The 143,008-nt window shown below is 48.8% G+C and overlaps 2 protein-coding genes and 7 gene segments (V, D, J or C); all 9 read left to right on the forward strand.

The window, feature by feature from the left end:
• Positions 1–6,007: 6,007 nt before the first annotated feature.
• On the forward strand, positions 6,008–49,758 carry LOC135890334 (immunoglobulin lambda-1 light chain-like). Its single transcript, XM_065417701.1, has 4 exons — positions 6,008–6,053; positions 6,216–6,513; positions 45,842–45,879; positions 49,062–49,758. The coding sequence occupies exons 1-4, from the start codon at positions 6,008–6,010 to the stop codon at positions 49,382–49,384; spliced, it is 705 nt and encodes a 234-aa protein (XP_065273773.1). The 3' UTR covers positions 49,385–49,758.
• On the forward strand, positions 10,621–38,492 carry LOC135890520 (uncharacterized). Its single transcript, XM_065417941.1, has 9 exons — positions 10,621–10,707; positions 10,835–11,182; positions 14,656–14,982; positions 19,175–19,303; positions 19,448–19,774; positions 24,135–24,188; positions 24,316–24,642; positions 33,045–33,098; positions 37,896–38,492. The coding sequence occupies exons 1-9, from the start codon at positions 10,662–10,664 to the stop codon at positions 38,216–38,218; spliced, it is 1,935 nt and encodes a 644-aa protein (XP_065274013.1). The 5' UTR covers positions 10,621–10,661; the 3' UTR covers positions 38,219–38,492.
• A 2,535-nt stretch (positions 49,759–52,293) lies between the features above and the next one.
• Positions 52,294–57,165, forward strand: LOC135890559 (immunoglobulin lambda constant 1-like). The segment is given in 3 exon segments: positions 52,294–52,319; positions 53,473–53,525; positions 56,485–57,165. Coding segments are annotated over 3 exon segments (402 nt in total).
• A 3,514-nt stretch (positions 57,166–60,679) lies between these two features.
• On the forward strand, positions 60,680–64,229 carry LOC135890560 (immunoglobulin lambda constant 1-like). The segment is given in 3 exon segments: positions 60,680–60,738; positions 60,922–60,986; positions 63,538–64,229. Coding segments are annotated over 3 exon segments (447 nt in total).
• Positions 64,230–66,950: 2,721 nt separating this feature from the next.
• Positions 66,951–71,676, forward strand: LOC135890561 (immunoglobulin lambda constant 1-like). The segment is given in 3 exon segments: positions 66,951–66,976; positions 67,972–68,024; positions 70,982–71,676. Coding segments are annotated over 3 exon segments (402 nt in total).
• Positions 71,677–74,356: 2,680 nt separating this feature from the next.
• Positions 74,357–79,015, forward strand: LOC135890562 (immunoglobulin lambda constant 1-like). The segment is given in 3 exon segments: positions 74,357–74,496; positions 75,657–75,709; positions 78,693–79,015. Coding segments are annotated over 3 exon segments (516 nt in total).
• A 3,038-nt stretch (positions 79,016–82,053) lies between these two features.
• On the forward strand, positions 82,054–86,500 carry LOC135890563 (immunoglobulin lambda constant 1-like). The segment is given in 3 exon segments: positions 82,054–82,169; positions 83,249–83,301; positions 85,804–86,500. Coding segments are annotated over 3 exon segments (492 nt in total).
• A 2,700-nt stretch (positions 86,501–89,200) lies between these two features.
• On the forward strand, positions 89,201–93,940 carry LOC135890564 (immunoglobulin lambda constant 1-like). The segment is given in 3 exon segments: positions 89,201–89,226; positions 90,333–90,415; positions 93,262–93,940. Coding segments are annotated over 3 exon segments (432 nt in total).
• A 5,215-nt stretch (positions 93,941–99,155) lies between these two features.
• LOC135890565 (immunoglobulin lambda constant 1-like) lies at positions 99,156–102,349 on the forward strand. The segment is given in 2 exon segments: positions 99,156–99,207; positions 102,027–102,349. Coding segments are annotated over 2 exon segments (375 nt in total).
• Positions 102,350–143,008: the final 40,659 nt, after the last annotated feature.

The following is a 143,008-nucleotide window of genomic DNA, read 5'->3' on the forward strand; positions in this document are numbered from 1 at the left end:
CCCACCCAAGCAAGTTTATCTCAGTTTTTGAAGGGTGTCTGGCCAGCCACAAGCCTGACTGGGACGACTGTAATATCCTCATGAGGACCCTGCTGTTGAGGAGGAGGAAGAGGAGAAAAAGCCAAAAACTAAAAAGGTTAAAAAAAAAACCTGTCTGGGATTGGGAGCTTATGAACGATATCAAGCCAATTTGGCAGAGACCATCTAAGGAGGTCAAAGAAGATGAAGTAACCCTTACCTTACCCCCCGAGAATGCCTGGATAATGACCCTTGCAATTGAGCCCTCAGCCATGCAAGCCCCAGAGTGGAGCCAGTGGAAGGACAAAAGGAGGGTTAAAAAGCAGCTTTGCTGGACAGTGTTGGCCCAGGGATTTAAAAATTCCCCACCCTTTTTGGCCAGGCCCTGGCCAGGGATTTGGAGGAGTGGGACAATGAGGACAAGGTCCTCCTCCTGCAATATGTAGATGACTTGTTAATTGCTGTGGGTCTAATAGACTGTGGGTCTAACCCCTTGCCTTAAAGCCACTGTGAGCCTCCTGAACTTTGTTGGACTCCGAGGATATCGAGTAGCACGGAGTAAGGCTCAAATTGCCCTCCCAGAAGTACAATACTTAAGGTTTCACATAAGGCAGGGGGAGCGTCAGCTTTCAAACGAAAGGAAGGAAGCTATCTGCCAAGTTCCTATCCCAAGCAATCGTAAACGGCTCAGGGCGTTTCTGGGCATGGCAGGCTTCTGCAGAATATGGATCCCAGAGTTTGGACTGTGGGCTAAACCCTTGTACGACTGCGTTAAGGGAGCGGATCACGACCCCTTTCACTGGTCCTCAGAAGCCGACAAGGCATTTAAGGTTTTAAAAAGGAAAGCTATTGGACACCAGAGGTTGTACCGAGTGAACTCCTCAAAAGTGGGTGTGCTCGTCCTGGTTTGTTGCTCCAAAGCTCTGTATAGAAGTTATTTTACTGGAAAGGTGTATAATGGCAATGTGTATGTGTTCATTGTTGGGAAAAGGTGTATGAGTGAAGAGTGGAAGGCCCAGGAAAGGGAACCCACGGTTTTCGATTCCCTTTGGAATTGGTTGCCCAACCTGGGAGGACTGGGGGGTGGCCTTGTGCGTCTCCTCCTCACAGATGTGGTACTGTGCCTGGTCACTCTCCTACTGATTGTTTGTTTTAAAATGCTCCTCCGTAAGCTTTGTGCCCCCCGTTCCCCAAAAATCCCGACATACCCTCTCATTGATAACCCCAGCTCCATGGCACTCAATCGTATCTTGTCCACAGAATATGAGAAAACTCAGCCAAGGCTTGTTGAGTATTCTCAAAGGAGGGAGTTGTTGGTGTCACTAGGCATCACCCTAGGTAACTCGAGGGGTTGGAAGACCACGAGAGTCAATGAAGCCCCCCCGCTCTAGGCCAAAGTGAACCGAAGCCCCTGCATGTTAACCTTTACTAACCTCACAGGCCAGCAGCTGGGAAGCGATAGTAATAAGGCCTGCAGGCTTCTGGCTGAAAGGCAAGATAACAGATCAAAGGGGAAAGGACAAGATAACGGTTCAAAGAAGAGTTACTAACGAGCTAGACTTATAGCCGCCAAGATGACTTAACTGCTTAAATGTGTCTGCTGTAGGAGGAGGGAGGGGGAAAGGGAGGAAGGGGGGGTAGGGAAGAAAGGGGGGGAGAAAGTAAAGTATAAAAAGAGAAAAACTGCTTATGTTGGTGCGCTTGATTTGAGACATGCTGGTCTGCTAGTGCCTATTCAGAGCTCTTGAATAAACTTTGTCTGCTTCTCCACCCTGGTGTGTTCATTGGCACGAAGCACACCGGGCAACGAACCTCACTGTTGCCCCCTCGGGCCCTCTGTGCCGGCAACATTTGTGTAACCTTTGGGTGGGCTAGAGTTCACTTCATGTCCCATCTCCAGTGCCTTAAAAAAACCCAACTCCCATAGAAAGTAGCTGGAGACCCACAGTTCGGTCTCTACGGTTTTTCAGCAAGGATTGCACAGGGTCAACCTCCCCACAGTCAAGTCCCAAAAGGAACTAAAGAAATGCATTTAATTAAATAACTTCATAAAATCTTAAGATAAAGAAACAAATAATAATCTAATTTTTACAGCATGAGATGGCTATTTAATAATCCCCAGACATTACCTTCACAGTTATACATAAACATAAGTAAAGAAAACAAATTAAAATCTGAACAGTTCAGTCCCCACAGAAATACAGTGAGAAGAAACTGAGAGTTCCCCAAAGTTTAGGTTTTGTTCATCTAAGTCTCAGTTAGAGTCTTTGATCACCAAATCTAGACACTCTGCTGAGTCTAAAACAACATCTTCCCTCCACTCGCTTGTAGGAATCTTCACTTGGAATCCAGGCAGACTCCAGCCAGTCAGCTGACTGATTAAGCCACCACTCAGTTATGTGTATAGATTTAAGGAAAACCCTATTGCAAGAAAATACAAAACTGAGAATAGCAAACTAGAAATGACTCTTTCCCCATTACTGCATTGAAAGAAAAGTTGGTGACTCAGACTAGTTCAGACAATTTAACTGAAACAGTTTGGCTAAAATCAAAACAACATTCAAAGCATCCAATTAAAATGGAAGTTATTTTTCCCTCACAATTTCCCTGGGCTATACTTAGCCTTGCCCAGGCTTCCCTGTTAGAGGGTTAACAATACACTAACCTGCTGCAAAATGCTTCAGAGGTCGGGACAACAGCCTGCTTCCTGCCCCTCGGCTCAGCTTCTCCCAGCCCACACGGGGCACATGGCCTTCTGCAAAGCAGCTGCCCTGACTGCTGCCCTCCCGGAGTCTGACCCCAGCAACACGGAACCTACTGGAGCAGACCCTAAACTACCACCCCTAATTCCAGAAGCTTCTGGATGTGGAGTGCTTAATCTGCCTAGCAACAGTGACCCAGACACAACTCACTCCTACCTCCCTCCAATGGGTCTCTTAAAGAGATATCTCCCTATTAGGCACATGGGTTACACTTGCAGCTCTGGTTAAGCCTCATGCAACCTCCCCATTTACATCTCCAGAGCTAGGAGGCCTCGAACCATCAAAGCTGCCCTTCGCCCTGCCCAGCTCGTGCTGTTACACAGTCTCCCAAGTTGTTTTCTTAGGCGATGTCTACACTGCGCACCTTACAGAGAATGGCTGCAGCCGTGCCGTTGTAAGGTGCACAGTGTAGTCGCTCTTTGGCGCGGGAGAGAGCTCTCCCGGCAACAAAATAAACCACCCCGAACGCGGGGCGGCAGCTCGTCGCTGGGAGAGCGTCTCCCACCGATGAAGCGCTGTCCACACCGGTGCTTTTCATTGTTAAAACTTTTGTCGTTCAGGGGTGTGTTTTTTTCACACCTCTGAGCAACAAAGGTTTAGCGAGGAAAGTGCCAGTGTAGACAGAGCCTTAGTGTGAGTGACTTTTTAGTTTTGGAAGAAATGTTTGTGGTGTTTTGGTTATACAAGGCGAGAGGGAGCTGTGGGAGCTGCAGGAGAGTTTGCTGTCTGCCCAGGGCTCTGATCACAGTCAATTCTTGAGGCAGAGTTGTTTCCTGGCCCCCTGGCAGTGGTGTTGGGCTGAGATTCCTGGGAGAAGGGCTCGCCTGGCTTCTCCATTCCAGAACCGGGATCTGTGGAAATAAGCCGAGCTACACTAAGGGCTTGGCTATATTTGCAGATGTAGAGCGCTGGGAGTTAAACCAGCCTTCAGAGACCGCAGCAGGGAAAACGCTTCCGTGTGTTTGCTCTGTCAGCTGCAAGCGCTCTGGCGTGGCCACATTAACAGCTCTTGCAACGCCACAAAGAGCAGTGCATTGTGGTAGCTATCCCAGTGTGCAAGTGGCTGCAACGTGCTTTTCAAATGTGGGGGGTGGAGTGTGACAGGGCATGTGTTGTGTGTATGTGGGGGGAGAGACTTAAAGTGTGTCAGCATGCTGTCTTGTAAGTTCAGACAGCAGCAGACCCCCCCCACACACACACACACGCACAACAGCAGCATTCCACACTAATGGTTTGCTTTGTCCCGGAGCAGATAAGCAGCTGGCTGTCAGAAACGGAGCTTTGAAAGGGGATATCCACATGCCTGCAGCCGATTTCAAAACAATGAGAAGAGTGGCCACTTGACTTCAGGGGATTATGGGATGTTTCCGTAGTCCAATCACAGCGCAGTAATGCAACACCTCATTCACACTGATGCCCGGGCATTTCAGCAGGGGCGCAGCAAGCTTTATGATTCTCGTGGAGGTGGATTACCAGGAGCGCTCCAGCTGCAGAGTCCAGGTGCTCTACCTGCCTTGCCAGTGTGGACACCTCAGGAGTAAGGGTGCCCGGGGCTGCTTTAATGCACTCTAACTTGCAAGTGCAGCCAAGCCCTCAGAATATACACAGATTCCGTGTCACTGATTGCCTCTCCATTGGGGAGCCGGCCTGCAAGGGCCAAACGTCTGCCAGGGCTCACAAAGGGCTGACACTGGTGTCAGAAAAGGGACACTGGTGTTACTAAAACTGGCAACAATACAAACACCTACTGGGAGGGGGTGGCTTCCCTCTCTTGGGCTCTGTCAATCCTCATCAAGGCAGGTGCAACTGCCTAAGTAGCAGGGTAATCCCTTCCACAGATGTGAGCAGGCTGGTAACGTGATCAGTGTAGAGAAGAACAAACACCCTGAAAAGGAACAGCGTGAATGTTGGAAACAACTGTACACCGGTGTTCCCTGCAGCTGTGAGACAGTCGGTAGGGGACAGCGTTCCCATGAGTTCAGCATGTGGGGCCTGAGCTCTTGTGAAACGCTGGAAAGACTGGTCATAGTAATAGCAACACTGACCACTAGGGGGAGCTCTTCATCTATTCAGTGCTGGAGCTGGGAGTCTGGATTAGAGCAGCAGTGCACAGGGGTCAGGCTACAAACTGCTGGGATAGAGACATCTCTGGGCTTGGGGCTTTTCATACCCCAACAACTTTCCCCTTTCTAATGTCACCCTGGAGGACACTGTGCTTTAGATTCTCACACCCCAGCCCCCCCACTCCCCTCTCTGCTCCCAGCGCCCTGGAGCAGGGGGCTCAGACTGGCAGTCTCGTTTGGAATGGCTGGAGGGTCATGACAAGATCACCAAAACCCAGTGGCTGCTCTAACCTGGGAGAGGGAAGCTAAGGGGAGAGAAGCAGAAATTCTCTCCCTCGTCTGCTGCCACATTCCCGTCCCGCTGCCCAGACCACGTCCTTCTGCAGGGAAAGCCACTAAAAGCCATCAGGAGCAGTGGCCTCACTCACCATGGGCCCCATTGCTCACAGTATCCTTAGCTGGTTCCTCACCATCTTTCAGTGAGCTTCCCGTGAGCAGTGTGCAGCACAGAAGGGTTTTAGCCCCCTCCCCCATCCCTTTCCAGGGGTACATCCCTCAGGAGCATCTTCCAATATCACTATAACCACCCAGCTGCACGTCCACCACCCAGTGGCAGCCATATTATCCACTCCCAAATCCCATGCCAACACCACGCCCCAGGCAGCAGCTGCTAATCCCAGAAGCCATCAGTCTACACCAGCCACACCTCTCAGAGACACCTGCACCGCCAGCAAGTCCCAGCAGCCGCCCCACCAAGGACACACAGCCACAATCCAGCCAGGGTTTCTTGCTGCCACAAAAGATTGTGGGTCAGGGTCATGGCAAGAAACCCAGCTAGCTTTGCAATGCCCAGCAGACAACGTTGGTGATGCCTCGCTCCAGGGGGACTGCTGTGAATGGTAACGGTCTGAGCAGACACAGAACTTCGGAGCCCCTCACGCCCAGGATAAGCTTCATTTTTCCTAGCAAATGGAAAACAAAATAATTCTTGGGTCTCTCAGTAGCTGTCTCTGAGGGGAGGGAGGTGCCAGCAGCAGCCAGTGATCAGGGAGCAGATTTGCATGAAGGGGCCGTTCTCCAGCTCTGGGGGTTTAAGAAGGAATCAGAGGGGCCCAGCCACAGACCCATTTGCCTGAAGAAGTCGAGTTCATCTGGATTCCCACCATGGCCTGGACCCCTCTGCTCCTCGCGCTGCTCACTTACTGCTCAGGTGCAGCGAGTCGGGAGGCGGGGAGGGCAGGGGGCTTATCTCAGTCTTTCAGTCAAAGGGGACTTTAATTTTAGAGCCATTTCTCCCATTGGTTCCCCAGGCTGCTTGCCGAGAGCTTTAATCATCATGCTTTTATCCCCATGTTTTCTCCTCCTGTTGCAGGTTCTCTGGCCCAGTACGTGCTGACTCAGCCGCCCTCAGTGTCTGTGTCTCCAGGGCAAAAGGCTCAACTCACCTGCTCAGGGAACAACATTGGTAGCAATGTTGTGAGCTGGTACCAACAGAAACCTGGCAGCGCCCCCGTACTCGTTATATATGCAGATAGTGAGAGACCCTCCGGAATCCCTGATCGATTCTCTGGTGCCAACTCCGGTAACACGGCCACGTTAACCATCACTGGAGTCCAGGTGCAGGACGAGGCTGATTATTACTGTCAGGTGTGGGACGATGACAGTAGCACTGCTCACAGTTACACAGCCAGATGGGGAAGTGAGACACAAACCTCTTGTCATCAAAGGGGAACGTTTAATAGCATTCGTCCTGTGACAGCGTGAGGGGCCATTTCAGAGGTGGGGAAGCAGGTGTCATATTTAATCTGCCCAGAAATCCTTCCAGGCAGAGCCTGGGACCACGCTGCGTCTCCCTCATAACCCTTGTGAACAATCTCACCCAAAGCACAGGGAGCTCTAAAGTGGAAGGAGAATTCAGAGAGCGATGGGATCTCGTCCCCATTCCTGTGAAAGGGACAAACTGGACTCGCACCCACTGCCAGGAGTAGATGAGCAATTGTAAGATCTATTCCTCAGTATGCTCAGTCCTGAGCCTCCCAAGGACAAGTGTAATGAGGATTTTCTCATTAACGATCACAAAACATGAGCTTTAAAATCGATACTGGGGCACAGGCCAATGTGATGTCTGTAAGGTCATACAACATGTAAGGTCCAAACCACTTTGCACTTTGAGTATCCAGCTGAGAAGCTACTCAGGGGACCAACTGCAAGTATGTGGTAAATGCAGTTTGGACTGTGAGCATCGGGGTAAGAAAGCATTGCTGGGATTTCACTCGCAAGCCATACTGGGCTTACAGACTGTGACAAGTGCAAAGAGTCAATCTGGTAACGGAAGAACCAGAAGGTGACTGGGATATATTTAGCGAATACGAGGATGGATGTGCAGGGTTAGGGTGCTTCCCAGGTAAGCACACCTTAAAGGTATTACCATATGGAACAGTTGCGAGTAATAACAAGAGTTACAAGAACTTACAAAATGGGTCAATTCTATAGTAAGTGTAGCCAAATTAGGTCGAGATGAAATAAGAATGTGCTTGGATCTGAGAGATCTGAATAAAGCAATACAAAGAGAACACTTTCAATTGCCTGCAGTGGAAGAAATTACCAGCAAGTTAGCAAAAACTGCCATTTCCCCTGATTTGGACCCCAGGAGTAGATCTTGGCAAGTACAGCTGGATGACAAAAGTTCTAGACAGTGGACTTTCAGCGCAGCATTTGGCAGGTGCAGGTTCACCAGACTTCCTTTGGGCATCTGTTCAGCTCTTGAAGGGTAACAGATAGTGATCCAACAGATAGTTGAAGGTCTGGAAGGTGTTGAATATTATACGGATGACATACTGGGTGGGGAAATACCAGATGGTAACATGATGAAAGGCTCAAGGGAGTGCTAGACACCTGTCATGAAAGGAACCTGTGACTGAACTAGATCTGAGAGATGAAATATTTGGGGCATCGTTTGCCAAATGAAGGTCTAAAACCTGACAACTCAAAAATAGCTGCAATTACTGAAATGGCCACACTGACCTGCAAGGCTGAATTGCCAAGATTCTAATGGTTACTTACCTTGGGAAATGTATGCTGAACATGTCAACGGGAGCTACTCCTTTAAGGCAACTGTTGGGAAAGACATCATGTTTGCTGGCATGCCAGTACATGGAGGTGGCACATGAACATATGAAAGAATTGCTTATAAGGACACCGGTGCTGAAGTACTTACTGTCAAAGAACCAGTTGCTCTGCCGGTGGATGCAAGCTCTCCCAATTAGGGGTTGTATTGCTGCAAAACAGGGCTCCTGTTGCTTGTGTCGCTAAAGCTCTAAACTTCCACACCACAGAACAATACCCAAATGGAGAAAGAAATGTTGGAAACAGTATTTGGCTGTACTTGATTTCATCAGTTTACCTATGGGGGAAAGTAGTTGTGAAAACATGCTTTTAGGCCATTTTCAGAAAACCTTTGTAGTGCTCCACCAAGGTTTCATAGATGGTTGTTAACACTCCCGAAATATTAGCTGGAAGTGAAACACAGAGCAGTGAAAGAATTAGCAGACATGTTTCATGGTGAAGGAGTAAGTTCAGAGGAAGCTGATGTTGCAATACATCTTATGACGGCTTATTTTTCTATTTCAGAACAGAAATTGAAGGAATTCCAAGGAACTACTGCAAATGATGTTGTCCTGCAAACCTTAAAACAAACTATTTTGCAAGGATAGCTGGATAAGAGACCGGACGTACCAGAGGATATCTGTGCTCATTCCTTATATAATGAGGAACTAAGTGTGCAAGATGGATTTGTCTTTAAGAGTGATGGAATCATAGTACCGGCAAATCTCAGAAAAGAGATCTTGGCTATTATTCAAGACAGTCATCTGGGAACAGAGCTATGTAAAAGGAGAGCTCAAGATGCCATCTATTGGCCAACCATGTGCTGTCCAATTGAGGACATGGTATAGTCTTTGCACCACATATCAAACTTTCGGAAACAAAAGTCAAAAGCAACGGAGTGCCGTAATGAGGGCGAGGCGAGGCAAGTGTCAGCTGCTCTCTCGGCTTCTGCTGCCTCTATGGCAACCAGAGACCTTGGCCAGCAGAGAGCTGAGCCTGAGGGCGAGCGAGCAGCTGGCTGCTGCAAGTCAGGAAGGGGAGGGGTAGGACAGAGGCACATACATGCTTCTGAGACCTAGCCTTCCCCTCCCCCGGCACTCACCTGGAGGAGACACTGAGGGGGCTTCCGGTGGGAGACAGGATCATCGGCAGTGGACCTCACTCATCACCTGAGCAGCTGCTGGGGCTTCGGTGAGGGTTTGACCCTGTAATCCGCACTCCCCCACATGCTACCACATGAGGCCCCAAACAGATCTTAGCAGAAACTTGGCATGGACCGGTTGAGTTTCAAGGTGCAGATTATTTTATTCTGCCTAATTAATATTCAAATACTTAGAAGTCTGCTTGCTTCAGGACACCACAAGTGCGTCTGTCATCAGACATTGCAAGTCTATATTTGCAAAGCATAGCATACCTGAAGACCTCATTAGTGACAATGGACCACAGTTTTGTGCAAGAGACTTAAAAACTTTTGCAAAGTAATGGGACTTGATTCACAAAACTTGAAGTCCATTGTTCCCACAATCAATTGGAAAGACAGGATTCTTAAAAAATCTGTCCTGGTTAACACAGATCCCTATCTTAGCCTGCTGGACTTTGTGGCAAGGGAGGCAGTATGAATGCACTGGGCTGGGTTAGATGAGAGATGTCAACAGAATCTTCCCATTGATTTTCTCTTGGGGGCCAGTCTGGGTTTTTATCGGCAAGACTGCCAGTAAAGATGCCACCCACACGCCCAGCTGCTTAATATTTCCAATAACTGGGCTGTGTTTGTCACCTGAAATTAAGCGTTAGCCCTTGAATGGCACCCCAAAGCTACAAACAAGAGCTGATGAATTCTCCCCATGGCTCTGAGAGGTAAATAACTGAGTGTTAAAGTCCCCACTTCTCAAATGGGAAAACAGAGACCTCATTGGCCAAACCCACCCTGCTCTAGAACCCTGTAACTCGGTGCAGTTACATCAGAGATACACACGGCCCAGGGAGATCATATGACGTGCCCAAGGGTGCGCAGTCAGTGCAGGAGCTGGGACTGGAGCGACGGAGTTCCCGGCTCCCAGTCCTGTCCCCACAGCACTAGCTCTCACTCCCTATTTTATTCCTTCCCCTGGGCAGGGTAAGTGCTGCTGAAGGTGGATACCTGCCCGTCTCCCTGGTCTGGATGTGCTGGGAACGAGGCTCTGAGACTGACAAACATTTACTGTAACTTCCTCAGCCCTCTTCAGCCACGGACTTGAGGGCTCTCCACACACCCCACAGCACCTAGAGACCACTGCAGGCTCTACCTGCCTGTCCAGGCACTCGGAGAACCACAGAGCAGAACCAAACGGTGGACACAGACCGGGAGCAGGCCTAGGGGACCACTCAGGAAAAGTGAGTTATGCATCACTGGAGCTGGGAAAACGTTTCTGACAAATAATTTATTCAGCTAAAGATGCAGTTTCGGTCGACCCAAATTTATTAACAGATTAGACACAAATAGTCAAATCTCATCTGGGATGTGGAAGCTTTATCTTATAGGGCTGTAGCTTGTCCCTCCTCCCGCACAGCCCCCTCCCTGTGATCGTCAGGGCCAATCAGATGAGAGCAGATGACTATAAAGGAGGAACTTAACAGCTCCTCCCCCAGGAGGGTCAATATAAGGAGCAGACACTGTCAGGCATTGTCAGCAGCTCTCGCTGGGTTTCTCCCAAGGGTCTGAAATCTCCTCACCATGCTCTGGGTTCCCCTCATTGTCCTACTGGGGACGTGGTGCACAGGTGAGAACAGGGAGAGCAGGTTAAATACACAATAAAGTTACTGCTGAAGCCAATTGCACAAACCATGTTACTAGCAGCTGGGGATAGACAGGGAGGGTTTGACAGGTTTCTACCATATTTCTTCCAGGTTCCAGTTCGCAGACTGTGCTGACTCAGCCACCCTCAGTGTCAGTGTCCCCAGGAAACACCGTGAAACTCTCCTGCACCATGAGCAGTGGGACCAGCATCAGTGGCTATGGTGTGTATTGGTACCAGCAGAAACCTGGGAATTCTCCACGATACCTGCTATATTACTATTCGGATTCCAGCAAGCACCAGGGCTCTGGGGTCCCTGCTCGCTTCTCTGGTTCCAAAGACACGTCCAGTAACACCGGCTATCTGACCATCTCTGGGGCCCTGGCAGAGGATGAGGCTGATTATTACTGTGCTGTGGAGCACAGCGGTGCTCTTCACAGTGACACAGTCAGATGGGGAAGTGAGACAAAAACCTCCCCTCCCCCAGCCTGGGCCTTGTGGTGGGGGGGGGGGGGGGGGGGAAGGAGGGAAAGACCCACACAGGCTCACACAGGCTGCAGTGTTTGGTCTCTGCCTATAACACATCACACAACAGTTGTTCTGCGCAGTGAAGTCCATTTCCTCACTCAGGTGATGCACAGCACTCTCGTGATTCCTCCTCATGTTTCCTCTGCAGGGGGTCGGGTGGAACATCTCTGCCCTTCTCCCTCCTCCTACTCCCTCTTTTCCTGGGGGGGAGGGGAGGAGAACTCTTCCCAGCTCCCTCCAGGCACTGTGTGAATTACCCTTCCCTGTCTCCCTCCTCCATCTCCTGGTGCAGGACGGGAACTCTCTGCTCAGACTGGCTAAGGGTCATCACCCCGCCCGGCATGAGCAGGGGGAGATACAGCTCCAGTTACACCCTCAGGAGACATCCCTACTCAGGGCCCTAGAGATCTTGCCAAGAGAATATAAGAACGGCCACACTGGGTCAGAGCACAGGTCCATCTAGCCCAGGATCCTGTCTCCCTACAGTGACCAATGCCAGGTGCCCCAGAGGCAATGAATAGAACAGGTAATTCATCAAGTGATCCATTTCCTGTCTCCCATTCTCCACTTCTAGCAAACAGAGGCTAGGGAGACCAGCACACTGTATAGTCGGGATTATGTTTTCCAATGTGCATTACTTTGCATTTATCAACATTGAATTTCATCTGCGATTTTGTTGCCCAGTCACCCAGTTTTGTGAGATCCCTTTGTAACTGTTCGCAATCTGCTTTGGACTAAATTATCTTGAGTAATTTTGTATCATATGCAAACTTTGACACCTCGCTGCTTACCCCTTTTCCAGTTCAATTATGAATATGTTGAACACTGGTCCTACCCAGATCCTTATGGACTCCGTTATTTGCCTCGCTCCACTCTGAAAACGGACCATTTTCTCCTACTCTTTCTTTCCTATCTTTTAAGCAGTTACTGATCCATGCAAGGACCTTCCCTCTTATCCCATGACTTACTTTGCTTAAGAGCCTTTGGGGTGAGACCTTATCAAAGGCTTTCAGAAAGTCCAAGTACATTATATCCACTGGATCACCCTTGTCCACGAGCTTGTTGACACTCTCAGAGAATTGTAATAGATTGGTGAATTCTAAGAGCTCTGCCCTTCCCCCTCCACATTCTCTCTCTTTACTTGGGGAAGAGGGGACGACAACTTGTCCCAGCTCACTCCATGGACCATGTGAACTGCTCAGTCCAGTCTCTCTCCTCCATTTCCTTGCGCAGGACAGGAACTCTCTACCGACTAAGGGTCTCCAGCCCCTGCAGCCTCAGGGTGGGCAGAGGAAGCTGCCACTCTGGTTACACCCTCCTGAGACATCGCTATTCAGGGCCCCAGAGATCTTGCCAAGGGCCTGCCTCCAAGAGGGGGAAGGGAGATCCTGAGATTTTAAATGTAAGACACGCCCCATGTGTCGGGTGATAGAGCAGGGCTGTTTGCTTAAATATTCACAGGGAAGCATCAGCCTACCCAGGAATGACATTCTGACTGATGTACGTGGGAATGACAGAAATTCCACTCAGAACGTACCTGGTAGGGCTGCTAACACTCCAGGATTGTCCTGGAGTCTCCAGGAACTAAAGATTAATCTTTAATAAAGACTATATCATGTGATGAAACCTCCAGGAATACGGCCAACCAAAATTGGCAACCCTAAAATTCACAGTGGACATCACTGACCGACCCTCCACTGGAGAACTGGCCAACCCGGCCCCAGCATCCACTACCGTTCACACCGGGTGCCACTGGGGTCAGAACAGAATATTAGTGTAACGGGAAGAGGCAAGAATAGCAAACCAGCTAGGAGGAGGTGACTTCCCTAGCTTGAGTCGCATTAATCTTAATCTAGGCAGGTGCAACTTCTGAAATCCCTGGGTAATCCCTTCCAAAGATGTGACTAGGCTGATGGCGTGATCCGTGCAGCCAGCACAGAGAAGAACACCCTGAAAAGGAACAACATGAGTGCTGGAAACAACTGTACAATGATGTTCCCTGCAGCTGTAAGAGACAGTGAGTAGGGGCCGCTTTGTGATGAGCTCAGCGTGGAGGGTCTCTAGCTTTTGTGAAACCCCGGTCAGTATAATCTTAGTAACAGCAGCACTGACCATCAGGGGGTGCTCTTCACCCTCGCAGTACTGGAGCTCAGAGTGTGTACTAGGGCAGTGTAACGCGAGTCAGGCTACACACTGCTGGGCTATAGAGATCTCTGGGCTTTGGGGCTCTTTATTCCCCAACAGCGCTCACATGATCTGGACAAGGGACCCTAGAGAACACTGTTTGGATTCCAACTTCCCAGCCGCCCCCTCTCTGCTCCCTGGTCTCTTGGGCAGAGGTTCTCTGACTGGCAGTCTTGCTTGGGGTGCTGGAAGGGTCACCAAAACCCAGTGGCTGCTATAACCCAGAGGGGGCAAGCGTTCCCCTCACCCTGCCCACACTGGCCTGCTGCAGGGAAGTACCACTAAAAGGGGAGCAGTCAGGAGCCAGCTGCCTTGATCCCCATGGCCCCCCATTGTTCACAGTGGTCATTAGTTGGTTCCTCGCTGTCTTGCAGTGGGGCTCCCCTCCAGGAGTGTGCAGAGCAGAAGGGTCTCAGCCCCACCCTTCCCAGCAGTGTCTCACCTAGCAGCATGCTCCAATAGCCCCCCAGCAGCACCATCCTGGTCAGTCCCAGCCCCAATCAAGCACAACTCCAGAGCCCAGGCAGCAGCCACTCACTCCACAAGCCATCAGTCTGCAGCAGCCACATCTCCCAGTGACACCTAAACAGCCAGCAGCCGTCCCATCGGACACAGCCCCAAACCAGCCAGGGTTTCTTGCAGCCACAAATATTGTGGGTCAGGGTCATGGCAAGAAACCCAGCTAAGTTTGCAATGCCGAGTGGGGAATGTTTGAGTCAGAATCCGTGTTCCAGGGGGAGTGCTCTGAACGGTAACGGTCTGAGCAGACACAGCACTTCTGGAGCCCCTCACCCCCAAGATGAGCTTCATTTTTCCTTGCAACCAGAAAACAAAATAATTCTTGGGTCTGTCTCTAGCTGTCTCTGAGAGGAGGGAGGTGCCAGACGCAGCCAATGAGCAGGGAGCTGATTTGCATGAAGGGGCCGTTCTCCAGCTCTGGGGGTTTAAGAGAGAATCGGAGGGTCCCAGCCACAGACCCGTTTGCCTCAGGAAGCCGAGCTCGTCTGGATTCCCACCATGGCCTGGGCCCCTCTGCTCCTCACGCTGCTCACTTACTGCTCAGGTGCGGCGAGTGGGAAGGGGGTGGGGGAAGGCTTATCTCAGTCTTTCAATCAAAGGGGGTCTTTGATTTTAGAGCCATTTCTCCCATTGCCCCCAGGCTGCTGGCCGAGAGCTTTAATCATCCTGATTTTATCCCCATGTTTTCTCCTCCTGTCTCAGGTTCACTTGCCCAGTACGTGCTGACCCAGCCACCGGCAGTGTCTGTGTCTCTAGGGCAAAATGCTCAGCTCACCTGCACAGGAGAAAAGATTGACAAACGGTATGTGAGCTGGTACCAGCAGAAACCTGGCCGTGCCCCCGTACTCGTTATATACAAGGATAGTGAGAGACCCTCTGGAATCCCTGAGCGATTCTCTGGGACGAGTTCCGGTAACACGGCCACGTTAACCATCACTGGAGTCCAGGCGCAGGACGAGGCTGATTATTACTGTCAGAGGTGGGACAGTGACAGCAGCTCTTCTCACAGTGACACAGTCAGACGGGGAAGTGAGACACAAACCTCTGTTGTCTAAGGGGCACATTTATTCTCATTCTTTCTGCGACAGCGTGAGGGGCCATTTCCGAGCTGGGGATGGAGGCTTCGTATTTCATCTGCCCACAAACCCTTCTCGGCAGCCTGGGCGCACAGTATGTCTCCTTAGTAACCCCTGGGAGCAATCTCACCTCCCTGCATGGGGGAGAATCCTGGCCCCATTGAAGTCACTGGCAAAATTCCCATGACTTCAGTGGGGCCAAGATTTCACCCAGAGGCTTGCAAAGCAAAAGGCTGATGCAGGGAGCAATGGGGTCTCCTCCTCATTCTTCTTACAGGGACAAACAAGAATTAGAGCTACCCCTGGCTCTGTTACAGCTCTGAACTTTGCTATCTCTTCTGTTGTCCCACAGAATGAGGACGCCCCTCACCCGGTAACAGTCCTAGGCTGGACACTGATCTCCAAGTTGATGGCGACGCGTGATCAAACTGGATGACACAGAGAAGCAGATCAGCCTGCGAAGGAACAGCCTGTGTGCTGCAATGACTGTGTAGTGATGCTGCTCCACAGCCATGCAGAGGAACAGGATCCTGGCGTGTGTGACATTGACCACTAGGGGGAGCTGATCATCCACAAGCTGTAGAAGGGTGCGGAATGGTTTTACTCCTGGCTGTGTTAGACCCAACCCCAGAAACCTCCCCCAGCTGCAGCAAGCTCAGCATCCTCCCCGGCTTCCTGCCCCCATCGCTCCTCAGCTGCAGGGGGAGGGGTCACTGTACGGGGAGCTGCTCCCCTATCCACCCAACCCCCACGCATCTGGACCTCCCATACCCAGACACACCTGCCAAGCCTCACCCCATGCACCCAAAACTCACCCAGCACTCCATACCCAAACCCCACCCCACTGAACCTCAACTCCTGCATCTGAAGCCACCCTGCACCCAGACCACCCCCACTGAGCTCCCTGCACTCAAACCCCCACGCTGATGAGCCCCACCCCCGCATCCCCTGAGCCCCCATATCCAGACCCCCCACACCACTAACCCCCAACTATTGCACCCAGACTCCCCTGCTGAGACCCCACACCCAGACCCTCCACTGATCCCCAACCACCTTCACCTGGAAGCCCCTGCAGAGTCCCATTGCCCTTGCACCTGGAACACCCCCCCCCCCAACGAGCCCCTGTGCATCCAGATCCCCCCACAATCTGCCTGCACCCAGATTGTCCCACACAGAATCCTCTCACCCGACGCCTGGATCCCCCCACACTGAGCCCCTTCATACCTGGATCCTGCCTGGTTGAGCCTGCCTGACCCATACCTGGTGCATCTGGCACAGAGGGAAAGGGCCTCATGGTGTTTCTGGGCCAGTGGCTGTTCGAATTTAGGAGAGTATGCCGACACACTCACTCTCCCCCAACACACATTGTCTCTTTCTCTCTCTCTCTCCCTCTCACACACACATACACACACACACGCTTCCTGTCACACACTCCCCCTTCCCAACCCCACACCTGCACAGGAGAAGAGATTGACAAACAGGATGTGAGCTGGTACCAGCAGAAACCTGTCTGCGCCCCCCGCCCCCACTTGTTATATATAAGGATAGTGAGAGACCCTCCGGAATCTCTGAGCGATTCTGTCTTTTGGGGCCCTGGCTGATGCCATCTCAGCATAGCTCTGCTGGGGTGCTGGCCACACACGGAGTCCTGTGCTGGGGTGGGTAAGGGCTGAATCACTCCTCCCCTGACACAGGCTCCACCACTATGCAGACAGACCTCCGTGCTCCTGTGAGTTGAGAGGCCCATTCTGCTCCCAGTGGAGCGTTGGAAAGTCCCCCAGCAGACAGTTTTTGTGTGGGCTCCTGCCCCAGCCAGCAGGGATTGCTACTGAGACACCAAGGGGGGCCTGAGGAAAGGGGAGGGGACACACCCCTGCCTCTCAGGAGGTGTCCAGGTTCCTCAGCAGCCCATCAGTTGCTCTACTTCTGAATCAAATCCTCGGGGGAGTGGGGTAAATGCCCAGGGCATCGAAAGACAGAGACGCTCTTCCAGGATATTGTTATTACATCTGAACTCTGTGGAGATTTACGGTTCCTCGGCGCTCTCGGTGTAAGGACTCTAAGGTGGTGACGGTCAATTTCTACTCTGTCCGGCAACGTTCAAAAGCGCAGGGTAAAACGCTGTGTAGGAGCCCGGGATGGTTCTGCCTCCCTGACCCTTCCCCCGGGGATGGGTGTGTCTGAATAACTGACTGATCCCTGCCTGACGTGACTAAGCCGAGGGCCGGATCAGCTGGTTAGTGTGGAGAAGAACATCCTTAAAGGAAGGGGGTGAATGCTGGAAGGGACTGGCTAGCGATGTTACCTACAGCCCTGGAGAGTCAGGGACGGGATCATGACAAGTGCAACACTGGCCACTAGGGGGCAATATTAATCTGTGGGAGCCGACCCCACTGCAGGGAGTGGCTGTGAGTGCTGGTGTGCACCAGCCCTGGGTGTTGGGTGAGGTGCGTGTGCCACACGCTCAGAGTCAGGAGCTGTCAGCGCCCAACACCAGACCCCTCCGACTCGAGCCCACAAACACTCACACTCTGCTGAATAACAAAGGACGCTGTGCAAGGGCTGCCAGGAATAAACGGGGCCATCACACCTAGCACGATGGCTTAATGGTACAAAGAAAAGATGAACCAGCAGCTCCTCCCTCATTCCCGTGGGGCGGCCGGGCCAGACCTGAGCAGGGCTGTGACCCGCTCACTAGGGGCCAGGTTGCAGTTCCCAGAGTGAGGAGCCAGGCCCAGCCAGCCCCGTGGAATAGGGAGTTTGTGCGTCAAATCGGGACAGTCCTGCAAACCATGGGATTGATGTAAGGTCTGCAAATATCAACTGCCCTCATCCAGCCCCCACTCCGTAACCAGCCCCAACACCAGTCCCCATCCAACAGCCCCAAAAACCCTGAAAAGGAACAACTGTACACCGGTGTTCCCTGCAGCTGTGAGACAGTCGGTAGGGGCCAGCGTTCCCATGAGCTCAGCATGTAGGGCCTGAGTGCTTGTGAAACGCGGGAAGGACTGATCATAGTAATAGCAACACTGACCACTGGGGGGGCTCATCATCTACCCAGTCCTGGAGCTGGGAGTCTGGATTAGAGCAGCAGTGCACAGGGGTCAGGCTACAAACTGCTGGGATAGAGACATCTCTGGGCTTGGGGCTTTTCATACCCCAACAACTTTCCCCTTTCTAATGTCACCCTGGAGGACACTGTGCTTTAGATTCTCACTCCCCAGCCACCCCACTCCCCTCTCTGCTCCCAGCGCCCTGGAGCAGGGGGCTCAGACTGGCAGTCTCGTTTGGAATGGCTGGAGGGTCATGACAAGATCACCAAAACCCAGTGGCTGCTCTAACCCGGGAGGGGGAAGCTAAGGGGAGAGAAGCAGAAATTCTCTCCCTCTTCTGCTGCCACATTCCCATCCCGCTGCCCAAACCAGGTCCTTCTGCAGGGAAAGCCACTAAAACGCATCAGGAGCCAGCGGCCTCGCTCACCATGGGCCCCATTGCTCACAGTATCCTTAGCTGGTTCCTCACCATCTTTCAGTGAATTTCCCTTGAGCAGTGTGCAGCGCAGAAGGGTTTTAGCCCCCTCCCCCATCCCTTTCCAGGGGTACATCCATCAGCAGCATCTTCCTATAGCACCATAACCACCCAGCCGCACGTCCACCACCCAGCGGCAGCCATATTGTCCACTCCCAAACCCCATGCCTACACCCCCCCCCCCCCAGGCAACAGCTGCTAACCCCAGAAGCCATCAGTCCACAACAGCCACACCGCTCAGAGACACCTGCACATTCTGCACCGCCAACAAGTCCCAGCAGCCACCCCACCAAGGACACACAGCCCCAAACCAGCCAGGGTTTCTTGCAGCCATAAACATTGTGGGTGAGGGTCGTGACAAGAAACCCAGCTAGCTTTGCAATGCCAAGCAGACAACGTGGGAGACTCCTCGCTCCAGAGGGAGTGCTCTGAACGGTAACAGTCTGAGCAGATACAGCACATCGGAGCCCCTCACCCCCAAGATGAGCTTCATTTTTCCTTGCAAATGGAAAACAAAATAATTCTTGGGTCTGTCAGTAGCTGTCTCTGAGGGGAGGGAAGTGCCAGCAGCAGCCAGTGAGCAGGGAGCAGATTTGCATGAAGGGGCCGTTCTCCAGCGCTGGGGGTTTATGAGAGAATCGGAGGGTCCCAGCCACAGACCCGTTTGCCTCAGGGAGCCGAGCTCGTCTGGATTCCCACCATGGCCTGGGCCCCTCTGCTCCTCACGCTGCTCACTTACTGCTCAGGTGCGGGGGGGGGAGGCTTATCTCAGTCTTTCAATCAAAGGGGACTTTGATTTTAGAGCCATTTCTCCCACTGGTTCCCCAGGCTGCTGGCCCAGAGCTTTAATCATCCTGATTTTATCCCCATGTTTTCTCCTCCTCTTGCAGGTTCTCTCGCCCAGTACGTGCTGACCCAACCGCCCTCAGTGTCTGTGTCTCTAGGGCAAAATGCTCAACTCACCTGCACAGGAAACAACATTGGGGATAAGTATGTGAGCTGGTACCAGCAGAAACCTGGCAGCGCCCCCATACTCGTTATATATAAGGATAGTGAAAGACCCTCCGGAATCCCTGAGCGATTCTCTGGTGCCAACTCCGGTAACACGGCCACGTTAACCATCACTAGAGTCCAGGCACAGGACGAGGCTGATTATTACTGTCAGGTGTGGGACGATGACAGTAGCACTGCTCACAGTGACACAGCCAGATGGGGAAGTGAGACACAAACCTCTCATCATCAAAGGGGAACGTTTACTAGCATTCGTCCTGTGACAGCCAGAGGGGCCATTTCAGAGGTGGGGAAGCAGGTATCATATTTAATCTGCCCAGAAATCCTTCCAGGCAGAGCCTGGGACCACACTGCATCTCCCTAATAACGCTTGGAACAATCTCACCCAATGCACAGAGCTCTAAAGGACAATTCGGAGAGCGATGGGATCTCGTCCCCATTCCTGTTAAAGGGACAAACTGGGCTTACAGTCTGTGACAAGTGCAGAGTCAGTCTGGTAACGGAAGAACCAGAAGGTAACTGGGATATATTTAGAGAATACGAGGATGGATGTGCAGGGTTGGGGTGAATTCACAAGTACTGGCTGCAATTCATGCACCTAGTAAAGTTCCAGTGAAGTGAAAAATCTGCACCATATGGAACAGTTGCAAGTAATAACAAGAGTTACAAGAACTTACAAAATGGGTCAATTCTATAGTAAGTGTAGCCAAATCAGGTTGAGATGAAATAAGAATGTGCTTTGATCTGAGAGATCTGAATAAAGCAATACAAAGAACACTTTCAATTGCCTGCAGTGGAAGAAATTACCAGCAAGTTAGCAAAAACTGCCATTTCCCCTGATTTGGACCCCAGGAGTAGATCTTGGCAAGTACAGCTGGATGACAAAAGTTCTAGACTGTGTACGTTCAGCGCAGCATTTGGCAGGTGCAGGTTCACCAGACTTCCTGTGGGGGAATCTGTTCAGCTCTTGAAGGGTACCAAATAGTGATCCACCACACATTTGAAGGTCTGGAAGGTGTTGAATATTATACGGATGACATACCGGGTAGGGAAATACCAGATGGGAATATGATGAAAGGCTCAAGGGAGTGCTAGACACCTGTCATGAAAGGACCCTGTGACTGAACTAGATCTGAGAGATGAAATATTTGGGGCATAATTTGCCAAATGAAGGTCTAAAACCTGACAACTCAAAAATGGCTGCAATTACTGAAATGGCCACACTGACCTGCAAGGCTGAATTGCCAAGATTTCTTGGAACGGTTACTTACCTTGGGAAATGTATTCTGAACATGTCAACGGGAGCTACTCCTTTAAGGCAACTGTTGGGAAAGACGTCATGTCTGCTGGGATGCCAGTACATGGAGGTGGCACATGAACACATGAAAGAATTGCTTATAAGGACACCGGTGCTGAAGTACTTACTGTCACAGAACCAGTTGCTCTGCCGGTGGATGCAAGCTCTCCCAATTAGGGGTTGTATTGCTGCAAAACAGGGCTCCTTTTGCTTGTGTCTTTAAAGCTCTAAACTTCCACACCACAGAACAATGCCCAGAAGGAAAAGAAATGTTGGAAACAGTATTTGGCTGTACTTGATTTCATCCGTTTACCTACGGGGGGGAAAAGTAGCTGTGAAAACATACTTTGAGGCCATTTTCAGAAAACCTCTGTAGTGCTCCACCAAGGTTTCCTAGATGGTTGTTAACACTCCCGAAACATTAGCTGGAAGTGAGACACAGAACAGTGAAAGAATTAGCAGACATGTTTCATGGTGAAGGAGTAAGTTCAGAGGAAGCTGGTGTTGCAATACATCTTATGATGCTTATTTTTCTATTTCAGAACAGAAATTGAAGGAATTCCAAGGAGCTACTGCAAATGATGTTGTCCTGCAAACCTTAAAACAAACTATTTTGCAAGGATGGCTGGATAAGAGACCGGACGTACCAGAGGATATCTGTGCTCATTCCTTATATAATGAGGAACTAAGTGTGCAAGATGGATTTGTCTTTAAGAGTGATGGAATCATAGTACTGGCAAATCTCAGAAAAGAGAGCTTGGCTATTATTCAAGACAGTCATCTGGGAGCAGAGCTATGTAAAAGGAGAGCTCAAGATGCCATCTATTGGCCAACCATGTGCTGTCAAATTGAGGACATGGTACAGTCTTTGCAACCCATGTCAAACTTTCAGAAACAAAAATCGAAAGCAACCAGTGCTACCACATGAGGCCAAAAACAGATCTTAGCAGAAACTTGGCATGGACCTGTTGAGTTTCAAGGTGCAGATTATCTTATTCTGGCTGATTAATATTCAAATACTTAGAAGTCTGCTTGCTTCAGGACACCACAAGTGCATCTGTCATCAGTCATTGCAAGTCTATATTTGCAAGGCATGGCATGCCTGAAGAACTCATTTCTGACAACGGACCACAGTTTTGTGCCAGAGACTTAAAAACTTTTGCAAAGCAATGGGACTTGATTCACAAAACTTGAAGTCCATTGTTCCCACAATCAAATAGAATGACCGAGAGCAGTTGCAACTGAAAAAAGGATTCTTAAAAACTCTAGCCTGGTTAACACAGATCCCTATCTTAGCCTGCTGGACTATTGGAATACACCGATAGGAGGTATGAGATCACCTGCTCAACTCCTTATGAGAAGACGTCTAAGGACCAATTACTGACTATGTCAACGTTGGTACAACCTAAGCTGATACAAGGAGACATACAAACTAGCCTAAAATTGAGACAAGCAAAGCAGAAATATTTCTTTGACAAAGTGCAAAGCCTTTATCAGTCTCTACTGACCCCCCACCTGGTAAGGCAACTCGCATCTTTTCATGTACTATGTATAAATATACCTGCTACTGTATTTTCCACTCCATGCATCTGATGAAGTGGGTTCTAGCCCATGAAAGCTTGTGCCCGAATAAATTTGTTAGTCTCTAAGGTCCGACAAGGACTCCTTGTTGTTTTTGCTGATACAGACTAACACGGCTACCCCTCTGAAACCAGTTAATTAAAGTGTTTACTGTTACGTAAAGTCTCCCGGATCTTCTCTTATGTTATAATAGCTGGTTGGCAAGAGCTATCACACCTTGCACTGGAGAAAGTCACTTGGGTCCTGGAGCCAACAGCAAGAGCTCACTTTTCCCACTCTCCATCCCCAGGGGCATCTGGGATTCGTGGGCATCTGTCTCCTGAATGCAGTAGAACTCTTTGAGCCCTCCCAGCCTCCTGAGAGCCCGCGCTACAGCCCCAGTGCGAGCAGGGCCTGAGGCTTGTGAAAAAGGCACCAACGGGCAAGAGAGACAATCTCTGAACAACAGGACTGTTAAGGAGCTGATTCCTGAGATGAAACGTGTAGGAGCAGGAGGGCTCTGACTGCACAGAGCTGCGCCAAACTCTCAGAGCGATGAGAGCGAGGGTGAAAGTTAGTTAGCACAGCCCTGACTTTGTGGCACGGGAGACAGTACAAATGCACTGGGCTGGGTTAGATTAGAGATGTCAACAGAACCCCCCCCCCCTTTGCTTTTCTCTTGGGGCCCTGTCTGTGGTTTTATCGGCAAGACTGCCAGTAAAGATGCCACCCACACGCCCAGCTGCTTAATATTTCCAATAACTGGGCTGTGTTTGTCACCTGAAATTAAGAGTTAGCCCTTGAATGGCACCCCAAAGGCACGAACAAGAACTGATGAATTCTCCCCATGGCTCTGAGAGGTAAATAACTGAGTGTTAAAGTCCCCACTTCTCAAATGGGAAAACAGAGACCTCATTGGCCAAACCCACCCTGCTCTAGAACCCTGTAACTCGGCGCAGTTACATCAGAGATACACACGGCCCAGGGAGATCATATGACGTGCCCAAGGCTGCGCAGTCAGTGCAGGAGCTGGGACTAGAGCGATGGAGTTCCCGGCTCCCAGTCCTGTCCCCACAGCACTAGCTCTCACTCCCTATTTTATTCCTTCCCCTGGGCAGGGTAAGTGCTGCTGAAGGTGGATACCTGCCCGTCTCCCTGGTCTGGATGTGCTGGGAACGAGGCTCTGAGACTGACAAACATTTACTGTAACTTCCTCAGCCCTCTTCAGCCATGGACCTGAGGGCTCTCCACACACCCCACAGCAGCTAGAGACCACTGCAGGCTCTACCTGCCTGCCCAGGCCCTCAGAGAACCACAGAGCAGAACCAAACGGTGGACACAGACCGGGAGCAGGCCTAGGGGACCACTCAGGCAATAGTGAGTTATGCATCACTGGAGCTGGAAAAATGTTTCTGACAAATAATTTATTCAGCTAAAGATGCAGTTTCGGTCGACCCAAAACTGATCACAGATTAGACACGAATAGTCAAATCTCATCTGGGATGTGGAAGCTTTATCTTATAGGGCTGTAGCTTGTCCCTCCTCCCACACAGCCCCCTCCCTGTGATCGTCAGGGCCAATCAGATGAGAGCAGATGAATATAAAGGAGGAACTTAACTGCTCCTCCCCCAGGAGGGTCAATATAAGGAGCAGACACTGTCAGGCATTGTCAGCAGCTCTCGCTGGGTTTCTCCCAAGGGTCTGAAATCTCCTCACCATGCTCTGGGTTCCCCTCATTGTCCTACTGGGGACGTGGTGCACAGGTGAGAACAGGGAGAGCAGGTTAAATACACAATAAAGTTACTGCTGAAGCCAATTGCACAAACCATGTTACTAGCGGCTGGGGATGGACAGGGAGGGTTTGACAGGTTTCTACCATATTTCTTCCAGGTTCCAGCTCGCAGCCTGTGGTGACTCAGCCGCCCTCAGTGTCAGTGTCCACAGGAAACACCGTGAAACTCTCCTGCACCATGAGCAGTGGTACCAGCATCGGTGGCTATTATGTGAACTGGTACCAACAGAAACCTGGGAATTCTCCACGATACCTGCTGAGATACAAGTCAGATTCTGACAAGGGCCAGGGCTCTGGGGTCCCTGCTCGCTTCTCTGGTTCCAAAGACACATCCAGTAACACCGGCTATTTGACCATTTCTGGGGCACGGGTGGACGATGAGGCTGATTATTACTGTGCTGTGGAGCACAGTGATGCTCTTCACAGTGACACAGTCAGATGGGGAAGTAAGACAAAAACTTCCCCTCCCCCAGCCTGGGCTGTGTGGGGGACAGAACCGCACAGGCTGCAGTGTTTGGTCTCTGCCTATAACACATCACACAACAGTTGTTCTTCGCAGTGAAGTCCATTTCCTCACTCAGGAGATGCACAGCGCTCCCCTGATTCCTCCTCATGTTCCCTCTGCAGGGGGTCGGGTGGAACATCTCTGCCCTTCTCCCTCCTCCTCCTCTCTCTTTTCGTGGGGAGGCGAACTCTTCCCAGCTCCCTCCATGCACTATGTGAATGGCCCTTCCCCGTCTCCCTCCTCCATCTCCTGGTGCAGGACGGGAACTCTCTGCTCAGACTGGCTAAGGGTCATCGCCCCCTCCAGCATGAGCAGGGGAAGCTCCAGCTCCAGTTACACCCTCAGGAGACATCCCTACTCAGGGCCCTAGAGATCTTGCCAAGAGAATATAAGAACAGTCATACTGGGTCAGATCAAAGGTCCATCTAGCCCAGGATCCTGTCTCCCTACAGTGACCAATGCCAGGTGCCCCAGAGGGAATGAACAGAACAGGGAATCATCAAGTGATCCATCCCCTGTTGCCCAATCCCCGCTTCTAGCAAAAAGAGGCTAGAGACACCAGGACACTAGCGCCTGCAGCAAAGAGAGATCCTGAGATTTCCAGTGTAAAACAAGCCCATGGACCGGGTGACAGAGCAGGGCTGTTTGTTTAAATATTCACAGGGAAGCATCAGACTACCCAGGAATGACATTTGGACTAGTGTATATGTGAATAAACAAGTTGCACTTGGAATATACCTGGACTCCACCTCCCTGGAGGAACTGACCCGAACGGCCTTGTGACGAAGTGGGGGATTTTTTTATTTTTTCGTGGTTTTCCAATGGTTTGCATGCAGAGGGAGTGGGACTCAGTGTCCCTGGGTGTTACTGGTTTAACAAGGTGAGGGGAGAGGGAGTTTGTTGTTGCAGAGGACCAGAGAGGGAACTTGGGACCCCAGCTGATGGCCTGGAGGACGGATACCCCAGCAACTGGTGACCTGATGGAGACCCAGCTCAGGAGTCGCAGCCGGTTCTGGCCAGTGGGAGGACAATGGGCTGCGAAGAGAGGACCCCATGACCTAACCAGCCTGTTCCAGCCAGAAGGGGCCAGAGGACAGGAGGCCGAGGCGACCCTGTTTACATGGAGAGAAGACAAGGGACAGAAGCGGGGCCGGTAATATCAGATGCCCAGCTGGGAAGCAGGGGGGCTCGGGGCTGGAGAGTGGGAGCAGGCAGAGCCCACCTGGATGCAGGGAGAGACTTGGATGTGCTGTGCTGAGGGAGGCCAGACCTGAGGGTCAGAGAGTTTCCTGTGCTGTGTTCAATGCTCAATAAACCCTCCTGTTTTACGCTGGCTGAGAGTCACTCCGGTCTAGAGAACAGGGTTGCATCAACCCCTTCGGGGGGAGGGGGGGAGGCCCCGGGGGGTCCAGAGCGAGTGAACTCCCTGAGGGGGCCCACGGCGAGAGACAGACGTGCTAAGGCTCAGAGAGGTGCAGCTCCAGGAGGTGGAGGGGCCTGACCCTGAGAGAGAGTGGACCCCCGAGAAAGGCTGTCTCACTGAAAGGGACACACACCCCCGGACCGCACGGGGCCAAGAGTGGGCACGATCTGTGAGTCCGTGACAGGCCTTAACAACTGCCACCGCTCAGCAAAGGGGTGACGCTGGTGTCAGAAAAGGGCCGTTGAGGTCACTAAAAGGAGGAATGATATAGAGACGTACTGGGAGAGGGTTGCTGCTCTATCTTATCCTTGTGAGATTGCCCCAATACCTGGGCAATCTCTTCCAAAGCTGTGACCAGGCCAATGACTTGAGGAGTCGGTCTCTGCACTCAGAGAGCCAGGGAGGAGCTGTGAGGTGCCCGGGTAGGAACCGGGCTCTTTCATCAGTGATCAGCAGGCAGAACCTGCTCCGTTGGGCAGCTAGCCCTTGGAAACAGTCTCTGCCTTTGCCAGGAGCCACAAGACCTGTTGGTGCACGTTGACCTCTGCTGGCCTGGCTTTGCCTGCCCCAGCCCCAGCTTGTCTGACACTACAGTCTGTGAGGTGAGTGTTGGAGTCACATCAGCTCCGATCTCTGTGGCTCTGCTGCCATCTTCAGGCTCATCCCAAGCAGGAAGCGTCTCCAGCTGTAAGGGTCTGGTTGAAATAGACATGGGAATCTTCGTGTGGCATTGCTGCAAAATGACACTAGATGGGGATGTGCACCAGGGAACAAGGTTAGTGCAGGGCTGGGGGGCATGGGTGGAGTTGCACATTCCCTCGGATACCCAGGAGTCATAATCTGGCTAAGATGTTCAAAAAGGACACGGCTCTGGGGAGCCTCTGTTTCTATTTGCCCAACTAAAGACACGGGAAAGGGGCCTGATTTTCACAGGACAGGTGCTTGGCCCCCTTTGGATACCCCCAAATCACTGGTCACCTTTGAAAATCTTGGCCAATCTGTTTTCTTTTCCTCTCAGTTGAGTTCCTGTTAGAGAGGCCTGAACCCAAGCCCTGGATCTAAGCAGAAGCAAACTGTGTGTGTGAAAAAGAAGATGGCCGGGAGGGTGGGGCGGGGGAGAGAGGTAACTGCATGGGGAGTAGAGGGATCCAGATCTGAATTTCCCAGCACTGTCAGGGAGTTAGCAGAGGGAGGCTCATTGCTTAGCTCTGGGAATTGGGCCTTGCCTGTTATCTCAACTGTGCTGCGACTGATTATTTGTCAGCGTCTGACATTTGCCCAATATTAATTTGCTTGCTGCGTTTCAGGGCTTGGGTCCATCTCTTGTTCCTGTCTTTGGCTAGTTTAATCATTTCCCTTTGCATGGACTCAGTCTTATGCATAACTTGATGGGAGATGGCAGCTTGCTACAAAACGTTTACCTGACCTGAATTATTTAGAGTACACGGCTCAGTGTCCCTGTCTGAAATGGGGGCATTATGAGCTGCTAAAACTGCACTCATTAAGCAGCAATGAAGTTGAGTAACCGATAATATTCACATCCCTAAGAGACTCAGGTACATGCTGGGACAAACGACTGACCTGGAGGAGCTGCTCGTGACCAGCTGCACAGAGACGGCACAGTTAATACTAGGCAAGGCTGCTCAAGCGGCGCACGGTAATCAGCCCCACCTTGCCATGCAAGGCTGCCCAAGCGCACCGGGGCAAAACCAACAGTCTCTTGCCTTAAGAAAGCCCTCTCTGATCCCGGAGGATTCCCAAAGCCCCTCTCAAAATGATATACAAAGATCACCCATCACTGATCTGCAGCCACCTCTGGGGTGAAGGGAGACAGCTGATGTACAGCCAACAACGCCACTACACACTAGTTTGGGGCAGGCAGCGCAGAATAATAATACGGCCGATCCAATGAGAAATGGAGGTAGGCAGAATGTAACTAGCTTTGTTACAACAGGCCAGGTCACTGGGGTTAACACCTGCAAAAGTGCTGTGGAGTCTCAGTGAACCCAAATGGCCAGGAGCTCCTTAGACGGCTGCAAAATGCTTCCAAAGTTGTATTATTATTTATTACAGGAGCTCAATTTCACGTCTCCTCTAAGAGATGTTTCTGCCAGAAATCGTGTCCCCTCACGCCATGCTGGGACACCGGCTTCCGTTCTGCCTCAGCACCTACCCCGCCTACAACACCCAACTTCCTGCAGCCCCCGAGGTGTTTCTGGAGGTCTCCGCGTCCAGCTCAAGCAGTTGCAGTGGGAGAGGCCTGACACGGTCCCAGCACGAGGCGCTCTGGCAGGCTGGGCTGCCCAGCCACCCCACGCAAGGCTGCGCAACTACTCACTGCGGCCATGGCTGATCCCTCAGCTGATGAGCCATCAGAGCTCGATTGGTCTCCGCTCCATGTGACCAGGGCCTGGCCATTGTGAAGCGATACGTGTCAATACCCCTGACTGCACAACGTGAATGACCAATCACCCAGTAGAGCTGAAAGCTTGGCTCTGACGCGGACTGTGCTAATAGCAGGGTGAAAGGACACCCTGGCAAAGGACAACAAGCCCTGAGCCCCATGGAAGTTTCATTCGATCCTCCAAACAGGGGCTAGGTGTTGGGATGCTGCCCAGGCCCTGGCCTTTGGGAGAACTGGGCAGGCTGGGCGAGGCAGGGACCTGTAGCCAGAACAACTGAAAACAGAGCTGGTGATAATGGGAGTCTGATTAGCTTCAACTGGCTACCAGATGCCCTGAGCCACAGACAAGGTGGGGTGGGGAATGCCGATGCTTGGGGGGGCTACTGCCTGTGAAAGCCGGGCTGGTGCTCTCTGCTTTGGTTCGATTCTTTGCCAAGTCTCTGACCCTTACCTGTCTGATAAGCCAGGAAGGAGTAAAGCAAAGGGGGTGGGATTGTCTATGAGACACCTCGCCCCCCCTTCCACTCCCCCCCCCACCCCCACACAGAGGTTTGGGTTTTGTTGGTGTCTGAGTTTTTCTCAGGCTAAATGAACCCGGTTGACCAGTCTGAATCCAGTGCAAAGCAGCCCCAAGCATTGCGTGCGTGCTGGCTGGGCTGGCTCCCACGTTCAGCTGCAGCACGGCACGCTAGGTAAGCAGGGAATACGTTCTCTGGCCCAGTCGCTCCCCACCAGCCGGAACGAGCCGCTCCTGGCAGTAGTGAAAGGAATTAACGGGGCTCTTCACCTGGTTCTGGTTTAATGCAAACTGGCGAGACAGTTGCTCTTACACATGAGGGATTGACAGCCCTGGCTAGACCCAGCCAGAGCACCGGCCACTTCTCCAGGCAGCTCCACCCAAGGCATCCTAGTCCTGACCCCCAGCACCATGGTTATTCCACTCCGAGCTCTCCGAGTGGGGAGACTGCCCATGAGATCAGGGGCAAGGCAGAGACCAACTCAGCCTCATTCCTGCCATAAAAAGGCTTTGAACCCAGATCCCCAGAGGCGAACGGTTACCAACTGAAGAACGGGAGACTTGCTTTCCTGAGAGCCTGGCTCTTGCATGATGCGTCTTGCGCATGCAGGGAACTATAAACAGAGTGATTGCCACTTGCGCTGAGAGGCATCTACGTTCCCCAGAAACTACTCTGATTTCCTTTCAGGGATTAGCAGAAAAAGGAAGTGGTTTCCAGGAGCCAGACCGTTACACACCATGTGCCAGATGTGTGTGCAATCGCAGGACAGTTGGCAACGCAAGGCTGCTCAACCCCACCGTGTGTTTCCCCCATGACTAGAGTGTTTCAGTGCATCAATGGAAAAAAAGAAGCATGAAATCATGTAACCACAAGTCAACTTGTAACCACAGGAGCTGACCGCAGAGGGCACATACTGATTACACATGGTAACTGCCCTGCCACATTACATCACACAGCAGGTTTTCATCGGCTAAGTGTTTTGGTACCAACTGGCACTTCCCAGCCTATGGGTTAATTTCAGGTATACAAAACTGCCACTCAGGGTCAAGCAACCGGCTGTGAAACAGGTAAATTTCATGAGTCCATCTGCCATCATCAACTGATCCAGGGGGATTTTGTTCTGATAGGCCAGGTGCATTTTCTTACCATTAGCACATCCAATGGTTCTCAGCTCTGGCTGCTCCGGACAAGGGACAGCAGAGAGGCGGCAGCCACTTTGACTGAAATAAAACCGTGAGTGTGACCCCCCCCCTCCCCCCGCTCCCCAGGAAGCTATGAAAAACTGGAGCCTTTCGCCGCTTCGAATGGCTTTCTAGGGTCTCCCCATTGGTTTGCCCCTTCGGAGCAGTAATAGAATGATCAGGATGGGGAATGTTACATGAGTGCCCTCATCTTTTCAGCTGAACACCAGGTATTTCCCCAGCACCAACTAGCTGTGCAGGTATCTGCTATCCTCCCCCCGCCCCAGGAACACGAAATCAGGTGTCTGAATATTTTGACGTTAACTTTAAAATCCTTCCATTTAAAATAGCACCCGCCAGCTGTGTGTGTGGGGGGGGGGGGGTTGCTCTGTCCGGACTGAACACCCTGCGCAGTATGGGATTGGGGACTTTCAAAGGGGATGTTATTGAAGAAAGGCTTTAAAGAGCAACAGGAAGCCCTAGTAACTTGGGAATCTGGGGTTGACGGAGCAGGCTTGAATTTCAGTTTAAACCTGTCCCCGGGGACTTGCTATTGCAGATGTCTTCAGGCATCAGCAGTCACTGCCCAAGCTGACTCTGTCTGAGTCAGCCCTTCCTGTTCCGCTCCTGGCCCTTGGCTCCTGGCCCCTCCCCTCCAAGCTTGCATCGCCAGCTGTACCTACCACCCGATGTTCCTCTCGGTCTCTGGCCTGTACTGCGCACACCGAGCTCAGCTTGTCAGGCGTAACTGGCTGAGAATCCAGGGGTTAAGAAGCAACGTTTCAGTTCCCAGTGAGGTGACAGAGCCAGAGCTGTGGGCTTCCCGAAGACGCCAGTAGAGCAGGAGACTCTGTCCGTGGCTGAGATGGTGCCTGTCCATCCCCTCCAGGGCAGATAAGGGAAGGACTTATCTTGCTACTGCAGTGACTGTAGGAGCAGCATCTGTTGGGACAATTTTGCTTTGTACCTTGGACATACAGAAAGACGGACCTCTGTGGCTTTCTTGGGGCCCAGGAGCTTGCACAGAAGATGCTTATGGTAGACATCAGTAGTGTGAACATCCAGAGGGCCGTACTCTGTGAGGGGCAGCCAGACCCTCCCATACCCTAAGAGAGGCTACACGTCATGGCTCAAAACTTGGAAACGGCCTGTGGGTTCCCCCTGCTGCGGATCACTCCCTGGTTCCCAGCAAGGACCAAGCCCCAGGGCTAGGAGGGCCGTTTATAGCAAGAGTAACCCGTCCATTGCAACAAACACCAGGAGCCTTCCTACCTGCTACTTCACAGGGATGTCTCTGACTGGCCTTCTGGGGAAACCGATCCGCTCATACGTTCTAAAGACGTCTCCAGAGCTGCCTTCACTGGGGGCCCAATGGAGGAGGCTGCTGATACTTCAGTAGCAAGTGTCCTTTAGTCACTGCATTCTCCTTCCAGAACGGGATTCATTCACGGCATCGAGGTGGATTTCAGAGCAGAGAACCTCATTGTCCTGACCTTGTGTGTCAGTGGGACCCACTGGGAATCAAGCAACAGGCTCGCTGGAAATCTAGAAATACAGAACCAGGTAAACCAGGTTTAAAGTCATAATATCGCCTTTTTCTTGATTTTAATTCGTCTTGACCTAAACCAAAACAAGGCTGCACTGCGGCTGGCTCTGGGTTTCCACAGGACCTGGGCAAAGGGACCACTTCGCTCTAGACATCTGTCTGTGACCCTCTTGCCTCCCCGAGTATTTCAGATCACACATTGATTCAGACACTCAGCCTGAGAAGTAGGGGAGTCTGCAGCCATGGAGTGGGGGGAAGTGCCATGGTCTGTGGGGTGGTTCAAGCTGTCAGGGGAGATATGGATACAGGGGGGCCCATAAAGTGCTGGCTTTGTAAGGGGAGACTCTAGGAACTGTGGCCCTTTCCTAGAACTGGCCCGGTGCAGCATTCTAGAGATTGGGAATAATCATGTAGCCTCTTTTCCATTCCGTCTATCGACTCCAGTACGATGTATATTATTGATTCATACTCCAGTCCCCAGCCGTACATCCTACCACCTTATCCATTCTGTGGAGAACTTCATAACAGCGAGAGCCCCTCACACAGCCCCAGGCTCCCCTTCCTCCCAATCCCCTATTGCTTAGCTCGCCACGTCTTGTTCTGTGGTTCCCTGGAGGCCCCTGGACTCCAGGCCGAAAGCTCCTGTGCCAAACGGGCGGGCGGAAATTCTGTTCATGTCTGTGATCCGGTTTATTCTATGGGTTCCGTACACCGCTGCGCACCAGCACCGCTAATGTTACACTAACTGTGTTTACATATGTACACGGTGCACGGTGCCATGTAGCGGGGCACCGTAGAAAGGTCAAAAACACAGAAATGGAAACAAAGCTGGGCCCAATGACCCCATTCTGCCAAAATGAGGAGGAAAAAAGATCCAGAAAGGACGAGCTGGTGAAGAAGACAGGCCAAGTCGCTCAAAGACAAACAGACCTGAATAGAAAGGCCCTATGCTAGGACTCAAAGAGAATGAGAGTTCATTCTTTGGGATTAGCATCCGATTTAACTCCAGACCTTGACCAGAGGCACAGTGGCTTATCCCTTGGGAGAGAAGCTGATTCCACAATTACACTCCCCACTGAACTATTATCCATCTACCTGTATCACCCAAGTTTCTTCAGAGAAGAAATCTGGGTCCCTTCTCCCAAAGCTCAACATTCTGGCCGATCAACCACCCCATCTAATTCACCCCGCCGATGGGACGCCCGGGCCACAAAGCAGAAGCAAGCAGCTGCCGGGATATTTTTGCACAGCCGTGTGTCACTGTGCGTATATCTTCGGCGGCGGAACTCAGTTGACCGTCCTTGGTAAGTCACTCTAATATTCATTTACAATCGTTTCCCAGTTGTTGCGGGTTTTGAATTTTTTTCCTTTGTCTCCCCTTCTCAACTTCTCTGTCTATTCCGGGCTGGGTGCTCTTCTACTCTGTCCTAATCACCATGAAAATGTGTGCGTGGGCAGAGGGGGCTTGCTCTGTTGAATGACAAAACGCAGGTCCTGTGTTGTTACAGATTTTTCCACTTGTAAAATGTTTTTGTCCTTTCGTTACTGATGAGTCCCCATTGATCAAATCTTTGGTCACATAATGGGGTTTTGTTTTATTACAGGCGATAGTTGGGGGGGTGCCTCCTAATTTCAGAGCCCAGCCAAATTGTATTTTAATTGTTTATCTAACAAAACTTTCTATGTCAGTTTTCACTCTCTGATGGAAAGATACCCAGGTAAGGCTATGGTAACAAGGAGAAAATATTCAGGAGTTTGAGATATAAGGTTTTAGTTTCGTAGAAGACTGGTCAGTCCTGCAGCCAAAAAAAAGGGGGGGGGGGAAGGCTCTCCATTTCAGAAATGGTCCAAAAAGACAGCTGCTTTTTTTTTTTTTCTCATGTCTAATGCTTTTTCTGAGGTTATGCTGGAAAAGTTAGAAGGTTTTGGTGAGAGTTTTCAACTCAGAGTCAGAAAATGGGAGCGGTCAGTCAGCTGAGAGGGAGCTAGAAACTTCTCTTGAAAATATAGGTGGATGTTTTAGGTCAGTCCCGGGGGCAGAAGCAATTAAAAAGATACTTTGAATTCTCAGTTGCAATTAAAAGGGATACAGAGCAAATTCTGATGACTTCTTCTTGAAACATGAGACACCCTCTTTTGCAAATAGTCCGTTCGGTTTTAAGCATCTGGCTGGCTGCCTAGTCACTGTTGAATTGGAGCTTGCTGAGATTGAAAAGATCCAGAGGAGGATTTCTGCTTGTCATGCAGATACTTAGATATTACTGTGATGGGCGCTAGGAATACCCGCGGTAGCTGGATAGGCAACAAAGATGGTCTTAAATAGCGAGACTCACGTATGGATGAGGAACTGCTCCAAGTAGGACTCTGTAGCCTGGAACAGAGAGGTGCAAGAGAGGATTCAGTTGAAGTGTTTAAGATTATGAATGAATGATTGTGATTGTTAGCAAGCGAACACGGCTCACTCCTCCCTTCTCACTGCCCGTTGAGCCGAGGGGTCTGTAGATGGAAGGATTCGCTAAGTAAAAGGGTGTATCATCCCCGGGGGAGATGATAGAGTAAAACACTGTAGCTTGAGTTAACAAGAAGCTGGATACTTTTATGACCAGTTAACACCACTGTTCTGTGTCTTGCACATGCAAAGGCAGGGGAATTGATATCTTGTGCTTCGGGACATAGGATAGGACCATTGCGACAGGACAGAAGAGTGTCGCTGCCCAGCGTTGCACAGCTGCATTGAAACGGGCCAGATTATTAATTCACGGGGAACTGTGGTGGCACAGTGCCTCTGAGAATCAGATCAGTAGGAATTGCTGTACAGTGTCAGACCACGGAGCTGGCAATTGCCACACATGCTTAAGAGGAAAGTGAACAAATCTTATTACCTAATTTTCAGAGGTGCTGCGCGCCCGTAGCTCCCAATAGCAGTGCTGGGTGCTCAGCATCTCTGAAAATCAAGCCGTGTGTGCAGGTCTGAACAGTCAGAATATGCAGGACTAAGTCAAGGGATGATTTCCTTTGGGAGTTTATCCATAGATATTTATTCCTCTCTGCTAGCGAGAGGGAAACCAGCAGCAGACAGGGTCACACCAGCAATGTTAGAATTTTTTGATTTTTTTTTTTTTTTGGAGAAAGCTTCTCGTGAAACATCTAGGACAGTGGTTTTCAACCCTGGGGGGCCACGGACTATGGCTAAGGTTGCCAAAGGGGTCCGCACCTCCATTCAAAATCTTTTAAGGGTCCGCAAATGAAAAAAGGTTGAAAGCCACTGAACTAGGAGTTTTCGAGATTCTGATGGGACTAACATATTGTCATTTAAGAGAAAATGAACCCCGGTCTAGAAATGATGGGCCAAATTCTGCTCTCGTTACATTGGTGTAAATCTGGAGTAACTGGATTCACTTTGTCCTAGAAGATATTAAAATGATGGGTTCTCCTTCCAACAGCGTGTGTGTGTGTGTGTGTGTACATACACAAACATTTATATATATATATAAATTAGCCTCTCTCAATCAAAGCCGCGAATTTCCAATAGCTGAGAATCTGACCACAGCCTTTAACTCTCAGTGACTATCAATGACCACTGAATCCAGTGGGCCTCTGTGCTAGCACATGGGTCTCCTTGGGGGAACTCATGGCAGGATGAGGAAGTACGTCTCTGAAGGATCAGTTTCCCTTCAGGAGGAGGGAATCTCCCTACTTATTGGTTGCAGCATTAACTGCAACTTAGCCCCAGCAGGTGCTTGGGGCGGCCGCTCCAGAGAGGGGCAGCACGTCCAGCTGTTCGGCGGCAATTCGGCGGACGGTCCCTCACTCCTGCTCAGAGCGAAGGATCTCCCGCCAAATTGCCGCCGCAGATCGCGATCGCGACTTTGTTTGTTTGTTTGTTTTGTTTGGCTGCTTGGGGCAGCCAAAACCCTGGAGCCAGCCCTGCGTAGCACTGAACAATCAATGTAATACATTGATGAAACACGGGGAACTCTAGATTGCTTTCTGATGCTCTTGTTTGTTCTGCAATCAGTGTCAGGAATATTAGCAGCTCTGGCAGTTGTTAGCAAGGAGGTTTCTTTAAACATGAGCTGAAATTGGCTTCTGAAAATATTGGGCCATATTCTTCTCGGTTACTGTGAAGTGCATTGATTCCATGGGATTTACACAGCATAGATGAGAGGAGTGTTTGCCCTAGAGAATCTAGTTAACTATAGATATATCTTTGAATTGCCAAATGCTGTACAATTGAACGCAGGAGAGCGAGCCCTTCTGGCTCTCTCTTCAGATAAAATATTGCCCCACTCCTGCAATTGGATCCACACAGGCAGACTCACAGAGCATCTTTGAAGCCAATAGGAATCCAGCCCGGGCCAATGGTATGGATCTGATTGCAGGATCAAGACCTAAGAGGCTAAATTTCTCCAACTTGAACACACAGAAATAATCGGACGTAGCAATGCCCGGGTGTGACTGTGAACTCCGCAGTAACGGGGCTATGGGATTAAATGTTGGCTTGTGCCAGGTCAGGCTTCAGCTGAGCATTTCTCAGTAAAGGGCCATTCATTCCCACTAATGTGGTGTTCAGCTGTTATAGCCGTAGAGCCAGTGAGCTCGTAACAGACAAGATTATTAATGCTAGGATCGAAGGCCTAATTCCAGGCAAGCAGGATAGCTGCAGTGGGAGAACTGTGCCCACAGGAATTAGCAACGTAGGGTGCCGTGACAGATTCTGAACTTGCGGAAACTCTGATGCTGCCTATGGGCCATAATCTACCCTAAATCTTTGCACAAAGAATCTGATCCAGCAGAGCAGTTAAGCACATGCTTAACTTTAAGCTCATGAGTAGTCAGTCTATTGACTTCCAGGGGATGGCTGATACATTTAAAGTTAAGCATGCGTTTAAGTGCTCAACTGGATTAGGGCCCTTATTCTCATTTTCAGGGCCCTAATTTTGTTTTTGGTTTCTCTGATGCGATCAAATTGATGTCAGTGGTTTAACATTTCCCTCAGTACCTGCCTAAATGCGAGCTGAATTTGCCTACATGCAGCCCTAAAGTATTAAGAAAACAGTAAGGATAAAAACTTGAAAGACGCTCTGTGAGTTCTGTCATGTATGGAGTATCCTGCAGGAGGAGATACTGAAGGAGCACAAATTTCTATAGTACCAACCATTAAAAACCAACCAATTTAAATAGCTCTCAGGTTAGGCAGGATTCCAAATCAGAGCTAAACCTGGAGCCCTCCGAAACATCCACATTTCCTACAGCCAGCGGGTGTGGGCACAGGATGGCAAATGCTAGCTGGCAGTTTTAAAGATAGATGTGTGAGAGCCGGATGACAGCAGACCAGCTGTAGCAGGGCGCCATTTTGTGTATGAAAGCAACAGCTGCTTTCCATGTTCTGATGGCAGCTCGCAGCAGATCAAATGTGATTGACTCAAAGAATAAGCCAGCTACATTCCTCCGCCCTGAATTGCTGGGCAATCATGCAAATGCAGCGTCCGTGCCACATGGCTCCTTAGCTGGTGGGAGAGGGAACAAGTACAAGGAGAGATGCTAGGGAATGTTTAACACTGGAGATTATTATATTGCCAAATTCTGGTGCAGGATTTCTCTGCGAGGATGATCTGTATCCATAGAATAGTCCTTTCAGTGGAAAAACATTATCAGGGAAATACCTAGTAAGTCATTTGAAAAGAAGAGAGTCACTGCTGCAGTGTTGTGCTAGCACCGTGGTTTAGCTGAACTTAGCTTTTCCTGTTCTACTCCACTCTATCGTTGCCGGATAGAATCCAGGGATGTAGATGAGTTTTGATTTGATTTTTAATGGTAAGACTTTGTAGTTACAAAGCAGCATTGGTTTAGATTTCAGGCAGTTTCTCCCTCAGGCCCCACAGACTTTATTTAAAAAAATAAAACTTTATAGACCCGAAGAGCCAGATCCTCCGCTGGTGTCATGGAACTACATTGATTTATAGTAGGTGAGGATCTAGCTCAAAATATCTAGTACCTTGCATTCTGCACTGGCAGCGTCTGAATTTGATGTTCCACTGTGTATCTGAATTCTCTTTGGCTTTGTTCCTAATCTGACTCTGAATCACATTGTCTTGTAGGTCAGCCAAAGGCATCTCCTACCGTGCACCTCTTCCCTCCATCCTCGGAAGAGATAAGTACAAAGAGCAAAGCCACACTGGTGTGTCTGCTGGGCAGCTTTTACCCAGGGTCAGTCCAAGTCACCTGGCAAGCTGACGGCAAGCAGATCTCCACTGGAGTGGAGACGACCAAACCATCCAAACAGAGTGACAACAAGTACATGGCCAGCAGTTACCTGTCTCTGGCTGCATCAGATTGGAAGACCCATGAGACCTACACCTGTCGGGTGACACACGATGGGAAGAACATTGAGAAGTCTTTGGAGCGCTCACAGTGTTCTTAACCCTCTGACCCTCAGATGGCTCAGCTGGTCCTTGTGTCTATCAGTAGAGTTTTCCCCAAAAGAGCCTGGATCAGTCTGTAGCATCACCTTAATGCTGATCTCCAGCAGCTCTGCTTCCTGTTTGATGTGGGGGATCTTTGACGATCCCTTTGATATCTGCTTTTATTCCCATGTTCCCACTGCTCTCACCCCCTGCATTCCCTGGAAACGTCCTTCCTGCTTTAGTCTCTGATGCAGCCTTGTTATGATATTAATAAAACCAGAAACATTCAGCTATCGCTGTCTGTGAAGAGTTAAAATTATTGCCTCTTTCAAATGTTTTCAAAAAGTTGTTTATCATGATTCTGCAATAAAAGATGGACATTTATCTGCCAATAGTTTATTCTTCTGGTTCCAAAGGCTGAACTGATTTCTCTCAGTTTATCTGTCAATAACTTATTCCCAGCAAATATCAGTAAGATTTAGTAGCCACTGGGTAAGATGTGTTCATCGTTATAAAACTCTCTCTCTTGGATTTTCATCTGGAGTAGATTGGCACCATGCCATTGAATTGAGTGGAGTGAGGCCGATTTACGCCCGCTGATGATCTCACCTTGTTTGCTTTTGTCTAGCAATAAAACCACTAGCACCAAGCTTGGGAGTTACCCTGAGTCTGGTGGAAGGTGCGACTGCTCTAAGCAACAGAGGTTGCAGCTACCAGGGCAGAAATATTCTGGTGGGACCCACTGCCCGGTTTCTCTTGGGAGCTCCTATGGTCTGAACTCAACCCTAGTTCAGACCATAGTTATGTGGCACTTGAGTCCCACTTAAACACTATGGAGCAAGCGTAAGTGGGTCTTTCTGTTAGTGGTGCCGTGGCTCTTTTGCTGGCACTCTGTACAAGAGCGTCACTTGACCCACCTTCGAATGGCGTAACTGGAACACGAACAACAGACCTCATGCTACAACAGTCCACTCAATTCACTGAGTATCTCTGGCTGCTGGTGTCCCTGGCCGCCCACAAGTCACAAAGACAGCAATGCAGCCAGGGAAACGCACCTTCCCATTGAATGCCAAACTGCACTGTGTGGGACCCACTATTTGTTCACGGGGGCGGATGGCTATGGGCTTGCCAATTACAAACAAATGTTATTAGGTAGGAGGAGCTTTGAATAGATTTTTTTAAATCAAAATATCTTTGTTCCGAGCTGCTGTGTCCCTGTTCCTTCTCCCAAAGGTGAATGTCTCCACAGTGACCTTGCAGCTCCAATAAGAGCATAAACAGATTATAATTTACCAGCAGAGGCCTGGCAAATACAGTCATAGATACATTTACAGTGACAAATGTGAACTCCAAATGAAAATACGTCCTTTGTAATAGCTTGAAAAGCCATCGAGCCCCACAAGGGAACCCTTAGTCAACCCTAGCTCCATTTATCTGTGGTCTGTCATTCATTGTGCTGTAAGATCCTCATTACTGAAAAGAATTCTTATTGGATGTAAATGGTTTGCCTGGTCGTTAGCATGAAATCTCAGCTGCTCACACAGATATCGCCAGCCGGCTCCCCTGGACCGGGAAGCGTGGGTACAACTAGTAACAGAATTCACGGAGGGTGAAATTCACCCTGTGCAATGGCCTTCATGAAGCCAATGAACCGTTTACGTGAGTGGGCTTCACTAGTACATAGGCCTCTTGCAGGACTCCTGAATTACACCCAGAGAGAAACCACCAGGGAGGCAAGAATTCAAAGCCCCTGTCTCCCAGGTTGGTACCGGGGTCACCATGCTACAGGAAAAGAGAAGGCTAAGATCAAGCATAGCCTGGTGGAGTAGCTAGTTTTACTCCAGGCCCTGAGGTTTTTTCCCCCACACGTGACTTCCCAGTCTGCTGTGGCACCTATGCAAGCTAAATCAAGTGTAGGGGAAAGAAACCAAACAACTCTATAATGCCAATTTTTTTAAAAGACTCCAGAGGTGATCCTGGAAATTACAGGCCAGTAAGCCTAACTTCAGTATCTGGCAAATTGGTTGAAACGATAGTAAAGCTCAGAATTATCAGACATAGAGATGAACTTGATATATTGGGGAAGAGTCAACATGGCTTTTGTAAAGGAAAAAATCACACCTCACCAATCTATTAGAATTCTTGAGGGTGTAAACAAGCATGTGGACCAGGATGATCCAATGGATATAGTATACTTTGACTTTCAAAAAGCCTTTGATAGCCAAAGGCTCTTAAGCAAAGTAAGCAGTCATGAGATAAGAGGGAAGGTCCTTGCATGGATCAGTAACTGCTTAAGGATAGGAAACAAAGCGTAGGAATAAATGGTGAGTTTTCACAATGGAGAGAAGTAAATAGCAGGGTCCCCCAGGGATTTGGATTGGGACCAGCGCTGTTCAACATACTAATAAATGGTCTGGAAAGGGGGATAAACAGTGAGGTGGCAAAGTTTGCAGATGATACAAAATTACTCAAGGTATTTAAGTCCAAAGCTCACAGCAAAGAGTTGCAAAGGGATCTCACAAAACTCAACAAAATAGCAGATGAAATTCAATGTTAATTACATAATCCCAATGATACATATAAAATGATGGGGTCTAAATTAGCTGTTACCACTCAAGAAAGAGAACTTGGAGTTATTGTGGATAGTTCTCTGAAAACATCCACTCAATGTGCAGAGGCAGTCAAAAAAGCGAACAGAATGTTAGAAACCATTAAGAAAGGGATAGATAATATGACAGAAAATATCATATTGCCACTTTATAAATCCACAGTACGCCCACACCTTGAATACTGTGTGCAGTTCTGGTCACCCCATCTCAAAAACAATTTATTAGAAGTGGAGAAGGACAACGAAAATGATTAGGGTATGGAACAGCTGCCATATGGGGAGAGATTAAACACACTGGAACTGTTCAGTTTAGAAAAGAGACGGCTAAGGTGGGATATGATAAAGGTCTATAAAACGATGAATGGTGAGGAGAAAAAAAGTGTTATTTACCCCTTCTCATAACACAAGAACCAGGGGTCACCCCATGACATTAATAGGCAGTGGATTTAAAACAAACATAAGCAAGTTCTTCTTCACACAACACTCGGTCAACCTGTGGACCACGTTGCCAGGGGATGTTGTGAAGGCCAAAAGGATAACTAGGTTTAAAAAGAATTAGAGAAGTTCATGGAGGATAGGTCCATCAATGGCTAGAAGCCAAGCTGGCCAGGGATGCAACCCCATGCTCCAGGGGTCCGTAAGCCTCTGACTGCTAGAAGCTGGGACTCAGCGACAGGGGATGGATCACTGGATGACTGCCCTGTTCTGTTCACTCCCTCTGGTACCAGCCACAGTTAGAAGACAGGCTGGATGGACCATTGGTCTGACACAGTCTGGCCATTCTTATGTTCTTTATGTAGAGTTATTATAAAGTGAAGTCAGCGTTACCGACTCAGGACAATCCAGCTACCTCCTTTCCAAGGCCCTACGTGGTGTCATTGTGATAGTGCAGTCACTCCCCGTGCACAGGCTCATGCAGCTCTCAGATGTTTCTGCCCTTCACACAGAAACTCTCGACAAAGCACCCTGGGCCGTGACAACAGCTGCACCGTGTAGGGTGACCAGATGTCCCGATTTTATAGGGATAGTCCCGATTTTGGGGTATTTTTCTTATATAGGCTCCTATTACCCCCCACCCCGTCCCGATTTTTCACATTTGCTGTCTGGTCACCCTAGCACCGTGCCTTGGAACCTGGCCACTCAGTGAGCATGTCAGTAAAGGCTGTGCCTTTGTAACGGGCGAGGGGTGCTGTGTGGAGCTGCACCGTCCCTGCAGGACTATGGGGAAGGTGGCATCTCAGCCAGGCCTGGTATCTCTGGTGCTGTCGCCTATGCATAGGGATTGGACAATCTGCTCCTTCCATTAGGATGCTCCTGCCCCACTCACTGGTGGGTTTGCCCTGCTCCCCGGCCAGCTCTTTCCCATATTCACCATATAACCCTTCCCAATGGGAACAGCATCCCCGGCGAAATACCCTTCTGTTTGCCAGCCCTTGCTGGCATTCGACTCCAGACTTGATTGCACTGATGCAACTATAATATTTCTTTGTACACAGGGAACATAAGAACATCCATACTGGGTCAGACCAAAGGTCCATCTAGCCCAGTATCCTGTCTTCCGACAGTGGCCAATGCCAGGTGCCCCAGAGGGAATGAACAGAACAGGTAATCATCAAGTGAGCCATCCCTTGTCGCTCATTTCCAGTTTCTGGCAAATGGAGGCTAGGGACACCATCCCTGCCCATCCCGGCTAATAGCCATTGATGGACCTATCCTCCATGAACTTATCTAGCTCTTTTTTGACCCCTGTTATGGTCTTGGCCTTCACAACATCCTCTGTGGATGCACAAATGGGGCATTGGTATTATATTTTATTAGCAATGGATTGGCCGGCATTTCCAAAGGATTCTAAGAGATCAAAGTGCTCAGACTCCATTGATTTCCAATGGGAGCGTGCACCATATTTCCAGCCCTCTTTGAAAATCCTACTCGTATTATGTGTACGGTTTGGATTTACACGGGGGCCAAACCCATAAAAAACCCGGAGCAAATCCAAACAGCTACAAAAAAACAGCCCCCACATTACCCTGCTGCCTGGCGGGCGAAGTGAAATTCCCTCTAGTGCAGAGAACCACCACAAGGGTTACACACCACTTCAGTCCCACCTACATCCCCGTTTAGCCTGTGGCCATCCATTATTAGACATCATTAACCCTTCATTTGCCGGATTAAAATAGTAGCCAAAGCAAACATCAGACACAAGTAATGCAGTCTGAGGAACCTGAGCAAAAGGAAAACAGGCCCTGATTCAGCAGAGCAGTTAAGCACGTGCCGACCTTTAATTAAGTTAAACATCTAGATGAGTCACTCCTGAATGATTCAACAGTTAGGGTGTGCGTGTTCGCTCCTACTCGTGAGCTTTTACTCACCTGAGTTAGTCCCATGGATTTCAAGAGGACTGTTAGGGTGAAGAAGTGCTCACCAGTGGGTGAAATTCACCCTGTGCAGAGGACCTGCATAATGTCTATGCACCACAGAAGTCCTACATCAGCCCTGTTAAGTTAGATTTAAATGGAACATAGGCCTGTGCAGAGCCTAAGCCCAGGGGTGACTTTACCCTACTCTGGGTAAGGGATACATGACCCAGCCCTCAACTGGGAGAATGATGAAGTCACTTAACATATCAAATCAGCAAGTGCCACATTAGAGGTGTGAGGGGATTTCTAATAACCCAGAACATCTTCCCTGGAAGAGCTACACATTCATCGCTGAAAATTAGACAGAACCCCTGATGCTCACCCCCAGCTGCGATTGCGCAGAATTCTCCTGCTCATCACGTGTTCCCAAGCCCATGTCATGCTTAACAGTGTTAGTGTTTGGGGGAGTGTAGTTTAGAGCCTCTCTCAGGCCTGAAAACCACTGTCCAGGGGCTTCTGTAAGGTCTGGTCCATTGGAGTCAAGGGAGCTGTGTCACTGACTTCAGTAAATGCAAGATCAAGCGCTATAAACAGCTTCAACTGTGGTCCATTAATGAGGAAATGAGGCTGGTACCATTCACTCCCCTGGCCGTGCTGAGCTGACACCCACCAGGCGCTAAGGGGAGTTTGTATTTACAGTCAGAGGGAGGGTCCAGTGACCTGGTTTAATTCAGAAGAAACCAGCTGAGCATGGACACAGCTCACAGCCTAGATGTTTACTGGCCCTGCCCTTGGTGAGAGGGGCACCTCACACCCACACTCTGCTGGGCAGCAGGCCCCAGAGCTGCTCTCCTAAGGTGAGGGGCAGGGAATAGCCCAGCAATGGTGTGAGTCTCATGGCAGCTCTGTCCAGGGAAACAGCGCAGGGATTTACTGCTGAGAACAGCTGGGAAATACAGAGCAAATGGCTGTCGTTGGTGGCACTGAGTTAATTTCTAAAGGCAACTGGGGGCTCCCTTGAGGAAAGTGCTGACGTCTCCTGCATACTGGACATGGGCTGAGCAGACTTGCTCTCTATTGATACCAGCATTCCCTTGTATTGGGACCAACAGAGTCTGGAGCATTTTCCAGCATATGCCAGCCGTACGATGGACATGGCTTTTACAAGCACCAAAGGTTCTGAGCATCTTGACTGGCTCCTGGCTTCCAGGGAGACTGACAGTAACACCTACATCTGATCCACGGCTGGTCAACCGTCCAGGATTGTCGATTAATCCAGGAATTAATGATTAATCTTTAATTAAAGATTATGGCATATGATGAAACCTCCAGGAATACGTCCAACCAAAATTGGCAACCCTGCTGCTGGGGATCAGACAGAGCGTGGGGTGATTGGTTTAATGCCACATGGATCTTGAGTCATTCCTCTGGCACGTCCAATGTGGAGACATCACCAGCCCCCTGCATGGTTCAGCTGAGAGCGAACGCAGGACGTCATGACGCAGCTTCTTGCAGAAGGGCTGTGCCCAGTGACTCAGAGCGACCCCCTGACCCCATGGACTGTCTGAAGATCCTGATCAGGTAAGTTAGGACAATGTGGGAGGGGATGTCTTAGCTTCTCACAGACAGGTGCAGAGAGGCTGCACTATTCAGAGAGTAGACGAGGACAGCACGTGGTTTGGATCACATCCGATCCACCCGCGTGCAGCCCCTGGCACGTCTGATCTGTCTCTTCGCTGACACTAATTGGTGGGTCACAGGGACATGCTGTATGTTAATTATGTCTAGAAAGATGCTGGTGCTCCCAGAGGTGTGGGGTCACGGCGACATGGTTTCTAAGTATGGTTATCGTATCCATAACATACCCCACTGAATCCATTCAATACTGACAGCTAATGCGCCTCATTCCTTCCCCGACGTAATTCCACTGAAGTGACTACAATGGCACCAGTGATGAATTTGACCCAGTATTGGCCTGTCATGGCCAAATGGCAGTGGAATAACCCACACGCAGTCCTGTTGTGTACATGCCCTCCAGCACCCACAACCGTTCTCCATGGGCTCCAGCCACAGCCACACAGACACGCAGGCAGATCCACAGCCTGTGCGGGGGTTGGGGGAGCGCTGTAGTGGGGGAACCCAGCGCGGTAGTAGAGCACAGAGCTCCTTTGCTTCTCTCTCGGTACCTTTACGCCCTTTATCACTGTAGTACCTGAGAATCTCTGAGACATGATAGAACTTATCCTTATACCACCCTGTGAGGCAGGGAAATGCTGCCCCCATTTTACAGATGGGGAAGTGAGGCACAGAGATGACGTGACTTGCCCAAGGATACAAAGTCAGTGGCAGAGCCAGGACATGAACCCCGCTCACCTGACTTCCACGCCAGTGCCTTAACTACAAGACCATCTTCCGCGCTCTTATGTGGGCTGTGTGCGGGGACCAGGATTTGGCCTTATTGTGAGTTCTCCAAAGGAATACTCCATTGCTTCACTTCCCAGTGGATCTTCATTCCACCGACTGTACGATGAGTTTCTCCAGAAAGGATAAACCTGCACTCCCATGGGGTGCCAGTGGAAATTGCCCTGCGCCTCTTTTTCCCTACGCGGGCAGAGGTGGCGACCTCTCCCTGCCATCGACTGGGACTGGTTTTTGTACAGCCGTGTGTCACTGTGGTGGATCTTCGGTGGAGGAACCCAGCTGACCGTCCTTGGTAAGTCACTGAATTACTCACAAACTTTCCTTCTCCTGGCTGTATTGTACGTTTTCCATGATTTTTTCCCTGGTTTCTTTGTCTTCATGCTGGGCTCAGGACTCCTCTCACTTTATATATGGACCTCCACACAGTATTGGGAATAACATTTAGTCTCTCTGGATAGTCATAGCAGGTGTACACGGCACATGTTGGGTTTTCTTTTCTTTTCCTAATGAAGAGAAGTTTGAATTTGCCCATGAAACCTATGGGGATTCTGCCACTGGGTCCCCAGTTACGATGATCTAGTGCTAGACCTTAAGGAAAAGATTTTCCCTCCTTTTCTTTTAAGGTATGAACTATTTCTCAGTAGCACCGGGTGTTAGTCAGTGTATGAAAGAAACCCAGGGCCAGCTTCTCAGGTCCTGTAAACTGCCCTGGCTCCATTGTCCGCAATAGAGTTCCACCAAAACTCACCCCTGGCTCCTACAGACAGGTCTCCAATTCCAGGAAATCTAATGTTCTATTAAAGTCATTGGTCCCTGGTGATTTAAAATCTGATTTGTCGGGGTCCGTTGGACGGAAATGCTTAGCAATGAGAGCTGGGCAGAAAATAATGTTTTATTTGGTGAATAATTTCAGGAAAAGCAAAACAAAAAAATCAGTTTTATCTCAAGGGGTCCAAAATCCCAAACAAGCATTTTCAGCTGAAACCCGAAAATGCTTCAGTTATTGACAGGTTTTGGCTTAAGATTTCCACTTTTTCCATTTTGGGATTTTTAACAAAAAAAATTTTTTTTTTCTTTTTGAGAAAAGCAGATACTTGCCACAAAAATTTTCATTCAATTGAAAACCAATTTTCCACTGAAAACAGTTTTGATGGGTCATTTTCAACCAGCCCTATTTGTAGCATTGCTCGGTTAGAGGTAGGCAAGTGACTGATAACATTTTAAAAATAGAAGGCAGCTCCTCATATGGTGTAAATCCATGTAGCTTCCTTGCCAGCAAGGACTGCACTGATTTACACGTTCACTGAGTGAGTCTGATTGCACTGACTGACTTACTCCTGACCCGGAGGAGCCGTTCCATTGTACCTTGGATGACTGTAGCTACCACTGGAGTTCAGTTTGGAAATGCAACCCAACCCCACCCAAAACCTTTGAAATATGCAAGATCTTATTTAAGCAGAGTGGGGTTGGAGCAGGCTGCAGGGGAAGAGGGCTTTAAAGAGGTTGCACTAATTGTGTCCCTCAAGCCTGTGGGCATACTAATGGGGTTGCTGGCCAATCTGAAAGGCTGGACTGCTTCCTAGAGGCTGGATTCCGTGTCTGCCAAGTTCAGAGCTCAGTGATCAGGATGCTGGCTGGACCAGCCGGCTTCAGTTACAGAACAGCCTTGGGCACCTGATGGACCTGGCTTAGCCTGGGCTCAGTAAGTCAGGGCAATATTAGCTCAAACACCATTGTTGGCTGCTTTGACCTATATAAAGCGTGAAATAATTAAGGCCCAGACTGCGATAGCCCTACTCATGCCAAATAGCACATTGCTTTTCATACAGTCCCACTAATGAAATGGGACTGACCGCCTGTGGAGTAAGGTGCAACCTGGCATGAGGACGGGCATCCCAATCTGGCCCCTGCGACAAGGCTGGTGCATAAATGTTACCAAGGATTTAAAATATCCCTGAACTTTTGTGCCCTTCCTAAGCAGGTCGTGCCTTCAATGTCTCCCTGTCTCCCTGCAGTTACACAGCACAGCACCAGGCTAGGGCCCAGGGGAATCTACTCTGCACCCACCATGAAATCAACCCTCATTGTGGTATTTTGCAAGGTCCCTTTTCCTCTTGTCTTGAACCCCAATCCAGCAAAGTGCTCAGACGCACATTGGATCGGGCCCTGTAGCAGGGATTGGTCCCATAAATGAGTCTGTACTTTACAGTTGCTGAAAACATTTCAGCAACAAGCTTGCTTGGTAACTAGACTGTTCAGCAACAGGAACAGGCAACCAGGGTGTGGTAGGAGGTTGTTTGTCACCCAGGTGTTAATCAGAAGATCTGACTCTTAGCAGAGAGACCTACAGACCCAGATAGACAATGATAATTCAACAATGGGTTTATTGACCCACTTGGCAGAATAGAGAATTTATCCCTGCTATGGAATTCCATAGGATGGTTCAAAAACAAACTCTCTCTCTCTCTCTTTCTCTCTCAAAACTGTACAGAATTTTATACTACTTTCTTTAAAAAAAACTATTTAATGCCTGTAGCTCTTCTTCCTATCCTTTGGATCCTACTGTTTTTTTGTAATTATCTGTTACAGCATTTTTTTCATTAGGAAAAATGGGGGTTACCCCCAGATTCCTCTGTGCCTCTAGTTAAACAGCCCCCAAGGCCTGAACAGACAAATTAAACTCTAAGCTAAGGCCTTAAGAAATATCCCCAAAATAATAAATAGAACGTAGTCCTAGGAAGATACTTATCTGCTGTTTTTATATTTCTAAGATGGGCAGAAGGCCGAATGACCTAGAGTTTTTCTTTGTGAATGGCTCTCACTATCTCATTCGCAGATAGTCTGTTCTTGAGGAGGGAGAGAGAGAGAGTTTTCACCATGGAAATATCTTCCTAGTTAATTCAATGAGTAGCCCCTTCCTCTGCACTAAATGGCACTGTTTGAGAAGGAAGGTGCTACTCAATGTGAGGAAGGGGATCAAAATCTAGCACTTAATATGGAGGAATTCTGTGCAAACTGCCTAGGTTGCTAGCTGTTTAGAAGTCGTATTTCCCTTTATCTGAGCAACAATGAATGAAAAGGATGAGCTTGGAAACAATACTGATAATACTTCGCACTTCTCCAGCATCTTCCACCAAGTGTCTCACAGCGCTTTAGTAATATGTAAAAAAACATAAACCTTGAGAAAAAGCCTGCGTGCGGTGAGTTCAGTGATGTAATCCCCTTTCATAGGCAGAGAGGTAAGTGACTTCATCGGGTTCACAGAGGAAGCCTGTGGCAGAACTAGGAATGGACCCCAAGTGTCCAGATTCCCAGTCCTGTGCCTTAACCAGGAGAACATCTCAGATAATTACCCTGCCCCGGCGCTTGTGAGAGGTTGGATTTCTTACACTGTAGAGATCTGGAATTTCTTACGTTCTGCACTGCTAGTCTCTGGTTTGGGGTTTTCTAACACTGAGTTTCCTTGTCTTATAGGTCAGCCAAAGGCATCTCCTACAGTGCACCTCTTCCCTCCATCCTCTGAAGAGATAAAAACAAAGAGCAAAGCCACACTGGTGTGTCTGCTGGGCAGCTTTTACCCAGGGGCAGTCCAAGTCACCTGGAAAGCTGATGGCCAGCAGATCTCCACTGGAGTGGAGACGACCAAACCCTCCAAACAGAGTGACAACAAGTACATGGCCAGCAGTTACCTGTCACTGGATGCATCAAAGTGGAAGACCCATGAGACCTACACCTGTCATGTGACACACGATGGGAAGGACATCGAGAAGTCCCTGAAGAGCTCAGAGTGTTCTTAACACTCTGACCCCCAGACGGCTTGGCTGGTTCCCGTGTCAAGTCTGTAGGGGGTTCCCCAAGGGAGCCAGGATCTGCCTGTAGCATTCTCATAATGCTGATTTCCAGCAAATGTGCTTCCTGTTTTAGGTGGGGGATTTTATCAATCCATTTGACACCTGTCTTTATTCCCACGTCCCCACTGCTCTCACCCCCCTGCATTCCCTGGAAATGTCCTTCCTGCTTTAGTCTCTGATGCAGCCTTGTTATGATATTAATAAAATCTGAAAAAATTGACTATTACTGTGACTGTGAAGAGTTTAACTTCTTCTGTCCCTTTTACACCTCATGTATTAATTGCAATATTCACCTTATCTTCCAATAAAATCAATTTCCCTTTTATCAGCTAATATGGTTTTCTTTTTAGTCTGGGTCAATGCTCAGGTGGGTCACTAGCCCTGCAGAGAGCAGCCTGCTCTGTGAGTTAGTACAGAGTCAACCTCTGCCCGCGCATGGGGCAGATTCCGGTACCACCTTCTCCCTGAGCATTAGTCACTCTTCAACAAGCCTCATTGGAGTCAATGGGCTATTGGCTGAACAGCTCAACACTCAGGGGAGTAAGTGGCCAAATCTGGCCCATAGTGGGAGGGGCACTACAGTGCTGATGGCGGTTTCCTGGGATAAGCTGTAAACAGAGCTCCTGGCCACTTCTGGTCAGTAGAGACCCAAACCCCTCTTTGGAAGAGTGGCCTTTAATGTCCTGCAAACACCACCTTAGGTGATAGCTCTCAACCCACCCAACCGGCCCTCCCACCAGCTTCAGCTGTACATGGAAATCTGCCTGAATTAAACTAATGCCGCTGGCCACTGTGTGACACCTATTGTGTTTCAGCCAAAGGGGAAGGCAGTGACCATTATGTCCAGTTTGACCAGCTGTGTACATGGGTGAAGTGCTTTGGCAGCCTTCAGATTCAAGATGCTTTTCAAGTGAAAGCAGAACATTACTGGTGATCTGGATTCTCTGGTATCAGTCAGGCCTGTGTTACTTCTGGGATGCTGCACGATTTGGGCCTTGACAGGAAAGAGCAGATAGTCTGTGTCCCATTAAAAACCGATGAGTTGTGCTGGGGGATCAGGTTCATGTGAGAGTGGATACTCTGAGGGGCTCTGGGGTCTGTCCCACCCTTCCCAGACAGCAGCATGCACAGTGTGTACAGCTGGGAATTTGCATCACGGAGAGTGTTTATCATGGACCCCTGAGCCGTGCTGGGCCAGACAGCCAAAGGAGACCCATAAACACTGGTTCTCCTACAGCCATGTATCACATGTGCCACATATATGTCAGATCCCACCGTGATACCACCACTCATGGGTTACATAGATGGATGGCCAGCCATGCACTGCCATCTCCTACAGAAGGGAGTAAGAGGAAAGGAGAGCAGAGGGAGGATGAACTATGGAAAAGTTTTCAACAATGAGGGTTTTTTTAACCTTCACATAAAGTATTTTTAACATCTCCAGACCTACTGTCCTGCCATCCCATCACACTCACAGGACTGTACTTTGGGGGGGCTAAGATTTCCAGATGATGATTTGTGGAGCACCAAGAGTGTGCAGAGGACAGAGGGGACAATGGCTCTCAGAAGTTTTCAGGAGCTTACAATGCAACGATGAGTGTGAAGGGATCAGACAGAGCGTGTGTGTGAGTGTGTGTGAGATGGGGGGACCGAGCATGTGCCATAAAGAGTTGGCTGCCAGAACCTATTGGTGTACAAGGACTTTTAACACTACTTCATTGACAAAAAGGCTCTGGAAAGAGATTAACTTCCTTTGCTCAATGTTTATTAATTGGTCCTGTTCCCTTGCACATGTGAACCGCAATAGACTGACAAATGGACTTAAAACCTGCATGAAGTATTTAGGGTATTTTCAAAAATGACTCACTCCATTAAAAGTCTAAGTTCAACTGAAAGTTAATAGAACTTAGGCTCCTAAGGGCCAGATTTAAAAGGCATTGAAATGAATGGGCGTTTGGCAGACAGGTGCTTCTCAAAATCCCACAAGCCGCCTACCTGTACATTTAGACGCTTAAACACCATTAACACTCCAGGCCTAAGTGCTTAAGTCACTTCTGACAATGGGACTTGGGCCCATTTGCTAGCGGCTCAGGCCTGCCCTCCACTACCCAGGGAATTCTCACAGGGTCTCAGCCTGAACCACTGAAGTCACAGGAGCTTCTTCACCAAGTGCCAGATCAATTGTTAAACACAGCACAAGAACCTTGGCTTCAAATATGGCCCATTAATGAGGAAATGAGGCTGGTACCATTCACTCCCCTGGCCGTGCTGAGCTGACACACACCAGGCACTGAGGGGAGTTTGTATTTACAGTCAGAGGGAGGGTCCAGTGCCCTGGTTTAATTCAGAAGAAACCAGCTGAGCATGGACACAGCTCACAGCCTAGATGTTTACTGGCCCTGCCCTTGGTGAGAGGGGCACCTCACGCCCACACTCTGCTGGGCAGCAGGCCCCAGAGCTGCTCTCCTAAGGTGAGGGGCAGGGAATAGCCCAGCAATGGTGAGAGTCTCATGGCAGCTCTGTCCAGGGAAACAGCGCAGGGATTTACTGCTGAGAACAGCTGGGAAATACAGAGCAAATGGCTATCGTTGGTCGCACTGCGTTAATTTCCCTTCAGGAAAGTGCTGATCTCTGCTGCATACTGGATATTGGTACCAACATTGCCTTCTATTGGTACTAACAGGGTCGTAGCAGAGGATGGTGGTGATCGGTTTCATGGCACATGGATCTTGAGCATTCTTTACTTGTTCCTCGGACATGTCTAGCGTGGAGACTTCACCAGCTCCCGGCATCCTTCAGCCAAAAGTGAACACAGGATGTGCTGTGCCCAATAACTCAGAGCGACCCCTGGCCCTATGGACTATCTGGAGATCCTGATCAGGTAAGGCAGGACTATGTGTCATGGGATGTGGTAGCTTCTCACTGACAGGTGCAGGGAAGGCTGCACTATCCGGATGAGAGATGAGGACAGCACGTGGTGTTGGTTTCCTATCCACACACATGCAGCCCCAGCATGGCAGATCTGTTTCTTTGCTGACACTTGTTGGTGTGACTCTAGGATAGTGTTTATACTATGTCTGTAGAGATGCCAGCGCTCCCAGGGATGTAGGCTACAGACACGTGCTTTGGAAACAGGGGTATCGCCCACATGAAAAACACGATTGGATACATTAAATACTGGCAGCAAATGGGCCTAATTCTTCTCTGATATAATTCCCACAAGTCACTATAATTGCACCAGGGTTGAACATGGCTCAGCGTGTTCACTATCAGCATCCCAAAGAAATCTGCCAGCCCGTCCCTCCTGGGGACCTACGAGGGGCAGCTGGCAGTGGAAGGACCAACAGCTTAGCAGCCCCAATTCAACACTCTCTGTGTCCCCTCCACCACCCACAATGGTGCTAGATGGAGCTCCATGGGGGCCATCCACAGCAGCACACACAGGCAATGCTGGAGGCACCTGCAGTTCCACAGACCGTGGGTGTGTTGGGGGAGCACAGGGACAGTGGAACCCAGTGGAGTAGCAGCTGCCTAGCACACAGTTCCTTTGCGTCTATCTAGGCAGGTTTATGACCTGTATCACTGTCATACCTGAGCATCTCACAGCCATAAAGGAATTTATCCTTACAGCACCCCTGTGAAATAGGGAAGTACTATCCCCATTTTACAGATGGGGAATTGAGGCACAGAGATTATGTGACTTGCCCAAGGGCACAAAGTCAGTCTGTGGCAGAACCAGGACTTGAACCCATCTTCTGACTCCCACTCCAGTGCCTTAACGACAAGACAATCTTCTGCTCTCTTATGTGGTGGGCATGCATGGACCAGGATCTGGCCCCATATGAGCTCTCCCAGGGAATACTCCATTGCTTCACCTCCCAATGGATCTTCATTCAATCAATTGTACTATGAGCTTCTCCAGAAACGATGAACATTCGCTCTCATGGAGAGCCAGTTGTTCCATGGCCATTTTCTCCACACATGCAGTGGCGGCGACCTCTCCCTGCCATTGAACGTGCCTGGTTTTTGTACAGCCGTGTGTCACTGTGGTATGTCTTCGGTGGAGGAACCCAGCTGACCGTCCTTGGTAAGTCACTGAATTACTCACCTGCTTTCCTTCTCAATGCCAATACCGTCATGTTTCCATGATTTTTTCCTCCTTTTCTGTCTTTGATCCAGGCTTGGATCTCCTCTTACTGTACGCTCGGACCTTCATATGGTGTTGAGAACAATGTTTAACCCGTCCATACTCAGAACAGGGTGTAGATGTCCCATGCTAGATTTTTTTTTTAATCTTTTCCCAATGAACAGGTTTCTGAATTTGCCCATGAAACTTACCCAGATTTTGCTGCTGGGTCCCAATTTTTAAATAACTGGTGTTAGCATCTTAAAAGAAAATATTTTCTACCTTGTTTTTTGTTTTAATGGACTCGACATTTCTTAGTTATTCATACTGGGTTTTTCCAATATGTGAAAGAAACCAAGGGCCAGATTCTCAGCCAGGTAGAACAACAACATAGTCCCTTTGTTTTCAATAGATCTCCACCAAAATGCATCTAAACCTCCTTAAAATAGACGTACAACCCCTTGAAATCTAATGTGAGATAAAAATAATTTGTCCTTTGTGATTTGAAATCTGATCTTCCGGAGTAGTTTGAAGACTATTCATTTCGGTAAGAGTTAGTCACTAAATGGGTTTCATTTTCTGGAAAACTTCATCAAAAATGAAATGTTCTTTTTGTCAAAATTCTTAGCAGAAAATAGACTTTTGGCAAAAAAAATCAAAAATAAAACATTTTAACCAAATAATTACTGAAAACAGGGGGGAAAAACATATCTGCAGAAACCTTTTGGTTTTGAGTTTTTGCATTTCCAACAAGAAATGTTTTGACATCAGACACTTTCTGCAAAGATGTCCATTGAGATAAAAACCCAATATTTAACTGACAAGAGATTTGATGGGTAATTTTTGAGCAGCCCAATTTGTAGAATTGCTAATTTAGAGCGAGTTAAGAGTTTGACATAATCTTAAAAATATAAGAACACTGATTTACCCTTACACTGAGTGAGTGTAATTTCACTGACTGACTTACTCCTGACCCGGAGGATTGATTCCATTGTACATTGGATGACTGTAGCTATTGTGGATTTCAGTTTGGAAATACCACTCAACCCTGATTTTCTGCAGGTGCTGAGGGACACCCAACACCTTTGAAATATGGAGGGCTACAGATAAATGGGGTGGGATTGGAGCAGACTGTGGCGGGAGAGGGCTTGGAAGAGGCTGCACTAATTGCCTCTCTCAAGCCTGGAGCACACTAACGAGGTTGCTGGCCAGTCTGGAAAGGCTGGATGGCTTCCTAGAAGCTGCACTCTCCGGCTGCCAGCAGGCTTTACTTAGGCTTTGTCTACACTGCCAATTGAACGACAAAACTTTTTGGCGTTCATGGCTGCCTTTTACTAGGGGGTTTAAAATTCCCCAAACTTTTCTGTCCATTCTTAAGCCAGGAGGTCCTAATTGTCTCCATTTCTCCACGCAGTAACATAGCACCACATCGTACGTGGGCGCAGAGGACTCTACTCTGTACCCACCCTGACATCAACCAATACTGTGATATTTTGCCATGTCTCTTTTGTTCATCTTGGACCCTGATCGAGCAAGGCACTTAGACACATACTGGCTCGAGTCCTTTGGCTGGGACTGGTCCCATATCGGAGTCTGTACATTACGAGCTTCTGAAAAAGATTTAGCAACAAGCTAACTTGTTAACTAGGCTGTTCAGCAACTGGCATATCACAGGAAGAGTTAGGAGGTTATTTCCCATTGAAGTCTTATTCAAAAGTGCAGTCCCTTAGTAGAAAGGCCTGCAGAATGTGACAGACAATGATAACTGCTTAATAGGTTTGTTGACCCAACTTGCAGAATTTAATATAGAGAGACTTTCTTCCTGCTATAGAACACCATAGGATAGTTTAAAAAAAAAAAAAGTCTCTCACTTAGAACTCCATCGAATTTTATGGTACTGTATAAGAAACACTCTAAAATGTGTCTAGATCCCCTGTCCCATCCTTTGGATTATTTTGGTTGCTTTGTTATTCTATTTTATAGCTTTGTTCCATAAGGAAAAATGTGGGTTACCCTGGATTTCTCTCTGGGCACTGAAGTGGCTTCTGATCAGGGCCGGTTCCAGGCACCAGCCCAGCAAGCAGGTGCTTGGGGCGGCCAAGGGGAAAGGGCGGCACATCGGGCTCTTCGGCAGCGGGTCCCTCTCCGAGGGAAGGACCTGCCGCCGAATTGCCGCCGAAGATGAAAGCGGCACGGTGGAGCTGCCGATCGAGATCGCGGCTTTTTCCCCCCCCCGCCCCCACTTGGGGCGGCAAAAACCCTGGAGCCGGCCTTGCTTCTGATGCCCTAACCACACACAAACCACAAACTCTACGTGAAGCTTAGACCCTAAGAAATAACACAAACAAATAACCAGAAGATATTCCAAAATCCTTAGAAAGCTGCTTTTAGATTTCTAAAATGCAGCATAATGCAGAATCAGCTGCAGATTTTTTTTGTGACTGGCTCTTGCTAGAAGTCCAATGCATACAGATTGCAATGCAATTCTCTACTCACTTTCACACCGATTGATTTTTTCCTTTAGCACCAACACTGTACCCCTTGCAGGCCCCAAGTTGTTATTTGAAGTCAGTAGGAGATATCTGTGCAGGAGGAATATGGGATCAAGCCTTCAATGATTCAAGGGACAAAAAGGATGAGTAAAGTGATATTATTCCCTTTTACAGGCATAGGGACAGTTACTAACTAGGCCAGGTTCACTAAGGAAGCCTGTGACAGACCCAGGATTGGGTCCCAAATGTCCTGATTCCCAGTCCTGTGCCTTAACCAGAAGAACATCTTACATCTCAGATAATTACCCTGCCCACGACGTATATGAGAGGTTGGATTTGTTACACTGCAGAGATCTGGAATTTCTTGTGTTCGGCACAGGCAGTCTCTGGATTTGGGTTTTCTAACATTGAATCTCCTTGTCTTGTAGGTCAGCCAAAGGCATCTCCTACCGTGCACCTCTTCCCTCCATCCTCGGAAGAGATAAAAACAAAGAGCAAAGCCACACTGGTGTGTCTGCTGGGCAGCTTTTACCCAGGGGCAGTCCAAGTGACCTGGAAAGCTGATGGCCAGCAGATCTCCACTGGAGTGGAGACGACCAAACCCTCCAAACAGAGTGACAACAAGTTCATGGCCAGCAGTTACCTGTCTCTGGATGCATCAAAGTGGAAGACCCATGAGACCTACACCTGCCAGGTGACACATGATGGGAAGAACTTTGAGAAGTCCCTGAAGAGCTCAGAGTGTTCTTAACAGGGGGCTCAGCTGGTTCCCATGTCAGTCACTAGGGGGTTCCCCAAGGGAGCCAGGATCTGCCTGTAGCATTCCCATAATGCTGATTTCCAGCAAAACTCCTGCCTGTTTAAGGTGGGGGATTTTACCAATCCATACGACACCTGTCTTTATTCCCATGTTCCCACTGCTCTCACCCCCCTGCATTTCCTGAAAATGTCCTTCCTGCTTTAGTTTCTGATGCAACCTTGTTATGATATTAATAAAATCAGAAAAAATTGACTATCACTGTGACGAGTTTAACTTCTTCTGTCCCTTTTACACCTTGTGTATTAATTGCAATATTCACCTTCTCTTCCAATAAAATCAATTTACCTTTTATCAGCCAATATGATTTTCTTTTTAGTAAGGATCTGGTTGGCTTTGGGGTTTCAGACAAGCTAATGAGAAGTGACGTGTAATATCGTGGAGATCAGGGGAGGGGGAGAGATGTCACAGAGGGATCATTACCCAAGCTGTGATTGTTCTCCCCCAAGACTGTATTGAGTGAACCTGTGCCCTCGCATGGGGCAGATTCCGGCTCCTTTCTTCTCATTGGGCATTACTCATTCTTCAAGAAGCCTCATTGGAGTCAACGGGGTATTTGCAGAACAGCTCAGCACTCACGGGAATAAGTGTCCAAATCTGGCCCATAGAGGGAGGGGCACCACACTGCTGCAGGCTGTTCTGTGGGATAGGCTGCAAACAGAGCTCCTGGCTTCTTCTGGTCAGTAGGGACACAAAAGACCTCATTGGAAGAGTTGCATTTGGCAGGATATTAAATAGCAACTTGGGTGACAGCTCCCTACACACACAACCTGCCCTCCCAGCAGCTTCAGCTGTACGTGGAAATCTGCCTGAATTAAACTAGTGCTGCTGCCCACTGTGTGACAGCTGCTGTGATTCAGCCAGAGGGGAAGGCAGTGACTTTATGAGCAGTTTGACCAGCTGTGTAAATGGCTAAAGTGCTTTGGGAGCCTTCAGATTCAAGGTGCTTTTCAAATGAAATCAGAACATTACTGACGATGTGGATTCTCTGCAATCAATCAGGCCTGTATTACTTCTGGGGTGCTGCACAATTTGGGCCTTGACAGGTTAGAGGAGACAGTTTGTGTCCAATCAGTTTCATGTGAGACTGGATACTCTGAGGGGCGCTCTAGGGTCTGTCCCACCCTTCCCAGACAGCAGTATGCACAGTGTGTACAGCTGGGAATTTGCATCACGGAGAGCGTTTATCATGGACCCCTGAGCAGTGCTGGGCCAGGCAGCCAAAGGAGATATTTGAACACTGATTCTCCTGCAGTCCTGGGCCAGGGAGGTAAAGGGGTACATTTGGATCACATATGCCAGGTATTTGTCAGATCCCACTGAGCTGCCACCACTCACAATATGAGTGACATGGATGGATGGATGGATGGATGGATGGCTAGTCATGCACGGCCACCTCCTACAGAAGGGGTTAGGTGGAAAGGGGAGCAGAAGGAGGCTGCAATATGGCTGAGTTTGAAAAAATGAGGGTTTCTTAAACTTCACAAAGTATTTTTAGCATCCCCAGACCTACTCTCCCGCCATCCCCCCCACACACGTCTTTACATGGGGGGGATAAGAATCCCAGGTTATGATTTGTGGAGCACCAAGAGTGTGCAGAACACAGAGGGGACAATGGCTCTCCTAAGTTTTCAGGAGCTCACACAGAGCGCGTGTGAGAGGGAGAGCGAGCATGTGCCATAGATTTGGCTACTAGAACCCAGAGCATGCGCTGATTTTAACACTTTGCTCAATGTTTATTAATTGAGCCTGTTGCCTTGCACATGTGAACTGCAATAGACTGATGACTGGACTGAAAAACTGCATGAAGTATTTAGGATATTTTCAAAAGTGACTCACTCCATTAAAAGTTAAGTTCAACTGAAAGTCAATAGGAATCAGGAGCCTAAGGGCCAGATTTAAAAGGCATTGAAATGAATGGGCGTTTGGCAGCTAGGTGCTTTTGAAAATCATGTTAGGTGCCTCCCTGTACATATAGGTGCTTAAATACCTTTAACACTCCGGCCCCAAGTGTTTATGTCACTTCTGACAATGGGACTTGGGCCCTTTTGCTAGCGGCTCAGGCCTCCCCTCCACGACCCAGGGAATTCTCGCAGGGTCTGAGCCCGAACCACTGAAGTCACAGGAGCTTCCCCACCATCTTCAGTAAGTGCCGGTTAATGTGTGAATCACAGCACATGATCCTTGGCTTCAACTATGGCCCAATAATGAGGAAATGAGGCTGGTACCATTCACTCCCCTGGCCGTGCTGAGCTGACACACACCAGGCGCTGAGGGGAGTTTGTATTTACAGTCAGAGGGAGGGTCCAGTGACCTGGTTTAATTCAGAAGAAACCAGCTGAGCATGGACACAGCTCACAGCCTAGATGTTTACTGGCCCTGCCCTTGGTGAGAGGGGCACCTCACGCCCACACTCTGCTGGGCAGCAGGCCCCAGAGCTGCTCTCCTAAGGTGAGGGGCAGGGAATAGCCCAGCAATGGTGTGAGTCTCATGGCAGCTCTGTCCAGGGAAACAGCGCAGGGATTTACTGCTGAGAACAGCTGGGAAATACAGAGCAAATGGCTGTCGTTGGTGGCACTAAGTTAATTTCTAAAGGCAAATGGGGGCTCCCACGAGGAAAGTGCTGATCTCTGCTGCATATTGGACATGGGCTGAGCAGACATGCTCTCTGTTGATACCAGAATTGCCTTGTATTGGTACCAAACAGGGTCTGGAGCATTTTCCAGCATATGCCAGCTGTACGATGGACATGGCTTTTACAAGCACCAAAGGTTCTGAGCATCTTGCTTGGCTCCTGGCTTCCAGTAATGCCTGCACCTGACCCACTGCTGGGATCAGACAGAGCGTGGAGTGATTGGTTTCATGGCACATGGATCTTGAGTCATTCCTCTGACACGTCCAATGTGGAGACGTCACCAGCCCCCTGCATGGCTCAGCTGAGAGCGAACGCAGGACGTCATGACGCAGCTTCTTGCAGAAAGGCTGTGCCCAGTGACTCAGAGTGACCCCCTGGCACCGTGGACTGTCTGAAGATCCTGATCAGGTAAGTTAGGACAATGTGGGAGGGGATATCTTAGCTTCTCACAGACAGGTGCAGAGAGGCTGCACTATTCAGAGAGTAGACAAGGACAGCACGTGGTTTGGATCACATCCGATCCACCCGTGTGCAGCTCCTGGCACATCTGATCCGTCTCTTCGCTGACACTAATTGGTGGGTCACAAGGACATGCTGTATGTTAATTATGTCTAGAAAGATGCTGGTGCTCCCAGAGGTGTGGGGTTACGGACAGATGCTTTCTAAGTATGGTTATCGTATCCATAACATACACCACTGAATCCATTCAATACTGACAGGTAATGTGCCTCATTCCTTCCCCGACGTAATTCCATTGAAGTGACTACAATGGCACCAGTGATTAATTTGGCCCAGTATTGGCCTGTCATGGCCAAATGGCAGTGGAAGGACCAACATGCAGTCCAGTTGTGTACATGCCCTCCAGCACCTGGAACCCTTCTCCACAGGCGGGTTTCGGGGAGCTCTGTAGTGGTGGAACCCAGCGCGGTAGCAGATCACAGAGCTCCTTTGCTTCTCTCTAGGTACCTTTACGCCCTCAATCACTGTAGTGCCTGAGCATCTCTAACACACTACGAAATTTATCTTTACACCACCCTGTGAGGCTGCCCCCAATTTACAGATGGGGAATGGAGACAGAGAGATGACGTGACTTGCCCAAGGATACAAAGTCTGTGGCAGAGCCAGGACTTGAACCTCAGTCTCCTGACTCCCACTCCAATGCCTTAACGACATGACTATCTTCTACTCTCTTATGTGGACTGTGTGCGGGGACCAGGATTTGGCCTTATTGTGAGTTGTCCCAAGGAATACTCCATTGCTTCACTTCCCCATGGATCTTCACTCTTCCAATTGCACGAGTTTCTCCTCAAAGGACACCTGCACTCCCCTGAGGAACAAGTGGAAATTGCCCCGCGCCTCTTTTTCCCCACCCGGGCAGTGGCGATGACCTCTCCCTACCATCGACTGGGACAGGTTTTTGTACAGCCCTGTGTCACTGTGGTGGGTCTTCGGTGGAGGAACCCAGCTGACCGTCCTTGGTAAGTCACTGAATTACTCACAAACTTTCCTTCTCCTGGCTGTATTGTACGTTTTCCATGATTTTTTCCTGATTTCTTTGTCTTCATGCTGGGCTCGGCCCTCCTCTCACTTTATATATGGACCTTCACACAGTGTTGGGAATAACATTTAGTCTCTCTGGATAGCCATAGCAGGTGTACACGGCACATGTTGGGTTTTCTTTTCTTTTCCCAATGAAGAGAAGTTTGAATTTGCCCATGAAACCTATTGAGATTCTGCCACTGGGTCCCCAGTTATGATGACCTAGTGTTAGCCCCGTAAGGAAAAGATTTTCCCTCCTTTTCTTTTAAGGTATGAACTATTTCTCAGTAGCACCGGGTGTTAGTCAGTGTATGAAAGAAACCCAGGGCCAGCTTCTCAGGTGCTGCACACTGCCCTGGCTCCATTGTCCGCAATAGAGCTCCACCAAACCTCACCCCAGGCTCCTACAGACAGGTGTCCAATCCCAGGAAATCTAATGTTCTATAAAAATCATTGTTTCCCTGGTGATTTAAATCTGATTTGCCAGGGGCCGTTGGAAAGAAATGCTTAGGAATGAGAGCTGGACAGAACATACAGTTTTATTCTGTGAATAATTTCAGGAAAAGCAAAACAAAAAAATCATTTTTATCTGAAGGTGTCCAAAATTCAAACAAGCATTTTCAGCTGAAAACCAAAAATGCTTCAGTTATTGACAGTTTCTAGCTTAAGATTTCAATTTTTTTCATTTTGGCATTCTCAACAAAAAAACAAACACTTTTTTTTGAGAAAAGCAGATCCTTCCCACAAAAATTTTCATTCAGTTGAAAACCAGTTTTCCACTGAAAATAGTTTTCATGGGTCATTTTCAACCAGCCCTATTTGTAGCATTGCTCAGTTAGAGCTAGACAAGTGACAAGTGACTAGACAAGTGACCGAATAGCACATTGCTTTTCATACAGTCCCACTAATGAAATGGGACCGACCGCCTATGGAGTAAGGTGCAACCAGGCACGAGGACGGGCATCCCAATCTGGCCCCGCGACAAGGCTGGTGCATAAATGTTACTAAGAGTTTAAAAATTCCCCAAACTTTTGCGTCCCTTCCTAAGCAGGTCGTGCCTTCAATGTCTCCCTGTCTCTATGCAGTCACACAGCACAGCACCAGGCTGGGGCCCGGGGGAATCTACTCTGCACCCACCATGAAATCAACCCCCATTGTGGTATTTTGCAAGGTCCCTTTTCCTCTTGTCTTGAACCCCAATCTAGCAAAGTGCTCAGACGCACACTGGATCGGGCCCTGTAGCAGGGATTGGTCCCATAAATGAAAACGTTTCAACAACAAGCTTGCTTGGTAACTAGGCTGTTCAGCAACAGGAACAGGCAACCAGGGTGTGGTAGGAGGTTGTTTGTCACCCAGGTGTTAATCAGAAGATCTGACCCTTAGCAGAGAGACCTACAGACCCAGATAGACAATGATAATTCAACAATGGGATTAGAACAGAAAATTTATCCCTGCTATGGAATTCCATAGGATAGTTCAAAAACAAACTCTCTCTCTCTCTCTCTAAACTGTACAGAATTTTACAGTGCTTTCTATAAAACACTATTTAATGCATAGTGGTTTTTTGTAATTATCTGTTATAGCATTTTTTTCATTAAGAAAAATGGGGGTTACCCCAGGATTCCTCTGTGCCTCTAGTGAAACAGCCCCCAAGGCCCAAACAGACAAATTAAACTCTAAGCTAAGGCCTTAAGAAATACCCCCAAAATAAAAGACACAACGTAGTCCTAGGAAGATACTTATCTGCTGTTTTTATATTTCTAAGATGGGCAGAAGGCCGAGTGACCTGCAGTTTTTCTTTGTGAATGGCTCTCAATATCTCATTCGCAGATTCTCTCTCTCTCTCTTATTTCTCAAGAAGAGAGAGAGAGAGAGAGAGAGAGTGTGTTTTCACCATGGAAATATCTTCCGAGTTAATTCAATGAGTAGCACCTTCGTCTGCACTAACCGGCACATTTGAGAAGGAAGGTGCTACTCAATGTGAGGAAGGGGAGCAAAATCTGGCACTTAAAAATGAGAAATTCTTTGCAAACTGCCTAGGTTGCTAGCTGTTTAGAAGTCGTATTTCCCTGTATCTGAGCAACAATGAATGAAAAGGTGAGCTTGGAAACAATACTGATAATACTTCGCGATTCTACAGCATCTTCCACCAAGTGTCTCACAGCGCTTTAGAAATATATAAAAAAACATAAACCTTGAGAAAAAGCCTGCGTGCGGTGAGTTCAGTGATGTAATCCCCTTTCATAGGCAGAGAGGTAAGTGACTTCATCACGTTCACAGAGGAAGCCTGTGGCAGAACTAGGAATGGACCCCAAGTGTCCAGATTCCCAGTCCTGTGCCTTAACCAGGAGAACACCTCAGATAATTACCCTGCCACGGCGCTTGTGAGAGATTAGATTTCTTACACTGTAGAGATCTGGAATTTCCTGTATTCTGCACTGCTAGTCTCTGGTTTGGGGTTTTCTAACACTGAGTTTCCTTGTCTTGTAGGTCAGCCAAAGGCATCTCCTACAGTGCACCTCTTCCCTCCATCCTCAGAAGAGATAAAAACAAAGAGCAAAGCCACACTCGTGTGTCTGCTGGGCAGCTTTTACCCAGGGTCAGTCCAAGTCACCTGGAAAGCTGATGGCCAGCAGATCTCCACTGGAGTGGAGACAACCAAACCCTCCAAACAGAGTGACAACAAGTACATGGCCAGCAGTTACCTGTCTCTGGATGCATCAAAGTGGAAGACCCATGAGACCTACACCTGTCAGGTGACACACGATGGAAAGAACTTCGAGAAGTCCCTGAAGAGCTCAGAGTGTTCTTAACCCTCTGACCCCCAGAGGGCTTGGCCGGTTCCCGTGTCAGTCTGTAGGGGGTTCCCCAAGGGAGCCAGGATCTGCCTGTAGCATTCCCATAATGCTGATTTCCAGCCAGTCTGCTTCCCGTTTTAGCGGGGATTTTACCAATCCATACGACACCTGTCTTTATTCCCATGTTCCCACTGCTCTCACCCCCCTGCATTCCCTGGAATTGTCCTTCCTGCTTTAGTCTCTGATGCAGCCTTGTTATGTTATTAATAAAATCAGAAAAAATTGACTATCGCTGTGACTGTGAAGAGTTTAACTTCTTCTGTCCCTTTTACATCTTGTGTATTAATTGCAATATTCACCTTCTCTTCCAATAAAATCAATTTCCCTTTTATCAGCTAATATGGTTTTCTTTTTAGTCTGGGTCAATGCTCAGGTGGGTCACTAGCCCTGCAGAGAGCAGCCTGCTCTGTGAGTTAGTACAGAGTCAACCTCTGCCCGCGCACAGGGTAGATTCCGGTACCTTCTCCCTGAGCATTAGTCATTCTTCAGGTAGCCTCATTGGAGTCAATGGGCTATTGGCTGAACAGCTCAGCACTCAGGGGAATAAGTGGCCAAATCTGGCCCATAGTGGGTGGGGCACTACAGTACTGATGGCGGTTTCCTGGGATAGGCTGTAAACAGAACTTCTGGATACTTCTGGTCAGTAGAGACCCAAACCCCTCTTTGGAAAAGTGGCCTTTAATGTCCTGCAAACACCACCTTAGGTGATAGCTCTCAACCCACCCAACCGGCCCTCCCACCAGCTTCAGCTGTACATGGAAATCTGCCTGAATTAAACTAATGCTGCTGGCCACTGTGTGACACCTGCTGTGTCTCAGCCAAAGGGGAAGGCAGTGACCCTTATGTCCAGTTTGACCAGCTGTGTACATGGGTGAAGTGCTTTGGGAGCCTTCAGATTCAAGATGCTTTTCAAGTGAAAGCAGAACATTACTGGTGATCTGGATTCTCTGGTACCACTCAGGCCTGTGTTACTTCTGGGGTGCTGCACTATTTGGGCCTTGACAGGGCAGAGCAGATAGTCTGTGTCCCATTAAGAACCCATCAGTTGTGCTGGGGGATCAGTAGCGTGTGAGACTGGATACTCTGAGGGGCCCTCTGGAGTTTGCCCCACCCTTCCCAGACAGCAGCATGCACCGTGTGTACAGCTGGGAATTCACCTCATGCAGAGTGTTTATCATGGACCCATGAGCAGTGCTGGGCCAGCCAGCCAAGGGAGACCCATGAACACTGGTTCTCCTACAGTCATGGGGCCAGGGAGGTAAAGGGATACATTTGTACCACATATGCCACGTATGTGTCGGATCGCACCGTGCTACTGCCACTCACAATATGGGTTACACGGGTGGGTGAATGGATGGATGCACGGCCAGTCATGCCCTGACACCTCCTACAGAAGGAAATAAGGGGAAAGGGGAGCAGAGGAAGGCTGAACTATGGATAAGTTTTTAACAATGAGGGTTTTTTTAAGCTTCACACAAAGTATTTTTAACATCCCCAGACCTAATGTCCCGCCATCCCAGCACACTCACAGGATTGTACTTTTGGGGGCTAAGATTTCCAGATGATGATTTGTGGAGCACCAAGCGTGGGCAGAGCACAGAGGGGACAATGGCTCTCAGAAGTTTTCAGGAGCTTACAATGAATGCTAAGATGAGAGTGAAGGGATCAGACAGAGCGAGTGTGTGTGTGAAATGGGGAGGAGCGAGCATGTGCCATAAAGAGTTGGCTGCCAGAACCTATTGGTGTGCGCTGACTTTTAACACTATTTCATTGACAAAAAGGCTCTGGAAAGAGATGAACTTCCTTTGCTCAGTGTTTATTGCTCAGTGTTTATTCCTTTGCTCAGTGTTTGTTGCCTTGCGCACGTGAACTTCAATAGACTGATGAATGGACTGAAAAATTGCATGAAGTATTTAGGGTATTTTCCAAAGTGACTCACTCCATTAAAAGTCTAAATTCAACTGAAAGTCAATAGAACTTAGGAGCCTAAGGAACAGATTTAAAAGGCATTGAAATGAATGGGCGTTTGGCAGACAGGTGCTTCTCAAAATCCCACAAGGCGCCTACCTGTATATTTAGACGCTTAAATACCATTAACACTCCAGGCCTAAGTGCTTAAGTCACTTCTGACAATGGGACTTGGACACTTTTGCTAGCGGCTCAGGCCTGCCCACCACTTCCCAGGGAATTCTCGCAGGGTCAGAGCCTAAACCACTGAAGTCACAGGAGCTTCTTCACCATCTTCAGTAGGTGCCGGATCACGTGTTAAACACAGCACATGATCCTTGGCTTCAACTATGGCCCAATAATGAGGAAATGGGGCTGGTACCATTCACTCCCCTGGCCGTGCTGAGCTGACACACACCAGGCACTGAGGGGAGTTTGTATTTACAGTCAGAGGGAGGGTCCAGTGCCCTGGTTTAATTCAGAAGAAACCAGCTGAGCATGGACACAGCTCACAGCCTAGATGTTTACTGGCCCTGCCCTTGGTGAGAGGGGCACCTCACGCCCACACTCTGCTGGGCAGCAGGCCCCAGAGCTGCTCTCCTAAGGTGAGGGGCAGGGAATAGCCCAGCAATGGTGTGAGTCTCATGGCAGCTCTGTCCAGGGAAACAACGCAGGGATTTACTGCTGAGAACAGCTGGGAAATACAGAGCAAATGGCTGTCGTTGGTGGCACTGAGTTAATTTCTAAAGGCACCTGAGGGGCTCCCTTCAGAAAAAGGCTCATCTCTGCCTCACAATGGACATTGATCCCAACGTTGCCTTGTATTGGTACTAACAGGGCTTGGAGCGTTTTCCAGCATATGCCAGATGCAGAATCTTGGCTTCTAGAGAGATTGCCCAGAACGCCTGCATCCGATCCATGGTTGGGGTCCCAGCAGAGGATGGTGGTGATCGGTTTCATGGCACATGGATCTCGAGCACTATTTACTTGTTCCTCGGACATGTCCAGTGTGGAGACTTCACCAGCCCCCGGCATCCTTCAGCCAAAAGTGAACACAGGACATGCTGTGCGCAGTAACTCAGAGTGACTCCTGGCCCTATGGACTATCTGGAGATCCTGATCAGGTAAGGCAGAACCATGTGTCATGGGATGTGGTAGCTTCTCACTGACAGGTGCAGGGAAGGCTGCACTATCCAGATGAGAGATGAGGACAACACGCAGTGTTGGTTTCCTATCCACACACATGCAGCCCCAGCATGGCAGATCTGTTTCTTTGCTGACACTTGTTGGTGTGGTGTTAGGAGAGTTTTTACACTATGTCTTTAGAGATGCCATTGCTCCCAGAAGTGTTGGCTACAGCCACGTGCTTTAGAAACAGGGGTATCACCCACATGAGATACACGATTGGATATATTAAATACTGGCAGCAAATGGACCTAATTCTTCTATGGCAAAATTCCATACAAACCACTATAATTGCACCAGGGTTGAACGTGGCTCAGCATGTTCACTATCAGCATCCCAAATAAATCTGCCAGCCCCTCTCTCTTGGGGACCTACGAGGGCCAGCTGAAGATCCACAGACCGTGGGTGTGTTGGGGAGCACAGAGACAGTGGAATCCAGTGGAGTAGCTGCTCCCTAGCACACAGCCCGTTTACTTCTATCTAGGTTGGGTTATGACTGTATCACTGTTGTACCTGAGCATCTCTCAGACCTAAAGGAATTTATCCTTTCAGCACCCCTGTGAAATAAGGAAGTACTATCCCAATTTTACAGATGGGGAATAGCGGCACAGAATTATGTTACTTGCCCAAGGGCACAAAGTCAGTCTGTGGCAGAGCCAGGAGTTGCACCCCAATCTCCTGACTCCTACTCCAGTGCCTTAAGTACAAGACCATCCTCTGCTCTCTTACGTGGGCCCATGTGAGCTCTCCCAGGAATACTCCATTGCTTCACCTCCCAATGGAACTTCATTCAATCAATTGTACTATGAGCTTCCCCAGAAAGGATGAACCTTCACTCTCATGGAGAGCCAGCAGTTTTCCAATGACGATTTTCCTCACACGTGCAGTGGTGGCGACCTCTCCCTGCCATTGAACGTGACTGGTTTTTGTACAGCCATGTGTCACTGTGGGTTGTCTTCGGTGGAGGAACCCAGCTGACCGTCCTTGGTAAGTCACTGAATTACTCACAAACTTTCCTTCTCAATGCCAATACTGTCATGTTTCCATGATTTTTTCCTCCTTTTCTGTCTTAGTGCCAGACTCGGGTCTCCTCTCACTTTATGCACAGACCTTCCCACGGGGTTGAGAACAATGTTTAACCCGTGGATAGTCAGAATAGGGTGTACATGTCGCATGCTGGATTTTCTTATATTTTCCCTCTGAAAGGGGTTTTGAATTTGCCCATGAAACCTGTGCAGATTCTGCTGTCAGGTACCAATTTCTAAATAACTGGTATTAGCCTCTTCAGGGAAATATTTTCCCACCTCCTGTGTGTGTGTTGTTGTTTTTTTTAATTTGGTTTGGTTTTAGTGGACTAGACATTTCTTATTAGCACTCGGTTTTGACTCATATGTGAAAGAAACCAAGGGCCAGATTCTCAACCAAGGTAAAACAAAATAGTCCCACTGTCTTCAATAAACCTACACCAAAACTCATCCAAATCTCTTTAAGATGGATGTAAAATACCTTAAAACCTAATGTGATATAGAAAATAATGTGTTTGTTGCAATCTAAGACCTGATTTGTTTGGTTAGCTTGAAGAACATTCAAATTAGTGAGAGTTGGTCACGAAATAGGATTAAAGTTTCTGGAAATTTTCAACAAAAATGAAAAAAATATTTTCATCTAAATTTTCAGCAGAAAATTTTGACTTTTGGGCAAAAACCCCAACACTAAAACGTTGTCACCGAACAATTACTGACAAGCCGGGGGGCGGGAGAAATCACAGTTTAGGTGGAAATATTTGGTTTTGAGTTTTTGCTTTTCCAACAAGAAAAAAATATTTTTTTCCCCCAAGATCTGCAGAAACATTCTGCAAAACCTTCCATTTAGATAAAAACCCAATTTTAAATTGACAAGAGATTTGGTGGGGAATTTTTTACACCCCTATTTGCAGTATCCTTTTAGAGCAAGTTCAGCAACTGATATTTTTACAATACAAGAACAGATCTTCGTGTGGTGTAAATCAGTGTAGCCCCCTTGGCAACAATGGAACTACACTGATTTACACTTACACTGAGTGAGAGTAGTTACACTGACTGACTTACTCCTGACCCGGAGGATCGGTTCCATTGTACATTGGATGACTGTAGATATCGTGGATTTCAGTTTGGAAATGCCACTCAACCCTGATATTCTGCAGGTGCTGAGGGACACCCAACACCTTTGAAATATGGAGGGCTACAGATAAATGGGGTGGGGTTGAAACAGCCTGTGAAGGGAGGACTTGAAAGAGACTGCACTAATTGCCTCTCTCAAGCCTGGAGCACACTAACAAGATTGCTGGCCAGTCTGGGAGGGCTGGATGGCTTCCTAGAAGCTGCATTCTGGGTCTGCCAGGCTCAGAGCACAATGACCAGGATGCTGGCTGGGCCAGCAGGCTTCTGTTAGAGTAAAACCTTGAGGAGCAGATAGATCTCGGCTAGCCAGGGCTCAGTAAATCAGGGCTGACTGTGCTAACTCAAACAACATTGTCGCTTTGACCTGTGTAAAGCATGAAATAACTACAGCCCAGACTGCACTGAGCCTACTCACGCTGAGCAGCAAACTGGCCCACTGACATCAGTGGGACCGACCGCTTGTGGAGTAAAGTGCTACCTGGAATGAGGAAGAGTTTCTCAGTTTGATCCCAGGTGTCTAGGTGTTAAAAGTCTGAGGAATTTTTAACCCCCTGGTGCGCCCATTCCTAAGCCAGAAGGTCCTTTATTGTCTCCATATCTCCATGCAGTAACATAGCCAAACATCAAGCTAGGGCCTGGGGGACTCGACTCTGCACCCACTGGGAAATCTTGCAATGTCCCTTTTCCTCTTGTCTTGGACTCTGATCCAGCAAGGCACTGAGACACCTACTGGCTCGAGTGCTTTGGTCTCATAAATGCTTCTGAAAACATTTCAGCAACAAGAGTATCCAGCATATAACACGCTGCGATAAAAGGCTATTTCCCAGCCAAGAGTCATACAGATCTGACCCTTAGCAGAAAGACCTACAGAATATGATAGACAATGATAACTCCTCAATGACATCATTGACTTACGCTGCAGAATTTAATATCTTGAAACTTTATCTGTGCCATAGAATACCATAGATTGGTTCAAAAAGCTCTCTCTATGGAAGTTGTGTACTATTTTACAGTAGTTTCTATAGAACGCTATCAATGTGTCTAGATCCCCTGTCCCATCCTTCAGATCATGTTTGTTGCTTTGTTATTACATTTTATTGGCTTTTTCCATAAGGAAAAACGTGGGTTACCCCAGATTCCTTTCTGGCCACTGAAGTGGCTTCTGGTGCCCTAACTACACACATTAAACTCTACGTTAAGTTTAGACCCTAAGAAATAACCCCGAACAAATATCCAGAACATAGTCCAAAACCCTCAGAAAGCGGATTTCAGATTTTTTAAATGAAGCACAATGTAGAATGAACTGCAGCTTTTCTTTGTGAACCACTCATGCTAGACGTCCAATGCATATAGATTGCAACCTACTACTTTGCTCACTTTCATAACAATCATTTGTATCTTTAGTACCAACACTGTACACCTTGCAGATCCCAAGTTGTGGGAGTTATGGGTGCAGGAAGAATACAAGATCAAGCCTTCAAGGACTAAAGTGACAAAAAGGATGAGTAAAGAGATATTATCCCCTTTCACAGGCATAGGGACAGTAACTTATTAGGCCAGGTTCACTAAGGAAGCCTGTGGCAGAGCAACGATTGGACCCCAAATGTCCTGATTCCCAGTCCTGGGCCTTAACCAGAAGAACATCTTACACCTCAGATAATTACCCTGCCCCGGCGCTGGTGAGAGGTTGGATTTGTTACACTGCAGAGATCTGGAATGTCGAACGTTCTGCACTGGTAGTCTCTGGATATAGGTTTTCTAACATTGAATCTCCTTGTCTTGTAGGTCAGCCAAAGGCATCTCCCACCGTGCACCTCTTCCCTCCATCCTCGGAAGAGATAAAAACAAAGAGCAAAGCTACACTGGTATGTCTGCTGGGCAGCTTTTACCCAGGGTCAGTCCAAGTCACCTGGAAAGCTGATGGCCAGCAGATCTCCACTGGAGTGGAGACGACCAAGCCCTCCAAACAGAGTGACAACAAGTTCATGGCCAGCAGTTACCTGTCTCTGGATGCATCAAAGTGGAAGACCCATGAGACCTACACCTGTCAGGTGACACACGATGGGAAGAACTTCGAGAAGTCCCTGAAGAGCTCAGAGTGTTCTTAACCCTCTGACCCCCTGAGGGCTTGGCCGGTTCCTGTGTCAGTCTATAGGGGGCTCCCCAAGGGAGCCAGGATCTGTCTGTAGCATTCCCATAATGCTGATTTCCAGCAAATCTGCTTCCTCTTTTAGGTGGGGGATTTTACCAATTCATGACACCTGTCTTTATTCCCATGCCCCACTGCTCTCACCCCCCTGCATTCCCTGGAATTGTCCTTCCTGCTTTAGTCTCTGATGCAGCCTTGTTATGATATTAATAAAATCAGAAATATTCAACTATCGCTGTGACTGTGAAGAGTTTAACTTCTTCCGTCCCTTTTACATCTTGTGTATTAATTGCAATGTTCACCTTATCTGCCAATAAAATAAATTTACCTTTTATCAGCCAATATGGTTTTCTTTTTAGTAAGGATCTCGTTGGCTTTGGGGTTTCAGACAAGCTAATGAGAAGTGACGTGTAATGTCATGGAGAGCAGGGGAGGGGGAGGAGATGTCACTCAGGGATCATTACCCAAGCTGTGACTGTCGTCCCCAAGACTGGTCACTCTGGGTCTCAGCCACCCTTCGCTGAGGTGTGACAATTGCTGCTGCACAAATCTGCCTGCAGAGCACACATTGTGTTAGGGAATCACTGGGTGATAGGGGGCTACATGAGAGCGTAATGCAACCCCCGGGGCTCTGCAACCAGCCCTGCTTGTGCTGGGATCCTGGCAGCTCCCAATAGACCAGCAGGGCTAGGCTGGGTCAATGCTCAGCTGGGTCACTAGCCCTGCAGAGAGCAGTCTGCTCTGTGAGTTAGTATTGAGTCAACCTCTGCCCGCGCATGGGGCAGATTCCGGCTCCCTGCTTCTCCCTGAGCATTAGTCATTCTTCAACAAGCCTCATTGGAGTCAATGAACAGCTCAGCACTCAGGGGAATAAGTGTCCAAATCTGGCCCATAGTGGGAGGGGCACCACACTGCTGCAGGCTGGTCCCTGGGATAGGCTGCAAACAGAGCTCCTAGTTACTTCTGGTCAGTAGAGACACAAACCCCTCTTTGGAAAAGTGGCCTTTAATATCCTGCCAACACCAACCTGGGTGACAACTCTCTACCCACCCAACCTGCCCTTTCAGCACATTCAGCTGTACAGGGAAATTTGCCTGAAATAAACCAGTGCTGCTGGCCACTGTGTGATAGGTCCTGGTGTTTCAACCGCAGGTGAAGGCAGAGACCCTCATGTCCAGTTTGACCAGCTGTGTAAGTGTGTAAAGTGCTTTGGGAGCCTTCAGATTCAAGATATTATATTTGAAAAGCATCATTATTTAGAACTAAATCAGAACATTCCTGATGATCTGGATTCTCTGGGTGCACAACACTGGGGCCCTTAGTAAGTCGTGTGTGTTGCACAGTTTGGGCCTTGATGGGCCGGAGCAGACAGTTTGTGTCCCATTAAAACCCATAAATGGTGCTGGGGGTCCATGGATGAGTTTCATGTTGCATGTGAGACTGGATACTCTGAGGGGCACCCTGGAGTCTGTCCCACCCTTCCCAGACAGCAGCATGCACCGTGTGTACAGCTGGGAACAGGCCTCATGGAGAGCGTTTATCATGCACTTCCGCCTCCTCCAGAAACGAATAAGGGGGAAGGGGAGCTGAGGGGGACTGCACTATGGATGAGTTTTAAAGAATGATGGTTTCTTAAATAAGTATTTTTTACATCCCCACCATCCCAACACCCTCACACACACATCTGTACTCGGGGGAGGAGGGGTGGTTAAGATTTCCAGATGATGATTTCTGGAGCACCAAGAGCGTGCAGAGCACGGGGGACAATGGCTCTCAGAAGTTTTCAAGCCCTTACACTGCAAGAAGGAGAGTGAAAGGATCAGAGAAAAAGAGAGAGAGAGCGAGCATGTGCCATAAAGAGTTGGCTGCCAGAACCTATTGGTGTGCGCTGACTTTTAACACTATTTCATTGACAAAAAGGCTCTGGAAAGAGATGAACTTCCTTTGCTTAATGTTTATTAATTGGGCCTGTTCCCTTGCACAGGTGAACTGCAATAGACTGACGAATGGACTGAAAAATTGCATGAAGTATTTAGGGTATTTTCAAAAGTGATTCACTCCATTAAAAGTCTAAGTTCAACTGAAAGTCAATAGGATTTAGGAGCCTAAGGAACAGATTTAAAAGGCATTGAAATGAATGGGCGTTTGGCAGACAGGTGCTTCTCAAAATCCCACGAGGCGCCTACCTGTATATTTAGATGCTTAAACACCATTAACACTCCAGGCCTAAGTGCTTAAGTCACTTCTGACAATGGGACTTGGACACTTTTGCTAGCGGCTCAGGCCTGCCCTCCACTTCCCAGGGAATTCTCGCAGGGACTGAGCCCGAACCACTGAAGTCACACGAGCTTCCCCACCATCTTCAGTAGGTGCCGGATCACGTGTTAAACACAGCACATGATCCTTGGCTTCAGCTATGGCCCAATAATGAGGAAATGGGGCTGGTACCATTCACTCCCCTGGCCGTGCTGAGCTGACACACACCAGGCACTAAAGGGAGTTTGTATTTACAGTCAGAGGGAGGGTCCAGTGCCCTGGTTTAATTCAGAAGAAACCAGCTGAGCATGGACACAGCTCACAGCCTAGATGTTTACTGGCCCTGCCCTTGGTGAGAGGGGCACCTCACGCCCACACTCTGCTGGGCAGCAGGCCCCAGAGCTGCTCTCCTAAGGTGAGGGGCAGGGAATAGCCCAGCAATGGTGTGAGTCTCATGGCAGCTTTGTCCAGGGAAGCAGCGCAGGGATTTACTGCTGAGAACAGCTGGGAAATACAGAGCAAATGGCTGTCGTTGGTGGCACTGAGTTAATTTCCCTTCAGGAAAGTGCTGATCTCTGCTGCATACTGGACATTGATCCCAACATTGCCTTGTATTGGTACTAACAGGGCTTGGAGCATTTTCCAGCATATGCCAGATGCAGAATCTTGGCTTCTAGAGAGACTGACCAGAACGCCTGCATCCGATCCATGGTTGGGGTCCCAGCAGAGGATGGTGGTGATCGGTTTCATGGACCATGGATCTCGAGCACTATTTATTTGTTTCTCGGACACGTCCGGTGTGGAGACTTTACCAGCCAAATGCGAGACAGAACATCATGATGCAGCTTTTTCAGAGCGACCCCTCACCCACGGACTATCTGGAGATCCTGATCAGGTAAGGCAGAACCGCATGTCATGGGATGTGGTAGCTTCTCACTGACAGGTGCAGGGAAGGCTGCACTATCCGGATGAGAGATGAGGAAAGCACGTGGTGTTTTTTTCCTATCCACACACATGCAGTCCCAGCATGGCAGATCTGTTTCTTTGCTGATACTTGTTGGTGTGACACTAGGATAGTGTTTATACTATGTCTGTAGAGATGCCAGCGCTCCCAGGGATGTAGGCTACAGACACGTGCTTTGGAAACAGGGGTATCGCCCACATGAAAAACACGATTGGATACATTAAATACTGGCAGCAAATGGGCCTAATTCTTCTCTGATATAATTCCCACAAGTCACTATAATTGCACCAGGGTTGAACATGGCTCAGCGTGTTCACTATCAGCATCCCAAAGAAATCTGCCAGCCCTTCCCTCCTGGGGACCTCTGAGGGCCAGCTGGCAGTGGAAGGACCAACAGCTTAGCAGCCCCAATTCAACACTCTCTGTGTCCCCTCCTCCACCCATAATTGTGCTAGATGGAGCTCCATGGGGCGCCATCCACAGCAGCACACACAGGCATGCTGGAGGTACCTGCAGATCCACAGACCGTGGGTGTGTTGGGGGAGCACAGGGACAGTGGAACCCAGTGCAGTAGCAGCTGCTTAGCACACAGGCCGTTTACTTCTATCTAGGCAGGTTTATGACCTGTATCACTGTCATACCTGTGCATCTCACAGCCATAAAGGAATTTATCCTTACAGCACCCCTGTGAAATAGGGAAGTACTATCCCCATTTTACAGATGGGGAATTGAGGCACAGAGATTATGTGGCTTGCCCAAGGGCACAAAGAAAGTCTGTGGCAGAACCAGGACTTGAACCCATCTTCTGACTCCTACTCCAGTGCCTTAAGTACAAGACCATCTTCTGTTCTCTTACGTGGGCTGCGTGCTGGGACCAGGATTTGGCCCCATGTGAGCTCTCCCAAGGAATACTCCATTGCTTCACCTCCCAATGGATCTTCATTTAAATCAACTGTACTATGAGCTTCTCCAGAAAGGATGAACCTTCGCCCTCAAGGAGATCCAGCAGTTGTTGTCCCACGTCTATTTTCCCCACACGTGCAGTGGTGGTGACCTCTCCCTGCCATTGAACCTGACTGGTTTTTGTACAGCCATGTGTCACTGTGGTTTGTCTTCGGTGGAGGAACCCAGCTGACCGTCCTTGGTAAGTCACTGAATTACTCATCTGCTTTCCTTCTCAATGCCAATCCTGTCGTGTTTCCATGTTTTTTTCCTCCTTTTCTCTCTTACTGCCAGGGTTGGGTCTCCTCTCCCTTTATGCAGAGACCTTCACACGGTGTTAAGAACAATGTTTAATCTGTGGATAGTCAGAACAGGGTGTAGATGTCCCATGCTGGATTTTTCTTATCTTTTCCCAATGAACAGGTTTCTGAATTTGCCCATGAAACCTACCCAGATTCTCTTGTCAGGTCCCAATTTTTAAATAACTGGTGTTAGCATCTTAAAAGAAAATATTTTCTACCTTGTTTTTTGTTTTAATGGACTCGACATTTCTTAGTTATTCGCACTGGGTTTTTCCCAATATGCGAAAGAAACCAAGGGCCAGATTCTCAGCCAGGTAGAACAACAACATAGTCCCTTTGTTTTCAATAGATCTCCACCAAAACTCACCCAAACCTCCTTAACATAGACGTACAACCCTTGAAATCTAATGTGAGATAAAAATAATTTGTCCTTTGTGATTTGAAATCTGATCTTCCGGAGTAGTTTGAAGACTATTCATTTTGGGAAGAGTTAGTCACAAAATGGGGTTTCAATTTCTGGAAAATTCCTACAAAAATGAAAAATGTTATTTTTGTCTAAATTCTCAGCAGAAAATTGACTTTTTGGCCAAAAAAAAAAAAAAAATTCACCCAATAATTACTGAAAACAGAAAGAAAAAACCCCAGATATTTGCAGAAACCTTTTGGTACTGAGTTTTTGCATTTCCAACAAGAAATTTTTCGTTATCAGACACTTCCTCCAAAAAATTCCAATGAGATGAAAAGCCAGTTTTTCCACTGACAAGAGATTTGATGGGTAATTTTTCACCAGCCCTACTTGTAGAATTGCTAATTTAGAGCGAGTTATGAGATCAGTGTAATTTTAAAAATATAAGAACAGATCTTCATGTGGTGTAAATCAATGTAGCCTCCTTGGCAGTAATGGAACTACACTGATTTACCCTTACACCGAGTGAGTATAATTTCACTGACTGACTTACTCCTAACCCGGAGGATCGGTTCCATTGTACATCGGATGACTGTAGCTACCGTGGATTTCAGTTTGGAAATACCACTCAAACCTGATTTTCTACAGGTGCTGAGGGACACCCAACACCTATGAAATATGGAGAGTTACAGATAAAGGGGGTGGGGTTGGAGCAGACTGCAGTGGGAGAGGGCTTGAAAGAGGCTGCACTAATTGCCTCTCTCAAGCCTGGAGCACACTAACGAGGTTGCTGGCCAGTCTGGAAGGGCTGAACGGCTTCCTGGAAGCTGCACTCTCCGGCTGCCAACTTCTGAGCTCAATGATCAGGATGCTGGCTAGGCCAGCAACTTCTGTTAGAGTAAAACCTTGAGGAGCAGCTAGATCTCGGCTCGCCAGGGCTCAGTAAATCAGGGCTGACTGTGCTAGCTCAGACAACATTGTCGCTTTGACCTGTGTAAAGCATGAAATAACTACAGCCCAGACTGCACTGGGCCTACTCGTGCTGAGCAGCACCTTACTTTTCAAACAGGCCCACTGACATCAGTGGGACCGACCGCTTGTGGAGTAAAGTGCTACTTGGAACAAGGAAGAGCTTCTCAGTTTGGCCCCAGTTAGAAGGCAGGTGCCTTTTACTAGGGGGTTAAAAATTTCCCAAACTTTTGCATCCATTCCTAAGCCAGTAGGTCCTTTACTGTCTCCATATCTCCATGCAGTAACATAGCACAACATCATACGTGGGTGCAGGGGACTCTACTCTGTACCCACCGTGAAATCAACCAATACTGTGATATTTTGCAATATCCTTGTTGCTCATTTGGACCCTGATCCAACAAAGCACTTAGACAAATACTGGCTTGGGTCCTTTGGCTGGGATTGGTCCTATTTAGGAGTCTGTACATTTCTGAAAACATTTCAGCAACAAGCCAGCTTGGTAATGAGGCTGTTCAGCAGCCAGCATCTCACAGGATGAGTTAAGGAGGTTATTTCCTATTGACGTCTTATTCAAAAGTGTTGTCCCTGGGTAGAAAGGCCTGCAGAATGTGGCAGACAATAATTGCTTAACGGGTTTATTGATCTAACTTGCAGAATTTAAGATATAGACTTTATTCCTACCATAGGATGGTTAAAAAAAGTCTCTTTTGGAACTCCATAGAATTTTATGGTACTTTATATAAAACACTCTTAAACGTGTCTAGTTCTATGTCCCATTCTTTAGATCATGTTGGTTGCTTTGTAATTACATTTTATAGGATTATTTCATAAGGAAAAATGTGGGTTACCCCGGATTCCTCTCTGAGCACTGAAGTGGCTTCCAATGCCCTAATCACACACATTAAACTCTAAGTAAAGCTTAGACCTTAAGAAATATCCTTAAACTAATAAGTACAACATGGTCCAAAATCCTTAGAAAACTGCTTTTAGATTTCTAAAATGAAGTATAATGCAGAATCAGCTGCATCATTTCTTTGTGACTGGTTCTTGGTAGAAGTCCAATGCATACAGATTGCAATGCAATTCTCTACTCACTTTCACACCGATTGATTTTTTTCCATTAGTGCCAACACTGTATCCCTTGCAGGCCCCAAGTTATTTGAAGTCAGTAGGAGATATCTGTGCAGGAGGAATATGGGATCAAGCCTTCAGGGATTAAAGTGACAAAAAGGATGAGTAAAGTGATATTATTCCCTTTTACAGGTTACTAACTAGGCCAGGTTGACTAAGGATGTCAGTGGCAGAGCTAGGATTGGACCCCAAATGTCCTGATTCCCGGTCCTGAGCCTTAACCAGAAGAACACCTTACATCTCAGATAATTACCCTGCCCTGGCACTTGTGAGAGGTTGGATTTGTTACACTGCAGAGATCTGGAATTTCTTACATTCTGCACTGGCAGTCTCTGGATTTGGGTTTTCTAACACTGAATCTCCTTGTCTTGTAGGTCAGCCAAAGGCATCTCCTACCGTGCACCTCTTCCCTCCATCCTCAGAAGAGATAAAAACAAAGAGCAAAGCCACACTGGTGTGTCTGCTGGGCAGCTTTTACCCAGGGTCAGTCCAAGTGACCTGGCAAGCTGATGGCCAGCAGATCTCCACTGGAGTGGAGACGACCAAACCCTCCAAACAGAGTGACAACAAGTACATGGCCAGCAGTTACCTGTCACTGGATGCATCAAAGTGGAAGACCCATGAGACCTACACCTGTCAGGTGACACACGATGGGAAGAACTTCGAGAAGTCACTGAAGAGCTCAGAGTGTTCTTAATAGGGGGCTCAGCTGGTTCCCATGTAAGTCTTTAGGGGGTTCCCCAAGGGAGCCAGGATCTGCCTGTAGCATTCCCATAATGCTGATTTCCAGCAAATGTGCTTCCTGTTTTAGGTGGGGGATTTTATCAATCCATACAACACCTGTCTTTATTCCCACGTCCCCACTGCTCTCACCCCCCTGCATTCCCTGGAAATGTCCTTCCTGCTTTAGTCTCTGATGCAGCCTTGTTATGTTATTAATAAAATCAGAAAAAATTTACTATCGCTGTGACTGTGAAGAGTTTAACTTCTTTGTCCCTTTTACACCTCATGTATTAATTGCAATATTCACCTTCTCTTCCAATAAAATCAATTTCCCTTTTATCAGCTAATACGGTTTTCTTTTTAGTCTGGGTCAATGCTCAGCTGGGTCACTAGCCCTGCAGAGAGCAGCCTGCTCTGTGAGTTAGTACTGAGTCAACCTCTGCCCGTGAATGGGGCAGATTCCGGTACCTTCTTCTCCCTGAGCATTAGTCACTCTTCAAGTAGCCTCATTGGAGTCAATGGGCTATTGGCTGAACAGCTCAACACTCAGGGGTGTAAGTGGCCAAATCTGGCCCATAGAGGCAGGGGCACTACACTGCTGCAGGCTGGTCCCTGGGATAGGCTGTAACCAGAGCTCCTGGCTACGTCTGGTCAGTAGAGACCCAAACCCCGCTTTGGACGAGTGGCATTTGATATCCTGCAAACACCAACTTAGGTGACAGCTCTCTACACACCCAACCGGTCCTCCCAGCAGGTTTAGCTGTACATGGAAATCTGCCTGAATTAAACTAGTGCTGCTGGCCACTATGTGACACCTACTTTGTTTCAGCCAGAGGTGAAGTCAAGGACATTTATTTCCAGTTTGACCAGCTGTGTAAATGGTTAAAGTACTTTGGGAGCCTTCAGATTCAAGATGCTTTTCAAGTGAAAGCAGAACATTACTGGTAATCCGGATTCTCTGGTATCATTCAGGCCTGTGTTACTTCACAATCTGGGCCTTGACAGGGCAGAGCAGATAGTCTGTGTCCCATTAAAAACCTGTCCGTTGTGCTGGGGGATCAGTAGCATGTGAGACTGGATACCCTGAGGGGCCCTCTGGAGTTTGCCCCACCCTTCCCAGACAGCAGCATGCACCGTGTGTACAGCTGGGAATTCACCTCATGCAGAGTGTTTATCATGGAGCCCTGAGCAGTGCTGGGCCAGCCAGACAAAGGAGACCCATGAACACTGGTTCTCCTACAGTCATGGGGCCAGGGAGGTAAAGGGATACATTTGTACCACAGATGCCACGTATATGTCGGATCGCACCGTGCTACTGCCACTCACAATATGGGTTACACGGGTGGGTGAATGGATGGATGGACGGAAGGATGGATGGATGGCCAGTCATGCACTGCCACCTCCTACAGAAGGAAATAAGGGGAAAGGGGAGCAGAGGAAGGCTGAACTATGGAGAAGTTTTAAACAATGAGGGTTTTATTAAGCTTCACACAAAGTATTTTTAACATCTCCAGACCTACTGTCCAGCCATCCCAGCACACTCACAGGACTGTACTTTTGGGGGCTAAGATTTCCAGATGATGATTTGTGGAGCACCAAGCATGGGCAGAGCACAGAGGGGACAATGGCTCTCAGAAGTTTTCAGGAGCTTACAATGCTAGGATGAGAGTGAAGGGATCAGAGAGAGAGAGAAAAGGGGGGGGAAGTGAGCATGTGCCATAAAGAGTTGGCTGCCAGAACCTATTGGTGTGCACTGACTTTTAACACTATTTCATTGACAAAAAGGCTCTGGAAAGAGATGAACTTCCTTTGCTCACTGTTTATTAATTGGGCCTGTTCCCTTGCACATGTGAACTGCAATAGACTGACGAATGGACTGAAAAATTGCATGAAGTATTTAGGGTATTTTCAAAAGTGATTCACTCCATTAAAAGTCTAAGTTCAACTGAAAGTCAATAGGATTTAGGAGCCTAAGGAACAGATTTAAAAGGCATTGAAATGAATGGGCGTTTGGCAGACAGGTGCTTCTCAAAATCCCACCAGGCACCTACCTGTATATTTAGACGCTTAAACACCATTAACACTCCAGGCCTAAGTGCTTAAGTCACTTCTGACAATGGGACTTGGGCCCTTTTGCTAGCGGCTCAGGCCTGCCCTCCACTTCCCAGGGAATTCTCGCAGGGTCTGAGCCCGAACCACTGAAGTCACAGGAGCTTCTTCACCATCTTCAGTAGGTGCCGGATCACGTGTTAAACACAGCACATGATCCTTGGCTTCAACTATGGCCCATTAATGAGGAAATGGGGCTGGTACCATTCACTCCCCTGGCCGTGCTGAGCTGACACATACCAGGCGCTAAGGGGAGTTTGTATTTACAGTCAGAGGGAGGGTCCAGTGCCCTGGTTTAATTCAGAAGAAACCAGCTGAGCATGGACACAGCTCACAGCCTAGATGTTTACTGGCCCTGCCCTTGGTGAGAGGGGCACCTCACGCCCACACTCTGCTGGGCAGCAGGCCCCAGAGCTGCTCTCCTAAGGTGAGGGGCAGGGAATAGCCCAGCAATGGTGTGAGTCTCATGGCAGCTCTGTCCAGGGAAACAGCGCAGGGATTTACTGCTGAGAACAGCTGGGAAATACAGAGCAAATAGCTGTCGTTGGTGGCACTGCGTTAATTGCTGAAGGCAACTGGGGGCTCCCACAAGGAAAGTGCTGATCTCTGCTGCACATTGGACATGGGCTGAGCAGACATGCTCTCTGTTGATACCAGAATTGCGTTGTATTGGTACCAACAGGGTCTGGAGCATTTTCCAGCATATGCCAGCTGTACGATGGACATGGCTTTTACAAGCACCAAAGGTTCTGAGCATCTTGCTTGGCTCCTGGCTTCTAGTAATGCCTGCACCTGATCCACTGCTGGGGATCAGACAGAGCGTGGAGTGATCGGTTTAATGGCACATGGATCTTGAGTCATTCCTCTGACACGTCCAATGTGGAGACGTCACCAGCCCCCTGCATGGCTCAGCTGAGAGCGAACGCAGGACGTCATGACGCAGCTTCTTGCAGAAGGGCTGTGCCCAGTGACTCAGAGCAACCCCCTGGCCCCGTGGACGATCTGAAGATCCTGATCAGGTAAGTTAGGACAACGTGGGAGGGGATGTCTTAGCTTCTCACAGACAGGTGCAGAGAGGCTGCGCTATTCAGAGAGTAGACGAGGACAGCACGTGGTTTGGATCACATCCGATCCACCCGCATGCAGCCCCTGGCACGTCTGATCCGTCTCTTTGCTGACACTAATTGCTGGGTCACCGGAACATCCTCTACATTAATTATGTCTAGAAAGATGCTGGTGCTCCAGAGGTGTGGGGTCATGGCCACAAGCTTTCTAAGTATGGTTATCGTATCCATAACATACACCACTGAATCCATTCAATACTGACAGCTAATGCGCCACATTCATTCCCTGATGTAATTCCACTGAAGTGACTACAATGGCACCAGTGATGAATTTGGTCCAGTATTGGCCTGTCATGGTCAAATGGCAGTGGAAGGACCAACACACAGTCCAGTTGTGTACATGCCCTCCAGCACCCACAACCGTTCTCCACGGGCTCCAGCCACAGCCGCACAGACACACAGGCAGATCCACAGCCTGTGCGGGGGTTGGGGGAGCGCTGTAGTGGGGGAACCCAGCGCGGTAGCAGAGCACAGAGCTCCTTTGCTTCTCTCTCGGTACCTTTATGCCCTCAACCACTGTAGTGCCTGAGAATCTCTGAGACACGATAGAACTTATCCTTAGACCACCCTGTGAGGCAGGGAAGTGCTGCCCCCATTTTACAGATGGGGAACTGAAACACAGAGATGACATGACTTGCCCAAGGATACAAAGTCTGTGGCAGAGCCAGGACTTGAACCCCGTCTCGCCTGACTCCCACGCCGGTGCCTTAACTACAAGCCCATCGTGTGTTCTCTTATGTGGGCTGTGTGCGGGGACCAGGATTTGGCCTTATTGTGAGTTGTCCCAAGGAATACTCCATTGCTTCACTTCCCAGTAGATCTCCACTCCTCCGACTGTACAATGAGTTTCTCCAGAAAGGATAAACCTGCACTCCCATGGGGAGCCAGTGGAAATTGCCCCGCGCCTCTTTTTCCCCTCCTGGGCAGTGGTGGCAACCTCCCCCTGCCATAGACTGGGATAGGTTTTTGTACAGCTGTGTGTCACTGTGGTGGGTCTTCGGTGGAGGAACCCAGCTGACCGTCCTTGGTAAGTCACTGAATTACTCACAAACTTTCCTTCTCCTGGCTGTATTGTACGTTTTCCATGATTTTTTTCCTGATTTCTTTGTCTTCATGCTGGGCTCGGGACTCCTCTCACTTTATATATGGACCTTCACACAGTGTTGGGAATAACGTTTAGTCTCTCTGGATAGTCATTTTCCCAATGAAGAGAAGTTTGAATTTGCCCATGAAACCTATTGAGATTCTGCCACTGGGTCCCCAGTTACGATGACCTAGTGTTAGCCCCGTAAGGAAAAGATTGTCCCTCTTTTTCTTTTAAGGTATGAACTATTTCTCAGTAGCACCGGGTGTTAGTCAGTGTATGAAAGAAACCCAGGGCCAGCTTCTCAGGTGCTGCACACTGCCCTGGCTCCATTGTCCGCAATAGAGCTCCACCAAACCTCACCCCAGGCTCCTACAGACAGGTGTCCAATCCCAGGAAATCTAATGTTCTATTAAAGTCATTGGTCCCTGGTGATTTAAAATCTGATTTTTCAGGGGCCGTTAGAGGGAAATGCTTAGGATGAGAGCTGGGCAGAAAATACGGTTTTATGCTGTGAATAATTTTAGGAAAAGCAAAACAAAAAAAATCAGTTTTATCTCAAGGGGTCCAAAATCCCAAACAAGCATTTTCAGCTGAAAACTGAAAATTCTTCAGTTATTGACAGGTTTTGGCTTAAGATTTCCACTTTTTCCATCTGGGGATTTTCAACACACACAAAAACGAATTTTTCTGAGGAAAGCAGATACTTCCGACAAAAATTTTCATTCAATTGAAAACCAATTTTCCACTGATAACAGTTTTGATGGGTCATTTTCAACCAGCCCTATTTGTAGCATTGCTCAGTTAGAGCTAGACAAGAGACTGATGTAATTTTAAAAATAGACGGCAGCTCCTCATATAGTGTAAATCCATGTAGTCCATTGCTGGCACGGAAGCTACACTGATTTACACTTACCCTGAATGAGTCTAATTGCACTGACTGACTTACTCCTGACACTGAAGATCCGTTCCATTGTACCTTAGAGAAAATTGGAGTTCAGTTTGAAAATGCAACCCAACCCCACCCAAAATCTTTGAAATATGCAAGATCTTATTTAAAGAGAGTGGGGTTGGAGCAGCCTGCAGGGGAAGAGGGCTTTAAAGAGGTTGCACTAATTGTGTCCCTCAAGCGTGGAGCTCACTAACGAGGTTGCTGGCCAGTCTGAAAGGCTGGACCGCTTCCTAGAGGCTGGATTCTGTGTCTGCCAAGCTCAGTGATCAGGATGCTGGCTGGACCAGCCAGCTTCAGTTACAGAGCTTCTTGCAAGGGGACGTGATGGACCTGGCTTAGCCAGGGCTCAGTAAGTCAGGACTGACAGTATTAGCTCAAATACCATTGTTGGCTTCTTTGACCAATATAAAGTGTGAAATAATTAAGGCCCGGACTGCAGTAACCCTACTCATGCCAAATAGCACATTGCTTTTCATACAGTCCCACTAATGAAATGGGACAAACCACCTGTGGAGTAAGGTGCAATCTGGCACGAGGAAGGGCATCTCAATCTGGCCCCAGCAACAAGGCTGGTGCATAATTGTTACCAAGGATTTAAAATTTCCCTGAACTTTTGTGCCCTTCCTAAGCAGATAGTTACCCCAGATTCTTCTGTGCCCCTAGTGAAACAGCCCCCAAGATCTGAACAGACAAATTAAACTCTAAGCTTAGACCCTAAGAAATATCCCCAAAATAAAAAACAGAACGTAGTCCTAGGAAGATACTTATCTGCTGTTTTTAAATTTCTAAGATGGGCACAAGGCCAAATGACCTGCAGTTTTTCATTGTGAATGGCTCTCACCATCTCATTCGCAGATAGTCTGTTCTTGCGGAGGTAGAGAGAGAGAGTTTTCACCATGGAAATATCTTCTGAGTTAATTCAATGAGTAGCACCTTTCTCTGCACTAAATGGCACCGTTTGAGAAGGAAGGTGCTACTCAATGTGAGGAAGGGTATAAAAATCTAGCACTTAATGTTGAGGAATTCTGTGCAAACTGCCTAGGTTGCTAGCTATTTAGAAGTCGTATTTCCCTTTATCTGAGCAACAATGAATGAAAAGGTGAGCTTGGAAACAATACTGATAATACTTCGCACTTCTCCAGCATCTTCCACCAAGTGTCTCACAGCGCTTTAGTAATATGTAAAAACACATAAACCTTGAGAAAAAGCCTGCGTGCGGTGAGTTCAGTGATGTAAACCCCCTTTCATAGACAGAGAGGTAAGTGACTTCATCAGTTTCACAGAGGAAGCCTGTGGCGGAACTAGGAATGGACCCCAAGTGTCCAGATTCCCAGTCCTGTGCCTTAACCAGGAGAACATCTAAGATAATTATCCTGCCCCGGCGCTTGAGAGAGGTTGGATTTGTTACACTGCAGAGATCTGGAATGTCGAACGTTCTGCACTGGTAGTCTCTGGATATAGGTTTTCTAACATTGAATCTCCTTGTCTTGTAGGTCAGCCAAAGGCATCTCCCACCGTGCACCTCTTCCCTCCATCCTCAGAAGAGATAAAAACAAAGAGCAAAGCCACACTGGTGTGTCTGCTGGGCAGCTTTTACCCAGGGGCAGTCCAAGTGACCTGGAAAGCTGATGGCCAGCAGATCTCCACTGGAGTGGAGACGACCAAACCCTCCAAACAGAGTGACAACAAGTTCATGGCCAGCAGTTACCTGTCTCTGGATGCATCAAAGTGGAAGACCCATGAGACCTACACCTGCCAGGTGACACACGATGGGAAGAACTTCGAGAAGTCCCTGAAGAGCTCAGAGTGTTCTTAACCCTCTGACCCCCAGAGGGCTTGGCCGGTTCCCGTGTCAGTCTGTAGGGACCCTGGTTCCCCAAGGGAGCCAGGATCTGCCTGTAGCATTCCGATAATGCTGATTTCCAGCCAGTCTGCTTCCCGTTTTAGCGGGGATTTTACCAATCCATACGACACCTGTCTTTATTCCCATGTTCCCACTGCTCTCACCCCCCTGCATTCCCTGGAATTGTCCCTCCTGCTTTAGTCTCTGATGCAGCCTTGTTATGTTATTAATAAAATCAGAAAAAATTGACTATCGCTGTGACTGTGAAGAGTTTAACTTCTTCTGTCCCTTTTACATCTTGTGTATTAATTGCAATATTCACCTTCTCTTCCAATAAAATCAATTTCCCTTTTATCAGCTAATATGGTTTTCTTTTTAGTCTGGGTCAACGCTCAGGTGGGTCACTAGCCCTGCAGAGAGCAGCCTGCTCTGTGAGTTAGTACAGAGTCAACCTCTGCCCGCGCACGGGGTAGATTCCGGTACCTTCTCCCTGAGCATTAGTCACTCTTCAGGTAGCCTCATTGGAGTCAATGGGCTATTGGCTGAACAGCTCAACACTCAGGGGAATAAGTGGCCAAATCTGGCCCATAGAGGGAGGGGCACGACACTGCAGGCTGTTCCCTGGGATAGGCTGCAAACAGAGCTCCTGGCTACTTCTGGTCAGTAGAGACACAAACCCCTCTTTGGAAAAGTGGCCTTTAATATCCTGCCACCACCAACCTGGGCGACAGCTCTCTACCCACCCAACCTGCCCTTCCAGCATGTTCAGCTGTACAGGGAAATCTGCCTGAAATAAACCAGTGCTGCTGGCCACTGTGTGATAGGTCCTGTGTTTCAACCGCAGGTGAAGGCAGAGACCCTCATGTCCAGTTTGACCAGCTGTGTAAGTGTGTAAAGTGCTTTGGGAGCCTTCAGATTCAAGATATTACATTTGAAAAGCATCATTATTTAGAACTAAATCAGAACATTCCTGATGATCTGGATTCTCTGGGTGCACAACACTGGGGCCCTTAGTACATCTTGTGTGTTGCACAGTTTGGGCCTCGATGGGCCGGAGCAGACAGTTTGTGTCCCATTAAAACCCCAAAATGGTGCTGGGGGTCCGTGGATAAGTTTCATGTTGCATGTGAGACTGGATACTCTGAGGGGCACCCTGGAGTCTGTCCCACCCTTCCCAGACAGCAGCATGCACCGTGTGTACAGCTGGGAACTACGGACCCCTGAGCAGTGCTGGGCCAGCCAGCCAAAGGAGACCCATAAACACTGGTTCTCCTACAGCCATGGGCCCCGGAGGTAAAAGGATACATTTGTATCACCTATGCCAGATACTTGGTGGCAGCACAATGGGATCTGACACTCACAATATGAGTAACACAGATAGATGGATGGATGGCCAGCCATGCACTTCTACCTCCTCCAGAAATGAATAAGGGGGAAGGGGAGCTTAGGGGGACTGCACTAAGGATGAGTTTTAAAGAATGATGGTTTCTTAAATAAGTATTTTTAACATCCTCACACCTATTTGTCCCACCATCCCAACACCCTCTCACACACACACACACACACCCCTGTACTTTTGGGGGCTAAGAATTCCAGATGATGATTTGTGGAGCACCAAGCGTGTGCAGAGGACAGAGGGGACAATGGCTCTCAGAAGTTTTCAGGAACTTACAATGCAAGGATAAGTGTGAAGGGATCAGACAGAGCGTGTGTGTGTGTGTGTGTGTGTGTGTGTGTGTGTGTGTGTGTGTGTGTGTGTGTGTGTGTGTGTGTGTGTGTGTGTGTGTGTGTGTGTGAGTGAGTGAGTGAGTGAGTGACAGAGAGGGGGGGGGGAGCGAGCATGTGCCATAAAGGGTTGGCTGCCAGAACCTATTGCTGTGCACTGACTTACCACTATTTTGATTGACAAAAAGGCTCTGGAAAGAGATGAACTTCCTTTGCTCAATGTTTATTAATTGGGCCTGTTCCCTTGCACATGTGAACTGCAATAGACTGATGACTGGACTGAAAACCTGCATGAAGTATTTAGGATATTTTCAAAAGTGACTCACTCCATTGAGAGTCAAAGTTCAACTGAAAGTCAATAGGAATCAGGAGCCTAAGGACCAGATTTAAAAGGCATTGAAATGAATGGGCATTTGGCAGCTAGGTGCTTTTGAAAATCCTGCTAGGCACCTCCCTGTACATTTAGGTGTTTAAATACCTTTAACACTCTGGCCCCGAGTGCTTAGGTCTCTTCTGATGATGGGACTTGGACACTTTTGCTAGTGGCTCAGGCCTGCCCTCCACGACCCAGGGAATTCTCGCAGGGTCTGAGCCTGAACCCTGAACTCACAGGAGCTTCCCCACCAACTTCAGTAAGTGTCAGATCAAGCCTTAAACACAGCACATGATCCTTGGCTTCAACTGCGGCCCATTGATGAGGAAATGTGGCTGGTACCATTCACTCCCCTGGCCGTGCTAAGCTGACACACACCAGGCACTAAGGGGAGTTTGTATTTACAGTCAGAGGGAGGGTCCAGTGCCCTGGTTTAATTCAGAAGAAACCAGCTGAGCATGGACACAGCTCACAGCCTAGATGTTTACTGGCCCTGCCCTTGGTGAGAGGGGCACCTCACGCCCACACTCTGCTGGGCAGCAGGCCCCAGAGCTGCTCTCCTAAGGTGAGGGGCAGGGAATAGCCCAGCAATGGTGAGAGTCTCATGGCAGCTCTGTCCAGGGAAACAGCGCAGGGATTTACTGCTGAGAACAGCTGGGAAATACAGAGCAAATGGCTGTCATTGGTGGCACTGCGTTAATTTCTAAAGCAAATGCGGGGCTCCCTTCAGGAAAGCGCTCGTCTCTGCTGCACAATGGACATTGATCCCAACATTGCTTGTATTGATACTAACAGGGTCCCAGCAGAGGATGGTGTAGGTCGGTTTCATGGCACATGGATCTTGAGCATTCTTTACTTGTTCCTCGGACATGTCCAGTGGGGAGACTTCACCAGCCAAATGCAAGACAGAACATCATGACGCAGCTTCTTCAGAGTGACCCCTGGCCCTATGAACTATCTGGAGATCCTGATCAGGTAAGGCAGGACCACGTGTCATGGGATGTGGTAGCTTCTCACTGACAGGTGCAGGGAAGGCTGCACTATCCTGATGAGAGATGAGGACAGCACGTGGTGTTGGTTTCCTATCCACACACATGCAGTCCCAGCATGGCAGATCTGTTTCTTTGCTGATACTTGTTGGTGTGACGCTAGGATAGTGTTTATACTATGTCTGTAGAGATGCCAGCGCTCCCAGGGATGTAGGCTACAGACACGTGCTTTGGAAACAGGGGTATCGCCCACATGAAATGCACGATTGGATACATTAAATACTGGCAGCAAATGGGCCTAATTCTCCTCTGGTATAATTCCCACACGTCACTATAATTGCACCAGGGTTGAACGCGGCTCAGCGTGTTCACTATCAGCATCCCAAAGAAATCTGCCAGCCCCTCCCTCGCTGGGACCTACAAAGGGCAGCTGGCAGTGGAAGGACCAACAGCTTAGCAGCCCCAATTCAACACTCTCTGCGTCCCCTCCACCACCCACAATGGTGCTAGATGGAGCTCCATGGGGGCCATCCACAGCAGCACACACAGGCAATGCTGGAGGTACCTGCAGTTCCACAGACCGTGGGTGTGTTGGGGGAGCACAGGGACAGTGGAACCCAGTGGAGTAGCAGCTGCCTAGCACACAGTTCCTTTGCGTCTATCTAGGCAGGTTTATGGCCTGTATCACTGTTGTACCTGAGCATCTCACAGCCATAAAGGAATTTATCCTTACAGCACCCCAGTGAAATAGGGAAGTACTATCCCCATTTTACAGATGGGGAATTGAGGTACAGAGATTATGTGGCTTGCCCAAGGGCACAAAGAAAGTCTGTGGCAGAACCAGGACTTGAACCCATCTTCTGACGCCCACTCCAGTGCCTTAAGTACAAGACCATCTTCTGCTCTCTTACGTGGGCTGCGTGCTGGGACCAGGATTTGGCCCCATGTGATCTCTCCCAAGGAATACTCCATTGCTTCACTTCCCAATGGATCTTCATTCAATCAATTGTACTATGAGCTTCTCCAGAAATAATGAACCTTCGCTCTCATGGAGAGCCAGCAGAAGTTGTCCCATGTCTATTTTCCCCCCAGGGGCATTGGTGGCGACTGGTTTTTGTACAGCCCTGTGTCACTGTGGAATGTCTTCGGTGGAGGAACCCAGCTGACCGTCCTTGGTAAGTCACTGAATTACTCACCTGCTTTCCTTCTCAGTGCCAATCCTGTCGTGTTTCCATGATTTTTTCCTCCTTTTCTCTCTTAGTGCCAGGATTGGGTCTCCTCTCCCTTTATGCACAGACCTTCACACGGTGTTGAGAACAATATTTAATCAGTGGATAGACAGAGTAGAGTGCACGTGTCCCATGCAGTAACATTTTCTGATTTCCCAATGAACAGGTGTTTGAATTTGCCCATGAAATCAAGATTCTGCTGTCAGGTCCCAATTTTTAAATAACTGGTGTGAGCCTCCTAAAATATTTTCTACCTTGTTTTTTGTTTTAACGAACTAGACATTTCTTAAGTCAAGATGTGAAAGAAACCAAGTGCCAGGTTCTCAGCCAGGGTAAAACAACATAGTCCCTTTGTTTTCAATAGATCTCCACCAAAACTCATCCAAACCTCTTTAAGATAGAGGTACAATCCCTGAAAATCTAATGTGATATGAAAAAATAATTTGTCCTTTGGGATTTGAAATCTGATCTTCTGGAGCAGTCTTACTATTCATTTTAGTAAGAGTTAGTCACAAAATGGGTTTCATTTTCTGGAAAAATTAATCAAAAATTAAAATATTATTTTTGTCAATTTTCTGCTGAGAATTTAGACTTTTTGCAAAAAAATTCAAAACTAAAACATCTTTTATCGATAATTACTGAAAACAAAGAAAAACCCTAGATATTTGCAGAAACCTTTCGGTTTTGAGATTTTGCATTTGCAACAAGAAATTTTGTAACATCGGAAACTTTCTGCAAAAATTTCCATTGAGATGAAAACCCAATTTTTAATTGAAAAAGATTTGATGGGTAATTTTTGACCAGCCCTATTTCTAGAATTGCTAATTTAAAGCGAGTTAAGACACTGAAGCAATTTTAAAAATATAAGAACAGATCCTCGTGTGGTGTAAATCAATGTAGCCCCCTTGGCAGTAATGGAACTACACTGATTTACACTTACACTGAGTGAGTGTAATTGCACCGACTGACTTACTCCTGACCCGGAGGATCGGTTCCATTGTACCTTGGATGACTGTAGCTATCGTGGATTTCAGTATGGAAATGCCACTCAACCCTGATTTGCTGTAGGTGCTGAGGGACACCCAACACCTTTGAAATATGGAGGGTTACAGATAAATGGAGTGGGGTTGGAGCAGCCTGCAGGGGAAGTGGGCTTGAAAGAGACTGCACTAATTGCCTCTCTCAAGCCTGGAGCACACTAATGAGGTTGCTGGCCAGTCTGGAAAGGCTAGACAGCTTCCTAGAAGCTGCACTCTCCAGCTGCCAACCTCCAAGCTCAATGACCAGGATGCTGGCTGGGCCAGCAGGCTTCAGTTACAGTAAAACCTTGAGGAGCAGATAGATCTCGGCTAGCCAGGGCTCAGTAAATCAGGGCTGACTGTGCTAGCTCAGACAACATTGTTTGTAGCTTTGAGCTGTGTAAAGCGTGAAATAACTACAGCCCAGGCTACACTGAACCTACTTGTCCTAAGTAGCGCCTTGCTCTTCAAACAGGCCCACTGACATCCTTGCTACCTGGAATGAGGAAGAGTTTCTCAATTTGGCCCCAGTTAGAAGACAGGTGCTTTTTACTAGGGGGTTAAAAATTGCCCAAATTTTTGCATCCATTCCTAAGCCAGTAGGTCCTTTATTGTCTCCATATCTCCATGCAGTAACATAGCACAACATTGTGCGAGGGTGCAGGGGACTCTACTCTGTACCACCGTGAAATCAACCAACACTGTGATATTTTGCAATGTCCCTTTGCTCACCTTGGACCCTGATCCAGCAAGGCACTTAGACACATACTGGCTCGAGTCCTTTGGCTGGGATTTGTCCCATATAAGATTCTGTACATTACGAGCTTCTGGAAATGTTTCAGCAACAAGCTAACTCAGTAACTAGGTGTGTTCAGCAGTTGGCATACCACAAGATGAGTTAGGAGGTTTTTCCTATTGAGGTCCCTTAGTAGAAAGGCCTGCAGAATGTGGCAGACAATGATAACTGCTTAAAGAATTTTATATATAGACTTTATCCCTGCCATAGAAAAGAGGGTGTAGAGCTCCATAGAATTTTATGGAAGTTTAAATGTGTCTAGATCCCCTGTCCCATCCCTTGGATACTACTGGTATCTTTGCCATTACATTTTACAGGATTTTTCCATAAGGATTCCTCTCTGGGTGCACTGAAGTGGCTTCTAGTGCCCTAACTACAGACATTATCTCTAAGTAAACCTTAGATCCTAAGAAATATCCCTGAACTAATAATTACAATGTAGTCCAAAATCCTTAGAAAGCTGCTTTTAGATTTCTAAAATGAAGCACAATGCAGAATCAGCTGCAGCGTCTCTTTGTGAATGGCTCTTGCGAGATGTCCAATGCATATCAATTGGAATGTAATTCTTTACTCACTTTCAGACCAACTGATTTTTTCTTAGCACCAACACTGTACACCAGGCAGGCCCCAGGATGTTATGTGAAGTCAGTGGGAGATATGGGTGTAAGAGGAATACGGGATCAAGCCTTCAGTGATTCAAGTGATATTATCTGACTTCTACAGGCATAGGGACAGTTACTAACTAGGCCAGGTTCACTAAGGAAGGATGTGACAGACCAAGAATTGGGTCCCAAATGTCCCGATTCCCAGTCCTGTGCCTTAACCAGAAGGATATCTTACATCTCAGATAATTACCCTGCCCACGGCGCTTGTAAAAGATTCGATCTGTTACACTTCAGAGATCTGGAATTTCTTGTGTTCGGCACAGGCAGTCTCTGGATTTGGGTTTTCTAACACTGAATCTCCTCGTTTTGTAGGTCAACCAAAGGCATCTCCTACAGTGCACCTCTTCCCTCCATCCTCGGAAGAGATAAAAACAAAGAGCAAAGCCACACTGGTGTGTCTGCTGGGCAGCTTTTACCCAGGGGCAGTCCAAGTGACCTGGAAAGCTGATGGCCAGCAGATCTCCACTGGAGTGGAGACGACCAAACCCTCCAAACAAAGTGACAACAAGTACATGGCCAGCAGTTACCTGTCTCTGGATGCGTCAAAGTGGAAGACCCATGAGACCTACACCTGTCAGGTGACACACGATGGGAAGAACTTTGAGAAGTCCCTGAAGAGCTCAGAGTGTTCTTAACGGGGTCAGCTGGTTCCCGTGTCAGTCTGTAGGGGATTCCCCAAGGGAGCCAGGATCTGCCTGTAGCATTCCCATAATGCTGATTTCCAGCAAATCTGCTTCCTCTTTTAGGTGGGGGATTTTACCAATTCATGACACCTGTCTTTATTCCCATGTCCCCACTACTCTCACCCATCTGCATTCCCTGGAATTGTCCTTCCTGCTTTAGCCTCTGATGCAGCCTTGTTATGATATTAATAAATCCAGAAATATTCAATTATTGCTGTCTCTGTGATGAGTTTAACTTCTTCTGTCTCTTTTACACCTCATGTATTAATTGCAATATTCACCTTTTCTTCCAATAAAATCAATTTACCTTTTATCAGCCAATATGGTTTTCTTTTTAGTAAAGATCTCTGGCTTTGGGGTTTCAGACAAGCTAATGAGAAGTGACGTGTAATATCATGGAGATCAGGGGAGGGGGAAGAGATGTCACAGAGGGGTCATTATCCAAGCTGTGACTGTCGTCCCCAAGACTGGTCACTCTGGGTCTCAGCCACCCTTCGCTGAGGTGTGACAATTGCTGCTGCACAAATCTCTCTGCAGAGCACACATTGTGTTAGGGAATCACTGGGTGATAGGGGGCTGCATGAGAGCGTAATGCAACCCCCGTGGGTCTGCAGCCAGCCCTGCTTGTGCTGGGATCCTGGCAGTTCCCAATAGACCAGCAGGGCTAGGCTGGGTCAATGCTCAGCTGGGTCACTAGCCCTGCAGAGAGCAGTCTGCTCTGTGAGTTAGTATTGAGTCACCCTCTGCCTGCGCATGGGGCAGATTCCGGCTCCCTGAGCATTAGTCATTCTTCAAGACGCCTCATTGGAGTCAATGGGCTATTGGCTGAACAGCTCAGCACTCAGGGGAATAAGTGGCCAAATCTGGCCCAGAGCGTGAGGGGCACCACACTGCTGCAGGCTGTTCCCTGGGACAGGCTGTAACCAGAGCCCCTGGCTACGTCTGGTCAGTAGAGACGCTCTTTGGTAAAGTGGCCTTTAATATCCTGCCAACACTGACCTGGCTGACAGCTCTCTACCCACCCAACCTGCCCTCCCAGCAGGTTCAGCTGTACAGGGAAATTTGCCTATATTAAACTAGTGCTGCTGGCCACTGTGTGACAGCGGCTGAGTTTCAGCCAGAGGTGCAGACAATGACCCTGATGTCCTGTTTGACCAGCTGTGTAAGGGTGTAAATTCTTTTGAATCCCTCAGATGCTTCTCAAAGGAAAGGTCATTATTTATAAAGGAAACATAGCATTAGTGATGGTCTGGATTCTGTGGGGTGTACAACACCAGGGTCCTTAATACTTCTGGTGTGTTGCACAGTTTGGGTCTTAACTGGCTAGAGCAGACAGTTTGTGTCCCATTAAAAACCCATCAGCTGTGCTGGGGGATCAGTTTCAAGTGAGACTGGATACTCTGAGGGGAGCTCTGGGGTCTGGCCCACCCTTCCCAGACAGCAGCATGCACCGTGTGTACAGCTGAGAACTCAAGTCATGGAGAGTGTTTATCATGGACCCATGAGCAGTGCAGGGCCAGCCAGCCAAAAGAGACACTTGAACACTGATCCTTCCACAGCCATGTCAGCTTTAAAACTATAATTGAGGAGGCCAATGAGCTACAGGGTTTAAAGTGATATCATTTCTGTATGCCAGATATTTGATGACAGCAGGGTGGGATCTGACACTCACAGTATGCTCTGCCAGTCATGCTCTGCCACCACCAATGGAAAGGAATAAGGAGGAAAGACGACAAATGGAGGCTGCCCTATAGATTAATTTTGAAGACTATTTTCTTCCCCGTCACACGTGTTTTTGACATCCCTGCACCCGTTTCTCCCTCCAGCCCAACACGCACTCACACACACAGGACCGTCCACGAGTGATAATTATCCCAGAGCATTATTGTTTTGTGGAGCACTAAGCTGGTACCTGGTGCTGTATGGCACACAGAGGAGACAATGGCTCTCCAATGCTCTCAAGAGCTTACAATGCAAGCATGGGAGGGGAGGGATCCGAGAGGGAGAACGCGCACCATAAAGAACTAGAACCAACTGGTTTGTGCTGATTTTTTTAAATAATGTTCTTGACGCACAGGCTCTGGAAAGAGATTAACTTCCTTTGCTCAATGATTATTGATGGATCCTCTTGCCAAGGAAATGTGAACTCCCAGAGACTCTGATGAACAGATTGAAAAACTGCATGAAGCTTCGAGGTTATTTTCAGTAGTGACAAACTTCCTTGGCAGTCTAAATTAATGGGATTTAGGCTCTTGGGATTAGGGCCAGATTTTTTAAGGTATTGAAAAAAAATGAGCATCCCTCAGATGCTTCTCAAAGGAAAGGTCATTATTTATAAAGGAAACATAGCATTAGTGATGGTCTGGATTCTGTGGGGTGTACAACACCAGGGTCCTTAATACTTCTGGTGTGTTGCACAGTTTGGGTCTTAACTGGCTAGAGCAGACAGTTTGTGTCCCATTAAAAACCCAGTCTAAATTAATGGGATTTAGGCTCTTGGGATTAGGGCCAGATTTTTTAAGGTATTGAAAAAAAATGACTGTTAGGCACCTAGGTTCTTTTGAAAATCCCAGTAGGCCCCTATCTGCATCTTTAGGCACCTAAATATCTTTTAAAATCTGGCCCCAAGTGTCTAAATCACTTTTGAAAATTGTGTTGCCTACGTCATTTAGGTGCTTTTTAAAATGTTACCCTTTGATACGATGGTGACAGATGCTATAGAAAACCCTACGATACACAGGCAGGTAGAGGGATAGTTTATCTGCAGTTTGTGTAAATACCGCTCTGTCTTCTGTTCTGTAGCAGGCTTCCTGCTTCTGGGGCACGCCCTGGGAGGTGGGCAGTGCTCAGGTGTGCTGTTCTCTCCCCATCAGATGAGTGCCACTCCAGGGGAAATTCCAGTTTAAACATTTTCAACTAGCTTCCATTGGCTTGATTTGTCAGCTAGGGTTTGGAAAGCAGAGGGGTTTTTGGTCCACTGGCTCAGAGACCCAGAGAGCAGCTAAAAAAAACCCAGTGGAGTCTACCAGAACGTTTGCCTGGAGAAGGTGTGGGGTGTCTCCCCTCTGAGTCCGTACAGTCTACAGGTCCCCAACATTGCTACGTTCAGATTTCACATGCACCCACTTGAGGTCTGATTCTCCTTGCATACCAGTGTAAACTAGCAGTAATGGCATTGAATTCAGTGGAGTCATGCTCGACTGAGACTAGCCCGTAGCATCCACTGGGATCTCTGTCCTTGTTTTCTAGAGCTGGAAGCACCTTGTCACAACAGGCTGTGTTACAGTACGACCATAGCACGCACGGTGCCATGGGTTGCACCCTTAGAGGTGAACTGCAGGACTATTAAAAATTTACTCATTACTGGTATTGCTGTGCTGAATGTGTCCATTAGCCATGCACAGCAATGAGACGTCAGGTATCTATTATGTCATGGAGCGCTCCATTCTGGGAGATCTTCAGCAAGTGCCAGGAAGATGTCAAAGGGTGTGGAAGGATTTTTAAAAGCTCTCCTCACCGCTTAGTTAGGGAGCCAGGGATCCGTGCTTTGCTTTAGTTTGCTTTAAAATGCAGAGTTGGGAAAAGTGTCTTACAGATGCACTCATCATCGTCCCAATGCAGAGTCTTGGGGTGAGAGCAGAGTTGGGCATATGCTGTCTGAGAAAGATGTTGCCATATTATTTCATCAGAGCTAACCCATGCTGTGCTTCAATACACAAAGCATGCACAGCCCCTCCTCTGTATTTTTCCCTGAGTGCTTTACAGAAAGCTCAGCTCTCCTGCATCTGTATAAAGACTTATGCCTAAACCACCCCAGGGTTTAGCCAGCATAGACTAGAGACCAGCTTGCTACACAGATGAACTGCAAACCTCCCCGCATGGGAGAGCGCTGGGGGGTGGGGGGGCACCATTGCCCCCAAAGTAGACTTCACTGATCAATACATGAGCTTTTCTTTCAGTTCCCGTACATTAATTCTGACACTTAGCCGGACTCTATAGATACCAAAGAGAGAAAGAAGTTCACATTTCCAGACAGAGGGATGGTGCAGTGCTCTGGAAGGACAGATGAAATCCGCTGAGTAGAGAGAGGGATCACAGTTAAGATCTTCGTTGCTGATGCCTGGAGTGAGAGGGGGTTAGCATCACAAGTGAACAGTCTACTGGGCACCAGGAAGTGAATCTGCCCCGTGAACCTCTGGAGGGAGAGGAGAGCTCTGTAATGCTGAGAGTTTGAAATCAACACCTTTAAGGCAAGAGGGCCTGGTTCAATTGGCAAAAAGATCAGAATACAGATACAGGCTGAAGTTAATTCTCCAGGCTGCTTCCAGATTGCCGTATCCTGCCGTATTATTAAATGACCAGCCTATATTGGTACAAAGACTTGGTAAATTCAAGTTTACCAGACAGACGCAGCCTTAATAGTTCCAGAAAAATGTGGAGGTTCCTGACTGGTTTTCAGCTACCAAAGCAGTCAGGAAAACTTGTACCGAACCTACTGCTAGGCCCTAAACCAAGGATGATGTAGATTTTATTCCCTGGGAAATAAACCATAAGCACTGGGTCATTGTCTCACAGCTCTAGACGTATCCTGAACCAGACACCCTATTGCCAAGGGCCGACACAGCAACATCTCCTGTGAATATGGGATGGAGCAGCTTCTGCCCTCGTCCTGGAGTCTCCTGAAGATGCAGATCAGATAAGGTACAGTACAGTTATCCTAACTTCTCCCATAAGACAATAATGACCTCTACAGAGAACAGTATCACTTACTATAACAATGCAGTACCAGTTTTCACACATCATTTCCAACATACTGCATTCAGTGGTCAATTGTCCTGGCTCTCCAGTGCTTGACATAGGTTCTCTGACTTCATTTTTAAGTGTTGCAATCCTGCAAAACCCAGGAGTCTGACCTACCTAATACCCGCTGTATCCTCTAAAGGATTGCACACGAAAAACAATGAAACTGTGAAGCTATATGGGATATAAATGCAGGAATTGGCCCTTGGTGTTCATGTCTATAGGTGCTCCAGGTTCTCCACAGAGGAGCCCATCTTATCTTCAAAAGACCTCTGAAGCAGTGAAGAGCAGAATGTTCTGTTATTCTGTCCAAGTGTTCTTCCCCCAGAAGACTACACTTCCAAAAACACTGGTGCAGCAACAACCAATGATAAGCATCAAGTGCTGGAACTATAGTGTGGTTCTTCCCAGGATATCCAGTAGGTTTCCCCTACTGAAATGTCTGGCACATATTCTCCCTTTATTCTGCATGAAGATATCCATGGTGGTGTTCATTAGACTGGAGGTAGCAACGTTCTCATTCTACACATGGTGTCCACGTGGGAGCACCCTGCTGTGCGAATGCCCAACCAACATTTCATTCATTGGACCCAGGAGTCTCCTCAGAGAGAAGGAATGTCATCCTGATCTCTGGCATCACAGAAACGATCCATCAGGAACTGGACAATTCCTGATTCAGCACATCCATGGGGTCACCTTCTGCTTGGAGGTTTTTGCACAGCCATGTGCCACTGTGTGTATGTCTTCGGAGGAGGAACCCAGCTAACCGTCCTTGGTAAGTAACTGCAATATTCCTCTATAATCATTGTCCAGCTAGTTTATTACTTGTTTTTAAAAAAAAAAAAAAACTTTGCATCTTTTTGTTCCAGCCCGGGTGGTATAATGTATCACACTGAAATAGTTTTCTTTCCTTTTACTCTGTGATTAAGAAGGGGCTTGTAGTTCTAGCCTCAGAATTTATCACAAGTGAAGTATTTTGTCTTTTTAAAAAACTGATAGAAATTTCACTCCTGGGAGAAACTCAATAAGTTCCTTGCCCTAGTTTGTTTGATGTTGGTTGGCTTTTTTAGATCACAGAAGGTTTTTTGGGGGGGGCGAAACTGTGAGCCAGTCAGTTAGAATTCTGCTAGTTTATGCAGCAGGAATGTTTTTGGTTTTCCTCCTTTCTTTGAAGGATACCCCCCGATACAATCATTTAGAAAGGGAACGCTGTGCTTTTATATAGGAGCATTGTTTTTCAGAAGACTGTTGTGTCACCAAGACAAACTGCCACTCGGCTTCTGAGACAAACCAACACTTTGTTTGCTTTCTTCTTCTAGTTCAGATTTCCACCAATACCCAATGTAGGGCAGGAGTTACATTGTTAAAGTTAACAGTGATTGGGCATGGAAAAGTGAGAAAAGGGGGCTTCTTAAGTCAGGCGGCTGCAGGTTTCCCCTGCTGAAACTCCTGGCACATATTCTCCCTTTATTCTGCATGAAGATCTCCCACTGAGCTTCATGTGAAATCAAGGGGAGGGTGAGACATATTAGGCTCTTTTATGACAGTCTCCAATATTAAAATGTACTTAGAAGAAATATGGCAAGGAGTAATTAGTGACAGGCCTGGGCCATCTGGGTCCTTGTAGTCAGGGGAACATAGAGACTCTCAGCATTTATCAAACCTGCAGTACATTTGGGGAAATCCCAGCCCCGCTGAAGCAGTCGGAGTTTTGCCATTGACTGCGGTGGGACCAGAGTTTCACTCATTGTGCCTTGTGAGGCTCTCAGAGCATTTTACAATAGTGGTTACAATTCCTTACGTCACAGCTGGGGAATGTGATGTGCAGAGGTGAAGTGACCTGCCCAAGGTCTTACAGCACATCAGTATCAGAGTCAGGACTAGTGCCCAGGTCTTCTCACTCACCCTCTCCTGCTCTAGACCTCCCTTGCTAGACAGTTCTATTTACAAAGGGTCACCTCCTCCCCCGGGAAGGGGCTGCACAGCCGAACTGTCACCATCGGCAACAGTTACAACACAAAACGCTCAACACCTAAACTACGGGGCTTTATTAAAATAAAAGGGAAACTTTCCTGAAGGGTTACGATAGCACTGAGGCTTCCAGCTACAATAGGGACTTGAGAGCTAGACAGATTTAGGTTTCCCCGAAACCTATAATACAAAGAGCTTGTCAGTATTTTAGAGGGGAAAACTACTGAGGTTAACAGAAAATGAAGCTTAAAGGCTGCAAGACCCTGCAGAACAATGTTCCTAAAAGTTTGACGCTTAGGAAAAGGAAGCCTCCCTACGAATATATTAGCCTGTTTGCGGGATTGTGTCCTTAAGCAGCAATTTGGACTGGAATAATCCAAGAACCCTATAGCAAACAGATTATACGGCAAGCTCTGGAATTGCCTTCATTTGCTTTGCTGAACTCTGAATTTTAATGGCATTCTCAGGGTGGGGGGGGGGGGGGGAGAGGGCGCGGAGGTGTTTGTTTTTTCTTGCCTTGCTAGTGAGAGGTCTTTTAAATAAGACTTGAACTCACTTTTTGAAAATGCATCTAGTTACTGACTTGGGTATGACTTGTGAAACGTGCTATATACTTAGGACTAGATTCTGATCTCAGTTACACCAGTGTAAGTTCACACTACTAAAGACAACGGAGTCAGTATTGCTAACGGGCTAGATCGGTATCTAGGGCCTGAGCCAAAGCCTATTGAAATCAATGAGCGTCTTTCCATTCAATTCAATGGGCTTTAGATCACACGCTCGCTCTTAAGTTTCCCGTCTTTATTTAAAACTGATAAAATCCCATTAACTCTCCGTGGAAGAAAAAAGCTGAAAAGTGGGTTTTATAACATTTTATGAAATAACTTAAAAAAAAAAAAAAAAAAAAAACTCCCTCAAAAATACGTTTGCAGCTTTGAACGTTATTTTCAGCATAGCCAAGTGGAGATAATTATCTCCGCAATGTCTGGGAGCTTGCCTCAGGAATGCAGGGCATAGGAAGAGGCTAACAGTTGGATACAGTAATTGAAAGGGAAGCATTTTTCAACAGACGGGGCACCCAATTTTCTGTAACTCCAGCCATGCAAAAACTAAGTAAGTGTTCTCAGCTATGGCTCCAATGTACAATGAAACCACTAATCAGATGACACTCATGACCTCAAAGACTAGCTGCATTTGTTTAGTAGCGCCATGTACAGCTCGGAGCATGGACGCTGGCAGCTGTAGTATGCTGTTATTGATGAGAGTTTGGTGCAATACCTCTGTCAGATGTTTTTCCTGATAGCTCTCAGCACGTGCATCTCTGAGGTCTGAGTCAGGGCCCAATCCTCAATTCTTACTCCTCCAAGTAGTCCTTACACATTTAGCCCCATTGTAACATTAAAGTCATTGAGAATATGCACATTGGTCATAAATATTCACAGCAATAGTTGGACTCCAAGCTCCATTGTCATATGGGAAAAAAAACTCAAACTGAATGAAAATTGGCGATCATACCCATTTAGCTCTGAAACCTTTTCCTTCCTTCTGCATTAGCACTTTCTAGAATTCAACTGATGTTAAACATTCTCCTTAATCCTCACAATGAGTTTCCTTGTCTTTTAGGTCAGCCAAAGGCATCTCCTACCGTGCACCTCTTCCCTCCATCCTCGGAAGAAATAAAAACAAAGAGCAAAGCCACACTGGTTTGTCTGCTGGGCAGCTTTTACCCAGGGTCAGTCCAAGTCACCTGGAAAGCTGATGGCCAGCAGATCTCCACTGGAGTGGAGACAACCAAACCCTCCAAACAGAGTGACAACAAGTTCATGGCCAGCAGTTACCTGTCTCTGGATGCATCAAAGTGGAAGACCCATGAGACCTACACCTGCCAGGTGACACATGATGGGAAGAACTTCGAGAAGTCTCTGAAGAGCTCAGAGTGTTCTTAACAGGGGGCTCAGCTGGTTCCCGTGTCAGTCACTAGAGAGTTTCCCAGGGGAGCCAGGAACCATAATGCTGATTTCCAGCAAAACTGCTTCCTGTTTTGTGTGATCCCTTTGATACCCACTGTTATTCCCATGTTCCCACTGCTCTCGCCCCTCTGCATTCCCTGGAAATGTCCTTCCTGCTTCAGCCTCTGATGCAGCCTTGTTATGCTATTAATAAAACCAGAAACATTCAGCTATCGCTGTGTCTGGGCAGAGTTAAACCTCTTCTGTCCTCTTCACCCTTACTGACTGTATTTGAACTATTTACATTATCTTCCAATAAAACATGTACCTTTATCATCCAAATGATCATCCTTCTGCATCTGAATCTCTTTTGCGTTACACTTTTTCTTAGCTACTTATTACACAGCTAACAGCACAGAGCTGGGGTGTTAGCTCTTCTATGACTCCCAAGGAATAACGATTGATCTGATCTAAGGTGGTAACACCAAACCCAGGGGTCCCTACTGCAGAAACTCTCCCCTGAAGCAAGTTCTGTTGGTTAATTACAGAGGACCAAATTCTGCCTAAGTCCCATTGAAGTCAATGAGGTTAATCCCAGAGTAAGATGGGATACATTCCAAATGAGCAAGGATGACAGAATGCAGAGATGTTTGATTGTGTAATGCGAATGCTCTAGTTATAATTAAATCGGAACAATCCAGGCTTCTCTGAGGTTTATAGCTCTATGCTGCTCATAGTTTCTGATGAGTCAGTTCACACTATTGGACTCTTAAATACAATTGTCTAGTCTTGCATCAAAACCACACACTGTATTGAGGTATTATTTCCCCTTAGCGCAATGACAGTGTCTAAACCTGCAGATACAATGGACATACCAGACAGCAGCACTTAGGTACCACTGGGAACCAAGTTCCTACGGAGGAGTTATCAAAGACTCCAAGTGCCCAGGTTAGATTCAACCAAAGGAGATGACTTTATTAAAACAGAGTCTTCAGTAATGATGTACACTTTAAAATAATAATTGAGGAGCTCAAGGGGTGTGGGGAATGGGTTAAATCAGTTTGCTCATGGAAGGACTTGAAAAGGGGGTATGCACCATCTAGCACTAGTGTTTGGGGTCCCCTCCCTGGCCTGCCAGGTCCTCCACCTCAGAAAGGGAGTTAGGAATTGGGGACAGGGGAAGAACCTGTCTCCTTCTTTCCTCCCTCTACCCAGATCTGTACAATGGACACTGGCCAGTACTATGCATGGTGGAATGAGATACATGTGCGCACACACAGGGAGGGAGCTGTGAGATGGAGCCAATGAGTTGGCAGTCATGTTTTAAAACATTTACTTATTAAAAGGCTCCAGGCACAGAGTAACTTTTCTTTTGCTCAGTTGCTACAATGTAGTTGTTTCACCTGCATTGATATTTGAGATGGACCCAAACTCGAAGTCCTGCTCTGGATCTCAATCTCAAACACCCCAAAAATCATGATAGGGTGGGTGGGGTGAGGTGAGGTGGAGGGGGGGAGAAGAGAGGAGAGGGGGCCTTTAGCTCAAGTTTTTGCCTCTATGTTGGGGCATGAATCCTCCGCCACTCAGAGTTCTGCACCCGGGAGAAACTGGGCCGGATCCTCTCTCGCTGACCCCCGCTTTACACGGGGCTCGTTGTGCTGACTTCAGTGCAGTTTCTCCCGGTTTACCCGGTTGCAAGTGAGGGGGGAAAATCAGGCCCAGGATGTCTCCTCTTTCTCCAGCGATGGAAGCCAGCGATCAGCGTCAGCGTTACGAACCCCCTCACTAGCCCCTGGCTGCGACTATAGCACCCGTTAGCTAACAGCCATGGTAACCAGAGAGCACCATGCTGAGGCTGTTTAATGGTGTCAGTGACAGGATAAAGAAACAAGGTTCAGCTCCTAGTGGCCAAGTCTCCATATCCCAAAATTACCACCGCAGACTGCCCCTTTATGGGCCTTTACAGCGGAACAGCCAAGGGCTGAATTGGCCTGGACATTTGGGCCCACTCACCCTAGAGCCAGGCCTTCCCACTTAGGGTTGAGGCGCATTGGCAGGGCATCATGGGGAAATCCTACATGCTACACCTCTAAAGAGGGCTTCGGGCTCTAGGCCTGCCAGTCCAACCCCTTTCCTAAGCCCTACAGCCCTGGGTGCCCAAAGTTAGGGACCTAAGTCCATATTTAGGCACCAAATTGAGTGGCTTGGTTCTCCGAGGTGCCAAGTACTGCAGCTGCAGCTGGAACCAGGGCAAAAATATTGGCCTAAAAAAATAAAGAGATAGAAGAATGGTAAAAAGAAAGTGTCCGGCAGACCCCTAGTGCCCGTTAGAGGGGTAAAAGCAGGACGGAGCTCACACGAGTTATGAACAGGGCTGCGCATGACGGGTCATACCCCGAGAGATGGTCTCTTTGAGTACAGAAAGCCATGCATGCAGGTAGGCACTTGAAATCATTGAGGAACGGCAAAGGCAGGTAATGACCTAGTGTCCTTAATGACATCAGTTATTAGGTTTCCAGGCCGGCCCCATTGAAACCAATGGAAGCTCTGCCATTGACCTCAGCTGGGAGCAGACAGGCCCTTACTGCTTGGAACGGCTTCCCTATTAGCCAGAAATCTCTTCACCTCCCAGAGAGTTGGACATTCCTTCATGGAATCCATCCAGAGCAAACACTTGGAGCCAGATTCTCAGCTGTGGCCAAGAGCCGCTCTGTACAGCAGGGGATATCAGGGGTCAGGATGAGGACATCAGGGGGTCAGTTACAGCTCCATGATTCTGGGCCTGATCCAGAGCCTGTGGGTGTTTTTCCATTAGTTTCAGTGGTGTTTGGATCAGGTACTATGAGCCCAGCTGTCCCCAGCAGGCTCAAAACAATGGGACGAGACTGGACCTCTAACCCTGCCCCCAACATATTTGACTTGAATTCAGCTCTATAAATGGGCGAAGGGGTGAGGGTGGAGGAGTGTATTCTATTCAAACCAGTTTGCCCATCCCTACGACCCTGCTAGGACCACCCTGCTGGGTGTTCCCAATAAGCTCATTTCACCTCTTGTGCCAGGAGTTTCTACAGAGAGAAGACATGTCATCCTGCTCTTGGGCATCAGAGGAATAACCCCAAAGGAGTTTTTCCATGCTGGATTCATAACACGAGTGGGATCTTCCTCTCACTGAGCGGGAGGTTTTTGCACAGGTGTGTATCATGGTGGTGGATCTTCGGTGGAGGAACCCAGCTGAACATCCTCAGTAAGTAACTGGAATAGCCTTGTATGCTCTCCTCTCCAACTGAGACAATTTTTTCCTTTCATGTGCATCTTTATACTTTTAATCTTTTTCTCTGGGACAGGTACTTCTCCTGTGTAGAGTGTTCAGAAATTGTTCTCTTTTGCAAGATACCACAAGGTGCTGGTCAACTAGGAGCAGCCCGAGGGTCCCAAACCCCCTAGACTCTTTCCAACAGCCTTTTACAGGAGTTTTAGATTTCAGTTATGGGGAAAATACTGTCCGGTGGCCAAGCTGCATAGGAGCCCCAACATTCATCACATAGCTCCTCTAAACTGGAAGCCAACTCCTCTTTTAAAGGACAGGTTTGGGAGTCTCCTTCCTCAGCCGTTTACTGCATAAAGCCTGAATATTGTGGCCATAATTTTCAAAGGTGGCCACTGATTTAGGGTGTCAATTTCTGAGCCCCATAGATAGCCTGATTTTCAGATATAGGGAATTCCCAGCTCCCATTGACTTTAATAGGAGTTCTGGGGGCTCAACAGCTCTGAAAATCAGGACTACGTTCTCTCGGGCCGGGCAGTGCAAACCAAGCCATCCACCTTCGAAAAGTCAGCTCTAGAGTTCTGCAGTAAGTCCAGGCAGGAGCTGTAAAGTCATAGCACTGGGGCTCTCCATTCATTTCAAGTCCCTGCCCTGGTGTGCCTGACGGGCCCCCGCCCCTCATCTCATCATTTTTCCCCACTAGAGAGGTCTCCAGAAGTTGCAGGAAAGCCAGTTTAACTCAGGCTGTTCTGCTTTCCGGCGGGGAGAGGAAATCTCACTAATTATTGATGAAAAGATTTGCTGAACCGTGTCCTGAATCACCAATTTGGAAGTGAATAATCAATGAATAATACATTAATGAGCGACTGCAGCATCCTCTCTGCTGCTTGGCTTCGTTCTGGGAGCGAGGTGAACTTCAGGGGCGCTGTCAGTTGCAGCTGCTCTTGCTAGTCAGAAGTCTTTTAAACAAGACTTGACATTCATCATTGAAAATGCCTTTTTATGGGTTGCTTGTTTATTTAATGGTCCCCTTTTACAAGGGGGTTCAGCAGGTGCCCCCGGCAACTCCATGGAAGACAATCTCACTGACTGCTATGGGAGCTGGATCACACTCTAGCTGATTTTAGTATCGGAAAAGCAGCTTACGGGAAGTGATGGGGTGCTGGGTTTCTAAGCAGAGTCCCTGTGCCGAGGGTACAGGGCAGAGAACGTCCCCATTTTTATTCCAAAGTCACCTCCTCAGTAAGAGGGACCAGCTAGTTGATGTGATATAAAACTCACCCTGGGCTCTATTCTATCCTGGTTCTGATACCGGTCTCTGAGCATGCACTGAGCAACATGAGTAACATCTGTGGTTCACGGTGCATTTTCTCGCTCCTCCTCATTGACGAAGGACACTTTAGGAAATGCCCCTCGGCTCACTGCTGGGGTAGACGGGTGTCCAAAGAGGCCCCGTCACTGCTCTTGCTGTTCTGGCTCCCCACAGGAGTGGGCCCAGGTGCCGTATGCAGCTGCTCCCCGCCTAGCTCCTTTATCTGCTGGAGTAGTGGAGTTAGACAGCTGGGGGCAGCCCATGCAATAGTCTCTCTGTTCTGCGAGTGGGGCAGCCCAACGCAGGACGAGGGTCATGGCATTTAGCCACAAGCCCCGAGTAAGGGGGTGCTGCGGAGTCCTACTGCTGCAGGAGACCTCAGACAAGGGTGGGCCCATTAGGCTGCCAGAGGGTGCTCCCCCAGGTACAACCACCTGCCCTTCCCCCTCCAGGCTCAGCATCTGCTCCTCAAGGAGCAGGACAAAGAAATGAGCATGTCCCGAAGCGCAGGGCTTCCTGGGACTGCTGTTGTGGGCCCCCCTTGCCAGGGGCCTGGAGGGAAGCCTCTCGCTTTCCCCTCTGGGTGCAGCTCAGTGGAAGACCCAGGAGACCTACACCTGGCAGGTGACACGTGATGGGAAGAACTTTGAGAAGTCCCTGAAGAGCTCCGAGTGTTCTTAGCCCTCGAATCCCCAGGGTGCTCGGCCAGTTTCTGTGTCAGTCAGCAGGGGGTTCCCCAGAGGAGCCAGGAACCATAATGCTGATTTCCAGTAACTCTGCTTCCTGTTTGATGTGGGGGGATCTTTGCTGATCCCTTTGAGATCTGCTCTTATTCCCATGTTCCCACCGCTCTCGCCCCTCTGCATTCCCTGGAAACGTCCTTCCTGCCTCTGATGCAGCCTTGTTCTGATATCAATATAGCCAGAAACAGTCAACGATCGCTTTGTCTGTGAAGAGCCAATGGGCGTAATCCAGCAGATGTATATAACTTGGAAATGCTTTAAGTAAAGGTAACAATAGACCAGGGCCAGTGCTACCATTTAGGCAAACTAGGCGGTTGCCTAGGGCGCCAAGATTTGGGGGCACCAAAAAGCGGTGCCCCCAATTTTTATTTTATTTTTTTTTACAGCGTTCCTACGCCCCCTCTCCGAGCGTGCGGTCGCCGCTCCACTTCAGCTGTTTGGTGCCGCAAGCCTGGGAGGGGAGGAGAATTAGAGCGGGGGCGGCGTGCTCGGGGAGGAGGCGGAGCAGTGGTGAGCTGGGGTGGGGAGCTGCCGCACGGCTCCCCAGGCCGGGGGGGGGGGAGCTGCCACGGGGGTGCCTCAGGGCGGGGGGGAGCTGCCACAGGGCTCCCCACCCCAGCTCACCTCTGCTACGCCCCCTCCCCGAGCACGCCGTCGCTGCTCCACTTCTCCCGCCTCCCAAGCTTGCAGCGCCAATCAGCTGTTTGGCGCCACAAGCCTGGGAGGGGAGGAGAATTAGAGCGGGGGCGGCGTGCTCAGGGAGGAGGCGGAGCAGAGGTGAGCTGGGGTGGGGAACTGCCGCACGGCTCCCCGGGGGGGGGGAGCTGCTGCGGGGGGGCACCTCAGGGCAGCGGGGGGGAGCTGCCATGGGGGGGCGCCTCAGGGCAGGGGGGGGCGGGGAGCTGCCGGAGGGCTGGGGGGGAGGGGCGCAAGGTGGAAGTTTCACCTAAGGCACAAAACTTCCTTGCACCGGCCCTGCAATAGACACACGCATAGCATGGCCCGGGCCTGCACCCTAGCCCTCCCTAACAGGAGTGGGTGACGCAGTACTTGTATATGCATTGGCATTGCTTCTTATTTCCCTCATCTTATAAAGCTCAGGGCCATGGTTTTTGCGGTGTGCTGGCAGGGGGAGAAAAGTTTGTTCGAATACATTTGTGAATAGCGAGTGACCGGCCAGGGCTACCGCCGAACGCTGTACAACTCTAGGAAGGCCTCTCCCCCCAGCTATCCAGAGGCTCAGTCCTTCGGCTGCTCTGAGCTGACACTGGTGGCTGCTGCTACGTTTGGGGTGGAGGAGAGAGCGCCATGTTTGCAGCAAGTTCTTTGTATCAAAGCAGCTGTGAGCTGGATGCGGCTCAGGCACCTGGGGCTTCAGTAGCCTTCTCAGTGCGCACAGGTTAACAGGCAGACAGCAAGGGAGGGGGGTCAGGAGAGCAAAGTAAGATCCCACCCCTGTAAACCTTAACGCAGCTGAGAATTCCCATGGGTTCCAGCCAGGCTGCTCGCCAGGGTATGGCTTTGCAGAGCCTGGCCCCAATGCAGTTGACTGAAGAAATAAAGGTCTGTATTCCCTGGTGATCACAGCCACGCATGCAGGGTGTGTGTACACATGGGCGGCTGATGGGTATTGCTGTGTTGGAGACTGATCTGAAAGGAGCATTGTGCTGGGCAGGCGGAACATAACTGGGGATTTCCCAGACTCTTAGCAATTGCATTGGCACAGACCCAGAGCGCAGAAAGCTGTGCTCCCAGCCCCCTAGCTCTCCTTCCCCCATCCTGTCCCTCTGTGTTTCCCGGTCCCCTGAAACTCCTCCCATGCAGCTCCCTCTGTGTCCCCATCTCCTGGCACACTGCCATGCTCCCCAAACCCAGTCTCCTGCCCCTCTGCAGCCCCCACCAGGTCTAGTGGGAAGTAAGTAAAGTGTTAAAGAGAGGCAGTGCACCTCCATGCCATCAAAAGTCTCACTTGCCATTAAATTCAACCCTATCTGTGAATTTTCAGCTCTCTGCATCCCTGAGAGGTTATTGACAGGGGCACCGGAACAATTTGTATAGCGGGGGCACTGCGAGCCATTGAACCAAACTGTAAACCCTGTATATGATGGAAACCACTTCCAGCCTGGGGGTGCAGCAGCCCCCCACCTCTAGTTCCAGACCTGTGGTTATTGATGCACAAGCTCAGCACAGAAGAAGATGCAAGAGCAAAGCTGCCCACGGCTGAAATGCTAGCCCTGCATAGCTAAGGCTTGTCCTGTGCTGCACGCAGCCACCCCGAGAGAGGCAGAAGGATTGCTAACACGGGAGATGGGAAATGTAACAGGAGATGAGTCAATATAAAGGGGTGCCATGCCCGGGGAAGGGTATAATGCCAGGGAGCGCTGCTCTCTGCTCCTGGTTCACATGTGTCTTATTTTACACACCTAGCCCACTAATAAAGCTGACCTCTGTGCCCTGAGCCTGTAATCCCATGTCGATCACCTGGTCCCATGTGCACCATAGCGAACAGGCCAGCACATGCTAGAGGACCCAGTTTGTTCGTCGCTGGCTAAAACAGCAGAACACAGGACAATCGCACCAGTCTGGATATCCTGTCTCTCCGAGCCAAATCCCCAGCTAGCATCAACGGGTGTATAACTCCACGGAGGTCAACGGATCTTTGCCAGGGAACACCAGCGGAGAATCTAGCCCTAAATCTTTATTTGAAATCCTCCTTTTCAAACCATTTTAAAATCACATACGGAGATTTACGAGGTATTCCCTTCCTTGTCACCCCAGCCACACGAAAGGCTGGCCTCACTGGATAGCCAAAGAGAAAGACAGACGCTCGGGGCCAGATTTTCTAACCATCCTCCATTCACTTCCAGCACACACACAGCCTAACGGTGCTCACAGAAGACTCAGTTCCTGTGCAGAGCAGGCGGTTAGTCATCTAGCTACGGTGCCCGACCTGTGCACACTGCTCCCCTCCCCCAGTCACCCAAGGCACAAGTGTCATCTCTGGTTCGAGGCTGGGGTAAGAACAACGGGCAGGCCGAGCCCCTCTGGCAGGGCTCAGGGGACCTGTTGTGAGAAAAAAGTTTCCTTTTTTAAAAAGGCCCCGATTTTCCCTTCCAGAAACCAAACTGCCAGTTTAGGGCCAGATTCCAACAGCTGGTGCCTGGGTCAAGGGGGCAGGGACACCTTGTACAGGAGGCAGCTAGGGTTGGGGTAGCCCTACCAGTAGTGGGCGGCCCCACAACGAGAGCGTGACTGGGCACATTAGAGGCAACCAGGCCCCTCCACCCCTGCACACTCCCTAGGACTCAGAGGCTCATGCAGACAGGGAGACATGTAGCATTTGCTGCCCCCAAGAACACTCGCACCAAGGCACATTTGACTTCCCTCGTCTGTTACCAGCCTCTCAAAGCTGAGCCCAGCCGCTAATCTCTTGTCACCAGTAACTGAGCTATTCACACACTTGTTGGACTAACCTCAAATCACATCAGTTCTTTCTCCCCCCCTGCTTCTCCTTTAGAAGAACCTCTTCTTGTACCCACCAGAAACAAAGCCCCACAACTGTGTTAGATGGTGAAATTTGTACCTGGTTCAGCCCACGAGACCCAGACAGCTACGAGCGCACACACATCCTGAGCAGAGATGGGGCCAACAGAGCAACAGCCAGCAGTTACCTGGCTCTGAATGCATCAGAGTGGAAGGGCCATTAGCCCTAGCCCTGGCAGGTGATCCAACAAAGTGTTTCCACCTGGGAAGCACTCAGGACAACTTCTAATGGGATCTAAGGCCAGAAAGGGCTCTGTGGTGGTGATAGGGGCTAAAGACACTACCAGAGCTATAAAGTGAACCTACAGTCTTCCTGGGCCAGTCACCGGCTGTGATTCCTTGTAAATCAAATGTATAAAAGTCTGGTGATTGGGCTAGGGACCTGCATACAATACTAAAGCAATTACAACCAGGGCACAAATCCAGAGCTGTCTACTCTGAAAGGTGGCGTTATAAAAGTAGGTTTCAGAGTAGCAGCCGTGTTAGTCTGTATCCGCAAAAAGAATAGGAGCACTTGTGGCACCTTAGAGACGAATACATTTATTTGAGCATAAGCTTTTGTGGGCTAAAGTAGCTTCACAAGGCACCATGTTGATTGTGTCTCAGTGACTCCTTGTCAAAAACGCTCAGCAGGGAAGTAGATATTTGTTTCTAGCTGCCAGCCCTGCACACTGGGCTCCTGGGGCCCCATTCCTGAGAGAGCTCGGGGGGGGGGGGGGGCAGATTTTCAGGCATGCTCAGCTCCCAGTGTGCCACTTCTGGCCAGCTTTTCAGAAGATCTCAGCAGCCAACCAGCTGGGCTCGCTTGAGGTGAAGCTGGATTCTTTCTTCTTCACCCATCAACACCAGGAACAAAGGTTCTGCAGGCCAAACGGTGCCCACACTGACCCTGGAGCAAGCCCATTGTCTTCCCATTATCACCTTATGCAATCCCCGGGCCTTCAGTGGCAGGGCCGGCTCCAGGCACCAGCAAAGGAAGCAGGTGCTTAGGGCAGCCAATGGAAAGGGGCGGCACGTCCGGGTCTTCGGCGGCGGGTCCCTCGGCCCCTCTCGGAGTGAAGGACCCGCCGCTGAAGAATGAAGCAGTGCGGTAGGGCTGCCACCAAACTGCCGCCAATCGCGGCTTTATCTTTTCTTTTTTTTCCCCCCACTTCACCGCTTGGGGCGGCAAAAAAGCTGGAGCCGGCCCTGTTGAGTGGGGTTGCACAGGTGGAACTAATTGGAAGTTAGTAACCAGTTCTGCTGCTGGTGCAAAGGCAGTTCTAATGTAATTGTGTCTAGAGGCAGCAGATCGGAGTCCCCAGACCCACGGGGAGCAGATCTCTCCAGGAAGAAGGGGCTGGTTTTACAGCGCTAATCTCCAGCATGGAACCATGTTCTCTGCCACACACAGACACCAAGGGGAAACTCGGAGGCCAACAATGGCACGAGTACTGGTCCAGCACTGAGCACACACACACACACCCACACTAATCCATATGTGATGGTCCATACCAATGGCACCAAATGGGGCCTACTGTGTGATTTCATGATCTGAATGCTCCTGGGGGCTGAAGTTCACCCCTGCTCCCAATGTGACATCACAGGCCAGACTTTCCCAAGAGCTCAGAGCCCATGTACCCAACAGGCTGAACTCTTCTGAAAATCCAGCCCTACTGTAGGTGATCCAGCAATCAGAGCCATACATGCCCAGGCAGAGCCCCATTAACATCAATGGGGCTTCTCATAGGCATATGGGTCCATCTGCATGGTTATGAGAGCAGGGCCCGGACCACCCGTAGATCATGTGCTCTTAGTAATCTCCAGTAACGGCCCCAGGCCCTGCAGCCGCTGCACTTTGAGCTGTAGCGATGTGGACAGTCATTGCAGAATATGGCTGTGTATTTCAGTAATAACAGCACATATACCAACACAGTTCAATACAAGGCCAGAATAGCAGAAGTAGAAAAACATTGAGAGGCTTAAACCCGGGAGAAAATATCCTAGAATCTGCTCTAGGGTCTTCTGACCTTTGAAGGTCTGATTCTGAGTCTGTGAGTGAATATTTCTAAGGGGCTGAGATTCTGGTTAGTCCCAATGCAAAGCCCCTCAATCTGCGAGTAGCCTCATTTACTGCTATGGCCTGACTCATGGTGCTACTCAATATGAGTAAGGGAGGCAGAATCTGGCCCTAAATCCGACACAAAGACAAAACTCCCCTCCAAGGGAGAGGGTCTGACCCCTTATTCGTGCTGAGTAGCACTCTGGGAATAGTGCCCTTGACATTACTAGGGCTACTAGCAGAACAAGGGCTGTTCCGTGGAAAGCTGGCAGAATTTGGCCCTAGATTAGCATAAGTCATGATGGTCTTTACCCACTCCAGTGTGTGCAAGTCAGTAGCATGGCCTCATTCGCACTGTGTGTAGCTACAGCTCGGATTTCTGGCCAGACCTACAATTTCATCTCTGGTTGTCTCTTCCAGGAACAAATCTTTGACTCTGATCTGGGCAAATGTGGACCACGGAGGTTACAGATCACGTCCAGCAAGCGGGGACAGGCTGACGCAACGTTCCCAACTCAGTCAGAAAGTATCGTCAACGTCAGCTCAGCCAAGGGGGGTTTCCACCGGCCTCGCGCTAGCAGCTGTGAGCTACACAAATAGCTCCCAAGGTCCTGAGGGCAGCAGGGCTGAAACTCAAAAGTAAATTATGTGCACTAAGAATAGCTCCAGCCGGGAGACAAGGACCACAGGACCCAACTGTTAACGGAAAGAGAGGCACCAGGGAAAGAGAAAGAACAGGTGCAGGACAGGCAAGACCAACCAGGCAGGGTGGGGCCTCAGAACGCCACTAGGTCCAGCTCATCTCTGGCTCGCAGCAGGTGGCAAGCTGGGGCTCTGGGCTATTTTGGGAGGGTCAGCTCAAGGTCCGTTGCTTTTGTTCTGCTGACTTGACCCAGCAGGTGTTAACATGTGAATCAAGCAGCCCCTGGTCTGTCACCTTCAGGGGTTGATCGCTTTTTAATGTAAGCAACGGTTATTTTCTGAGGGCGACATTCCCCCTGTCCAGAAGGCCTTTCATGAAGCCTGTGCACCCCAAGGGCTTAAGCAGGGTGCCTAGGGCTGGTGGGGCCATTTGCACAGAGGTGAATTTCATCGGGTCTGAGGAAGCCACACAAAGAGGTCAGGAGTCAGGCAGACTGAGGTGCAGGGAGCCAGGAACACACACTGGTGGCTGTGAGCAGACTGCTAGGTAGGCAAGGAGGCGTCACCTCCTGTCAATGGCATTATTCCCATCCACTTCTCCCCACTGCAGGTACCTGCATGCTTGCTATATGGAGACACAGCGTGTCCCTCCTTGGCAGGGGGTCTATTCTGCACCAGGGTGACTCGGCCTGCAGCACAGCTGCTGCACAGCGAGGCAGCGTTGACCCTTAGGCCTGGTCTATACTTCAAAGTTTTTCTGGCCCAGCCACGTCGGTTCAGAGTGTGGGAAAAATCACCCCCATCACCGACAGCACTGGGCCAGCGCAGCCCCTAGTGCAGATGCAGTTACACGGGCAAACAAGTCCTTTTGCCGGCACAGCGTATTTCGAGTGGGGAACTGGTATAAGCTCTCCCGGCAAATGAGCTCTTTTGCCAGTATAAGCTGCATCTCCACAAGGAAGGTTTGTCGCTCCAGCTAGAGCGGCCGACCTCTCCAGCGCAGACAAGGCCTTAGACATTTCCATCTCCTGCGTAACCCCCAGCCCAGAGTAACCAGTGGAAATTCTAGGGTCGCGGGGAGAAGACGAGGCAGTCGTACCTTTCCCCCACTGTCATAACTGCATCAGGGAATGGGCAGGAGTCAAAGTCCCCTTTGATTCTCCTCCTCCTTGTTCCCACGGCAGGCAGAGACTCTTCTGATCACTTCATAGCAATGTCAAGTTCGTTAACCAACACTTGTCCCCTACGGCAGTCACCGTTAACACTAGACTGGCCAGTGTGCTCCCTTGAAAGGGATGCGGGAAATGCCTGGAAAACAAACACAGAGGAAGGGCCCAATTCACCCCTACTGTTACCTCTTACAGCAGGGATGGATTCAGTGCAAAGGGGCCTCCAAAAAGACGCTGCTCACATGGGCCAGAATCAGCGTTTGTGCTCAAACAAGGGCTTCTGTGCAGTTTTCACCTCCAGTCTAGACCACACTATCATAGACCACTCAGGAGCTGGTACGGAATGTGGCAACCAGCTTGCTGAGCGGGGTTAGCCAGGGGAACATGTCATGCCGCTGCTCCATATTTGCTTCCAAGTCCTGACTATCCAAGAGACCTTCTCTCCCCAAGCTCCTCCAAGACAGCTGAAGAGCTCAAATTAAGTGCCCCTATATTTAAAGGGCTTCCAGCAGTGCATTCTCAGGACCCTCAACTCCAGAACATGCTTCTCCCGTTGGCTCAACAGCGTCCACACATGGTGGCCGTCCATGCACTGCCAATCTGCTAGAACAGAGCTTGGCCTCTCGGGGTGAAGTTTTGTTTAATTGGGGGCGGGGAGGGGGGTTAGTCCTTCAGTTACGTTAACTGGAGTCAACAAATTCCAATCCTGTTAGTTCTTACTGGTTGTCCACAAACCTGAGCTATTATGAAAGGCGAATGGTTTTATTAAATAGGGGAATAAATGAATAAAATCAATGAAATGCCCCCTCTGTTGTCAGCTCTTGGGAGCAGTGACTGTCTTTTGGTTCTGTGTTTGTACAGCGCCTAGCACCATGGGGTCCTGGGCCATGCCTAGCGCTCCAAGGCACTACAAGTAATAAATACATGTACACAGTGCTCACTGGCTCGAGCGCATGCAGGGGTTTGCATGTGCCAAAGGTAGGCACTTGCAAAGTGCGTGGCTCATTTCTGGAGGCCCCTTGGGAAGCCTAGTCAGTAATTATTGGGTAACTCAGGAATTCATCATGATAGGTCTGATTCCACGACACTTGTTCCCCCTTTGAGCTGTATCTTGCCCCAGGATTGGTCCCACTGATTTCAGCAGGACAGCTCGCACGGTGAGGTACCACTTCACAAGAGGAAGGATGGCAGGAAATAGCCTGATATAAACATGTGGTTGTTTCTCGGGTACAAGTGGCCAACAATATTCTGGAAAACATCCTATTGCAATTGCCTCTCGGCACCCACCCTGGAATGGTCTCAGTGCAGATTGGACAACACCATTGCAATGCACGCCCCTGTAATGTTACCCTGGGAAAAACATGAGAGACGCCTTCTCGGGTTGTTTCCTTAGCTCTGTTGGACCTTGGTTTTGTATCAGGATCTACTAGCCCAGACCCTTGCCGGGGTCCCATTGAGACCCCACACAGAGGAGTCAGCGCTAGCTGGTCCTGGTGTAAAATCAACGCCTTCTCGTGTGTGCGTGTGCACTCCTGTGCTGCTCAATGTGTGAGCTGGCTGTGAAATTAATCCAGACATCACATCTGCATAGGCCGTGTTTGCCCTTCCAGTGAACATGTTTTCTCTTGTCTCGATTGCAGAGAACAACATTAAAATGCAAACGGGTCTTTTCTCTTATGTTTGAGAAAAAGAAGTTAAATTTATTGGACTAAATCCTCCTCTTCTTATTCAGACCAGACTCACACAGCTATCAATGAGTGTTGTCTATCCGGATTGGGCCTATCAAATACAGGAAGAGAGAGGATCTTACGTTTTAATGCTGTCCCCCAGAGTTTTTCCAGGCCACTGTCTATTATAGACATTAATTTTAATTTATTTCCTATTTTTTAAAGCACAAAGACAAAACAAAGGCTGGTGAAAGAGGATATAACATACAAGTCAGGGGACTGAAATATAGTCTATACATTGATGTTAGCACCTATTAAAATGCTTTCAAGGACGAACAGGACAATATTTCTGTGATTAAGATCTGTATTGCAATAGTAAAAAACAGTCCCGCCCCACCTGGCTGTCTCTATGCAGCTGCACCGCTGTAGGGGCGCCCCCATGCTAAACTTAACCTCCTCTGGCCTAAATGACCAATCAGAAACTAGAACACGCAAGCCAAAAAACTCCCAAAAAAGGAAGTGAAACCGTCTCCAGTGGCTATTGACATGTGAAAGAGAGAGAGACAAATACACAAACAAGTCACCATGCAGCCCAGCCACAAGTACACGTCTCTTTCATTAGTGATTTGTCCAGAATTAACAGTTTGTAATTTGCTGAATAAAAAAAAAAAAATCGGATGCTTGACCTAAAAGATACAAAGTGTCTGAACAAGCCCTAAAGGAGTGTCCTTTATGGCCCCTGCGCAGGGCCCGAGGGAGGCAAGCGACAGATCTGGTATATGTATTTAACCAAGGGAGGTGAACACCCAAGAGCTAACATGCCATCTGAGGTCTACTTGCCTAGGGTTTCAAGAGACAAATAACAGGAGTTAGTTCGCTACATCAGTGAACAAGTTGGGCCAGATCCTTAGCTGGTAGAAATGTGCGCAACTCCCTTCACTTCAATGCAGCTACGCCCATTTCACCAGCTGATCTCAGGCCTGTTGCTTGAATATGGGGATACTCGCGGTCAGAAATGTGTCCTGAGGGTGAAATCCACCCTGCTGCTAGAGCCCCAGGAGTCGGGTGGGCGCAGCGCAGAGGTGGAAGGCCCGTGGGCTGGGACCCCAGCTGCTCCCTAGGAGTCGGGCTCCGGGTGGGCGCAGCGCAGAGGTGGAAGGCCCATGGGCTGGGACCCCAGCTGCTCCCTAGGAGTCGAGCTCCAGGCGGGCGCAGCGCAGAGGTGGAAGGCCCATGGGCTGGGACCCCAGCTGCTCCCTAGGAGTCGGGCTCCGGGTGGGAGCAGCGCAGAGGTGGAAGGCCCATGGGCTGGGACCCCAGCTGCTCCCTAGGAGTCGGGCTCCGGGTGGGTGCAGCGCAGAGGTGGAAGGCCCATGGGCTGGGACCCCAGCTGCTCCCTAGGAGTCGGGCTCTGGGTGGGTGCAGCGCAGAGGTGGAAGGCCCATGGGCTGGGACCCCAGCTGCTCCCTAGGAGTCGGGCTCCAGGCGGGCGCAGCGCAGAGGTGGAAGGCCCATAGGCTGGGACCCCAGCTGCTCCCTAGGAGTCAGGCTCTGGGTGGATTCAGCGCAGAGGTAGAAAGCCCGTGGGCTGGGACCCCAGCTGCTCCCCAGTTGCATGGGGTTTTGGAGGCACTTGATCTTTGCAACTATCAGACTGAGATAATCTGACTCATTCCTCTTTATTTGTGTTACAAGAAAATACACTGTTGTGTTCCAGGGGAGACTGCAGTAATTACACCACTGAGTTATCTGAGCAAGTCAGTGCGCTGTTATGCCAAAGCAACATGGGGTTATCGGTAATCAGACAGTCAATACAATATGCCAGGTGCTCCGTTATTACCGTGATGGGGCCCGTATAGGTACCTAGCTAGCATGAAGGGAAACAGCAACTACACTGTTCTATTAAGGCACCAAGAAGACACACTACTTGGCCCCCTTGCTCAAGTATCTGAGCGCCACAGACATGTGAGTGAGTTTCTCCTCACGCCCCCCACCCCCCGGCATGGGGAAGTGCTATTATCCCCACTGTACACATAGGGAAACTAAGGCACGGACAGGGGTTCAGGGAGTTGCCCTAGGTCCCACAGGGAGTCTGTGGAGGAGGGAGGAATTAGACCCACAGCATCCGAGTCCCACGCCAGTGTCTTGACTACTGGACCGTCCGGCCCATGACGTTTCACTGTGTTATGGGACCAAGGACAACATGCTCTGGCCTTGTGGCCGTGCGCTGGTTCTGAGCACACACGTCTTTTCTGCTGACTAATGTACAGACACAGCCTTTCCTCCCCTGTCTGGGAGCAGAGGCAACTCCACAGGCCTGGGGGGATGGGGGGCGAAGCATTCTCTAGTGGCTGGGAACTGTGGATACGCAGGTTTTTTAATCCCCCAGGTTTCTAGATTTCAAACCCTTTCCTGAAGGGTCAGGCCTGCCCACGGCTCTGAACTGTCCCATGTCAGTCAGAGTGACCAGTCCCGGGGAAAACACACCAAGATGGCTGAGTCACTGAGGCGGGAGAGTCCATTCCTGGGCAAACACCCCCGGGGGAAGTCACTTGGGAAGTATCAGTGCTGCAGGCAGCATTTCCCTTTAGCTTTCTTCCAGCGCTGCCAGATCTATGGCAAATGGTTCCGCTGAACTTCCCCCTGGCACATGGAGATTATGGAACATTTTCAAAGCCTGCCTTAGGGCCCTCACTCACTTGCCCTTCTGTGAAGCAGCAGCAGCGGAATCGGGATCAAACATAATGAGCTAGATCCCCAGCTGGCACAAACTCATGCAGCGTCCCTGGCTTCAATGGAGTTAGGCCGATTTACCCCTGCTGAGGGTCTGGCCCCAGAGCCTCCTGGGTAGTTTGTTCTTCAGAGTCAGGGGAGCTGCACCCAAGCCGGACAGACACACGCTTGGCATTTCCTGTCAAGCAGTGACACGCAGGATTCCGGTTAGAGCAGTCGCTCCCCTAAGAGATTTATTACTAATCACCCAGATTCGTTATTTTGCTGCCTGAGGGTGAAGAGTAATTTAAAGGCTTCCAGCCTTGGATCCAAACTTTATTAACTAACCAGAGGGTCCGATCCCGCTAGGTGCTGCTGTATGCCTCCTGCAAGCAGCTGCCTGCCCTCAGCTCCCAATGCCGGGCAGCTGCTCACAGGGGAGATCAGCTCAGCGCCGGGCATTTGCCACAGCCCGAGCCAGCCTTTGCTCAGGCTAAGAAACCCTGGCTGCGTCGGGGGAAGGCTGTAAGCAGTCTGCCAGATATTAAACTCTGAATTGAACTCTGTTTTTGCTAGAGCTCAGGCCACTAGCTGGAGCAACCCCTCCCCTCTCACAAACCCAAACCTTGGTTCTGTACATGAATTGCCAGCAAAGAGATTTTGACAAGAGTAGGGCCTGCTCCAGAGTCCCCCGGCATCAATGGGAGTCTCACCATTGACTTCAATGGGCTTTGGATTAGGGCCTTGTTCATAAATGTTCGTTGACCAGTGTGAGCCGGCTCCTGTAGCTGCATCGTATAACGCCACACCCCGGATCCTGGGGCTAGCCAGGGGCCTTTTTATCCCACAGCATCGAGTAGAGCAGCCCCAGACTCTCCACCCCCAGGAGCTGACAGGCCAAAAACCACTGCAGACAATGAAAAGATCTCCATTTTGGATGGGCCCCGACAGAGCATTTCAGCCTCCTGGGCCTTTTACAAACACTATGTTCACTAGAAGTAAAATCCCCTGGAAATCTTTAATGAGACTCTTTCGGAACAGCTCAGTGGCAATGTCCTGGGAATACACAACTCAGCATGATCCCCTTTTGTCAAGCTGTGTAGTAAATATGTACCCGGAAATACACAGCACTGAGCCTGATCAGAATAGCCGTGCTGTAGGAACCAACCCTGCAGCAAACCCCAGCAGAGGCCAAGCCGGTGCATATTGTTCAGACAGGACTGGATTCCTTGTGACGTGAATCCTGAACCGTACGGAGCAATGTTTCGGTTCTCCGTAGCTTTGATTGGGTGGTCGGGCATCCTAATTATATGGTGCAAACAGTAGTTAGCACCTTAACCCAGTCATACTTTCCTGTGATACAATACGCCACACTGTTATATTAACCCCCTTCGAACATGGGAGCTAGCTGTAATGTGGCAGGAGCACATTTTGGGTACTAACATCTACTGCTCACGGCTTTCTTTGTGCTTACATCAGACATTTACTGACAGGTACAACATGGAGGAGTAATAAAAAGAGCTTTTCTTTTTACTTGCTGGAGCAAGTTATTGGTTCTGATCGCTGAGATCTGCCTCTTCCACTCAAACACTGTTTTTGGAGGGATAAATCCAGTAGGTGCTGAGGGGAAAATTTGACACAGGACTAGCACAAGGCCTATGCACTTCTTGAAGACCCCACCTCAGCAAAGCAGTTACGTGATTCAAGTTAAGATTTGTTAATCAGGGCTTAAGTCTTCAAAACTGGGTTTAAGTGAGCCTTAAGAGAGAGGTAGGCTTTGTGCTGGCTATTGACTAGGGTAAGGATCGCCCAAGGGGCCTTGGCTCTGTTCTCATGTCAGTGGGAGCTGAGGCCCTCCACACCTTATACCATCAGGCCTGACTGCACAGGGAAAACGAGATTAAGTCTACATTGAATTAATTAGTTGCTAAATCCTGAGAAGAAAAATACATTAACTCAGCTGGAAAGTCATTTGTTTTAGTGTCAGTTTCATTTGGTCTATAAAATAATGAGCAAATTAGACTTGATCCCTGGGATTCATTAACAAACAACTGAGGCTGGCTGAATGTATGAGATAAATACAAGGTACAAATGTTCCCAAAGTACACTTAAAAAAAAGTAAACAAGCCTAGAACCTATGTATAAACTGGGAGCTAAACATAAATGGTTTCACAGAGCCTGAAGCAGTGAGCATGTTTTTAATTGTGCAGTACAATGGAGGAACAGAGAGATGATTAAATGAAATAAATATTTTATGTTCATTCCCTTACTCAGAGTAACTGACCAATATAGAACATTTTTGCAGAAAAAAAGGGTTTTGCATACATGCCTCAAAACTGCAACTGACTAGTTTCTCAGTCGAATAAGCTGAATCTTGTTGCTCGCTGAGCGAAACCGCAGGATAAATTATTTGTGAGTAATTATGGAGGTGTGCACCTGTGTACATAAATATATAGAAAAATATGCACATACACACAAATATTTAGATATTGGTGCTTTCAGCCATACAGAATGTAAACATTGAAGTTTGTGAACAAGTTATAAATAATTTTCCATCTGCTGGTAAAGAAGACTTGTTATTTCTATGAATCAAATGATATTATCCAGCTACAATTTAGAGCATTTACAAGGAAAAAAACCTCCTAACATAGTTTCCAGTCTCCAGGAAATTTAGAAAATAGTTGCTTTCTGCTAAGGAAGTAATTCTTAAAAGTAAAAGAAGCTAATGTTACTTTTCACAGTGCATACTGTACTAATGGAGAAAGATTTATGTTTTGGTGGATGCTGATAAAAAAAAATCCGGTGATATAATTTATTTAAGAGAAAGGTTCATTTCTTTTTTAGTCGTACAAACAAGGACAGTTGTATTTGAATTTAAAACACCTAAAATTGGCTTGAAACTTAACTTCAAACATAAAGTTTCCTAACTAGAAAAGGATGGGGTGGGGGGGTTTCCTTCAGAAAACAACGAAAAGTGCCTACGGGGTGGGGGCGGAATAAACAGAACGGAGACTGGAGCTTGGGTCTGCTTTTTGCAAAGGGTAACTCATAATGCTTTAATTACACACACACACACACACACACACAGAGCAAAGCACGGGTCCTGCTGCTCATGGCTGTCAGGATCAGCTCCTCATGTATGATTTAGGGAGGCTTTTAGCATTTATTGGTATTTTTTTCTCCTTCACCCTGTAAAGCTCAAGTGCCCGAGTGCCATGATTCCTGCTGTGCTCAAGGAGGGAGTGAGAAATTAACTCAACTATGTTCTTAAAACTGCCCCCAAGTTACCGAACGTCAAGATTCTCTAACCCAGGGTGAGGCCCTGGGAATGACCTGCTAGGGCTAGATGAGTGCTGGGCCTTACTCTTAAAGCCTAGAACCCAGCTTCTCATTGGGAGACCACAGGTGCTTCTAGGCTAGTGGTTCTGACCCTGGGTCTGTAATTGCTGCTCTGACCTGACCTCTGCTGCTGCTGCTACATGGGGGGGGAGGACAAGAGACCCTTTTATGGCATCTTCCTTGTATCAAAATGGCAGCTGTTTGAAAGCTGCTCGGGAGACTGGGATGCTGGATGGATTCCTCCAGCGCCCTTCAGGCCCCTTTGAAAGTCCCAGACACCATGGCCTAGGATTTAACTCTAACGAGCAGTTTGATGGGAAAGGACATTGATCCCGGCTGAACTAAGGGGGCCAGACACATAGCCAGCTACATCAGTATGTTTTTCATAAATATTTTGGGCCAAGCCCTGCAAACTTTTGCTCAAGTAAATAATTCTTACTCAGGCAAGCAGCCTCATTAACGTCCATGGAACTCCTCCCCAGAGTGAGTGTCTGCAGGATTGGGCCCTTTATTTGTTCTTAGTCATCTCAGCTGCACTTACATGCGTTACTTATTCATTCTTTTTATTACATACTCAATTTCAGACAGCGTTTGAGCCCTACAGCCGGAGCCTAGTATCTAACCAGTGGAATTCCTTACCCAATTATTACTCAGTGTGAGAATGGGGGCGGGGGGGGGGGGGGGGCTCTGCCCCTGCTTTAGAAATGTATATCTGAGTGTGATCCCCAAAGCATCTTACATCAGTAAAGACTGTGAATTACAAACCAGACTAGAACAGAATTCCCCTACTTCTTAACTAGCCTCCATCCCCTGTTGGTGAACAGTTCCACTGAACGTCTGGTTCTCCGATAAATCTCACAAGGGCCAGGCACTGTCTGTGAAAGCTGAAAACTGCGAGAGCCAGAAGGAAAACAAGAGAAACACAAATAATGAAGGGGACCCTTGTCGGCTTTTGATGAGCATTTCTGCAGTACGGTATTGACAGAGAAACGGCATGCTTGTGGGTCAACTGCAAATCAATGATCATTACAGGCAGAGCAAATGACTCGCTAGTTCTATGGCTTTATGCTAATAATCTTTGCTATACTACTAGAGCATGTAACGATAGGGGGACCCACTGTGGAGATTTTCAGCATGCGACTGTGATCTTTGGAGCCACAAATAAGAAGCACAAAATATCATGGTGTTGTTAACTTAGGCCCCTAGGCAGCAGATCACTTATGCATGTGTGAATTTCTTTGGTGGACGGGAGTCAGTCTTTGTGCTTGGGACACTGGAGCAGCAATCCACCAAAAGCTGAACAAGTGGATGTAAGAACATGAGAGTTTGAAAAATGGTCCCCCTAGAAGGTGGCCCCAGCAGAGGGTCTGGGTGTGGGGCCCCCAGCCTCCGAATGACCCCAGCAGTCGAGCTAGAGAAAGAACAGGTTGCTGTGATTTGCAGGCACCGCAACAAAGGCCTCTGTGCCTCATATACCTGCTGTACCAAGTGTTTATAACTATTTTCAATGGAAGCCGAGACTGGTGAGTCCACGGAGTAGCTGTGTGCTATTATCCTGCAGGGAATTTCTTGAAGTTTTTCATTGAAGTGTGCATTTAAATAAGATAAAATACTGACATTGCGATCATAGTGTCACTGAACCACAGGGTCTGGGCTATGCCCCGACCTGGAATCCATCTCCTGGCAGTGACCCCTTTAGTGTTCTGGGCCCCACCCTGCTCAACAGGGGCAGGCCCATGGCCTCTAGGACTGGGCCTTTGGCACCAGCCTGCCCTGTTTCTCTCTGTGGCTCCCTGCAGCGAATTCAGCCAAGCCAGACTCCTGTGGGAGGCTCGTCCTGCGCCCCTTCAGGGCACCGCATGTGATCTCCGGGAGTATTTACAAGACACCATTTACTGGTCCCCTGGCACCAGAATCGGAAAGTCCTTACCTTAGCACAGAGAGATGAAGGTTAAAGTATTGTCCATTCTGGTTAGGCCAGAGCTCCATGTTCAGGCCCTGTCTCCCCCTCACATCTGGCCTCCATAGCCAGCTCCTAGCGTCTCCCAGAAGCCAATCCTTTATCCCCCCACCTTACCCCTTCCACTCTCTTCTTGGATTTTCCATTGATGTGGTCTCGGCCAGTCCTTTTTTAATGACCCATTCAGGCTCAGATAAGTAGGCAACACATATCCACCTCTCTCTCTTAGCCTGCCCTGAAAGCAAACTAAGTCTTCTCCCCCCCGCCACTGGGTAGCCATACAAAATATAGGGGAAACTGAGGCACACATAGAACTCACAAAAACACTAAAGAAAGTTCCCACTTTGTCACACACATTTAAATCCTGGAAAATGTGATCATACCTAGACAGAAGCACATGGACCGCTGTTAGCACTGAAACAGACGGTCTCTGGCCAGATCAGGAAGAGACATTTCCCTGTATGGGCACAAAGGAGTAATGGAATTCATTTATCAACACGACAGGGACCCCCCCCCCCTTCTCAGGGGCGCTGGAAGAATTTTTATAGTGGGGGTGCTAAGAGCCATTGAACCAAACTTCAACCCTGCATAGAATGGAACCACTTCAAGCCAGACAGTGCAGCCGCACCCCCTGCACCCCTAATTTCAGCATTTCTTCTGACCCTCCACCCCCCATATGAGTGCTGGTACAATTCCAATACTGCATCAACAGATCTCAGGCATGGATGCAGCTGAGTGGACATATTAAAGACCCTGTCATGCTTAGCCGAAATCACAAACATCTCTCTCATCCTTATCGTGTCATACAGATGTTCCAACCACAACTCAAAATGACCCGCGGGGTTGTTTTCGAACATCTTATCTTTGCTAAAATTATGTCCCAGCAGGAAACAAGAGGCTGCCTTGGGTGAACACCAGCTGGGCTCTAAAAATAAACCAGTGAGGCCTCGTTTCCACAGAACTGGTGCTTTTGTGACAAACATGTTTTCTGTCCAGTTGCAAAGAACCTGCTGCTGGGTAATGGAGTTTACTCCCTGTCCGCCTTACGGCTCGGCTCTGAGTACGGTTCAAGGAGGGCCAATTTTCAAGCCAGTGCTCTGCTGTGGACCGTCACTCTTTCTGGGGTTTGCGTCTTTGTAAGGAAAGCACCAAGCTGCTCTAGTGCCAGGCACCATAGAAATGCATAAAAGGAGGTGGCATTTCTGAATCAATGCACCAATTAATGGTTTCAGGAGCTTTTGGGGAAAAGGGAAGGAAAATCTCGGGTCATTCGTTCCGTGCAGACCTGGGGAGCCTGAAGCAGTGTCACGGTCACTGCTGTGCAATGGCAGCGGGCCCAGTCACTCCCTTTGGGGCTCATTACAACATTTCAGGGTCTGCTTTTTGGCTGGGTTGGAGCACACAGATGCCCTGATGATAATGACGGATATTTACACACACCACTCATCGAAACACGTCCAGCAAACTTTACCCACTGATTCTAGCATACGGACTTCACTACTTGAACATACGGACCCAAATCTCTAGTGGGGGGATAGGGCCCCACATAAATTCAGGGATCACTTCACCCACCACTGAGATGCAGCCACCTCTGGGTAGAATGTACTGCACATATGGGGGCTCATTCGCAGCTGCCGGGCACTCATTTTATACCCATGAGACTTCAGCTGAGTCTCCCCGTTACAAGACAGATGTAATGCAATGGGGAATCCGACCCAGCAGCACTACAGGTGGAAGGGCAGGAAGGGGAACATTTCATCCTGCAGAGAGGGGATCCCTGACACTTCACAAAACTCTCCCTCACTCTTTTCCTAGTGATGCTCTAACTGAGATCAGCAGGTAGCAATTTTGTCTTTTATTTGGCAGTTGCTAGGCCATAGGTAATTGGGTGCTGAATCTACAGTTTTACCTGTGACTCCACAGTGAGTGAACCCTGAAACATAGCAGGGGAGGAGACCCCCGGGTATTGACATTCTGCCCTATGGGGTAGATCCTACTATCCGGGCTTCTCTCGCTTTCTTTTTTAATGTTAAAAAAAACAGCCTGGGGATTTTTGAGAAGGCAGCATGTGATCAGGCAGCTGGGACTTACAGGCTCCAAGGGCTCCCATCTCCTATAGACCGCCATGAAATCTAGAATGACCATGAATGGTCAAGGTCTTGGTTTTATATCTCATCTGAATCAAGAGCTGTGGGATTCTCTGTAAGATCCTTTCTTTGCTAAGGTCTCCAGTTTCCTAATAACCCCATTCTGAGAACTCGTGTCAGCATCAGTCTTCAGGGCATTGATTAATAACAACTGGTCAGTGACAAGCTGGGGACGATGAGCGCTGCTGTAACTGACAGAGGGATCGAAGAGAAAAGCCACAGGAAGCGGTGAGATCTTGTTTAGGAAACACCTAGCTTTCAGGGCAGGAGCCCAAGACTAAGGGGAAAGAAGTTCATATCCAGTGATGGTGGCACAATAACTGATCTCTTGACCCTGAACCTGGAGATGGTTGGGAGATCCCAAAAGGAATAGTAAACAGAGCTGAAAGGCACAGACAAAGCCCATTTCAGCTGGGGGCAGAATCCCTCATTGCCAGCGAGTTACCAGACCAAGGGAATTCCGGAATAGCTCAGACTCCTGTAACGAACTGCTCTGGAAAAGCCAGATCAGGTTTTCTTTGCCTCTGTGAAGCAGACTCTAGTCCAGAGCCATCTCAGACTGATCGATTCCCGGAGGGATTGTATCCTTCACTTGCTGCTGCTAGTGACCAGGCTCCTGGAGCCACTGGTGTAGCTTGCGTGAGAACGCGTTATCTGCTCAGCGCTGGTGCTGGAGCAGTTGAGTTGCATTTGGCACTGCTTGCAAGGGAAAGAGGGGCTCTTTGTTGAGTCCAGACCACATCCAGACCCATATCCTGTCCTGTTTGAAACCTGGGCCCTCAGGCAGCTCTGCCAACGCATCTTATTCCAGACTGTAGCATCGCCTGTGACTCCAGCCCTGGGTTCACACACAGCTCTGCCAAAGCACCACAAGCATGACCTGCAGCACCGCCTGCTAGTCTAGTCGTGAGTGTCTCCGAATCGAGATGAACGATTGTGCCTCATGGTGGTGCAGAGGTTTTCTAAGGTGGAGCATCATCCACTATAGACCTCAGTGAATTAACCAAACTCAATCCAATACCAGCACCTCTCCAGCTAGCTATCTTTCCCTGCCTACCTGTCTGTCACGTTTCTAAGGCACTTCTCCTGGTGGCCTCCAAGGACAGCTAGATACCCAAGACCAGTTTTGATCCCAAGACATAAGAATGAAAGGCTCAGTTAGATCCTCTCTCCTGGGACTCGTCAGGAGACATCTGGATGGATTCAGCTCTCTTCTGCCTCACGCATAAACTCCTTTCCAGTCACAGCCACCGGGGCTTTTTGAGGCAATTTTAAACAGAGTTCGAATGGAAACTCTGCCCCTCACTGATGCAGCAGGACCATTTACAGTAACCAAGAAGCACTTCAGTAAATGTCTGTAGACTAGAGGAATATACACAAATATACCTACAGTCTATATTAGCAGTACCCTCCAGTGCTCAAAAGTGGTGCTTGCAACCCAGAACCAATTCTGTTCCTACCCAATGTACCCACCCGTCAGAGTATAGTCCCCTGTCTGGAGTCCATAAACTCTCAGTTCTGCTACTCAGTTTAGTAGCTTCTCCTCCTGACCTGCTCTGCACAATATTCTGCTTTTAAGACAAACATAGGTTCTTGCAAACCAGGGGCATCCAGGAGATGTTTGAGTGACTGAAGGCAACCTTGACATTAATGGTGGAGCTCACTTCCAAAGATCTGGAGTTCCCATGTAGTTCAGATAAACACCTAAAGGTTCTGGATGTTTTTCTGAGATAACAGAACCTAGTTTGAACTATTTGTGAGAACACATTTCTTGTTACATTTCATCCAGCCTGTCCCAGATGGAAATATGCCAAGCCCAGCCTTTCTTGTAATAGTCGGGCATTTCTGCTTCCAATCCCAGCTAGCTCCTGAAACCGCAAAGACCCTCAGATGAGGCTTGGGAAGGAATATTATTATTTCGTCTAGTTTTCCCACCTCTAATCCCCATAAGCTATGGTCTGGTCTGCTTTCTGATGGACAATAAAGGAAAAGTTCTAAAATCCAAGCGGCATCATTGGTCACATTCCAGATCAACACTGGGGCTTTTAATCATGATTATTAATTATTACTTATATTGCATCAACACCAAGGAGCCTGAGTCATGGACCAGGACCCCACTGTACGAGGTGCTGTACGAACACAGAACAAAAAGCTGATCCCTGCCCAACCAATTTACAGATTTTTGGAAGCAACTCAAAAAAATTATAAGCTCTCACTGTGAAAACTGCCTCGGTGGATATCATGTGTCAGTACCGGTGCTATAGCAGCCCATTCTGCTCTTGTAAATAAGTCTGTGTCGAGCTTCTCAGACCGTCTTGCTTTATAATGCTTCTTCAGTCCTAGTGGATTCATTCAAACGTCGCCTTGGGCACTGGGAATGGAATGGGCATGTTAAAAGCCAAGGGACAAAGCTACAAACCTTTGTGTTAGCTTGTTTGGAGGGGGTAAATGGGCACAAAAGTGTCTTGGGACTTAGAAGGAAATGATCATGCAGTGTCTTTTGGTCGATTTTTAACTGCACTTTTCTAGGTTACAGAGACACCTTGTGGGCATTTTCCTATTCAGTGTAATTCACTAACTTGCGGTTTTAGCACTTGTTCTTCACAACCGTCGGTCACATGGCTTCAGAGAAGCCAGAAACTAAGGGTTTGTCTACACTACAGGTTGTGTCGGTATAACGTATGCCGCTCATGGGTGTGAATAATGCACCCCCGGAATGACATAAGTTACACCGACCCAAAGCGCCAGTGTGGGCTGCTCTCTGTCGTCTCCCGCTGACACAGCTGCCACCTCACACAGAGGTGGATTTATTGTGCACAGGGAAAAGCTCTCTCCCGTTGGCATAGAGCAGGGGTGGGCAAACTACGGCCCATGGGCCGAATCCGGCCCACCAGCCATTTTAAGCCAGCCCTCAAGCTCCCAATGGGGAGCGGGGTCTGGGGCTTGCCCGCTCCAGCGCTCCAGCCGGGGAGCAAGGTCAGGGACTGCTCCATGTGGCTCCCAGAAGCCACGGCGTGGCCCCCCTCCGCCACTCAAGCCAGGGAGCAGGGTCGGGAGCCACTCCACGTGGTTCCCAGAAGCCACGGCATGGCCCCCATTCGGCACTCAAGCCGGGGAGCAGGGTCGGGGGCCACTCCATGTGGTTCCCGGAAGCCACAGCATGGCCCCCCTCCGGCGCTCCAGTGGGAGCTGCAAGGGCGGTGCCTGCGGACAGGTCAGCATGCAGAGCCGCCTGGCCACGCCTCTGCGTAGGAGCTGGAGAAGGGACATACCACTGCTTCCAGGAGCCACTTGAGGTAAGCACCACCCAGAGCCTGCACTCCTGAGCCTCTCCCCACACCCCAATCCCCTGCCCCAGCTCTGATCCCCCTCCTTCCCTCCGAACCCCTTGCTCCCAGCCCAGAGCACCCTCCTGCACCCCAAACCCACAGGGCAGTATTTATAACCAGTGGGGAGTGGCACGTAATGGCTAGCCCGGGGTCTGGTTCATGCTGTTCCCAACTACTGCCGTCCTTCAAGGTCAACATTGTACACGTTGTGGGAGCTGCAGTGTTCTAATGCTGGAATCTTGGAGTGCAATCCTCAGAGAAGCAAAACACAGGCGAGTAATTTCCCCTTCCAGCAGGAAATGAGAGGGTGGCTTGGAAGAACACCAGCTGGGCTCTAAAAATAAGCTCCTGCTTTTGTGTCAACATGTTTTTTATCAGTTCGGAAAGAGTCTGACAGTTCCTCATGGAGCTTCTTCTCTGTCCTCCTTACATCCCATTGCGGATGAAGGTGCGTGGTTAAAGAGGGGCCATTTTTCAAACCAGCTGCTGCTCTTCAGACAATCCGGGTTTGTTCATTTATTCAAGTAATGAAAGCATCGAGTTGGTCTCGTGACAAGCGCTACAGAAATTAATGACAGGAGATGGCAGTTCAGACTCAATGCACCAATCAAACCTTTCAGGAGCTCTTTAGGAAAGGAGATTAGCTTGCAGAAGGGAAAATCTCATGTTCATTCATTCTTAGAGCAGTGTCACCATCGCGGCTGTGCAATGGCAGAGCCACTCCCTCGGGGGCTCATTACCGACATTTCAGGCTCTGATTTTTGACTGTGTTTTAATCACAGAGAGACGCACTCAATAGTACAAGATAATATTACCCCAGGCCACTCACCCAGAGCTTCCAGCAAAACGTACAATCTGATTATAATTAAGGCTGCGATTCTGTCACGGAGGCCGCGGAAGTCAGATTCCGTGGCTTCCGCAGCTGCAGCGGTTGGTGCAGCTGACCCCGGGGCTGCCCGAGCAGCTGGCCCCACGGCCAGCCACACCAACCACTGCTGGAGTGGCCCCAGGGCCAGCCACACTTGATCATTACCTGTTAGGTTCACTCCCTCTGGGGCACCTGGCATGGGCCACTGTCGGTAGACAGGATACTGGGCTGGATGGACCTTTGGTCTGACCCAGTATGGCCGTTCTTATGTTCTTATGTTCACTGGCCATTGCTTGGGTGATCCCAGGAAGGTGGCCCCAGGTAGCGCCCGAGCAGCAGCCAGCCCCAGGGAGTGCCAGAGCAGCGGTCCCAGCGGCGGCCCCAGGGAGCACCTGAGCAGCAGCGGTCCCAAGGGCGGCTGGAGCAGCAGCCGCAGGGAGCACCCGAGCATCCGTCCTGGGGGCAGCCCCGGGGCCAGCCAAAGCAGTAGTGGTCCTGGGGCCGGCCAGAGCAACAGCCCCGGAGGCCGTTGGGAGAGTGGTCCCAGGGGCCTTGGAGCAGCGGGCTGCCGGGGGCAGTCAGCCCCCACTGCTGGAGCATGGGTCCCCCAGAGAAGCGGGGGTCCAGGAGCAGAGATTTCGTAAATGTATAGTAAAAGTTATGGACAGGTCACTGGCCATGAATTTTTGTTTATTGCCTGTGACCTGTCCATGACTTTTACTAAAAATACCCAGGACTAAATCTTAGCCTTAATTATAATGTATCGACTCCAGCCTGCAAAACGTCCTTATAAACACAAGATTTTACAAACCTTACATCCCCCCGGAGAGAGACGCATGTTGGTGAGAGGTTAACTTCACCAAGCCTTTAAAGCATCACAAGACCTGGGGAGGAGTATGAAATGTGGTGGTGGAAGAGGGTATGGGCAGCAAGATATGAACCTTTGTGTTAGTTTGTTTGGAAGGGACCATGGGTATAAGGAATGTCTCGGTATTTGTAAAGAAATGATCAGATTGCGTCTCTAGGTCAATTTTTAACCCAAAGGCAAACTCTGGCCTTTCTTAGGTTACAGAGACACCTTGTGGTCACTTAGTTATTTAGTGTAATTCATGGCATCAGCACACACAGACTTCACAAAGAGGCATAAGCAGGCAGAGAAGAGCAGGATAAGGTCCAGGTATAAGAATGGCTGAGGAGATGGGGTATGGGATATTATAGGAAAGAACAAACAAAGAAATTAGCAGGAAAGAAATTAGATTTAAGATTACATGGAGACTGAACAGTGAAGACAGTCGGAGGGATCAGAGAGCCCAGGGATCTGGTGATGGCTTTTAGGTCACTAGTTCAAAGGTCACTAGTTCAAAGCCCGCTTAGGAAGGTAGTGACAGAAAGTTCTTCAGGGGTGGAAGTTGCTGGTTTCAGTCTCATTGCTAACGGATGTATCTCCATGTTAGAGTGGCCCTACTTGGTAGCAAGGTCCAGGACTGAATAGGTCTGGAGGCTGAGCTGTTCTCTCACCCCTAGAGAAGATCCTTCCATCTCAGGATTGTGGCCTATGAGCCGGGTAGTGGAGGGAAGATTTCAATGCTATTGACCATATGAAAAAATAGAGGGCATCAGTGACTAGGGATGTCAATTAGTATCTTCCTCCAGCCATTCCTCCTTCCCGTGGATGGCGACCACGGAGCCTTCCTTCCCTCCAGAAACCTGCTGACGTGCACAGCTCAGGGACAGGATATGGCAGTCAGGCCATTTGAGCATTGACCAAGATACAGAGCAAGGCCCTGGCATCTTATGCAATCTGACGAGGTTCTTCTTTACCCTGTCCCGATGTTACTCAAACGACATGCTAGCCAAATGGGAACCACCTCGCCAAGGGACAGACAGGGGGGAGGGATGCAGGTCTGAGCTCCACCATAAACAGAAGTGGATACACAAGTACATGGGCCCCGAGTGAAGCACCCAAAGTAGAGATGGGCTTGGGACAAACACTCCGCTGGGCAAGCTCAGCAATGTAGCAGGAAGTTGTGCAGGCGCTGGGCGTGGGTGGTGCAGCGGCACTAGCCTCTCACCCAGGGATCTGAGCTCAAACCATGACCTAGTGAATTTGCGTTCATCTGAGTCCTCAGTTGTATAGATGGAAATACCAGTGTGCTGCCATTCGGCACCTTCCTGCTGCTCTTCTGCAGAGGTTTTCACCAGGCATCTCCCCAGCAACACTGGACAGAACAGCTAATGGAAACAGGATCACATCAGTGTATCCCCAGGGAGCTGCAAGGGCTGAATCCTGCCAGATGCTGAGTGCTTCCTGCAAGGGGCAGAGCTCCCCTGTCTCTGGTGAGGTCAGTGGGCGAGGAGGGCACTCAGCACCTCCCAGGATTGGAGGGTAACTCCAGTTAGCCTGATGTTTACAAACCCCGGACGGAATGGGTGGCTAACTTTCTCCTTTGTGGTTTTACCGTTTTTCATTCCGATGAAGCTTTCTGCTTGACTAGGTGCTGAGGTTCAGCGCCGCTCAGAACAAAACTCTCTCTCAGTTCTGCTCTCTCCCTAGTAGGTTTCAATCAGACCACATGGAAATTAACCTCAGAGATACAAAACCCTAAACCCCTTGCTAGCTCGCTCGGCCTGACTGTGAGCCAAGCAAACCCCATTCCTAGGAGCTGTCTGGGGTTCTCCAGGGTGCTCATCCAGCACTTTAATGAGCCAAACTCCACTCTGAAACCAGCCAGAAACTGGGGAATATGTACTTGGTATGGCTCAGCCATACCTCCACTGCTGTTAGCAGTGTAGCCACTGTAGCACAGGTATTTATACTCGCACTAGTTCAATGAGAAACAGCGCAAGGATGTGTAAGCGAGCAGGGGAAATCATACCCCTCACTTGTAGTGTAGATGTAGCCCTCATCCTCATTGGGTTTTTACAGCACAGTTCCTGGGTTTCCTTCACTAAACGTTAATATTAGAGCTGGGTGGAAAATAGGTTTTTATTTCACAGAAAAAGTTGAAGAAAAATGGAAAAAATTGACTTCTCGCTGGAAACTCAAAACCCAAAATATTTTGCTTAAAAACTGGATGTTTCTCGGTTTGGGCCACCAAGTTTTCGATGACATTTCCCATGGAAAGCAGGCACTTTTCATGAAAAATGTCATTTAGTCACCGAAAAAAAGTTTTAAAGGAAAGTTTTGACCAGCTCTGTTTAAACTTGATTTTGCTGATAGCAAAGGAGTTCATGTCTCTGCTTGAAGGTGATGAAGGCCTAGATCTGTGTGAGGGAAGCCAAACACACACAAGATCCACACACAGCATCTTATTTTTATCTTTACACTATGCATTCAGAGCACGTAGGAGTCAATGGTTACTTCCACTGTAGACTCTTTGGGGCCCAGTTTGTTATTTTTTGTTGTATGTTTGTGTACCTGGCCGAATACAATGGGGCCCTGATCCCTGATTGAGGCCTATAGCCACCAGTGTAACACAAACCATAGACATTTTAAAGAAAGGACCCAGGATGAAGAGATGCCCAGCATGATGGCGATCTCTACTTCCGAGGCCAATTTCTGCCCTAACTACTATTTGGTAGACAACACGCAGCCTCATGTAAGATACTGTTAAATTTCACATCCACTGTGGACTGCAGCAACCAGACAGAGAGAAGAAAGAGGACAAAGACCTTACTGGATTGAACCAGAAGATGGAGCTATTAGTCTCCAGAAAACAATGCAAAACTCTGCTTTCACTGAGAAAATTTGTTACATGGAACACAGGGGCCTGGAAGAGAGAGGCTCCCCAGTGTGGAGAGAGCTGGGGTTGGATGAAAAAAGCCAAGGCAGAGCACCTGTTCAAAGCCATGACCACAGTGGAGGGTCTCAGGGTTAGAATGAGCAGTAGCAGTTAGCCAACAAACACTTGGAGAAAGCTCCTAAGTTCTATGGGGTTTTGTTCCCCAAAGTCAAGAAAATACCACAGAGCAGGTAGGAGATTCCAAGTGTACAGAGGAAAGGGGAAAAGGTGGCGCAGTCTACATTACAAAGGAGAGCATCTTAGCGAGGCTCACCAGCCACCCCAACCAATGCAGAACAGGGCTACGCCATGCTTACCGAATGCTAAAGTAATTCCATAATGTCAGACATAGCCTCAAACAAAAAAACCCTGAATCTGAACACACCCAAAATGTTGGGGAAGTTCTGATCTGAATCCAGTTCCGTGACCCAGGCCCATCTATACAAAATAGCTTCAGAGCTAGTGTAAATGATATCCCATGATGCTGCATCACACCATGCAGCAGCTGTGGTGCAAACATAAGGATAGCTATACACCAGGTGACTTGGTTTGGAAGAATCCACGGTGTCAATTCACTAGGATGCAAAGAACAAAAACAACATGTTCACGTGTCTATTGCACTTTCCATCCGGTGGCAGCAAAATGCTTTACAAACACTAATTAATCCTTCTAACCTATTGGAATGACACACATAATAAGTAGTGTCCCCATTTTACAGATTGGAAAACTGAGGCACAGATACGTGAAGTGACTTGCCCAGCGTCACAGAGAAACTTGGTGGTGGAGCCAAGAGCAGAACTGAGCTCCTGTCAGTGCTATCCTAGTGCCATTAGGCTACACTTCCTCTGACACGCTTATCTCAGAAATTAAGGTCAAAAGCAAGAGAGCAGCCTCCCTGTGATGTATTCATAGTCTCCTCCCTCAACAGAGATGGAAATAAACATGATTTGTCTGACCAGCCTTTGTCCTGATTTACTAGAGAGGAGAACAAAGCCTGGGAATTAATTGGGTCTGCCCCACTCTGCGGTGATTTCCTAACACAGAAACATTCCAAGATCCAAGGTAGTTGGGGTATTTTACCTGCCTGACTTACCTCTGAATGGGTGGGCGCTGACATCAGGTTTGGATTTCCTGCAATCCCTTTCAGAATTATATCACAGCAGAGGACCACCCTGACTGCCAGCAGCAGCTGTGATGGCTTTCCCAGGACACCCAGCTTCCAGGGTTAGCACTCCCACAGATAACATAAAACCTGGCAATTCCCAGCAACTCAGGCTGGCCACAGGTAGGTTAGACATTTGTGGAACACCCCTGCCTCTTCTTGCTCCTTCCTTCTCCCCGCAGCTACAAGGAACTTGGGCTTGACCCCGTATCTCATTAAGAAAGCACTAACATTGGTTCATAAATTGACTCTCCAGAGCTCAGCTGAGACTTCATAAGCAACCTATCTCATAGCCCACTGGGGCAGCCTGTCCTGGTGGCTTATAGGGTAATAACTCACACCTGAGATAAATGTGAAGAGGTCAGAGTTCATCTCCCCAGGAGCCTCTCCTGTAATAAAGCTGGATCTCTCCTGATCTCCCCTGTGAAGTTTTTTGATTAGGCAATTTTCACATGGTGACAGCGGTGAGGAATGGAATTGGCTCCATGCACATGGGGCTCTTTGCCAAACACTGATCCAATAAGCTTGACAGGAAGCAGAAGGGAGCTGGTTTATCAGAAGGTCATTTCTTTGGAAGCGGAGTCTTTACAGTGGGTGTGACGCATGGCTAGAAAGGGTTAAACATCCTGCAAAATAAATAACCCTCAAAAGACACGTGGGGAGATAACGTTTGTGTTTTTGTGTATTTACATATGTATGAGTAGGGTCGACAATGTAAACAACAGCCCCTGTCTATGCTGGATTCTGATATCATTTAAATGAATTATAAACACGGGATATCTCGGTATTCATCTCTCTTTGAACTGTGCTGTGACTGGTGGAGGGAAAAGCAAACGGCCGTATGTTAATTCGTGGACCTCCTTCAAAGTCATCCTAATGCCCCGAGGAAATCCCAACTTGTCAAAGAGTTAATGAAATTGTATAAAAGATCCTGGGGTCCTGATTCTGTCATCTCAGATCTGCTTATGCTTCATCAGGGGAAGTTTGAGTCACAAGACTGAGGTCCCAGTTATGTTGGTGGTACGCCCTGAATATGAGATTTGGACACTGGACTATGACCTATGAACTGAATTCTAAAGGAACTCTTTGCAACTACAAAGCTCACCATCTCTGCTGTGAATCTGTACCTCAATGGATTGAACTCATGTCTGTATGTGTATTAATCTTTTAACTATACTCTCTCTTTTGTTTTTTAATACATTTTGGTTTAGGTAATAAGAATTGTCTGTAGTGTGTATTTGGGTAAGATCTGGAATAGTCAATAACCTGGGAGGTAATGTGTCCGATCCTTTGGGATTGGTAGAACCTTTTCTTTTATATGATGAGATAAGATTTTCAGAAATTTTCATCATATTTGACGTGGGTACCTGGATGGAGGCCTGAGGCTGGATCACTTTAAGGGAACTGTGTTGTTTGGACTTCTGAGTAACCAGGAAGGTAATAAAGAAGCTGTTTTATGCTGGTTTGGTGAAGTATTGAAATATCCACCAGCTTTATGGGGATTGTCTGCCCCGTTCTTTGCAGTTCACCCTAATTGAGTGACCACAGCTGGCTCCCCACTAGGACCCCGCTCACAGTGGCGTAGTCATGCTTGGATACACATTCCCACAGCTTAGTTGGGGTTTTGGATCAGAACCACATGCTTGTCAAAATTTAATTTTGATCTTGGAGAATTTAAGGGTTAAAAATCAGTTACAGTGAGTGACCCATGATCAAGATCCTGACAGAAAAAGCCGGGAAGAATTGTGCTCACAGAGAGGGTTGTATTTTAAGAAAAAGGCCCCAGAGCAGGAACTGAAAAATCTGTTAATTGCCAATGAAAAGGAAGCAGACCCAGCAAAAATGCTTGCAGTGAGAAACCAGCAGCTAGAACTTGAACAAAAGCAAAAAGTAGCTGATATGGAAGGGAAAGCTGCTGAAAGAGAACACTCGTGTTTTGAACATGAACAAAGAATGGCATATATTCGATTGCAGGAACTAGACGCTAAGGCAAAAGTGTACAGACTTAAATTCCAACTCAAGAGAATAAAGGAACAACAGGAACTGTATCATACTGAAAAACCAGTTCCTCTCAACAACAAAGATGGGGATAGAATCCATCCAGTTTGTAACAATGTTGGTATGTTGTTTGAGTCTAAGCAGTTGTCTGTGTGTAACCTAATTTACCCCAACACTGCCACCTTTTATGTAAATGCTTTCACTGTGCGCTCAGGTGAAGGTAAGCCCATAACTTGAGCAGAGAATGTAAAAGTCAATGGTAAAAGCTGTTTAGGGCAAATTAAGCTTCTAACGTCACTCTTGTTAAAACAGATTTTGTCAAAGAGGAAGATTATTTACCAAATCAGAGTGTGAATATTGTAATCCTTTATGAGTTTACTGTAAGTGTGCCTTTAGCCAGAATCCATCTTGAATGGAATGGTGTTAAACATGAAGTTATAGCTGGTGTAAGTAAGTTATTGCCTAAGAATCTTTTGATTGGGGATGATATTAAAACTTTGTTCAGCCAAGTTGATGACATAAACCAGTCACAGGAAAGAAATAATCCTGAACCTGTGTCTACTAGGGGCAAGGATTTGCCTATGGAGGGTTTCTCCAAATGTTTGTATGAGGAAGATGGCTGTTTATCTGTGCCAAGAAGCAGTGCATATGTGGAAAAAATTCCTGTTCGTCTCTCTGGTATCTGAGAAGTGAATCTGGCATTAGATAAGGCTCAGGAAGATGTTTCTCTAGAGCAAATTAAAGTTGGTGATCAGGTTAAAGCCCTAAATGAGGAAGAAAAGGGTAAAGTTTTTATGGGTGATGGAATATTGACTAGTAATGCTTGGGAAAGTCAGCCTGACCCAGGTGAAAGTGATGTGCTTAAAGTAGCTCAGTGTAATAAGACACTATCTGTGGAAAACTGCAGTTTATCTGTTAAGGGAGGGAAAGGCAAAGAAAGTTTAGATGAGCCTAGGCAGCCTTCTGAGCTGATGACTTTGTCTAATCAGCAGTTTGGGAAGGCCAGGTTAGTGGAACATGAGTATCCCTATACCTTACCTCTTACCAGTGTGGAGAGCTGTGAGAGCAAAGGAAATTTCCCTGTGTCTGTTAGGGGTAATGACTTGCCTATGAAGGGAGCTACCCCAATCTCCAAGCAATTGTCTGTGAAGAGCCATGTGTGCTGGGACAAAGGAAAGGATATCCCAAGCTGTTTGAGTGTTGAGGGGGAATGTTTCTCCAGCTCTTTTGTGTCTGTAAAGCAGACAGAAGAAGCCTGCCAGCCTATGATGGTTGAAGATTTATCAGTTAACCCAGAGCTGATTCTGGATACAACGAAAGCCCAGGAAGGAAGTGGTCCTGAATTTGTGTCCTGATTTTGGTCCTGATCCATTGAGATTGGTAGAACCTTTTCTTTTATTTGATGAAATAAGATTTGCAGAAATTTTCATCATATTTGACGTGGGTACCTGGATGGAGGCCTGAGGCTGGGTCACTTTAAGGGAACTGTGTTGTTTGGACTTCTGAGTAACTAGGAAGGTAATAAAGAAGCTGTTTTATGCTGGTTTGGTGAATCTAAGGCCTGGTCTACACTGGGGGGGGAAATCAATCTAAGTTACGCAACTGCAGCTACGTGATAACGTAGCTGAAGTCGACGTACTTAGACCTACTCACCGCAGTGTCTTCACCGTAGTGAGTCGACTGCTGCAACTCCCCCGGCGCCTCTCACGGTGATGGAGTACAGGAGGCAACGGGAGTGCACTCAGGGATCGATTTACCGGGTCTAGACTAGAGGCGATAAATCGACCCCCACTGGATCGATCGCTGCCCGCCGATTTGGCGGGTAGTGTAAACATACCCTAAGTATTGGAATAGCCACCTGCTTTATGGGGATTTTCTGCCCCGTTCTTTGCAGTTCACCCTAATTGAGTGATCACAGCTGGCTCCCCACTAGGACCCTGCTCACAGTGGGTTGCCTTGGAAAACTACTCAGCCTCCAGGCTGGCTCCCCTCCACAGAAGCAACTTCCCCCCTGCAGAGCGTCTCTCCCTCTCTAGCTCTTTGGACAGATCCAAAGCCCCCTGACGTGAGTGGAGAGACTCCCACTGACATCCATGGGTTGTAAATGAGGCCCCTGGAGGGGAGTGCAGTAGGAGACTATCGCACCCAGAAGAAATTGTCACACCATCCCCTGGCAGCTCCCTTCAGCCCAAGTTCATTCTCCCCATGCTTCCGTGGGCTCCCCATCACCATAGGATCTACGTGTTAGTTCCCAGGTGCCCTTTCTGTTGCCACACGAACCACACGCAGAACCTGAGACATTTTCTGGGCACATGGCGAAAGCAAGGGGTTGAGTTGCAGAGCACGCGGGAAACGACCCAGCTGAGAACCAGGGAGATTATTAGTGACATGACACAGGGGTCAGGTAAATCTTGGCCTCTTTTACCTGCCCTGCCTCGCAGCACCAAATGAGGGAAAGTGGCACCACTGTACATACTGCATCCCCATTGGATCTCCCTCCCTTTTGTGCACCCCCAGGGGCCATCGTGGGACTTGCCAGGACTTCAGCATGGCCCGACTGGCTGGAGCCTGGGGGAAAGGCAGCCCATGGGCTATGGCTCAGTAATTGAAACAGTTCATGCTTCAAGTGAAGTCTTTTATCGGCGTAAACCTGTTACACCCCGGGGTGTTTCAACGGGAGCTCACAAGCCTGGCCTTCTGTCTCGGTTTTATCTTGTGGCGTGTCTTGTGCAGAGGTCAGAGGAGTGGGTGGCCACCGTTCAAAGGCAGGTACAGCAGCGTTCTGAAGCAGGCAGGGGGCCAGGTGTTTTCAGGGTGGCCGGTCAGAAGCTGCCATGACACCTGTTTCTGTCTGGATTTCTCTCTCTCTGTCTGTCACCCTCGAGAATCTTGGAAGGAACAATAACCTATGGGCACAGCAAGCGCTGCCAGGCCCCCAGTCTGTGCGCATTCCTGGTACTGTGGGTCGCCCTCCGGGCAGTGAGGCGTGAACACACAGGTCTCTGCAAAACTCGGGTCAGGCCATTCCCACCGGGATCCTTGAGTTGCTCCCTACCAAGGCCACCCAGAGGATTCAGGGGGCCTGGGGCAAAGCGGGGGAGTTGCGGCGCTTGTACTCACCCGGCGGCGGTCCGGGCCTTTGGCAGCATTTCGGCGGTGGGGGGCCCTTCAGTCGCTCCACGTCTTCAGCAGCACTGAAGGACCCCCTGCCGCCGAAATGCCACCGAAGACCTGGACCGCCACCGGGCATGGGCTCGCGGGGCCGCTGAAGACCTGAACTGCCACCAGGCCAGGGCTCGTGGGGCCCCTGCGGGGCCCGGGGCAAATTGCCCCACTTGCCCCCCCCTCTGGGCAGCCCTGCTCCCTACCGCACACAGAGACCACTCACTGCAGCCACGGGCACATCTGCTGTGAGACCCTCCTCTCTGTAGAGAAAAACTCCCACCTCGCTTCAGCCTCACGATCATTATCACGCCTGTGTGTGGAAGGGGACTGGCCCAGGGTGTCGGCTTTCCCCAGCACCCCCGAAGTGAAAGCAGGGCACAGGACGGATCTAGGATATGGACTGGCCCTAGCGTGGCTGGGGGGGCTCAGTGACTCGCAGGAGATACAGTAGCCACGGCGCAGATCCCTGCACATCGAACATAGACACTAGCCTGACTGCACATGGCTGCTTTATGGAGCCACAAAAGGGGCTGCTCCAAAGTGCAGGTCATCTTGGCCTCCTTCTGCCATCCTGCTCTGTGCAGACAGCCTGGCTCAGGGAGCCTCCCCTCAGCACTTAGCACCTCGCACTAGGAAGAGCAGAATCTGAGCTTTGATGATTCATGGATGCTCAGGCCAGAAGGGACCATTACGATCATCTTGTCTGACCCCTGCAGAGCACAGGCCAAAATCTCGGCTATTGATTTTCTGCCTCTGCCTGACATAGACAAAGCAAGATCTCTGTGTCCCCCTTTGCTCCCCACGGAGGCCCCAGGCTATCTGCCCACCTCCAACTGCAGTGGGGCTGGACCACTGCCCACCAATGCTGTCACTCTGTGGCTCTGTTTCCCAGGAGCAGAGAGGATGCAAGAATCCTGGCAGACACATGATGCCGGACTAGGGTGGGCAGAGCATTAAACATCCACCACCAGACTAGACCCAGCAGCCCCCACAAAGAGGAGGAGAGGGACTCTAAGGAGCTTGTCCCTTTGTTGTTTGGCTGATGGTGGCAGATTATTCTGGACTGGGAGGCAATTTTAAAATCCAAGCCATTTGTCGTGTCAGTTAATTCGGGGCCTGCCTCCTGGGTGATGGCCCTAAGCAACAGGAAAGCTAGAAGAGCAGAAGAAGCAGACAAAGAACCAAAAGGCTTTCAGCCTAACTGGTGTGGCCTTTACCTTGACACTGGGAGCGCATTCCCAACCCTGCATGTCTGGGAGAAGGTCTGATGGGGAGCCCAGCACGGGGCCCTTTGGAGACCACTCCCACCCAGCGGCAAATCTGACAGAACCCAGCTCATGGAATTGTCTCTTAAAGGGATCGCCCATAGAATAAGAGCAATTGCTCTGGCCTTTGGGATGGTGACAGCCAGAGCCAGGCCTGGATTCCTCCGGGTCTTGGTGAAGAAGCCTCCAGCAGCCTCCCACAGCCCAAGCTGGGAGCAGGAGCAGCTTGTTTTTCACTCAAAATCCATCAAGGGTTTGTGCATCTGGTAGGAGGGTTGGATCCTGCAGAGCCCAGGAAGGTGGAAATCCCACAGTTTCCCTTGCAATGTGTAGAGCCTGGGAGAGTGCAGCTGGGAGGCGGGGGCTAATGGAACAGAGGTCCCCAAAGGCGGGGGACTGGGCATACTGCAAAGTGGGCACAAGCCTGGAGCCGGCCCTGGCAGAGAAGGTCAAACACCTCCAAGGAGTTTTCCATTAAAAAAGAGCATTGACATGAAGACGCAGCATCCACGGCCCTGCTGAGACTGGGTCACTGCTGGCTATAGCT

Source organism: Emys orbicularis, chromosome 16 (genome assembly GCF_028017835.1).
Source record: "Emys orbicularis isolate rEmyOrb1 chromosome 16, rEmyOrb1.hap1, whole genome shotgun sequence".
Taxonomy (NCBI): Eukaryota; Metazoa; Chordata; order Testudines; family Emydidae; genus Emys; species Emys orbicularis.

Bases quoted from the DNA above. Each gene is read 5' to 3' on its own strand.
- LOC135890334 (XM_065417701.1), top strand. From the start codon at position 6,008: ATGGCCTGGACCCCTCTGCTCCTCGCGCTGCTCACTTACTGCTCAG. The intron at 6,054-6,215 runs GTGCAGCGAGTC...CTCCTGTTGCAG, and splicing joins GCTGCTCACTTACTGCTCAG to GTTCTCTGGCCCAGTACGTG. The intron at 6,514-45,841 runs TGCTCACAGTTA...TGTGTCACTGTG, and splicing joins TGGGACGATGACAGTAGCAC to GTGGATCTTCGGTGGAGGAA.
- LOC135890520 (XM_065417941.1), top strand. From the start codon at position 10,662: ATGCTCTGGGTTCCCCTCATTGTCCTACTGGGGACGTGGTGCACAG. The intron at 11,183-14,655 runs GTGAGACAAAAA...CTCCTGTCTCAG, and splicing joins TGACACAGTCAGATGGGGAA to GTTCACTTGCCCAGTACGTG. The intron at 19,775-24,134 runs GTGAGACACAAA...GGGTCTGAAATC, and splicing joins TGACACAGCCAGATGGGGAA to TCCTCACCATGCTCTGGGTT.